At 48.5% G+C, this 141,637-nt stretch overlaps 3 protein-coding genes, 1 long non-coding RNA gene, 2 other non-coding genes and 2 pseudogenes across 13 annotated transcripts; 4 read left to right on the top strand and 4 right to left on the bottom strand.

Annotated features, from left to right (window-relative positions):
- Positions 1-11,609: 11,609 nt before the first annotated feature.
- On the bottom strand, positions 11,610-24,095 carry LOC109458010 (F-box only protein 27; annotated as a pseudogene).
- A 15,968-nt stretch (positions 24,096-40,063) lies between these two features.
- On the bottom strand, positions 40,064-40,170 carry LOC141567777 (small nucleolar RNA SNORA44). The gene has a single exon (XR_012490606.1). It is a non-coding gene; the product is annotated as a small nucleolar RNA SNORA44 (small nucleolar RNA).
- Positions 40,171-49,551: 9,381 nt separating this feature from the next.
- LOC141567453 (uncharacterized) lies at positions 49,552-52,734 on the bottom strand. The gene is made up of 3 exons (XR_012490092.1): positions 52,551-52,734; positions 52,176-52,300; positions 49,552-51,703 (listed from the first exon to the last, which is right to left on the bottom strand). It is a non-coding gene; the product is annotated as an uncharacterized LOC141567453 (long non-coding RNA).
- ACP7 (acid phosphatase 7, tartrate resistant (putative)) lies at positions 52,002-68,694 on the top strand. 3 transcript variants are annotated; one of them, XM_074314354.1, is made up of 13 exons: positions 52,002-52,167; positions 53,628-53,848; positions 58,693-58,893; positions 59,177-59,359; positions 60,271-60,394; positions 60,621-60,683; positions 60,779-60,893; positions 60,985-61,092; positions 61,181-61,238; positions 61,327-61,394; positions 61,506-61,577; positions 64,813-64,950; positions 66,242-68,694. In XM_074314354.1, the coding sequence occupies exons 2-13, from the start codon at positions 53,728-53,730 to the stop codon at positions 66,305-66,307; spliced, it is 1,317 nt and encodes a 438-aa protein (XP_074170455.1). In that variant the 5' UTR covers positions 52,002-52,167; positions 53,628-53,727; the 3' UTR covers positions 66,308-68,694. The 3 variants fall into 3 exon arrangements, with proteins under 3 accessions (XP_074170455.1, XP_019606869.2, XP_019606871.2); XM_019751310.2 differs by lacking the exon at positions 52,002-52,167 and adding an exon at positions 52,300-52,459; XM_019751312.2 differs by lacking the exon at positions 52,002-52,167 and adding an exon at positions 52,552-52,849.
- A 2,303-nt stretch (positions 68,695-70,997) lies between these two features.
- LOC141567760 (U6 spliceosomal RNA) lies at positions 70,998-71,100 on the top strand. Its single transcript, XR_012490590.1, has one exon. It is a non-coding gene; the product is annotated as a U6 spliceosomal RNA (small nuclear RNA).
- Positions 71,101-74,227: 3,127 nt separating this feature from the next.
- Positions 74,228-74,800, bottom strand: LOC109458009 (large ribosomal subunit protein bL35m; annotated as a pseudogene).
- A 2,954-nt stretch (positions 74,801-77,754) lies between these two features.
- On the top strand, positions 77,755-122,647 carry PAK4 (p21 (RAC1) activated kinase 4). Of its 6 annotated transcripts, none has more exons than XM_019751473.2 (10): positions 77,755-77,920; positions 111,503-111,576; positions 112,884-113,141; positions 116,096-116,554; positions 116,755-117,192; positions 118,371-118,504; positions 118,767-118,893; positions 119,573-119,698; positions 120,999-121,133; positions 121,672-122,647. In XM_019751473.2, exons 3-10 carry the CDS (start codon positions 112,938-112,940, stop codon positions 121,825-121,827), a joined length of 1,779 nt encoding a protein of 592 aa, XP_019607032.1. In that variant the 5' UTR covers positions 77,755-77,920; positions 111,503-111,576; positions 112,884-112,937; the 3' UTR covers positions 121,828-122,647. The 6 variants fall into 6 exon arrangements, with proteins under 6 accessions (XP_019607032.1, XP_019607035.1, XP_074170453.1 ...); XM_019751476.2 differs by lacking the exon at positions 77,755-77,920 and adding an exon at positions 83,739-83,963; XM_074314352.1 differs by lacking the exon at positions 77,755-77,920 and adding an exon at positions 85,768-85,912.
- Positions 122,648-135,874: 13,227 nt separating this feature from the next.
- NCCRP1 (NCCRP1, F-box associated domain containing) lies at positions 135,875-140,845 on the top strand. Its single transcript, XM_019751351.2, has 7 exons — positions 135,875-135,967; positions 137,771-138,117; positions 138,719-138,781; positions 138,866-138,917; positions 139,549-139,644; positions 140,205-140,343; positions 140,478-140,845. Exons 2-7 carry the CDS (start codon positions 137,820-137,822, stop codon positions 140,616-140,618), a joined length of 789 nt encoding a protein of 262 aa, XP_019606910.1. The 5' UTR covers positions 135,875-135,967; positions 137,771-137,819; the 3' UTR covers positions 140,619-140,845.
- The last annotated feature ends 792 nt before the right edge of the window (positions 140,846-141,637 follow it).

Genomic DNA, 141,637 nt, shown 5'->3' with positions numbered 1-141,637 from the left:
CACAGGTGCTGACCAGGTAATTCCAGACAGATTGGTTAAGATTACATTCCTGGGAGAGTCTGAAATTGCTGTTAGGTTAGGTATCAAGTCCTGGTTTGGTGATGTAGGCTTAGCACAAGTGACTCCATTTTGGGCCTGTTTTCTCTTTTTAACAGTACGTAGTATAGACATATAACCAGTAAATTCTCTAATTGGCACCATTATGCAGAGGAGGAAGCTTAGAAATTAAGTGGCTTGCCTAGGGCAGTGGTTCTCAACTGAGGAGATTTTTGTCCCTCAGGAGACATTTGGAAGTATCTGGAAACATTCTTGGTTGTTACAACTGGGGGGAGGGGAAGCTACTGGCATCTAGTGGATAGAGGCCAGGGATGCTGCTAAGCCTCCTACAATCCCCAGGACAGTCTCTCACAGCCAAAGATTGTCCAGGTCAAAATGTCAATAGTGCTGTGTGCCCTAGAGACACTTGTGCCCATGACCCCAGAGGCAGGTATGAGAACATTCATAGCAGCAGTGAGTAATAGTCCCCAAACTGGAGACAGTACCCATGACCCCCAAGAGTGGAACAGATATATATATTGTAGTTTATTCACATAATGAACAAAATTAACAAACAATAGCTGTCTGTCAAAATGCATGAATCTCACATCAATGTTGAATGAAGGAAGCAGGTCACAGAAGAATATATGTTGTATGTTTCCATTTATATAAAGTTCAAAAGCAAACAAAGCCATATATATATATATATATATATATATATATATATATATATATATATATATATATATATATGGCTATATATATATACATATAAAGGAAAAAATACATACATAGGTAAAAACACTAAAAAACCTCCAAGAGATTACAACAAACTTCAGGATATTGATAATCTCTGAGTAAGACAGAAGGAGAAGGATGGGGAAGAGGCCACAGCAGGCTTCTAAGGTACTGGTAATGATCTATTCCAGGACTTACTTGGTGGACACATAAGTATTTATTTTACTTTTGTTTAAAAATAAACACGCATACATACACCCAGTTTTTGACATGTAGGGTTTCCCAGGAAACCGGCTCTGAGTTGGAGGTTTGCAGCACAAGCAGATGGTTTCTGGGGAGTGTTCTCTGGGGCAACATTTGTAAGGAAGAGAGGAGGCAGGATGGGCACTAGGAGAAGTTGCTGCGGTTACAGCAAAGGCCTCAATCCATCCTACAGGGAACTTGGAGCTGGGATGACCCTTCTGTGTCGTCCCAAATTGAGGCATGGACCCACGCTTTTGTCTCTCTGTTGACCAGAAAGAGAATGTGGGCTGCCCCTCAGAAAGGGACATAAGTGAGATGATTCTCTTCAGCTGAGGGCATTGCCCAGCGGCTCAGCTGTAAGCTATCAACTGCCAGCACCCCGGGCAGCTGGTGGAAGGAATGCCTCGTCCTGAAGAGGGCATCTGGGGGGCACATTACAGCATCCATTCCACTTTCCTACCTATGGCAATTTCACAACAAAATTTAAAAGAAAATCTACTAATATAATACACCATATTAACAAATTAAAGGAGAAAAAACACTGGATGGAATTCAACATTGATTTATAATAAAACTTTTGTGATCAACTAGATGAAAAGGGAAGCATCAACTGGCTATAAGGAGCCAACCGGAAACCTGTAACAAATACCCAAGTTAATTAGAAAAATTCCCTGTAATGAACTAAGAAGAAATTTTAGCAAGTCTGCTGGTTATAAGGTCAGCATACAAAAAAAAAAAAAAAAAAAAAAAAATCAATAGCACTTTTATAATGGCAGCAATGACTAATTAGAAAATATAATTCTTAAAACTAGATTCCATTCTCTTATATAGCAAAAAAGTAAGGTGTATAGCCCAAGTGCCAAAAAAAAGATGAACAAGTTCATTTTGGGGTAAATTATGAGACTTTATTAAAGGATGACAAAGTTGACCTAAGAAGGAGACAGATACTATATCATATAGTAACTAAAATGAATGCATTACATCACACACAAAAAGGACAAATATTGTAAGATTCCACTTACATGAGGGACCTAGAATAGGTAAATGTATAGAGACAGAAAACAGAATAGAGATTCCCAGGGGCTGGGCATTGGGGGAATAGGGAGCTATTGTTTAATGGGAACAAAGTTTCTCTTTGGGATGATGAAAAAGTTCTCCCAATGGATCGTGGTGGTTGTACAATATTGTGAATGTACTTAATACCACCACTGAATTGTTTGCTTAAAAGTGGGCAAATGGTAAATTTTACATTATATTTATTTTACCACAGTAAAATAAAACGTCTCAAGGTAATTACCCCTGAAGGAACTATGAAGAAACAAAAAGAATTAGGTATATATAAATCAATATGAATACATGTAAAAACTGTAATGTTGAATGAAAAAGGCAAATTGCAAAAAGTAAATGAAGTATGACATTCTCTGTGTTAATTAGGATTTTGCTGTGAAACAGACACTCAAAATGATAGGCACTTAAACACAATATAAGTTTATTTCTCTCTTAGGTAAAATTCAAATGTAGGCTGTTCAGGTTGGGCATGGTGAACTCTGCTGTTGTCTAGGAACTAGGATGCTTCTGGCTTCTCATTCTGCCATCCCTAGGATGTGGCTTTTATCCTCAGGGCCAACGATGAAGCTCTGGCCATCACATCCACCTTCCAAAAAGCAGGGATGTTGGACAGGGAATAGAAAAGGAATGCTTCCTCCCACCTTAAAGTCACATCTCAGAAGCTACACATATCACTTTCCCTTACTTTCACTAGCTGAAATTTATTCACATGGCCACACTCGGCTGCAAAGGAAGCTGGGAAATGTAGCTTTTATTTTAGGAAGTCTTGTGACCAGAGTTATTATGGGGAGAATGGACATGGGAGGATACTGAGTAGTTAATTCCACACCGTGCATGACAGAGACTAACTTCATAAGTTTCCTCAATATTAGCCATTTGTATACCTTCTTTGGAGAAATGCCTACTCAAGTTCTTTGCCCATTTAAAAATTGGGTTGTTTATGTTTTTGTTGTGGAGTTTGTAAGAGTTCTTTATATATTCTAGATGCTAGATCAGGTATACAATTTGCAAATATTTTTACCCATTCTGTAGGCTGTCTCTTCACTATCTTGATAGTGTCCTTTGATGCACAAATGTTTTTAACTTTGATAGTCTAACTTATCTATTTTTTTCTTTTGTTGCTTATGCTTTTTATGTCACATATAAGAATCAATTGCCAAATCCAAGGTCGTGAAGATTTATTTCTATGAGGTCTGACAATTAAGTTTGTGAACTCATCCTAGAAAAAGTGTTACATATCTCATTGCTGAATATCACTACACCCCTTGGGAAGCTATGCACAAACACCAGCTCCTAGTCGACCCTTTAAAGCAATTTTGGAACTCTTTTTTTCTGGAATGGCCGTCAGAGCTGTTGTCGTATTACCCTTGATGTCCTGAATATTATCAAAATGTCTTCCTTTCAATATTTCCTTTATCTTTGAGTAAAGAAAGAAATCATTGGGGGCCAGATCAGGTGAGTAGGGAGGGTGTTCCAATGCAGTTATTTGTTTACTGGCTAAAAAGTCCTTCACAGATAGTGCCGTGTGAACTGGTGCATTGTCGTGATGCAAAAGCCATGAATTGTTGGCAAAAAGTTCAGGTTGTCTAACTTTTTCATGCAGCCTTTTCAGCACTTCCAAATAGTAAATTTGGTTAACTGTTTGTCCAGTTGGTACAAATTCATAATGAATAAACCCTCAGATATAAAAAAAGGTTGGCAACATCATTGCAACAAGTTCGCAAACTTAATTGTCAGATCCCATATGTTTTCTTCTAAAACACTTATAGTTTTGGCTCTTACATTTAAGTCTTTGATTTATTTTGTGTTAATTTTTCTATATGGTATGATGAAAGGATCTGACTTCATTCTTTCCCATGTGGTTATCCAGTTGTCCCATTTGGTTTGTTGTAAAAACTATTCTTTCCCCATTGAATGGTCTTGACACCCTTGTTGAAAGTTGAATGTCCGTAAATGTATGAATTTATTTTTGTACTCTAGATTCTATTCCATTGATCTATATGCCTGTCCTTATGCCAGTCCCACACTGTTTTGATTACTGTAGCTTTGTAGTAAGTTTTTAAATCCAAAAGTGGGAGTTCTCCAATTTTGTTCTTTTCCAAGATTGTTTTGGCAATTTGGGACCACTCACAATTCCATATGAATTTTAAGATAGTTGGAATTTTGATAGGGATACTGAATCTGCAAATCAATTTGGAGAGTATTGCCATATTAACAATACTACATCTTCCAATCAATGAACATGGGTATCTTTCCATTGTTTTAAGTCTTCTTTAATTTCTTTCAACAATGTTTTGCAGTTATCAGTGTACAGATCTTTCACCTCCTTGGTTAAATTTATTCCTAACTTTTTATTCATTTGATGCTATTGTAAATGGATTTGTTTTCTTAACTTCATTTTCAGATTGTCATTGCTAGTGTATAAAAATTCATGTGATTTTCATATGTCGATCAAATTCAAGTGATTTTCATATGTTGTATCCTGCAACTTTCCTGAATTTAACCTGAATTTATTAGTTCTAATAACTTTTCTGTTTTTGTTTTTCTTTGTTTTCAGTTTATTTTTTTCTTTTAGCTCTAATCATTTCTTTGTGTGTGGATACTTTAGAATTCCAAATTCTTTAAAATTCTTATTCAAACTCTTCATCCAGTAGGACTAGATGCAATAAGAGACAAAAGCATTTTCACAGAAAAATATTTTTATACAACTAGAAAGACACACCATATCCAGATATTGGTCAGGATGAAATCCTGAATTTTCACCAATTTTCAGAATCAATTTATACAACCCCTACTTGTTTTGTCCTGATCATTTATCCAGTGAGCAGCCAGAAAAGATCAATCCCTTTCTGAGAACAGCTGCATCTAGTAATCAAGCTGCTTTCTAAGGTGCATGCACCAGGAGAAAGGTGAGGGGCCCAGAGTCAGGCTATCGGACCACTGTTGCAAAACCGCAACTAATTGAGAAAGCAGAACACGAGTCAGCAGCAGTGAGACATCTCCTCCTCCCCAGGGGTCTGGAGTCCAATCTGTTAGGAGTGCCCACAGGGGTCACAGTCCCTGTGATGTGCCCCCCCGTAACTTGCACTTTTGGCAGGACTCACAAGTTGGAAACACATCAGAAGTTAGTATCTGCATCAGAAACAGAGAGCTGAGAAATGGCTTGATTTTAGACAGTCCCATCAAAGAAGAAGCATTTTCCTGTGGGCATTTTTATGTGATCCAGATGGTCCAGCCAGTATCCATGATGTTTTCACAGTTTAGGGAGCATCCTAAATCTGCTGATGTCCCACATTTGAAGTCCTGGTCATTGAGCATATGCTTGCTTTCAACTGAGCACAGTGCATGCAGAGAGTGAAACAGCTCATAGCAGACGGTATCAGGTTTCAGCTTAGAATCAGGTCCAGGCAATTAGGATCTGTCAATTCAGGAATTCAGAAAAGCCAGAGGCTTTTCCTCAGCAGCAGCAGCAAGTCCAGACTCCGCAGGGCCATAAGCCCTGTTCCAAGTCCAAATGATAAGAAAAGCTTTCCTAAACCCTTTTTACCTTGTCAGTCTTAAAGCCCAAATTGACCCACTTAAAAATATATGCTTCCTCAAGAGAATGAGAAAACAAGCCACCACTAGGAGAAAATATTTGCAATAGACACACCCGATAAAAGACTGTTATCTGAACTATACTAAGAATTCTTACAACTCAATAATAAGAAAATGAACAATCTGATTTTAAAATAGACAAAAGACCTGGATACCTCACTAAAGAAGATATACAGATGTCAAATAAACGTAGATGTTTAACATCATATGTCACTAGGAAAATGTAAATTAAAAACAATGAGATGCCACCACACACCTATTAGAATGGCCAACGTCCAGAAACTGACAACACCAAATGCTGGCGAGGATGTGGAACAGGGACTCTCACTCACTCCTGGTGGTGCAGCCACTCTGGAAGGCAGTTTGGCAGTTTCTTACCAAATTAAACACACTCTTACCACATGATCTAGCAATTGTGCTCCATGGTATTTACCCAAATGAGTGGAAAACTTATGTCCACACAAAAATCTGCACATGGGTGTTAGCAGCAGCTTTATCTGTAACTGCCAAAACTTGGAAGCAACCAAGACGTCCTTCAGTAGGTGAAGAGAGAAATAAACATTGGTCTATCTGGACAATGGAATATTATTCAGGACTAAAAAGAAATGAGCTATCAAGCCATGAAAAGACATGGAAAAACCTTAAATGCATTTTCTAAGAAAGAAACCAATCTGCAAAGGCTACCTAGTCCATGATTCCAGCGATATAACATTCTGGAAAAAGCAAAACTATGGAAAAACTAAAGATCAGTGGTTGCCAGGTTTTGGGAGGCGGGGGGTGAGCAGGCAGAACACATGGAAAGGGCAATGAAACGACTCCGTATGATACCATAATGGTGGGTACACGTCGTTACACATTTGTCCAAACACATAGACTGTATGTCACCAAGTGAACTCTGATGTAAAACCATGGATTCTGGGTCATAATGATGCAGGGATGTAGGTTCAGGGATTGTAATAAATGTCCCTCTCTGGTGGGAGATGTGTGTGGGGAGGGAGCATACTGGACTGGTACTTTCTGCTCACTTTTGCCTCTGAGGGTCAGGCATTTGGTTTTAACAAGGCCTCATTAGCAAACTCAAAACTGTCTCAAACTCCAAAAGTGTATTTAGAGTTTGCTTCTCTTTTCACGTTGTCTCCTTTCCCCCAAAAGGTTCCAATCGGCCAAAATTGCAGCAAAAATCACCAAGTAGACTTGTACTTGTTCTGTTTCCAGAACTCAGAGTTTAAATTCCAATCCTCCCATTGGTGGCAGAGACAAGGGAGTGTCACACACACACACACACACACACACACACACACACACACACACACACACATTGTTTCTGCAGTTTTCCCTGACCCAGATAATCTCTCTAGTGTGTATTATTAGCATACATTTTATTGTTTTATATTCTTTCATTCTTTCATGGTCAGTAAGTTGCAGCCACAAGAAGAGACAGAGGAGAGGTTCAGGATAACCAAGTTCCTCCTATTTTTGGGTCCTAGAGACAAGTGTGGCACCTAGGGCCACATGGGAAAACCATGGGGTGGTTGGGGGCAGGGGGCACGACCAAGGGGGAGGCTTAGGCCATGGCCTTGAGTTTCCTTGGGAAAGGCAGGGTAGAGTGAACCGTTTAGGACTGGCCAGTCTGAATAGTTTTGGGGGCTTTTGACCACAGGGGTGGTCCTTAGTTGTCTGGCACCTGGACCTTGGATGATTTAGTCAGAGGAATATTACCTTCTGTGGTGCAGGGGCCAGAGAGAGGAGGTCTGGCTCTGAATTGGTTTGTTTGTATATCAAAAGCACACTTAGGCTGGGTTCTAAGAATTGGTTAGCCCTGGGAGCGGCAGTCTCTCCCCAGCCAGAAAGGACTTTTAAGTGATCAAGAAGTCATAATATACAGAAATTAAGCCTGTATATATATATATATGTAAATATAATACATACATTGATCGTTGAGTTTTTTAAATCACAGATCTGGATAATATGGCCACAAAATACAAAGCTGGTTTTCAAATTTCCCATTTTCTTTAAGACATAATCGACAGACCACATTGCATTATAAATCTCCCTGTTTCTTTTCCTCGTTGCAAGTTTACTCAAATCCCTGGAAGTAAATTCGGCATTTACAGGGTTAACACCACAGCTGCTGGGAGATCCCAGCTAGACTAGGTGGGGCGTTGCAGCCTGTAGGTTGAAGAGCCAGGATGTTTTTTTCCTTTTTCCCTCTGGCTTATCTAAAGCTTTGATCCTGCCCTGGGAATGGATTTAACCTCTTTTTTTCCCACGTGGAGGAAAGAGCAAACTTATAAACTTTTTGTTCCCCTAAAGCCCATCTTTGGGAAATTTGCCCCTTTCTTCTTCCACCTATAATAGGGAACAAATTAATATGTATTGTCTTTTGATTCACTTCAACTTCACTTGTGGGGCTATTTTAGGCCTTCTGTCCTGCTTGGAGGAAAATGGAAAATACCAAAGGCATCACCAGGCCACGTTAATTTAATTTCAGCCAGCAGCACCAAAGTCAGCCAGGTGATAAGGTGAACCAGCTCCCCAGGGGTTGGACTTTGGGTTTTAATTCCACAGGTAACTTTCAGCTCATAACAGACAGCAGCTCAGCTGCTGTTTCCTCCCACGGTAACTTCATGGCCACGAGACACCAGGGTCTCATCCTCCCCCATGCCTCTCTCTTTCCCCCTAAAATATTGTAGCCATATTTTACTTAGCAGTCCCATTACTGCCACCACTGTGTGTGGCTGTGTGTGATCCCAAGACCACCCGTGTTTGGATATTTGCCAGGACTCCTGGGACTCAGCATAAAGGAGTACTCACTCCTAAATTTTACTACGCCGTGTAGGAGGGATGCACAGTTGAACCCAAGGTAAAGACACAGACGGAGACTGGAAGAATCCATGGAAGAATCCATGTGCAGGTTGCTTATGTCCTGTCCCTTCCCTGAGGGGAAGCTCATTAAACTCAGGATTCACTGGGGGTTGGTCATGGAGGCATCCTCTGCCTGGCACATCCCAACATTGCAGACTCACAGAATGAAAGCAGGTGTGCAGCAGAACCCATGTTGTTTGCATAGTCTAAGCACAATGAGAGCCCTGCTTATCACTAAGGAAATGGTGGGAAGGCTCCAAAATTGAAGTTCCCGGGCAGCCAAGGGCCAACCTCATAAACTTGCCTTTCTAGGGGGAGGCCAGCTGTGTTAATCCTTTTTTGCATAGGTGATATGGAAGCTCCTTCACTATAGAAATTTTAAAGTCTCCATTTCCTTTTCCCTAGTTTCTTAGCTCCTTAGCCCCTGGCTTTGATTACTCTTCTTATCAGTTTCTGAATCCTACACTAAAGATTGCTCCTCGCCTGCATCACCGATTGTCACTCAGATAACTACTTAAAAGCCTGTGACTTCCCAACTCCCCCAGGCCATTCCGGACCCCCAGGCCAGTGTACTTGCTGATTGTAATCATTGAAGCCTAACGTTCTTTCCAACCCATTCTGGGCCCAGCTCCAGGACAATTGACACCACTTAAATGACTGGTTGAATGGCCACAGGCTCTAGAGAGCTAACGATTTATTAATTAAAATCTATTTTTTCTCATTCAGGGGCCTTGGAGATACACAGGACACCCCAGCAAGATTGCCAGTTGCAACCAAAGAAGCCAATGCGGTCTTCCAGGAGGATCTCGGGACCCCTTCCTCTCATCTGAGATCAGACAGGGTGAAAGTTCTGTGAATCCCCCCATAGGTAGGGACAGCTCTACACCTCTGCCCAGCAGGAAGTAGATACAGAAAAACAGACCTTTTGTTCCTCAACTTCCCATAGAGATTTTTATGCGGATCACCTCTCTCAAGGGGAAAACAAGGCCGGCAGTTAGAGATAGACATTGGATTTCTGCATTACCGACCAAAAGACCTCTCTTCTCTGTTAAAACTTCCCCTTTCCACTGTATACAAATGGGTATATGATACCCAACTACATCAAACCGGTCACTCACACCTGCACAGTCTAAAAAGATGAGGTAATATCCTCTTGTCAATCACAGGTGTCAATCAAGTGGTACAATGCCCGGAAAGGAACAGCCCATTTGAGAGAAAAAGATAAAAACCCCAAGTCCTCACCAGTCAGGTCCTTTTTGAACCAGGGCCCTTTTTGCCTTTTGAGCCTCTTTTGCTCGGCCCGCTCCAAACCCTTTGGAGTGTACTTTTTCTCCTAATAATGCCACCTTGGGCCCTTGAGCCATTCTCTACTGCTCGGGTCCGCTTCTATTTCTTTGAAGTGTACTATCTCTCCTAATAAACTACTCTTTCACCACTTTATTTCTGTGTCTCATTCAATTCTTTGCTCAAGACACCAAAAACCTGGACACTGCGCCAAGGAGGGCCCACTCTGGTAACATAGGCAGTAATTAAATCAATGTGGCCGTCCTGATTTTGATGGTTGTAGTGTAGTTATGTAGGAATATGTCCTTACATGTAGGAAATACTGAAGAATTTTTCAATGTTAATTGCACATCAAGTTGGAAATGTACTAAATGTTTCAGGGGGAAAAAAGCTCTTTGTGCCGTACCTACTACTTCTAAGTTTGAGATTGCTTCAAAAGAAAAATACATTAAAATAATATAAGAGGGGAGAATCAATCAATAATATGAGGGGTGTGGATTGACGACTGGCGCTAAGTTGGTAACTGTTGCTGAGTAATAGATACAGAGGTTATAATACTCTGCTCTTTGCTTTTGTTATGTTTAGAATTCTCCATAACAAAATCAAACAAAAACACTGTCAGCAAAAGATGCCTTCTAAATGTGGTTATCTCTGGAATGGGAGAGAAATTGCATTGGAGGATGCTTTATATTTGTCTATAACATTGTATTTTTGTACGTTTATATACAAGTACATTCGTAGCAAATGAAATACAGATAAGCAGAATCACCACCATTCAGAGGTTACCATTGCTGTTTAGTACATGTTCTTATTCTTCTGAATATATATGTACATGTATCCAGAAAGTAATCCAGGACATAAACACAAGGACACACACACGTATACATACAATAACATGTACGAGTATATATATGCCAAAAAATATAGACTGCTTTTCCTCCCCAGGCAATCGTCTCTACCTTTCCCTTCCTGTAAATGTTTATCTCATATTCCTCATATCCAAATTCTCCCAGTTGATCCGGAAATATCCTCTAGAGCTGGGTTGTCCAAATCGGGATGTATTGCAGGACGATGCACTACACCTGGTCATGATTCTTCAGTATGTTTCAACCTGTCACAATCCCTTTTATGACACTGGCAAAACACGCCCCCTCGGGGTGTGTCTGGCTGCTGCTTTGCTGGAGTTGGGCCTGTTCTCCCTCTCTTTCCCATATACTGCAGGGTGGGGCTGAAGGCCCGACACATTCAGGGGAGTGGCATATATCAACAGCAATGGCAGACTTCACTGGCATCACATCAGGACACCTAGAACAGCTCATTGATCTACCAGCGGTGAGGCCAGCCATGTGCCCTGGATTGGGGTGAGGACAGCCTGATCGTGCCATCACATGGTGCCACCCCATCCTCGTGATTAGAAAGTTACAAGTGTTTTGTCACTGTGACGCTATACCCACGTCTGCCATCTGCCTAATGCTTTTAACTCTAAATAACTTTGTCTGAATCTATGATTTCCTTCGGGCTTGGGAAATACTGTGCTAACTTTTCCATCCTTCCTACTGTAAAATACCTTCTACTGCTGCCTTCTTTAGAGTTTTCCATCCTCAACGGGACAACTTGTTACTCTGAACCAAACCAACTAGTAACTAAGACAGTAACACTATTTTTTCCACATATATATAAAAATATATATATAAAATATATATTTTATTAAATATACTAAAATATATTATATATATATATATAGTTTTTTTATTGGGGAATATTGGGGAACAGTGTTTTTCCAGGCCCCATCAGCTCCAAATCGGTGTCTTTCAATTTAGTTGTGGAGGGCGCAAGTCAGCTCCAAGTCCAGTTGCTGTTTTCAATCTTAGTTGCAGGGGGCGCAGCCCATCATCCCATGTGGGAATTGAACCAGCAACCTGGCTGTTGAGAGCTTGGGCTCTAACCAACTGAGCCATCTGGCTGCCCCCAACATTATTTCTATTAAAAAGATTCAAGACACTTTGGGCAAAATAATAAATTTATTACATATGATTAGCAGATAGATGTTGCTGATATATTATTCTCTCAAGGTTTGAAAAAACTTGCAAAATAAAATAATTTTATACACTGCACAAAATATACACTGCACAATTTCAGGGGCCCCTGAGGATCAGGGCTGGGCTAAGGGGACCACCTTGTTTTTCAGAGAAGTCAGTGGGCAGAACATACATTTTTTTGAGGTAGTTAGCTTTCAGCATTGAGACCCGGTCCCAGCCTTGCAGCCTCAGGAGGTTAAATTCGCCACCCAAGGTGGCTGGAATTTTCCCAACCATAAGAATGAGATTCAAGTTCAACGATGAGGAGAGGGCTTCCCTCAAGGGAACAAGAAAGCCCTGAAGCAGAAATAGGAGATGGGCAGAGGGGACTGGGGCTGAACAACAGGGCCTGGGGGTGACGAGGAGCCCTCTCCAGGACACGGACTCCCCTGTGAGTCTCCCCTCAGTAGCACAGGGGCTACCCTAGAGCAGTAGCAGTAGGTAGATCTGATGGAGGAACTTTCTTCTAGTAGTTTCTGGAATTTGAAGACGGGGCCTAGCAGGACCCTTGCCTGGACCCAGGAGTTCTCAGGATACCAGGGAGGTACAAGTCTTTGGTTAATGAAAAGAACTGGCCAATGTCCCCAGCTCCTGGAAAGCACAGTTGGGTTGTTGTGCAAGGATAGTCCTTGACTAGGATAGACGGACATGCACAATCACACTGGAGGCGGTTACACGGGCTCCATAGAGGCCTCACCACAACTGGCCCACGTGTTCGAATGACACAAAAGGGATGCCCATCTTGATGCTGCAGAACACATGGGTGACCTGCAGATAGGAAGAGATCAGCCCCGCTGTGCCTTGGCCTTGCCCTCAAAAGCTGAGGTTGGGGCTGGCTGATGGCATTTTCCATAGATGGTTGCAACAACGCATCCAGTTATACAAGATGTTCTAGAATCATGGCGCTCATCAAGAGGTGGATCTAATTCTCGTCCTTGAATCTGGGTGGGTTTGCTTCTAACCAAGAATGTCGCAGCAGTGAGGCCAAGTGACTTTCACCAAGTGATTTCCAAGGCTAGGTCAGAAAAGGCAAACCAGCTTCTGCTGGTTTCTCTAGAACCCTCATGGTGGAACCCTGAGCCATCAGCAAGCAGGTTGAGCTGCCAAGCTGTAAGAAAGCCCAAACTAGCCCAAGCAGAGAGAAGCCACGGTGAAGCTCTGAGACTAAATGAAGAGAGACGCTTGGCCAGCCACCAGCTGCTACACACACACACACACACACACACACACACACACACACCCCGTCCTTCAGCTCCAACCATTGTCTAAATGCAACTACAAGAGCCACTGGAGCCAGAAGCACCCAGCAGAGCCCTACTCATAGAAACCATGAGGTAATAAATAAAATGACTGCTGTTGATGTTAAGACATGAAGTTTTGGGGTGATTTTTTATGCAGCAATAGATAAATACCCATTGCAGGCCCCATTCCCTGTCAGAGACTCACCTGAAGGCAGACCCTGTAGTTCCATCGCCAGGTGGGATATTTCAGAGAATTCATCCAGGACAGTCTGGTCAGCATTCAGAAGTTAGACAGTGATTCGATATATACAGTTACTGCTGTGTTGGGTTCCCCACCTGTCAGAGAACGGAGACCTTGAAGGCTGGAGTTGCCACCCCTTCTTTTAGGGTATTTGCCTGTCTTATCTGAATGAATTTGCCACATGTGCAAATCCAAAATGCGGTCCTCGGACAGGCACCATCAGCATCGCCTGGAAGCTTGGCCCCACTGCATACCCAATAAATCAGAATCTGCATTAAACAAGCTCCCCAGCTGGTCTGCATGCATATTCATTTTAGAAGTAATGACCTAGAGCAGTGCTCTTCAAGGTACCTCCTCCCACATTGCTAAGGTGACAATTAAAATTTCTCATCTGTTTAAATGGTTGCAAAAGATGTAATTTCCAATGTGTGTAATGTTGGCATTTTAAAACACAATTTTCAGTCATTTAAAAGGACTCAGGGGAATTTAAATGAACTCAGGTGACAGGATACCCAGCAACATTAAAAAAAAGTCCAATGTCCATCAATGATAAATGGATAAATTATGGTATGCTCCCATAATTGAATACTACACAGCAATGAAACTAGGTGTAGTTACATACAATTATGGATGACTCTACAAACATGTTATTGAGTGAAGGAAGCCAGAGACAATATATATGCAATACGTATGTTTATATATAAAGTACAAAAATGCACAAAACTCATCCATAGTAACAGAATTCAGGATGGTGACTAGTTCTTGGGCAGATAGTGATGGGAAAGGGGCATGAGGGATGCTGGGGGTGGGGTTTGCAGGCAATATTTTGTTCCTGACTTAGGAGCTGGTAACACGAATGTGTTCACTTTATGATAATTACGTGTACTTTTTAAAAATCTTTTATTTATTTGTTTTTAAGTGTGTTTTTCTAGGACCCATCAGCTCCAAGTCAAGCAGTTGTTTCAATCTAGTTGTGGAGGGTGCAGCTTACACTGGTCCATGCTGGGATCAAACCAGCAACCCCAGTTCTATAAGCATCACACTCTAGCCTACTGAGCTAACCGGCCACCCCTTACATGTGTACTTTTGATGTTAGAAGTTAAAATTTAGAAACTTAAGAATAATGGACTTGGGCTGGCCTGGTGGCTCAGGCGGTTAGAGCTCTGTGCTCCTAACTCTGAAGGCTGCCGGTTCGATTCCCACATGGGCCAGTGGGCTCTCAACCCCAAGGTTGCCAGTTCAATTCCTCGAGTTCCGCAAGGGATGGTGGGCTCTGTGCCCTGCAACTAAGATTGAACATGGCACCTTGAGCTGAGCTGCCTCCCCGATGGCTCAGTTGTTGGTTGGAGCGCGGGCTCTCAACCACAAGGTTGCCAGTTCAATTCCTCGAATCCCGTAAGGGATGGTGGGCAGCGCCCCCTGCAACTAAAATTGAACACGGCACCTTGAGCTGAGCTGCGGCTGAGCTCCGGGATGGCTCAGTTGGTTGGAGCGCGTCCTCTCAACCACAAGGTTGCCGGTTTGACTCCCATAAGGGATGGTGGGCTGTGCCCCCTGCAACTAGCAACGGCAACTGGACCTGGAGCTGAGCTGCACCCTCCACAACTAAGACTGAAAGAACAACTTGAAGCTGAACAGAACCCTCCACAACTAAGATTGAAAGGACAACAATTTGACCATTGTTCCCCAATAAAGTCCTGTTCCCCTTCCCCAATAAAATCTTTAAAAAAATAAAAAAATAATGGACTATAAAAATACACCAAAAACTATAATCTTTTACAGAGACTTCACATCATTCCACTTCTTAGAATTAGATGTCCATTCTCCTACAGAATTGTCCTAATGTAATATTAATAGATTTTTATGTTCAGAAGACTTTTATCGATTACCCTTTCATATTGCTGAGCCAACCACAAAAATAAAGAATATAAATAAAAATTTAAATTTTTCCTGTGACCATAAACCTCTAAGTGTTAACATTTTTCTCTAGTGGGTTGAATTATTATCCACTAGTGGTCCCCAAACTTTGCTGCATATTGGAATCATCTGAGAATGTTTAAAAGATATGTGTAGAAAAGTATTTAGCCTGGGCCAAAGGTCTGGCCTTTGCCTTCAGCTTCTGGGAGGTAATCTGTGGGCCCTTGGAATGTTATGCCTGATAGGAATATCTTTGTTTGCCTGGGGACCTTGGGTCGTACTGGATAGTCTACCAATGTGATTTGGTGGGGGCTGGCCACCAAGAAAGCCTAACAATGTGACTGAAGGTGGGGGCTCTAAGTCACGCAGTATTAGCTGACCTAGAGGCTGAGATTAACCATGTGATAAAGCCCCAATGAAAACTCTGGACACAGAAGCTCAGGTGACATCCCTGGTTGCCAATATTCCATGCATATTGTCATACAGGGATGCCAGGATGGTAATGTGTCCTGAACTTGGTGGGGATAGGGCAACGGAAGTTCCATATTTGGTGTTTCCCCAGGATGCTGTCCTATGCTCTTCTTCCTTGGCTAATTTTAATCTGTATCTTTTCCCTGTAATAATCTGCAATCAGAAAACAGTTTTCAATGAGTTAGTTATGTGAGTCCTTCTATGAATCACTGAATTAAGACTGGTTTTGGGTATCCCCCAAACTTACAGTTGGTGTCATAAGTAAGGACGGTCATGGGGATTGTGCTCTTTAACTAGGTTCTTATCCTCATACATTCTGGTTTAATCGGTATGGAGTGTGACCTGGGCATCTGGACTTTTAAAAGTTCATGGGTAATATTCAGCAAAATTTGGAGACCATTGCTTATTATAATCAAACGGTGCACAAAACAACACAAATGTGACAATAGCTTGATCAACAATGACTAAATTAAAAATAACATTTTACTGTGAACATCTCTTAATGAGGTGGGGGAAGGGAGGTTATTGAACCTTGATTAAAAGAGAATTTGGTGGGAAGTCCAAGATGGCTGTGTTACAAGAGAACACTGAACTCATTCTCTCCCATGAGCAAACTCAAGTACATATGTATACAGAGAACAATTACTCCTGTGAGACAACTGAGGGCTGAATGAACAGCTTCTGAACAACAAAGAAGATAAAGAGACCAAACAAACAGAGAAGGCTGGGAAGCTGCAGGAGCCCTCTGGGAGCTGAGGGAACTCGCTGGACCTGCAGAACCTGTGAGCACCATTGTTTACATCTCCCTCCACTTCAAAAGGGCAGGCAGGAGCCCTAGCCCAGTGCTTTGGCCTTCGTGCAAGATCACTACAGCAGGTTCCCAGCTACACTGCTCAGAGCGTATTGCTCCAAAGGGAATGAGCAGGATCAACAGGGCATTACTACATGCACTTGGCCTCCACATCTGGAGTTGCTCTGACACGGTGGGCCAGTGTCCTGGATACCTTAGGCAACTGCTCAGCTCCTACCAGTCTGAGCACAAGGCACACAGCTTACACAGAGGCCACTTCCACAGCAGGCCATTTCTTCAAGACTGGGAGAGATAGCTATTTATCTAATTAATATAAACAAACATAGAAAGTCAAACAAAGGGCCGGCCCGGTGGTACAGGAGGTTGGAGCTCCGGGCTCCTAATGCCAAAGGCTGCCAGTTTGATTCCCACATGGGACAGTGGGCTCTCAACCACGAGGTTGCCGGTTCGATTCCTCGACTCCTGCAAGGGATAGTGGGCTCTGCCCTCTGCAACTAAGATTGAACATGGCACCTTGAGCTGAGTTGCCACTGAGCTCCCAGATGGCTCAGTTGGTTGGAGCGCGTCCTCTCAACCACAAGGTTGCCGGATCGACTCCCACAAGGGATGGTGGGCTGCGCCCCCTGCAACTAACAACGGCAACTGGACCTGGAGCTGAGCTGCGCCCTCCACAACTAAGATTGAAAGGACAACAACATGACTTGGAAAAAGCCCTGGAAGTACACACTGTTCCCCAATAAAGTCCTGTTCTCCTTCCCCAATAAAATCTTTAAAAAAAAAGAAAAGAAAAGAAAGTCAAACAAAAAGACAGAAGAATGTCTCTCAAATGAAGGAACAAGAAAAAGCTATAGAAAACAAACCCCTAAGGAAACAGAGATTAGTAATTTGGCTGCTAAAGAATTCAAAGAAATAGTGACAAGGATGCTCATCAAACTTGAGAGTGGAATAGAAGAACTTAGATAACTTAGTTAAAAAGTGTAATAAAAACCAAACAGACCTGAACAATGCAACAACTGAAATGAAAAATACATTAGAGGAATCAATGACAGATTAGCTAATACAGAAGAATAGATCAGCGACCTGGAAGATCAGACTAATGGAGCTGAGCTGTGCCCTTCACAACTAAGACTGAAAGGACAACAACTTGACTTGGGAAAAAGGCCGGGAAGTACACACTGTTCCCCAATAAAGTCCTGTTCCTCTTCCCCAATAAAATCCAAAAAAAAAAAAAAAAAGGCAAAAGTGAAAAATAAAGAGACAATTTTGAAGGCAGCAAGAGGAAAATAACTGTTACGTGTAAAGAAAACCTCATAAAGGTTTTAGCTCATTTCTCAGCAGCAATTTCACGGGCCAGAAGAGAGTGGCAAGACATCGATCTTTAAAATGCTGAAAGAAAAGAACCTACAACCTAGAATAATTTACCCAGCAAGGTTATCATTCAGAATTGAGAGAGAAATGAAGCGTTTCGTGGACAAGCAAAAACTAAAGGAGTTCATCGCTATTAATCAAGCATAATAAGAAATGTTAAAGGTTATTTTTTAAGCAGAAAAAGAAAGGCCATAACCAGAAATAAGTAAATATGAGAAAGGAAAAAAAAATCTCATAGGTAAAGCCATATATTTAATAAATACAGTAAGCCATACATTTAAAAAGCTACAATTAAGGTCCAAAACAAAAGTACCACACTCAACTCAAACTACAATAACTAGTTAGAAGATACAAAAAACAAAATATCTAAAATATGACATCGACATCATTAAGCATAGAGGGAAGACAAAAATGCAGTTCTTTTAGAATATATTTTAACTTAATCATCTGTCAGCTTAAAACAGACTGTTATAGATATAGAATGATATCCATAAACCTCATGGTAATCACAAACCAAAAACCTGCAAAAGATACACAAAAAATAAAGAGAAAGGAACCCAAATAAAACACTAAAGAAAACCAGCAAACTACAAGAGAAGAAATCAAGAGAAGGAACAGAGGAGAACTACAAAAACAATTAACAAAATGGCAATAAGTACATAATAACTACCTTAAGTGTAAATGGATTAAATGTTCCAATAAAAAGACATAGGGTAGCTGAATGGATTTAAAAACATGACCCATTTATATGTTGACTACAAGAAACTAGCTTCAAATTGAAAGACACATACAGATTAAAGTGAAGGAATGGAAAAATATATTCCATACAAATAGAAATGAAAAGAAAGATGAGGTAGCAATACTCAGACAAAATAGACTTTAAAACAAAACATTTTTAGAAAAAGAAAAATAAGGATATTATATAATTATAAAGAGGTCAATCCAAAAAGACTATGACAATCAGAAATATCTACACACATAACAGGAGCACTTAATTTATAATGCAAATATTAATGGACATAAAGGGAAAAATTCATTTATACAACAATAGTAGGGGATTTTAATAATCCACTAACATCAATGGATAGGTCATCCAGGCAGAAAATTAATAAGAAAATCATGGCCTTAAATGTCACATTAGACTAGATAGACTTAATAAAACAGTTCATCCCCAAAGAGCAGAATACACACTTTTTTTTTTTTTTTTTTTTTGAATGCACATGGAACATTCTCCAGGATAGATCACGTATTAGGCCAAAAACAAGCCTCAGTAAATTCAAGGAGATCAAAATCATATCAAGCGGGTGGGAGATGAGGATAAGGAGGATCAAATATATGGTGATGAAAGGAAAACTGACTCTGGGTGGTGAACACACAATGGGATTTATAAATGATGTAATACAGAATTGTACACCTGAAATCTATGTAATTTTACTAACAATTGTCACCCCAATAAATTAAAAAAAAAGAAGGAAAAATAATATTACAAAAAAAAAATCATATCAAGCATATTTTTCAACCACAATGGCATAAAACTAGAAATCAACTATAAGAACAAAACTGTAAAAAACACAAATACATGGAGACTAAACAACATGCTACTAAACAATCAAAGAGGAAATCAAACAGGAAAAAAAATGATCTTGAAAGAAATGAAAATGAAAACACAACATTTTAAAATTTATGAGATGCAGCAAAAGCAGTTCTAAGAGGGAAGTTCATAGCTATACAAGCCTACCTCAAGAAACAAGAAAAATCCCAAATAAATAATCTAACTCTACACCTAAAGGAACAACAAAAGAACAAACAAAACCCAAAGTAGAAGGAAAGAAATAATAAAGATCAGAGCAGAAATATGAAAAAGGACAGATTACAACTGATACCACAGAAATACAAAAGATAAAGAATACTGTATACAATGATATGCCAACAAATTGGACAATCTAGAAGAAATATGTAAATTTCTAGAAACATACAACCTTCCCAGACTAAACTAGGAAGAAATAGAGAATTTGAAGCAGTAATAAAAAACTCCCAGCAAACAAAAGTGAAGGACCAGAAAGCTTCACAGGTGAATTCTACAAAACATTTAATGAATTAATACCTATCCTTCTCAAACTGCTCCAAAAAAATTGAAGAGAAAGGAAAGCTTCCAAATTGATTATATGAGGCCAGCATTACTCTAATACCAAAACCAGACAAAGACATTACAAAAAAAAAAAAAAAAAAAAGAGTTTTACCGGCCAATACCCTGGATGCAAAAATTCTCAACAAAACATTAGTAAACTTGATTCAAAAATATATTGAAAGGATTATACACCATGATGACTATGTAGGATTCATCCCAGGAATGCAAAGATGATTCAACATCCATAAATCAACATGATGCATCATATTAACAAAACAAAGCATAAACCACATGATCATCTCAAAAGATGGAGAAAAAGCGTAACAACATCCAACATGCTTTAATGATAAAAACTTGCAACAAAGTGGGTATAGAAGGAACATAGTTCAACATAATAAAGGCCATATAAGACAAACCCACAGCTAATATCATACTGAATAGTGAAAAGCTGAAAGCTTTTCCTCTAAAATCAGTAACAAGACAAGGATGCCCTCCACCACCACTTCTATTCAATATGGTATTGGAACTGCTAACCAAATCAGACAAAAATAAAAGTCATCCAAAACAGAAAGGAAAAAGTAAAACCCATTATTTACAGATGACATACCATATATAGAAAATCCTAAAGACTCCACTAAGATTTCCAGTCAAGATGGCAAAGTAGATAAATGCTCTGCTTACCTCCTCTCACATACACATCAAATTACAACTAAATTACAGAACAACCATCATTGAGAATCACCTGAAGTCTAGCTGAACTGAACCACTATAACTAAGGACATACAGGAGAAGCCACCTCAAGACTGGCAGGAGGGGCAGAGATGTGAAAGAGGCTGGTGCTACACCTACCTGCATGTGACCATCAAATATCAGGAGGTATACCTCAGCTGTGGAGGTCCCCCTGGAGGAGCGAGGGGTCCCAGCTCCACATCAGGTTCCCCAGCCCAGGGTTCCAGTGCTAAGCAGGGAAGTCCTCATAACTTCTGGCTGTGAAAACCAGAGGCGATTGTGGCTGAATGAGATGAGGGCAGCTGTAGTCGCAGGTGATCCTCTTAAAGGGCTTGTGCACAGACTTACTGACAAACTCACTCATTCTGAGCTCCAGTGCTGGAGCAACAGCTCAAAACGCACCAGGGACATCAGAGAGGAATTAAATTGTCTGGCTTCAGGGCTAGGACTTGAGGGGCAGCTTTCTCCTGGACAGAGCAGCTGGTGGAAGCCATTGTTTCTTTGTTGAGCCCTCCCCCAGCCCTTTGTGCAGATGCAGGCAGCAGCCATATCTGAGTTTCCATCAACTTAGCTAACATTGTTTGTCCACCTGCTCTGATAATTCCCTGAGACCCTGCCCCACCCAACTTTCAGGCACAACCAAGCCGCTTCCAGTGGCTTTTCTATACAAACAGCCTGTCTTGGCTTCTGCTGCTGACTTTCCTAAAATCTCTCAAAAGTTCACAAAACCCAAATAAGCTGCATCTGGTTTCAGCATGTCCTGTACATGTCTGGCTGAGCAACCCCAAGCCTGACACTAGTGACAGCTGGTCTCGGTTTATGGCTCAGCCTCTTGAAGCATCTCCAAGCCCAGTGTGGGTGGTGGCCATCTGCAGCAGGTTGCTTTGTGGCTCATGTCAGGTGGTCCCAGGAGACCCCATGGCTGGCACACCCAGTGGGCAGCTTTGGACTGAACTAGCTCTGGTGACCAGGGAGACTGTGCCACTGGGCCCCACAGGACACCTACTACAGAAGGCCACTCTACTAAGACCAGGAGATATAATAGCAGCCCTACGTAATATACAGAAACAAACACAGGGAGGCAGCCAAAATGGGGAGACAAAGAAACATGTTCCAAATAAAAGAACAAAGCTCTGGAAAAAGAACGAAACAAAATGGAGAAAAGCAATCTACTAGGTGCAGAGTTCCAAACACTGGTTATAAGGATGCTCAATGATCTTGGGGAGAACTTCAAGAGATAAGAAACATAAAAATGGAGATAGAAAACATAAAAATGAACCAATGAGAAATAAAGAATACAATGGCTGAAGTGAAGAATATACATTATAGGGAATCAGCAGTAGATTGGATAAGGCAGAGGATACAATCAGCAATTAAAAGATAACGCAGCAGAAAACACCCAAACAGAACAGCAAAAAGAAAAAAGAACCCAAAAAAATGAGGATAGTTTAAGAGGCCTCTGGGACAACATCAACTGTACTGCATTCACATCATAGGGGTAGAAGTGAGGGAGCAAGGAATTGAAAACCTGTTTGAAGAAATAATGATGGAAAACTTCCCTAACCTGGTGAAGAAAACAGATATACAAGCCCATATCCCACCATAGATGGGATTTGTAGCAGGTTAATTTTTAGCATAGGGAACATACAGCTGTGGAGGATATGGACTAAAATTTATTTGAGGTCATGTGTCCCTTGGTAAGGCTTCATGTACCCCAGTTTCGAGAATCATCAGTACAGAGCACAAGCTCTGGAGTCGGATGAGTCTGAGCTTAATGCCAGGTCCTACCAAGTCCTACCTGTGCAACCAGGGCCAGTCACCTCCCCTTTCTGAATCTCTCAATTTCCTATGAAGCCCTAAAGATCTGAGGTATTGAAATACACTTTCCCAAAGGATAAAGGTTCAAAAAGGGTACTAAGACAGTTCATACTTGTAAAGCACTGCTATGTGCTTGATACGTAACCCTAGTATCTTATAAAGATGGGGAAACTGAAGCATACGGTGACTTGTCCAAGGCCACAAAGAGACAGAGCTAGGGTTTGAACCTGGGGGTCTGGCTCCAGAATCTATACTCTCAGCCAACTATTTTATATTGCTTCCCACTAAGGCGAGGAGTATCTCATTCAGGACAATACTGAGCTGGGCCCAAGTCCTCTGTATTGGATCCAATCGGCCATCTTCTAATCCACTTCACTTTCTAGGTGAGAAGAGGGGTTCAGAGTGTGTACACCACTAGTTATTAGAATTATGATCGTGTTTCAGTCATTCGCCTCCCTGAGCTTCAGTTTCTTTATTTGTGGGGGTTGTTAGGAGGCCTAAATGAAGCCACCATGCAAAGGTCACCATGCATGTTATCAGTGCTTAGCAAAGGGCTGTTTTTATCATCACACTCACCTACTTGTCAGAGATACAAATCTCAATCTGGCCACTGTTCAGCAGTTTTGGCCACCAACCCTCCTCCTCCAGGTCCACCACCTGCTTCTTGCCACACCAGCTAAGAAAGAGGAAGAAGGATCAATGAGAACAGGCAGGTTTCCTCACAATGGCCCTGGCACTTGGGGCGTGGGAGCATTCACCTGTAGGAAGACTCAAAGCAGGTATTTGCAGGGGCCACAGTCATGGTTGTCATGTTTCCCACCACTACCCAGCGGCTCCCACTGTTCTCCACCATCCATTCATGATGACCCTCTGTTAAATCAATAAACGTTGCGCCCAGGCTTCTGGCCTACCAGCCGGGGTGGGTGCCTCCTGCCGGCTCCTGTGCGGCCCCGCCCACTGGCTCCCAGGGGGAGGATCCCCCTTCCTGGGCATCCCACCCTGGCCGCAGTGGTTGCCGAAGAGGTTGCTCCAAAGGCCCTACACACGCAGAAGCGGCCCAGGAGGCAGGGCCTGACTCGCAGACAGCGGGCAGGCAGCTGCGGGCGAGCGGCAGCAGGGCTCAGTGGTCCGGGGCCAGGATGAGCAGCCACAGAGCCTGGCGGTCCACCAGGGCGTGACAAGGCGGGCACACCAGGCGGCAGCACTCGAACAGGTGCCTGAGCATCATCAGGAGCAGCTCGAATGGCAGTTGGCTCAGGTCCGGAGACGCCTCGGGTTCGGGCTCCAGAGAGGGGACCCGGACTGGCCAGCCTCTGGAGGCAGAGGCTTCCATAGTCTCCCAGCCAGGCCCAGCTGCGACTGCGGGACTGGAAGGGTCAAGGCGTTAGCCTCTGATGGCCCCGCTCCCGCCAGCCGCAACCCGAGACCACCGGCCCCCAAACCTCGTTAGCCACCTACCCATCTTGACCTCCCCCAGCCCCATCTCCTAGTTCCAAGTCCCCAGTCTCCCAACCCGTCCCTGTCAGCCCCTCATCTCAGCCCCCGCTCGCGCACCGCCGCTCCCGGGAGCCAGCCCCTTTCCAGCCTCGCCGACCCGGAATCCCACCCTGGATCTCTGCCAATGTTCCTCACGGTTGGGCTCACGCGTCGACTTTTGTGACCCCATCCCCTCTTCCGTCCTTTTCACACAGCGGCCCCTCCCTGCTTCTCAGCCTGCTTGCCCACCCCACCCCACCCATCCTCCCTCTGACTCGCCCGTCTCCGCCTGCCTCTCCCCTCTTACAGCCCAGTGCCCTCCTCCTACGAAAGGGCTGAGTGGGTGATACAGGTGCTCAGGTGCATCTCTCTGCTGGAGGTGCGGTTGGGAGGGGGGAGGGGAAACTAGCCAGTCTTGTTTGCTGTAGAAAATTCCTGAACCTCCAGGCACTGGGAGGTGGGCCGGCCACACAAACAATTCCAAACGCATTAGAGGCTCCACAAACTCGGCATCCTTACTCTCCTGCCCGAGGCCACTGTTAATAGGACTGGAGTGGCCTGAGCGGCTATATTTTCATTCCAGGAATGTGTTTTGATCCTGTGAATGGGTCCTTTGTGTGACGGAACGAGGGAGGGAGGCGGAGGGGGGTTGGGAGGGAACAGGTGAACCATAACCAAAACCTGTGCTTTCTGAGGGCGGGAAGGGATTTAGGACCAGGCTTGGGTGGAGGTAATCAGGCTTCCTCACCAAGGACATTCAGGCTGGAACGCCCATCTTTCCTGTGTGTGTGTGGGGGTGTGTGTGTGTGTGTGGGGGGGAAGGACAAAATTACCATTGTGGAACTCGCTCAGCTCCCCATCCACCTCAGGCTCTAGGGGGTCAACAGCACTTCAAGTAAAAAACTAAAGCGTCACAAAACCCAAAATTACTTCTTTGCCTTAAAGATGTAATTCCTCCTACTGAAGCCACACTTAGAAATAATCAAGACCTTCAGAAAAGTTTCATTCGAGCCTGTTTTCAAGGTTAAACACACCAACAAAGTAAGATACTTTAAAGCTGGAAACAGCAGCCCACCTAGAAGGGGATACATCTAGCAGGCTTTGAAAATAAAGAACTGGGCCTGGCAAGGAGAGTGTGTGTGTGTGTGTGTGTGTGTGTGTGAGGGATTGCTGGAAAGGTCTGGAGGGAGAGCTGTGGGTAAGAAGGGTCTGCAGGGAAGGGAGGGTGAGGACTAGGAGGGTCAGGAGGAGGAGATGGGCCTGGAAGGGGGCGGAGGGGCTGCCTCCTCCCAGAGGAACACATCCTGTCTGCAGCCCAGGGCCTGTCCAGCTGTAATATTCAAACTCACAGACAGAGTGAACTTCCCCCAGGAGTTCAGTGGGAGCTGCCAGTACCCGATGTACCACAATTACTAATAGCAGTACTACCGCAGACTGGCAACGGCCCATAGAAAATGTAATTAAAAGGTAATCCCGTATATTAAAAAATAATAATTCCTTAAGTATGACAATGGTATTGTGGTTTTGTTTAAAAAGTCCTTATTTTGTAGAGATATATACTGAAGTATTTTTGGATTATGATTATGTTAACCGGAGAGTGGGCCCTCCTCGGCGCGGTGTCCAGGTTCTTGGAACCTCGAGCAAAGAACTGAACGAGATACTGAGGTATAGTAGTGAAAGAGTAGTTTATTGGAAGAGATAACACACTCCAAAAAAATAGGAGCGGACCCGAGCGATATGATGTCCTGTCTGGGATTACTTTAAAATAATCCGGGCGGGGGAAGGGGGTGGTCTGGGTGGAAATATAGGTTAAAAAAGAATTGACCACAAATTGCAATAAACACATGAAAAGGTGCTCAACCTCCTTAATCATCAAGGAAATACAAATGGAAAACACTACACATTCACCAGAATGACTCAAACAAACAAACAAAAACCCAAAACAAAAACAGTGTTAGTGAGGCTGTGGAACAATTGATTGGATCTCTGTTACATGGCTTGCGAAGTGGAGACAGGGCACTACCATGTTGTTTGGCGGTACCTACTAGAGCTGAATGTCTAGTCTCTGATGGACAGTTGCACTCCTGGGCATAAGAAACGTGTGCACATAAAAATGCATATAGATGCTCCTCGACTTATGATGGAGTTACATCCTGATAAGCCCATCCATCGTAAATTAAAAATCTTGTTAAGTTGAAAATGCATTTAATACACCTAACCCACCAAACACCATAGCCGACCTTAAATGTGCTCAGACATGTTAGTCTACAGTTGGATAAAATCATCTCTCTCCTGTTGCCCAGCATCATGAGAGAGGATCTTACTGCATGTCGTCTGCTTGGGAAAAGATCAAAACTCAAAATTTGGTTTCTACTAAATGCGTATGTATTGCTTTCATACCATCATAAAGTCAAAAAATCATAAGTCAAGCCATTGTAAGGTGGGGACTGTTTATACTAGAGTGTTCACTGCAGCTTTATTAGTATAAGAGGCTTAAACCAGAAACAGACCGATGTCCTTCCATGGCAGATGGATAATCAATTCTAAGCAACAATGAGTGAGATGGTAGATTTGACCTTTTACCACAATTAATGGACCAATCCCAAACGACGTCCTCAGGGCAACATGAAGTTGCAGGTTGGTGAACACAATATACCATTTACTTAGAACTTAAAAACAGATAAAACAATGCTATATAATGATTGTGGGGCAGACAAGTGGAAAGGGAGCAAAAAACCCTAAGTGTTACCCTTCCCAGGACTGTGGTTGGGAGTGAGGGGTGGGATTGGAAGGAGGGGGAAGATGTGGAGTGTTCTGTTTGTCAGAGCTATGAAACCTGCCAGTCTTGGCTTTGAATCCACACTCTAAGCATTTATCTAGGCTCTATGCCAAGTCCATGGTTTCTTGGTGGAGAAGGGTCAGGGGCTCTGGCACCTGCCTCCATCTGAGCCTGAGAGCAGCTCCTGGCTGAGACTGACTCCTGCATCCAGTCATTGCCCTAACCAGGTGCCCTGCACAGCAGGTAAGAGGCTGAAACTGCCAGGGACCCGGGTTCAGCTGTGTGGCTTTGGGCAGGCTACTGCCCTCTCCATGTGCGACTCAGTTTCCCTTCTTGTAGAGTGGGATGGTAGCAATATATAAATCAAGGGAGAGTTGAAAGGAGTTGATGATATAATGCTCCTAAGACTTTTAGCAAAGTGCCTGCGATGGGGAAGGGCACTAATATTACCATTGTTTTTATTATTATTACCACACTCCCGAGTGGAAGGGCTCACGAAAGCTCAGCCATCATCCAGCTGTAATTCAGCCAGCCCTTGACCTCCCCATTTGCATCACAGAGATGGAATCCCCACCCGAATCCTACAAGGACAGCATTCACTCTAACACCAGTTCCCTTCACTGAGGCCTGCAGTGCCGGGTTCAAAGCACCGGATCAGGAGTCAGATGTGCCCACACCACCCCCCTGAGCTGGACAAGTCACTTGTCTTCCCTCAGAAGCTCAATTTCTTCCTGAATTAAATGTGGGCTGTCACCTTTACTCCCAGAACTGGACAATGATTTCCTGACATGCCCCATAACTGTCAGTGCAGCAACCCCATGCAGAATCTAGTTAAAATGAAACTGTGACCCTGTGAGGAAGTGCCACAATTCACTCGGGACTTCTGCAAGCATTTATGGAGCTCTGACTGTTTGCCAGGCCCTGGGCTAGGCACTGGGCACACAGCAGCGAATGTGACAGGCAAAATGTCTACACTCCTGCAGCTGAAAATCGACAATAAATAAATAAAGATGTAAATAAATAGAATGTAGGAGGGTAGTAAGTACTATGGACAAAAATGAAGCAGGGAAAGAGGATAGAAGGCACAGGGGGATGAGATTGCAGTTTCAGACATTCAGGGGCCTCACCGAGAAGTTGACATTTCAGCTGAGATCTGCAGGGAATAAGGGATTAAATCAAGTCAATATCTGGAGAAGGAGTGCTTCTGGAGGGGAAATAATAACAAGTGCAAAGTCCCTGTGGCAGAAGCAAGGAGTAAGAAGAAAGCCTGTGGGCTGGAGCCCAGGGAGCAAATAGGAGAGTGGTAGGAGGTGAGCTCAGAGTGGTGATGGGGGCAGACTCTGGGGGCTTTGTGGACCGTGGTGGGGACGTCGTCTTTTTCCCTGAGTGAGATGGAGCCACAGGAGAATACTGAGCAGGGGAGGGATGTGCCTGGCTCAGGAGTTCACAGACACCCTCTGCTGCATGTGGGAATAGAAGGCGATGGGGGACACAGGAAGCAGGATGCTGCCATGATACAGGCGTCAACAGAGGAGGGAAGACGGGACAAGGGCATTGGAGCAGGGAGAAGTCAGCTGCTTCGGGATAGATTTGTAAGTACGATTTTCTGGAGAATTGGGGGTAGGGTACAGAGCCACACTGAGGATGCATGGGGACCCAAAGACTTTTTTGGGGAGTCCCTGTCTATGGAAATGATTTGATTGAATAATGTGTAACAAAATTCATGGACCCAAGTGAGGTGTAGTGATTTACCAGTGAAGATTTAGAATAATGGATAGAGAAGAGGCACATAGGTATTGGCCTATCATTCAGAGTGTCCACATACTGTCTCCTCATGTTCTTTATTGCTAGATGTGTCATTTCTGGCTAATTTAATAGCACTCATCACGCAAAAGAGGCAGCAGTGCTATTATTCCTCCTGTTCTTCTTGCCTCTGCTGATCTTTAATGCCATTTATTTAGCTCTGGTGACATCATTACTCATGGCATCGTCTCATCCATCATGTCATCATGAACACCAGCTTCTGGTGACAACCAAGGTTTTACTGAGCTTCAGTGATGACAACCGCAAATGCAATTCTTAACCAGAGGATGCAGGAAAATGGGAGCGAGAATTTTTCTGGTCGTGGTAAATGGTCATGTTTGGGATTTCCTAGTGTAAATGCAGACACATCTTCTGGCCAAGTGAGTCTTCCTCCCCATCCCGCCCCCCATACATACACACCAAGTATTTTTCATCTTACACTCTTTAGGTCAAGATCCTAGAGTCTTTCAACCTTGACCACGTACTGCCCCCAGTGAGAGTAAAGGAAGCAAAATGAGTGGTCTCATGTCTGGCTGGCCTGTAGCACAGCTCAAGACTGACCTGGGGAAGCATGTTGTCACCCAATTGCCTGGAAGGGCCATGAGGTTGTGGAGTCATGGTCTTGACAGTCCTGGGAGGAAGGAGGTCTTACCATTTGCCAGACACTGGCTAATCCTTTAAGAGCCTGATGTCTCTTCCTGGCAGCTGGAGTTATAGACCATGAATAATAGTTTTGGGGTCAAAATATAGGGATCTTCACAGACAGCAGAGCAAGAAGTAGATGACTCTTCTCTGAAAGGACATGGCCTTGTTGTAGATTCAAATTTACTAAATAATTAGCCTCCATCTTGAAAATTGGGGAAAACATAATCCTCAGATAATAGGCCATTTAGATCAGAAGAACATGCTGAGTGTTTATAATCTGTATTTTGATCAGGAAGCACATAGTGAATTTTGATGATGCTTTATTTAGACTTGTGAAGGCACAACCCAGATTTTTCCTTGTTATGTGTATTTCTCCTTTGAGTCTCCTTTACTTCTCATACAAAACACTTCACTTCTGACATTTCTGGTCACCAAATGCATTGGGGGTTTTCCCAATAGCAAGCAATTCTTTGTGACACCAATTGGGTGCCCTACAATTTAACTCAATTCTGACACTATCTATCTGGAAATAGTGTCAGATCCCACACGTTAAGTTCTCAGTCTCACAAGACTGTTCGCCCCCTCCCACCGACCCCCAAAACACACACAGTTCAGATGCTGCCAGTTGTTGAAACTCAGGTAATCAGCTGGGTTTCTGACCAACTGGCTATAGATCAGAGGTTTCCATGACCCCCTCCTTGGGTTCAATTAATTTGCTAGAGCAGCTCACAGAACTCAGGGAAACACATGTACCACTTTATTAAAGGATGTAGATGGATATAGACGAACAGCCAGATGAAGAGATACAGAGGGCGAGGTCTAGGAGGGTCCCGAGTGCAGGAGCTTCTGTCCCCGTAGAGTTAAGGTGCGTCATCCTCCCTACATGGGTGTGTTCACCCATCTGGAAGCTCCCTGAAGCCCACACTGTTGGGATTTTGTGGAGGCTTCCTCATGTAGGCATGATCAGTTATTTCCATTCCAGCCCCTCTCCTCTCTCTGGAGAAAGGGTGAGTGGGGGTGCTGAAAATTCCAAGCTCCAAATCCGGCTTGGTTTTTCTGGTGACAGACCCCACCCAGGAACCATCCAGGTGCCCACCTAAGGTCACCCTATTAGAACAAAAGATGCTCCTAGTGCTCTCATCACATAGGAATTTACCAGGGATTAGGAGCTCTGTGTCAGGGACAGGGTCAATAACAAATATTAGAACAGGAGATGCTCCTAGTTTTTTTTTTACCACTTAGGAAATTACAAGGGTTTCAGGAGCCCTGTGCCAGAAAGAGGGGGCAGAGACAAATACGAAGGTCTGACAATTAACGTTCGTGAACTCATCCTGGAAAAAGTGCTACATACCTCATTGCTGAATATCACTATGGTCACCTTCCAAGTACTCCCCTTGGGAAGCTGTGCACCGACGCCAGTGCCTAGTCCACCCTTGAAAGCAATTTGGGAACTCTTTTTCTGGAATGGCCATCAGAGCTGTTGTCGTATTATCCTTGATGTCCTGAATGTCATCAAAAGGTCCTCCTTTCACTATTTCCTTTATGTTCAGGTAAAGAAAGAAGTCATCGGGGGCCAGATCAGGTGAGTAGGGCGGGTGTTCCAATACAGTTATTTGTTTACTGGCTAAAAACTCCCTCAAGGACAGTGCCATGTGAGCTGGTACATTGTCGTGATGCAAGAGCTCCGTTGGGACCATTTTTGCACACACCTTTCTCATGCCAAGATTTTCAGTTAAGATTTTCCTAACTGTTTCTCTATTGATGTTTATTTACTTGGTCTGCTATGCTTTTCACAGTCAGCCGACGATTTTGACGCACAATTCCACAAATTTTTGCAATATTTTCATCAGTTCTGTTCGTTACTGGCCACCCTGACCTCTCTTCATCAGTGATGTGTTCTCTCCCCTCAGAAAAACAGTATCCATTTTTCTGAAAACAGTATCCATTTGTATACCATTTGTATACCATTTTCTTCATGGCATTATCCCCATATAGTGGGACTAACATGTCCCTGATTTCACTTCTGCTCTTGCCAAGTTTAACAATAAATTTAATATTTGTACATTGCTCTAATTCAAGCTCAGGCATTCTCACGACAGCACACAAAAACACGCAACAACAATAATGAACGCCACTCAGCAAGACACCGCCACACATCAACATGAACACAGCTGTGAGACACTGATATACCAACGTTATGAAACCTTGCCAAGCTGTTTGTACAGCGCTGCCAATGTAAGTGCATGGTGGCAACTTCGCGAACTTAATTGTCAGACCTCATATATGTATTTTCTGTTATCTCATGGATTATATGTTATTATGTTTTAAGTAATAAAAGTTAATCCCCCTTTATGTGGTTAAAAGAAAAAAAGCTCTTGGAGGAAAAAGGCAGACTCCCTAACCTTTGGCATAGAAGTGGGGGGAGGGGTGGTGAGACAGCTGTAGATAAAAGACACCTGTGCTACCTCCACGCTGCCCTGGGGTGCTGTGGACTGGAGATAGCATGGTGGTGAGAACTGGTTGGGACCCACCTACTGGGCTCCGGCCCAAGGGATGGTGGTGGACAGGGGATGTCCCAGAGCTCTGAACTTATCCTGTGTTTCTGGGTGAGGCAGTGAGAAGCAGCCAAAATCAGTGTGCCGGCCCTGTTTTGGGGGCCAGCCAGTGGGAACCATCAGCTTGTCAGACTGCTCACCTGGACCTGGGGTTCAGCAACAGGGCCCCGGGATGACCCCATTAGGGCAAGTGTCAGAGAGTGCCTCAGTGCTTCCAGCAGACCCCATGCAAAAGTGGGGTGGGGTGGGTAGAGGTAGAGCCTTGGAGAGCACCCTACAGGGGAGAAACAGGATGGGAACCACACAAATCCTGGTCTAAAGTCAGGGTAACCTGCCCACACAGCATGACAGCCCCGGCTTAGAGAATTTCAAAGAAAATGTTATAGAATGCAAGGCCTGCACTGCCAGTTAAGGATGCTCCTGGGGGGTATTAGAAAAACAAAAAAGTCCAGCTCGACTCCAAGGATGGAAGAGATGGCGCTGCCATTGACTGAGCCAGGAAGTATAGGGAAGAAGCAGGTGGGGAAGAGTGGGCAAATCGGGACTCAATTTTGGGGAAACCGAGGCTCAGAAAAGTTAAGCCCAAAGGTGCAGGGTAAGGATGTGAATCCATTGTATCTCATCACCCCCAGGCATCACAGCCTGCGTCAGCTCCACGTAACATACTGTTTTAAAACATTTATGAGATGCTGGGCCTAATGCTGCACACGTTTAACAAATGATCTCAGTTAATCTTCCCAACAATGGGCATTCTGATCCCTTTTTAGGGGAAATAAAAGAGGCTCAGAAAGATCTTGTGCAAGGCCTCAGAATGAGGAGATGGCAGAGATCAGTCAGCCTTGAATCCAAGCCCACAGAACCATTTCTCCCCTTCTGTCCTGGGCCAGGTTTTCCTGCGGCTCCCTCTTTCCCCTCCCATCCTCCCACTGGAAATCAAGGAGCTGAGGGGTCTCATCTTTGCCTCCCGCGTGCCCAGGGCCTCATTCCTGCTATTTTATTCGCGTTGCTGAGACCCAGCTGGCCCCAGCGCCATGAGGCCCAGGCAACATTCCTAGGTTCCTGGATATATTTGGACCCTGACTGATAGCTATTGATGCTGAAAGTGGTTTCAGCAGAACAGACCCTTAGGAATCGGTATCTGGAACTGATTCTCTGATCCGTTGAATTTAAAAGCGTCACCAACCCTATTGCTATGGTAAAGGGGCACTGATAGTTCACAACATGTAGTGGCAAAAATGTTCCTTAAATTGTCACCTGTGGTCACCTGTCATGTACAGGGTGAGCTCCAGTCTGTACTGATCTCCTCATTAACCAAGGATGGTGACCGTTGTCAGTCAGCGCTGTGCTTTCTTCTTATTCCAATCGTCTCCGTGAAGCTCCTCTTAAGAACAAGGGCCTCTTAAGTACAAAGCACACTCTCCTGGTCTCTCACCGGCTAGATGGTGGAGTGGGTCCTGGGGAGCCCACCACATGTCTACCTCAGCTGTGACCTGGTGTAACAGACTAGAATTTGGGAAAGCCTGCTGTAGACACCAGACATTGTCCCCAGAGTGGTGGGCACTGTGAAGGTCTCCCCACACCCCTCCAATCCCTTCTCCACTGAGGAGCCCCCCAGGGGCCAGTACTGATTAGGATAATCAGTGAACCCCATCTCCTTTGGCAGTGATTGGTTCAGGAATAGGCGCCTGGCCCAGTTCTGGCCAATGGGGTGCAAAGGGAAGTTTGATGGAGGGTTTCCGGGAAAATGTTGTAGAAAAAAAGGATCACAGATCTAGGAAGAGTTTGTGGTTTACTAGAACAACATGGAAGAAGGAATGAGGGAGGACGTCTACAAGTTGGATGACTACCACACCCCTATTCCTTGAGAGGTGTGGATTGACAGCCATAATGGATTTCCTTTAGGACCATAAGTCATGGGGTCAGCTGCTCTGGTGAAACTTTACAAAGTTGGGAAATACTGTGGGCTGTTGACTTGGCAATCAAGCAATAGATTAGCCACCATTTTTTAGAGCTATCTGCAAAGGTGCTGATGACACACACTCTTGAGGGGATCATAGTACTGGTCCAGGATGAAGAAAACACAGGAATCTATCATGTGGATTGAAATCATAGCTTTTTCTCTAAATGGCAATCTATACAACACATAGATCTGTCTACTACAGCAGATGATCTCTTCTGCGACTTGTCTTTTGAGGAGCACCAGAATATGCCAACCTCAAATATTCCTCTTTGGCATATAGATTATTTTGAGCTAAAGGCCATTGAAAACCAGCAGACACAGGAAAAGCTCTAAACACAGGGCACAAGTTTTCCTTTTATAAAGTGTAAAATGTAATAAAGGGTAACTTTGTTAAAAATGGAGTTGGGAAGCCAAAAGTCGGAGCTCTCACTCCCTACCACTCATGGTCAATTACCCCAAACAGGGAAAGACTTACCTTGCATATCCAACAGGAAGATGTTATCTACTTTGCTACCCCAGCAGGAGGAGGAAGGAAGATTTTCTCCTTGCCAAGCAACAGCTCAGCCAATGAAAAGCTACTTCAGTTTCTTCCAAAGGACTCTTTGTCTGTAAGAGCCTCTCCCAAATCCCCACTTTCCTCTATAAAAGAACATTCCTCTCCTTTGTTCTCCAGACTTGCCTATGGTTTTGCCATAGGCTGCATGTCCCAAATTGCAATTCTTTACTGTTCCTGAATAAACCCATTTTTGCTGGTAAAGTAGCTAACTGTTTTGTTTTTTTAGCTCAGCCAAAGAAAAATTTCATTTGTAGAGAGTTCTCCCTCTCCTTACCTGGAACAGGACACTTAACAACTCTCATAAATGGAAAAGGCAGGACTTCAATCTGCATAACAAACCTTACTAAACATACTTTTCCTGGTCAAGTTCCCTTAACTTGCCTTCCTCCCCGCAAAGTCCCAAATTCCTTTTCCTTCATTTTAGCCTAAGATGATATATAAGCCTGAGTTCTAACCACTCTTTTGGCTTCTTCATTGCTGGGTGCTCCCATGGGTACATGTACGATGCACATGTTATTAAACTTTTGTTCATTTTGGTCTTGCTAGTCTGTCTTTGGCCAGTCTGATTTATAGGACCCCAGCTGAAGAACCTCAGATGGGTAGAGGAAAAAAATTTTTTTTCCTTCCCTACACTTTGCAAGGTAACACTTATCATGTTACCAAATAAAGGAGATGTTTTCCATTCCACTTGCCAGGAGGGAGAAGCAGAGGGAGAACACCTCCAGGTTGTCCCTACCTTCACAATTCCCCCAGGAGGAGGAAAAATGGTTTATTGGAGCTCAATCTTGGGCTTCTATTTCTGCCAAAAAGAAGCTTACATTTCAGAGAGTAGGTTTAATTTGACGGTGCTGGAATCCCATTTAAGCCTCACCAACAAACAGATCTTTTGATCTCTCTGGATTCCTGGGTCTACTTCTGAAATGGCTCCAAACTCATGGGAAGCTGGGAGGCAGATGTGGGTAGATTAGAACTACTTCTCTGCTGCCAGACCGCCTGGGTTCAAATCCAGCCTCCACCTCTTTCTGGCTGGGGGACCAGCTATTCATGCTATTCAGTCTCTGTGACCTCAATTTCCCCATGTATAAAGTGGTGACATGTTGCTACCTACCTCATAGAGTTGTGGCGAAGACTAAATATAGGGTATTTCATTGGTCTAAGGGATTGGGATGGGTGTTAAAAGAGATGATTTGTCATGGTTTAATTAGCCATGTTTTTTCTAAGATGCCTCTTACCCACAGAGCATCTTAGAGTTGATGAAATAAGGTGTGAGGAAAGGCTAAAGGCAGTGCCTGTAGCACAGAAAGTGCCAGATAAGTGTTGATCACTGTTATTACTAATTTCTCCATTTGAATATCCAACAGTATCCTCTTCAGTCTTGAGGGAGGGTCCCTCAAGAAGGCACAGGTTCTCTCTCTCTCTCCCTCCCTCCCTCCCTCCCTCCCTCCCTCCCTCCCTCCCTCCCTCCTGCTGAACTCAAACAGGAGGCATATTGTATTGGTGTTGGCAACCTGTCAACAGTTTGAGGATGAAGCTGAAGCCAGAGACCACACAGCAGAGAAACGGGAATCTGGGGTGCCAACGGTACCACTGAGCACCTTGACAGACCAACAAATCTCTGTATGTTTATTTGCAGCCCAAAACACTCATCTATGGAGGTCGTGTGTGTATGTATGTGTGCGCATATGCGAGAGCGAATGAGAACAAGAGCAAGAGAGCGAGGGAGTAAGAGAGAGAGTAAAGCTTCTCCCTGAAGCACTGTTTTTACTAGTGCTTTTTTTGGCTTCTTGCCCTCTCTGAGCCCCCTAAGCAGGTATTCTCCCTGACAGGCCTCTTTCCCTACTTCATGCTGCAGATCTCAGGAAAGCTCAGTCCAACACCCTGATTGACAGGTAACCAGGATGTTGTTGTTCAAAGGTGCTCAGAGGTGCCTCGTACCCCATCTCCCCAACACCACTGACACAGCAGCAAATGCTCTGTCTCCAACCCTGGGGGGCTCTGACCTTGTTACCTCCCCTCAGACACCCAGCCAATCATTCCTGTCTTCTCTTCTACATCGCTGGGCCAGTTTCCCACCCTCGACAAAACAATCTCTCTGGAAATTGTCACTAATTTCCTCCCAGAACAGCATGTTCCAAAGAGTGGAACATGCCAGTGAGATTTCAGGTTGTACAAAAATGAACCTTTGTTGCGTAAATAGCTCCATATATATTTTTTTAATAATGTAATGAGTCCTACCATAGCCATCAACATTCTTTTTTTTTAAAAGATTTTATTGGGGAAGGGGAACAGGACTTTATTGGGGAACACTGTGCACTTCCAGGCCTTTTCTTCCAAGTCAAGTTGTTCTTTCAATCTTAGTTGTGGAGGGCGCAGCTCAGCTCCAGGTCCAGTTGCTGTTGTTAGTTGCAGGGGGCGCAGCCCACCATCCCTTGCGGGAGTTGAACTGGCAACCTTGTGGTTGAGAGCCCACTGGCCCATGTGGGAATCGAACCGGCAGCCTTTGGAATTAGGAGCATGGAACTCTAACCGCCTGAGCCACCGGGCTGGCCCCAATAGCTCCATATTTTCTTTGAAAAAATGTTAAGCGACATTGGTTTTCCCTTTATAGTAGAGACATGAAGTTACCTTTCAAACTAAATTAAGTCTAAAATTGATTTAAAGAAAAATAGTAGGTAAATAATATTTGAAGTAGTCTTCAAATATGGCTAAAAACCTCAAATGATACATGAACCACTGAGATTTGGGAAACCTCACCTTGGAAAAACCTGCACTGTTTCCCCAGGTGATAGACCCGGTGTGTGTGGCTTGGGCATGAGATTCGACCTTCTTTCTTGGGTCTTCTCTTCATATACATGGGTGTCCAGCACATAGCTGGCCAAAGTGACAGTTAATGATGGTCACAAAGAAGACAGATCTCTTTGTTAGAAGTGTCACACTTACGTGATTCAAAGTAAGCTGAGACTTTTAGGAAAATCTCTTCTAAAGTAGCACCTGCAGGTACAGGCCCACATTCATGTTTCTTAATGCTCATGTAAGGGTGGGGGCAGAGATGGTGGCTGTGGAGTTTTGGATTAAGCTGTGGAATGTGAGAGACCCGAGTTCAAGTCCAGACTTCATCATTTACTATTAGTTACTATAACTAATAGTTATGTGTTATGGATAAGATACCTAATCTCTCTGACCTCAGTTTCCTCATCTGTAAAATGGAAATGACTAATAATGAAATATACTTCCTGTGCTGTGAGCACTAAGTGAGATAAAACATTTAAAATCCTTTGGGATAGAAAGACAAGTTAAGTGACCCCATGAGAAAATAATCAGACAAATCCAGAATGTGGGACACTGTAAGGAGCAACCATCCTGGCCTTCTTCAAAAAGTCACTAGCATAGAAAATAAAAGTATGTATATGTGGAAAACTGTTCTAAACTCAGAGGGACTAAAGGCATATAACAACGAAGTGCCATGCTTGAATCTTGATTGAACCGAAATTTGAAAGTATTATAAAGGAAGGGGAAGGAAGGAGAGAAGAAAGGAAGGAAGGAGAAAGGGAGGAAGGGAGGAAAGAAGGAAGGAAGGAAAGAAAGAACAAACGGAGGGACGGAGGGAGGGAAACAGGGAAAGAGGGAGGGAGGGTGGAAGGGAGGGAAGAAGGGAGGGAGGGAGGAAGGGAGGGAGGAAAGTAGGGAGAGAGAGACAGGGAGTGGAAATAAAACTCATTATAAAAAGACGATCTTAGACCATTAGGGAAATTTGAGCTGGACTAAGTAGAAGGTATTATGGACTTAGGTGGAATAGTGGCAGTGTGGTTGAGTAGGAGAATGACCTGATTCTAAGATGTACGCTTAATTATTTAGGGTGAACAGTCATCATGTCTGCAACTTACTCTCAAGTGGTTCAGAAAAAAATAGGGACAAAGCAAACATGGCAAATTATTAACAATTACTAAATCTGGATGGAGGTAATAGGTGGTGTTTATTATACTATTCTCTCCACTTTTCTGTATGTTTAAAGCTTTTTAGTAAAAGATTTTGGCAAACAAAACACCCATTATGACAAGGGATTCTATTGACCAAAGGCAGGGCTGGAAACTTCTGGGGCTGTTCAGAACAGATGGGGACCCACTTGTGTAAAAGTTTCTACAGATGGTAGACTTCCCTGTTGAGCTAAAGGACGTGTCGCCCACCCACAGCCAAGCTACTTCTCCCTAGCTTAGAGAGCCCCAACATTGGTCAGGTACCAGACAGCAATATTCTCAGGGAATTGGTTTCATTTGAGGTTGATACGTCCAGGTCTGTGGGAAGAATGATGAGGGGACTTTGGAGAATTTGTCCCGCTTGATGAAAACTGTGAGGTACATATATCTCCTTGAGTTGGGGAGGGTCTGAAATTGGGAGGGAGCATGATGAGGGGGACTTTGGGGTGAGGCAATATTCTGTTTCTTGTAACTACCGTGTTGATGATTACATGGCTGTTTGCACTATAATAATTCATTTATGCTGTATATTTATGTACTTTTCAGTGTGTATGTTATAGATTGTGTGCGTGTGTGTGTGTGTATAAAAAATGTTTTCTTTCCTTTTTGTAGCAGACGTTGAGTGAGAATACGGTCATGCAGGAAGCACTGGAGACCATCTTAGGACAATGAGGCAACTGGTCCCAAGATGGATGCCAACATACTGAGGACAATCGTAGAGAAAAATGAACAGAGATGTCCCTTGTTGCCATTACTGAGTCACTGCACTAACCCAGGTGTGGCTCTGCCTCAACCCTATTGGTTATGAGGGAGAATAAAAGTCTTTTTCTTCAGAGTCTCTTGGAATTGGATTTCCTTTTGCTATATCCCAAGGCATCTTGGGTACTGTGTTAGGGCTTTCAAAGACCACCCTTGGGTTTGGTCATTCGTTAGAAGCATTCACAGTTACAGTTCGTTACAGTGAAAAGATACGAAGCAAAATCAGCGAAGGGAAATGTTTCCCGGTGAGAAATCCAGAGGAAACCAGGAGCAGGTTCCCAAGAGTCCTCCCCCAGTGGAGTCACACAGGATGCATTTAAATCGTTCAGCAATGATGTATGACAACACATGCAACGTGCTGTCTACCTGGGAAGCCCAGGCGTCTGTGTTTTTACTGGGAGTCAGTCATGTAGGTACACAGTGCTCAAATGACTGGCCACAGTAACTGAAGCTCCAGATTCACGGAAGGAAAGCAGATGTTCAACCATAAATGACCTCATTTGCACAAACTATCTAGACACACTGGTGGTGTGGTTTAAGATTCCAAGCATGCAAAACACTCTTAGCAGAACATTCCAAAAAGAGCTTGATTCTCAGGTACTGGCCAAGGGCCAGTCATGACAAGACATTTTTGGGAACGTGCAGGGTTCAAGCTGAGTTAACTCTTTTCTGCACAAGTATGGTCATCATCCTCATTCTTTTCTTTGAGGAAATGGAGGTCCAGAAGGATTAAAAAACGCGCCCAATGCCACCCAGCTAATCAATGGTGGAGCTCTTAAGTCCTTGGTGTGAAGGCGTCAAACGTACTCTTTCTTTTTTTTTTTCTACTCCAAACCAAAAAGTTAGTCTAATACACCCACCTACATGGATGCTAATGGAAACACCTGGACTCAGGTGGCAGGCTTTCAGCTCAGTTCCTGAGAGGTTATAGGAAAGGCAAGTAGCAGCTGCAGGTATTATGTTGACCTGAGCTGTCAAAGTCAAAGTCTCTCCAGGTTGCTGATCAGCCACAGCCCTTGGAAACATGCTGCAAATGTCCTCTTATAAATTGGCCATGCCACTGGCGCCCACTCACTGGGCCAGAGGAAACATGACTGTGGGTTGGATTTGGCACAATGGCTTGCAGCCTACATCCTTGGAACATCTGGAGATTCCATTGAAATTCCTATAAAGGAATAAAAGGGGGCAAAGCCCCAATAGGAAAGGAAAGGAAGTGGGAGGAAGACCTGGGAAAAGGGATAGAAATGTCAACACATTTCCTGAGCTTGGAACTTACTGGGGATGCTGTTGACCCTGAGGCAGTGAAAAGGGCCTGCAGGAGGAACAGGTGGGGCCAGCTGGGAGGAGAGAGGAAATCAGGTGTTTCATCTGTTTTAGCTGGCTGCTCACACCCTCTTCCTTTCTGCTCCACCTCCCCACTGCAAAGCCCAGGCAGCTCAACATTTGAACCCAGGACCCCCTGAAATATGAGACTATTTTCTAAAACAATGCTTTTGGAATTACAATAGAGCCTCATTCTGGGAGTGGCTCCCTCGGAGATGTTTTGAAAGCTGGAGGAAGGTTTTTGTTACAGAGATTAGTTTAGGGGGTGCCACCCGCACTTCCTGGGCAAGGGACCAGGGTACAAAATGTCCCATGAAGTGTCCCATAGTGCCCCAAGCAGGCAGGCCCACACTATGTCCCACGAGACATTCATGGAGGTAAAGAACCTGTTTCTAGTACCCACGCTCAGCACTGAGCTCCATTTTACTCATAAACAACATTTAAAATTTTCCAGGAGAGCAACTACTGGGTAAAACAAGGAAGGTTTGTTTATTGTTCACCATTTTGTTCTTTGACTTGCAAATACAGTGTGTCTGGGTCTGTTTTCACTTGTGATAGTCCAGACAGCATTCTCAAAGATTCTGCCCCTAGTACACACCCTAAACCCCATTATGAGGCCTTGCAGCTTAATTAGGCCCGAGCTTTTCATTATTGTATTACAAATTACTTTCTTCTTATTTTTTCTTTATATTACAATAAGAACATTATCTTGATCTAAAAAAAAAATTTTGTATGTGGATAGGTTGTATTATCCATAAAGTTTATTACAGGGTCGTAAAAGGAGCATATAAAAATATTTATAACACTAATCTATGGTGATAAAAATCAGAACAGCAGTTACCCCCAGGGGGAAAGGGGGTGGGTGGTGAGAGGATTGAATGCAGAGGGGCACAAAGGAACTTTCTGGAGTGATAGAAATGTTCTCTCCCTTGAATGGGGTGGTATACAATTGTCAAAACTCTTCGAACTGCACATGCAAGGTGGGCGTATTTCATTGTAATTGTAATGTAAATTATACCTCACTCAAGTTGAATAAAACACATTTTAAAATATCTGTATAGAAAAATTTAAAAATACGTGTTTGTTCTAGAAAGGAAGCATTGCACCTGCTAAGGCCTTGAAATTGATGAAGTGGATTTGAACAGACACTTAAAAACAAAAGTGAAAAGGAACCAAACAGATGATCTCAGCCAGCGCTGCCCATGGACAGTGATGCTTTGTGAATCCTACACAAGGTACATAAAACTTCCAATTAGATAATAGGTACACAGATGTGTGTGTGTGTGTGTGTGTGTGTGTGTGTGTGTGTGTATGATGGGTCATGATGTAACTACATTTCTTATTCTGAATTGTAGACCAAAAAGTTTGAAAAACACACAGTAAAATAGAAGTCACTGGACTTTCCTTTGGCACAATTCCCACCCAGGAAAAGGTTTCAAATGGTGGTGCCTGTCACGTAGCTTTCTTGATAATTTCTGATTCATTTACAGCAACATTACCCAATGTGATTACATCATCCTGGCTTTACCCAAGAAATCTGCTGGTCAGAAGCTTGTTTGCAAGATGATTAAATGGGGTAGCTTTAGTTCTTCATAAGAGAAACCACAAGGAAGAGAGAGAAAGGAGGGTGGGCTAAGAAATCTAAATCTTCATCTTTCATAATGAGTTCATAGAAAATGTCTACATTTGATCAATCCAGAATTAACACTAACGAAATGGGGAAAATGCAAATCGTATCACACACTAGTGGCTAATTTTCCCAATATGCATACACATTTCCCACAAATCGAGAGAAAAGAAAAATCCCATAGGAAAAAAAATGCACAGAGAATATGAACAGATAGTTCCTAAAAAAAGAAAATAAATGTGGCTCTTAAATACATGAGAAGATATAAGACATGACTTGAAGTAAAATAAACACAAATGAAAACAACACTGAGATAGCATTTTAAATAAAGCAAATTGGTAAGCACAGAAAGATTGGCGACATTTTGTATTGGCAAGACCCCCAGGGAAAGGGCACACGTTGTAGGTGGGAGTGTCAATTGGTATAGTCCCTATGGTGGACAGTTTGTGACATGTCGGCATTAGAAATGCACCGACTTTCTGACCCTGAAATTCACGTGTAGAACAGCATACTCATAAAGTACAAAAAGACATGTCAATGAGGTTCTTCATCGTAATACTCTTAGAAATAGCAAAAGATAGGGATCAATCTAAATATCCCTCAGTAGGTAGGTGATAGGTTAAAAATAAGTCATGGAACTCCCAACACTGGATAATGTGCAGTCATGAAAGACAAATTTATCAATAGCTCATCATCGTCACCAATGACCTCTATATTGTTAAACCCAAAGTTCAATTCTTTCATTGACCTTGATCCACCAGCAGCATTTGACCTAGTTATCCACTCCATCCTTCCTTTTCCCGTTGGCTTCCAGGATAGCATGTCTGTTGGCTGTTTCTTCTAGTTTCTCAAAGCTTGGCTCTTGGTCCTCACTTTTTCCCGTTGTTGTTCACAGCCAGTCTCACTGATAAGCTAGCTGTTGGCTGTCAAAGTCCTCTCCCCAGCCTGATCTCTCCCCTGAACTCCAGACTCCTTATCCAACTGCCTATTTTTTTTAAAAAAAAATAACTCCCTTTTATTTTTTTAATTGGGGAATATTGGGAAACAGTGTGTTTTTCCAGGACCCATCAGCTCCATATCAAGTCGTTGTTTTCAATCTAGTTGTGGAGGGCGCAGCTCACTGGCCCATGTGGGAATTGAACCGGCAACCTTGGTGTTATGAGCACTGCGTTCTACCCAACTGAGCCAACTGGCTGCCCCTCTAACTGCCATCTGCATTTGGATGACTCATGGGTATCTCCAGATTAACACTTTGAAAACTGGATTCCGGGTTTTCTTGCCCTGATTTTTTGTCTCTTCTGCAGTTCAGTGAAAGGCAACTCATCCTTCCAGTTGCTCAAGCCAAAAACCTTGAGGTTGTGTTTGATTCTTCTGTTTTTCTCTCATCTTCTATCCAATCTGACATCAAATTCTGTCAACTCAGCCTTGAAAATCCATCTAAAATATGGTCACATCTCACCACTTCCCTGCTCCCCCCATACTTGGTCCTGTCCACTCTCGTCTCCTGCCTGGAGCATCTCAGCAGCCTCTTCACTGATCTCCCTGCTTCCACCTGCCCTCTCCTTGTGCCTACCAGAATTGATAAAAATAGATCCTCCCCAGGATATGTCACTGTGAAATTTCAGAGCTCTGAGGACAAAAAGATGTAAAAAGCTTTGTGGGGGCAAGGTGACATCATCACCATCACCATCATCATCATCATCATCAACAACAACAACAAAGTACCAAGAAACAGAATGGTTTTAGACTTCTAAAGAACAATACTGCCAACAAGAAGACAAGGGAGCAACGCCTTCAAAATTCTGACGGAAACTGCCTTCTGTCCCTGAATTCTATAGCCAGCCAAACTATCAATCAAAGTGGAGAAGTTGAAGACATTTTCTGACATGCAAGCTCTAAACAATTGACCTCCTGAGAAACCTTCCTTAAGAAGCTACAGGATATGCTCCACCAAAACAAGAGTATCACCAACAAAGAAGAATTGGGATCCAAAACACGGGGCCCTGTCACAGGAGAAAAATGAGGGGAAGCCCCAAGATGATAAAGATCCCAGTGTGCCAGCTGGGTATCAAGGTTAGAGGTCAATCAGTCCAAACAAGACCATGTGACTCAAGGGATACTCCTGTTGAGGGCTGTACTCACTAGCACGCCAACTGCCAGTGCATTGTTTTGTTTGGTTTTGATTTTTCACCTGAGGAGATAATGGCTGGGTGAAGGTGAACCATGTTGTTGTCTGTACTTGACTTGTATTGACCATGATAGAGATTGTGTTCTCCCTCCCTCTGTGACCTGTTGCTGGATTCACTGCGGATGTTCACTTCTCACCCAATAAATGTGCGGCTTGGCTCCCATTTGTGAGAGGCTTGGGGGTTCTCTGAAGTGGAAAGCACAGAGCTGAACACATTCCTGCTGGCCATGGAAAACGTGGCCCAGATTTCAGCCCTGACAGCTGCCCTTATTGATGGTGAGCCACGTGCTTTCTAGGATTCGCTCATGCCTTTGCCCACTGAATTCTCCACAAGGGGGTTGTGTAGACTCTCAGGGAAGCTGACACCAGATGATGACCTGGAGATTGTCCAGCTCATCCTCTCCCAGGGGCCTCCACTTAAGAGTGACACTTTTCTTACACAGATAGATGGTCTATGCTCTCTAGTTGGTTTTTGAAAACTTAACAGAAACAGGAAAATGTTTGTTTTTGAAAACAGGTAAAATCCAAATAAAGTCTGTTGCCTAATTAATAATATTAATTATTAAATTGCTTAGTTTTGACAAATGCAGCATGGTTTTGTAAGATGCTAACATTAGGGCAAAAGGGTACATTGGAACTTTCAATACTATCTTTGTCGCTTTTCTGTAAATCTACAATGATCCCAAAATAAAAAGATTGAAAAGAAACCTCAACCATTACATGTAATAGTTACAGGGGACACACAGGCAGTGCTAATGCACTGATAATGATCTGGTTCCTTAGGTAATAAGCATACAGGTTTTTAAATCGTTATTCCTAAGCTGCACGTATGGGATTTATTCTCTGTTCTATGTTGTAGGAAACATAATCCATTATTTGGGTAATGTCTTACACAACGCCTAGTTGTAATGTACTGCCACCAATGACACTCCCCACCACGGTAAGCACACACATCACAGGCATTCAATTCTGTGTTCTCAGGGGAAAATCCTCCCCTCCAAAACAAAACCAGCTCCTTAAAGGCTATTCCTCTCAGTAAGCATGTGTTTGATGATTTTGTTGTTCCTTCTCATAGTATGAACATCTTTCTCACGGTAACTGTGATCCTAGATATAGTAATATGTATTTATAATTCTAAATGTAATCCTAAATGTAAACCAGCCATGTTCAGTAGCATTCTGTCCTTGTTCTCAGATTTTAACCGCAACTCAAGCTCTATCCAAACCATTGGTCAGTGATCAACTCCAACGTTCAAGGAAAAACAAGACATCTGTGTGGTGCCTTACACAGAGACAGGAACTTTATGCTTGGCTTTCCTCATCTGTGAAATGGGTATAATAAAATCCCGACCTCACAGCCTTGTTATGAGGATATGTAAAACACTTAGAATGTCACCCGGCACCCACTGAGTGCTCTAGAAATGTTACTTTTTTTCCTTTAAAAAAACAAACAACCATACGAAGAGGGTTTTTTTAAGGTAATTTTAAATTGCATCTGCTTTTAACTCTTACGTATTGACTTAAAATCCTCCTCCACTCCTCAACATGACTCCCACAGAAAATGTAGCCAACCAATGGTACAATAAATAGTTGGGGCAAATATTGATGAGAGCTCATGTTTGTTGAGGGTCTGCTCTGTCCCAGACCTCAATCCTGTATCTTATGGAGCCATCACTCCCACCCCACGGCTAGACAGTGTTCGGAGATGCCACTGGACTTGAGGCCTGAAATCTAGGATGTGATGGCCGATGTTTCTGGGCAGAGGGGTGAATTAGAAACAGTGCAGCCTAGTGGTTAAGGCCCTGGAGGCAGAGGGCACTGGGGATGAATCCCAGCTCTTCTTACTAAGTGTGATCTCAGGTACGTGAGCTCACTTCTCTGAGCCTCAGCTTCCTCTTTTAGAAAGTGAGGGTATGGGGGAAGGTGTATGGAATGCACACAATCACATTCGTGGTACCTGACACATAGTGAGTAGCCAACAGACCGTGCTCATGATTATGAGGGTGAAGCTTGAGGTGGGCGGGAGACTGAGCGTTCAAGGGGGCTGCCCTGGGCTGTCACAGGAAGCTTCCATATCCAAGACGGTGAATCACCCTTCCTTCCTGCCATAATTTGAGGAAGGGTGGAATCTTCCAGGAGATGAGCTGTGCTCTGGGCATGCCCCTTACCTCCAGTGGCTCACAGGTCTCCTGACGTGTGACATCACAGTCAGGATGACATCATGGAGCCCAAAAGTTGGGATTAGAGGAAATAGTTCTCTGCTCGCCTCTTCCTCCCCATCTCAAATTCTTGGACCCAGCACTTAGCCAGGTTCCTTCTGAAGTTGCGGGGTCCTTGGGTCTAAGTACTGGCCATGCAAGCCCCAGTTGGGAAGGTGGCATGGAAGTAAAGAGTAGGTTCGTGCTTTCAGTAGCCATTAGTACTCATTCATATATTCAATCATTTAACGAATCTTTGTTGAACACCTTCATGAACCAGACAAGCTCCCTGCCTTCCTGAAGCTGACAGTCTCGTGGGGAAGTTAGGCAATAAACATAACACATAAGTAAATATTACAGTCTGTTAGGAGGCATGAGTGCCATGTAAGAAGACTGGGCAGGGTAAGCTTAGGGCAGGGGTCGGCAAAGTACAGCCCACAGGTCAAGTCAGGCCATCGTTTGTTTATGTACAGTTCCCAAGCTAAGAATGGATTTTACTTTTTTCTTTTAAATTTATTGGGGTGACAATTATTAGTAAAATTACATAGATTTCAGGTGTATAATTCTGTATTACATCATCCATAAATCCCATTGTGTGTTCACCACCCAGAGTCAGTTCTCCTTCCATCACCATATATTTGGGATTTTACATTTTTTAATGGTTGGGAAATTAAGAGAAAAAGATTTTGTGACATGTAAAATTTACATGAAATTCATATGTCAGGGTCCATAAATAAAGTTTTATTGGAACACAGTCAGGCTCATTGGGTTACATACTGTCTATGGCTGCTTTTGTGTTATAACCATAGAGTTGAGCAGCTGTGATAGACACCATATAGCCCGTAAAGTCTAAACTATTTGCTATCTTGCCCTTCACAGAATAAGGGCAGACCTCTGGCTTGGGGGATTGGGGGTGATGTGGAGGTGGATTTTATATTAGAAAGTCAAGGACAGCCTCACTGAGAAAGTGATATTTGGGTAAAGCCTGAAGGAGGGATGGAGGGAGCCATGTGGACATTAGGAAAAGAATGTTCCAGGTAGAGGGAACAGCCAGTGCAAAGACCCTGAGGTAGGCATGTCTCTGTTGTGTTCAAGGATCAGTGTGGAAGTCTCTGCGCCTGGAGCAGAGTGAACAACAGGGTGAGAAGTGGGAGATGAGAGCAGAATGGTGATAGGGGCAGGCTGTGTGGGGTGGGTCATGGGGAGGACTCTGGCTTTTACCCTCAGTGAGATGGAGCCACCAAGGGCTCTGGGCAGGGAAGAATGTAATCTGACTCAGGTGTTAACAAGGCCCACTAGTTGCATGTAGGGAACAGACTTCGGGACAGGACAGTAACAGGGAGACTAGCGAGGGGGCTGCTGAGATCATCCAGAAGAGAGACGATGGGTGGAGGCTGGGGAAGTGAGGGAAGTGGGCAGCTTCTGGATAGATTTGAAAGGTAGAGCTGACAGTATTTCTTGATAGATAATATCCTAACTGGGGAAAAGTCTCTCCTAAAAGTGTTCATGTCCCAGGCTTTCAAATCAGACACACCAGGGTTCTCATCCCAGCTTAGCTACATTCCAGCTGTGTGATTTTAGGTAAGTTGTTCAATCTCTCTTGGCCTCAGTTTCCTCATCTATAAAATGGGGTTAATAACTAGGGTGCAATATCAATGGGATCATTCTGCAAAACACTCAGAATGTGGTTGGGCACACAGGGAGCGCTCCCTACAAGGCAGCTGTGATAATGAGGATCATTCTCTAGGAAAGATCCCAAGACCTGTTGGCCCAGGTTGCTGTCCCTGAGGTGTATGTCACCCTCCTGGAAGGGAGCTGTCCCTCCCCCACTCACATCCCCTGGCTCCTATATTCCTCCTTTACCCCCTACAGAATCAGAGACCCGAAGGCCACACAGTGAGGTGCTAAGCCTTGCTGAGCCTTAGTTTCCTCATCTGTAAAATGGGCTTTGAAAAGACTGCATTAGAAATTGTCAGGGCCATTAGATGAACCATTTCACATCCACGGTGCCTGGCACACAGCAAGTGCTCAGGAATCAGTAGCTGCTCTGTTTTCAGCGTGACCAGCTGCATGGGTCTCCTCAAGTATCTTTCCCAACATTTTATTATGAAATTTTTCAAACATGCAGGAAAATTGAAAGAATTTCACAAGGAGCACACATATATACCACCACCTATATTCTGCCATTAACATTTTACTGTTCTTTATCCGCATATCTGTTGATTCCTCTATTCGTCCATCAGCCCATTTTATTTTTTATGATGAATTTCAAAATCCTAAAATATTTTTATTAAGATTTTTGAGGACTCATTTTACACTAAGCACTATTTTTAGCACTGTTCTTAGTTTATTACATCCATCCCCTCATCTCATTCTCATAACAACTCTAAAACATATCAAGTATGCATTATGGTATATTATCCCCATTTTACAGATGAGGAAGTTGAGGCACAGAGAGGTAAAGGACTTATAGCTACCACCTGACTCCAAAGTCCTGGCTTTTACCAAGTATGCCACACAATGGAATATCATGCAGTCAGTGTAGAAGAATGTTTGGAAGAGTCCAATAAAAATCACATTGGATGATGGTATATTCAATCCAGATCCTGCATCTAAGCAAAAAAATGCTCCAAATGGGGCACCCACTGTTACAGAGATAACTTAGAGGTAAATGGACACTGAGTGATTAAACGAAATCCTTTCTTAATAATACAGCTACTACTAATTGAGCTATTTCTTTGTGCCCCATCCTGTATTACAGGCTTTACATGCTGTATCTTTCCAAGCAGGTGTGAGGTTGGCACTGCTATACCCACTTTAGAGATTAGAATATTGAGGCTAAGAGAAGGGCAGGACTCACTTAAGGTTACCCAGAAAAGTAGTGGTAGAACCAGGATTCAGATCCAGACTTGTCAGTTCTCCAAACCATTAAATCTCTTTGGCTCTTTTTATTTTCTTATTTTTCAGTAATAAGATATTATTATTTTCATAATGGAAAAATACTTTTAAAAAAACAAGTTTCCTTAAGAAAGTAGACTCATTTATCTTTATTTTATTAGCCATGTGTATTACATTGATAACATTTTAAACCCTACCTCATACCATACAGAAAAATCAGTTCCAGATAGACTGCCAACTTAAATGTAATGCAAAATGATTTAACACTTTTGGAAAATAACATAAGAGAATATCAGCATGTTTTGGAGGTACGGAAATATTTCTTAAATAGGATGTAAAAGTAACTATCCATAAAAAAAGATTGAGAAATTAGACTATGCTAAAGACCTTCTGTGCATTAAAAACACCATAAGACAGTGAAAGAGAAAGCTGGAGGGTCAATGTTTACAGTACATGCAACTAGCAAATGGCTGGTGTACTAAATGAAGAACAAATCCACTTAAAAAATAGACAAACCAATAGAAAATTGGGCAAGATACTTGAACAAGCACATCATGAAAAAGGATATCCGAAAGGCCAACATGCAAATGAAATTACTCATCAGGGAAATGCAAATTAAAACAACTATGAGCTATCACTACACGTCCACCAGAATGGCTTAAAATAAAACACCTGACATGGCTAAGTGTTGGCGAGGATGTGGAGCAATGGAAATGCCTCAACATAGCTGGAGGGAGGAGAAGAAATTATTACAACTACTTTGGAAAACTCTTTGGTAGTATCTACTAAACATAAATATATGTATATACCGTATATACCCTATGACCCAGCCATTCTACTCCTGGCTTCATACCCATGAGAAATGGTAACATGTATATATGTTCACATTAACATTGTGAGTGTACTAGAAAATACGTACTAGAATGTTAAAAGCAATATTATTTGCAAGAGCCAAAAAATAGAAACAACTCAAATTTCCATCGACAGTAGAAATTTACATAAAAAATGTATACAAATTTACATTGGTATATAAATAAATTGTGGTGTATTCCCACAGTGGAATACTTACATCATGTGGAAAATAGGCAAACTGAAACTCCTGTATTTGGGGAGGCATCCTTAAACCTAAATCAGATAAAAGTCAGGAAGCAGGAGGTAACTGGTGGAAAGCTAGTAAGATTTGTTTCTTCACCTGGGTAGTGGTGACACAAGTGGGTTCCTTTTTCATAATTCATTAAGTGAAACATTTATGTTTCCGGTACTTGTCTGTATGTATGTGATATTTCACAATAAAAAAGGTTTAAATAATGTAAAAATGACTTAGAAAAGTAGTTTCACTATAGCTTTTTTTACAAACTGGACAGACTAGATATCTTAGGTACAATAAATAATGGGAAGGAATGTGTGTGGTATTTGCTCTGTGCCTTATTTAATCATCACAACAAAGGTAGTTACTATTATTATCTGCACTTAACAGATGGGGAAACTGAGGTATTGTGAGGTATGCTGAATCTAGATCTAAACACAGGCCATCTGTTCCCAGCGTACATAATCTGTTCACCACCGCAAGAATCTTCTCTCTAAGGAATGGACTAAGAAATCGGGAAGTGGAAGTATATTTCTCAAAACACAAAGGTATCTAAAAAGAGAAACTAGAAATAGTTCTATGGCTGTCCTGAGAGTAGGGGAGGGGCCGTAAGTGAGCTATGAGCCTTCATCCACCACATCGGGGACCAGTGGGGCCTCTTAACCTGAGTTGGCAGATGGAATTCAGGGACTGCATGAACTTGGATGGGAAAAACAATGACCTCTTTGCTTTTACTATCCTTTAACCTTGCAGCCCTCAAAGTGTGGTATGGGAACCCCAAGACCTTTTTCAGGGGTTAATGCGATCAAAACTGTTTTATAATAATACTAAGATATGTTTATCCTTTTCACTCTCCAAAGGTTACCTGACCTGTGACGACATCAACACTCTGTTGGCTAATGGAATGCATACACTTGTATTCTTGTGTTTTAAAAACTCTCAGTTTTATTTTTTTTTATTTTGAAACTTACTGTAAATTATAGTGACATACAGTGTTACATTACTTTCAGGTGTATAACATAGTTCAGTTTTATTTTCTTACGTGGTCAATATTAATAGAACCCACATATACAAAAGCTCTTTGGGGTCCTCAATAATTTTTAAGAAGGTAAAAAGTTGAAGAACTGTTGAGGTAATTGAAATTTTGCACGTCATTCTGTCATGGGATGGGGAAGTGGGAGGGAAGGAGGTTGGGGCGTAGGAGGTGTGAGGAACAGACCCCAGGACTCTTGGTAAACTTTGGCTTTGTGATGAGAAGAAATCACAGATGTTGTCAAATCCCTTTACAGTCATTGCAGGACTCTCAAACATCTACACACTCATCAAAATTTCTAAATTACCATGATTTGAGAACCTGCCATTAGATCTTGGAATTTAATACATTAAGAAAGAGGCACATATATTACTGTTTCACATATTTGTTTTAAAAATATTTGTATATCTGTAATTCAGACTTTTCCTGCTGCTCCAGGAACACCCCTAAGCATGCTTTATGGGTAGCTGCTCACAGTCCTTTCCAACAGCTCACAAAGGTTTATAAATATTCACTTGCTCCCTCTTAGGCCCCAGGGCAATTTCTGGAGTTCAAGCATTAATAATAATAAAAATAACAGCTGTTTCTTATCCCGCCCTTACTCTGGGCCAGGCCGTATTCTCAGCATTTAATTTCATGTGTCAACTGGTTTGATCCTCACTACAGCCCATAAGGTACGTACCATTATCGTCTTCGTTTTACAGGTAAAGAATCCGAGGCCCAGCGAGTAATCCTCCTCAGACGCACAGCTCGCAAGCAGCGCTCATTCCAGGATTTTGATTTTGTGTTTCCAGCGTGCTCGGGGTCCTGGGGAGGAATCAGTGGGCTTAGCTTGGAGAGGGAGGAAGGCGGAAGGAATTAAGAGGAAGATGAAGCCGGCGCGACCAGAGGGGAAGGGGGATTCCCCCGGGTCACAGGCGCTGGTGCCAGCACACCTGGGTACCGCGGGATGCCGCAGGACCAGAGGTGGGGATCGGTGTCCGTACCCTGAGGGTTTCGCAGCCGCGGGGTGGGGCGCCTGGGGGACGAGAGCAGCCTTACCTGTCCCGGCACTCACCTGATGGCCAGCTTGGAGGTGGCGGTGGCGGCGTACCAAACCTTCTTGGGTCCCCCTTCTCACGCCCCGCCCTCGGGGTGGGGGGGAGGTGGGCGAGTGGGCGTAGGGCGCCCAGGACCGGCCCGACCTGTGGGACCCGGGGCCCGGCTGTCTGCGGATCCTGTCACTTCGAGAAGGCAGGCTCTTCCGGGGCTGGAACGGCTGTGGGCGGCGGGATGCCTCGGTGCCTGCAAACTCATAAATACCGCAGCTGCACTATTGGCTGGAGACGCGCGTGCGGGCAGGTGGCGCCCCGGAGGGTGAGCCGGGGACCGGGAAGGCGCCCCCCCGCCCCAGCTCGGGCCTCCAGGCTAATGGCCCCTCCCGGCTCTGCCCCGGCAGTTCAGGGAACTGGAGACCGAACCCGAGCTGGCGGGGAAGGGCTGGGGAGAAGGGGGATGGGTATACAGGTGCAGGGCTGGGGAAGCAGGTGGAGGTGGCAGGCGGTGGGCTGGGGGGACTGAGGGTCACAAAGGCAGGCAGGATGGGATACTGGGGAGCAAGCAGAGAGGGTGGGGCCGCTCCAGGTAGGATGGAATTCTGGGGGACCTGGGGATGGAGTGGAGGACTGAGGTCACTAAGACCAAAACAGAAGGCTGGAGGATGGAGTGAAGTGATGAGGTCCCTGAGGGCAGGTTGGAATGCTAGGGATCTAGGAGAATCAAGTAGAAAAAACGGGGGTTAAAAGCAGGATGGAATGCTGGGAGTGGGGTTGCCAAAGGCAACTTCCTACAGGAGCCCCCACCCCCCTCTCAAACCTCTTGCGCTGAGAGTGAACTGCAGTTAAGAGTGAGGGTTCTGGAGCCAGCACTCCTGGGTTCCAAACGCCATCACATTTGAGCTATGCAACAGCATCACGCGATTGCTCATTTCCCTCCTCTGATATGGGGCTGCTGATCACAGTGGCCACCACCCGGAGGAATGTTGTGAGGCTCCCCTGAGTTAATCTATGCAAAGTGCTTCGCACGCAGTAATGCTCAGTAAGGCTGGGAGGGTTGGCTGCTCAGTAGTGATCGTTATTTTTTGCTTGCTCTCCAGCACCTGGATAAGCATCCTCGAAATCCTCCCTACTATCCTGCCTCTCTCCCAGAGACACTGCCCTACCACGGTTTGTTCTCCACCCTCCCACCCCTCTACCATGTGCCTCCTTCATCCCTGCTGGTCCTGCTGCTGTCTGCTCCTATTTTTCTCCCTGGGAGTCCAGGGGGTCCCCAAGGATCCCAGTGCTAAACCCGAGCAAATCCACCTGTCCTACCCAGGTAAGTGTCTGTGACCTCTCTGAGGACATTTCTCAGTGTGGCCCAGAGGTTTGAGACTTTCAGAATCCCACACTGATTGCTGTGGGACCCTAAGCTTGTCACTTGCTCTTCCTGAGCCTCAGTTGTCCGCTTCTGTTAAATGGGGACTAGCAGCAGTGGTGCGTCTGGCTGGACAATGATTCTGGTGTTCTCCAAAGGAGGCTGCTGCTGTCCTTGCTCATTGTGTCACTGTTCATTGTGTCCCCACAAGGCTGCCTCCTGATCCTTGATCAAGATCAAGGTTGTGCGCTGGGGTGGTAAGACCTTGGTCTTTGGGCATTCTGCACCCAGACTCCCTGGGTTTGAATCCCAGCTTACCTGCTATGTAACCTTGGGCAAGTGACTTAACCTTTTTGGCCTCAGCCTCCTTATCTGGACAATGGGATAATATTAGTGGGACCTCATAGTGAGGAGTAAATGAGATATTACCTGTGAAGTGGCAAAAATGGAGCTTAGTGCATAGCAGTGATTTTCACATGTGTTTGTCTCAGGACCCCTTTCTTTGCATAGCTAAAAATTATTGAGAACCTCAAAGAGCTATGGTTTATGTGAGTTATACCCGTAATATTGGCCATACTAGAAATCAAAACTGAAGCTTTAGAAATACTTATTGTTATTTAAAATGAATGATAATAAATGCATTCTGTATTAAGGTAAATGATATTTTTTTCACGAAAAATAACTATACAAAGTAATCTAGTGAGAAGAGTGATGTTATTTACATCTTTTTAAGTCTCTTGAATGTCTGGAGACAGCCAGAGTCTCCTCACATCTGCTTCTGCTTCAGTCTGTTTCAATGTGCTATTTTGAATAACGTATATGAAGAAAATTTGGTCTCACACAGACATGTGATTAAACGGAGGATTTTAAAAGGTTATTCTTTTTTGATACTGCACCAAAACTCAACACTTTCTTCCTTTTCTTCCTTCCTCCCTTTTTCCCTCCCTCCTCCCTCCCTTCCTTTCTAATTATTTTAGCTTTCTATTTTGAAATAGTTTTAGACTTATAGAGGAGTTGCAGAGAGAGTACAGAGTTCCTGTACACCCTTCACCCAGCTTCCCCTAATGGTCATCTCTTACGTATCCACGGTACCATTGACAAAGCTAAGACATTGACATTAGTATCGTATTACTAACTGAACTACGGATTTTTTATTTTTTTGGGTTTCACCAATTTTTCCACTGTCTGTCTTTATTTTAATCCAGGATCACACATTGCATCCAGCTGCCATGTATCTAGTTCCTCCTATCTGTGACAGTTCCTCAATTTTTCCTTGTTTTTTGTGTCCTTGACATTTTTAAAGAAGACAGTTTCTTAAAAGTTAGTTGCAATGTGGACTCTGAAACCATGTGAATGAACTGGCTTTGGCATTTGCTGGCACTTTGACAAAGCACTTTGCCTGGAGGTCTCTGTAAAATGGAACAGCAATAAAATCCATCTCGCGTGGCTGCTGTGAAAATCCACTGAGATCACAGCTGTCCTTTGGCTTACACAATAATAGTGGCAAATATACTTTTTGACTGAATGCTTAAGATGGATAACTCAATTAACCTCATATTGGACCTTAAGATTTATGTACTCCCATTTTACAAAAGAGTAAACTGAGGCTCATTAGATGAAACGTCTGACCACAGGTCACACAGTCTGGAATTTGAACACAGGCAACTCAAGAGCCCACAGTATTTATTTTAAAACTGTATGTTTTGTGCTAATTTTAGATTTAACAGAAAGTTAGTAAAAATATTACAGAGTTTCTATACCTCCTTCACCCAGTCTCTCCTAATGTTAACATCTTACCTAACCATGGTACAATTATTAAAACCGGCTACATTGGTCCAACACTACTAACTAAACTACAGATCTTGTTTGAATTTCACTAGTTTTTCCATTTAGTTATTTAGTATTTAGTTGTTGTGCCTCCTCAATCTCCTCCAATCTGCCAGTTTCTTCTGCTTTCCTTACTTTTCATGATTTTGACAGTTTGGAGGAGTGAGCAGTTAATGTGAAGGATAGCCCTCATTTTGGGTTTGTCTGGTATTTTGTCATGATCAGAACTAAGTTAGGTGTTTTCCTAGCAAGACCAAAAGACATGTGATAGTGTGGTCTTCTTAGGGCCTGGGATCAGAGCGTTCATGATGCTGGCGTGGCTTATGGCTGTTACTGGTGATGGTAACTCTCATTGCTTGGTTCAAGAGGTGCCTACTGGGTTTCTCCAGACTAAAGTTTTTATCCTTTCCTTTGTTGTTAATAAATATCTTTGGAGAGATTCTCAAGACTACAAAAATCATGTTTCTCCTGAAACTTTCACCCACTGAGTTTAGCATCCATTGGTGAATCTTGTCTGCAACAATTATTAACGTGGTGTTTGCCTAATTGTGATTTTGTAAACTTCTAATTTCCTCTCTCGATCTAATTGAAATTTTACTGTAAGGAAAGGCTGTTCCTTCCCCCCTCCATTTATTTATTTATTCAATTATTTATTTATATCTGTATGGACTCATGGGTGTTCACTTTATTCTGTGGATTAAAATCCAGTACTATCGTTATTTATTTTGTGTCTCAAATTGTCCCCGATTTGGTCTTTTGGCATTCCTTCAGATTGGCTTCTGGGTTCGTTTAACAACCTGCCATCATTTTTTGAGCATTTGCTTACTTTCTGGCCTCACAAATCATTCCAGGCTCATCCTGTATATTTCCTGCCTCATCTCTGGAATCAACCACTTCTCCAAGGAGCCTTGGTTCCTTTCATTGGAGAATGGGTATCTGGAAACCAAGATCTGAGCACTGGGTGTGCTCATTGCTACTAAAGTATCACTGCTTTTAGGTCCTCTCATAAGCAGACCTGCGCACCACAGCTATATGTTGATATGCATATATGCACACATCTATAGCTAGCTGTATCGATTATATATTTCTGGATCTATCTGTATATTTATTAAATACCATGAGCTCATACTCATACCTCTGATTTCAGTCCAACAGCAAGGGTTTATTTTCTCCTTCTTCTTTCCTTGTAACTTCTTTCTCCAACACTGAAAACCCTAGCTCCCACTATCTACAAGACATTTCTTTGTTCAGTGCTAGTTTAGGCATAAAGCAGTTTCAGCATTGTTTGCCCATGTCCCTGTGGGAGCACTTACTGGGTGATGGCCCTTATTTGTAGTCCTTTTTCTCTGTCATTTCACAGTGGCCAGCCAAGACCTATTTCTCATGGTATTTTTCTTCCCCAACCCTTTAGTAGTTACTTTATTCATGTTTTAGTATAGTTATGTCCATTTATTAGTATTTATATTCCGTATTGGCTTCTCCTCACATCCTGCGTAGTTTGTTTTTTTATTTTTATTTATTTATTTTTTTACTGGGGAACAGTGTGTTTTTTCAGGACCCATCAGCTCCAAGTCAAGCCATTGTTTTCACTCTAGTTAGCGAGGGTGCAGCTCACTGGCCCATGGGGGAATCGAACCGGTGACCCTGGTGTTATGAGCACTGTGCTCTAACCAACTGAGCCAACCGGCTGCCGCTGAGTAGTTTTAATTGTTAGTTTATTTGGGGGGTATATGAAGGAAATATGAAACATTACTATAGTTCTAGGAATCAGAATTATACAAAAAAGATAGACTCAGAGAGGCATCCACTCTCCTCAGTCCTACTATCCCATTCCCCCTTCTTTTCCCGTTCACCCTATGTAAGGAATCCATCTCTTTACTTTCTGGTATATCCTCCCTGTATTTCTTTTGTACAGATGAGCAGATCCCTGTGTATTTTCTTACCTCCTCTTCCATGAAGAGTAGCTGACTATAGGTACTTTGCTTTTAAAATTGTAACTGTATGTCCTGGACATCATTCCACATCAGTTCCCAGAGCTTGTCCTCTTTCTTTTTGACAGCTGCATAGTGCTCCACTGTACGAATGTTATAGAGTCTATTCAGTCACTCTCCTATCTCTGGGTGTTCACGTTGCTTCTGATATTTTGCGATTACACACGGTGCCGCAAAGAGAAACCTTGTGCACGTGCATTTTCATGTTGCTGGAGGAAGAACCTGCTCTTAACATCGCACTGTAACTCGTGGTATTTTTAAAAGCTTAATTTGGTTGCTAATTTTAAAGAAGTTGGAGCAATCATTTAAAAGTCTGCATTTATATATCTATGCCCTTGGGACAGAAAAACCACCACACAAAGATTTACTCTAGAAGATGACAAATTTAGTGGCATTGGGCCTGCTTCTTGCATGGCAGCTATCACCAGAGCTGTGCAATGGCTGCCCTTTTTAGACCAGCCAGGCTCTATAGTTTGCCACACACCCCATCACTCCCTACTGCCTTCCTCCTTCCATCTGGCCCTTGTCTCCGTTTATATTACCTAGCTGTCCTCTAAAGATCTGAGTTTATAACTCCTAAATAATATCATATATGTAACATGTTTGTCACAAGGCCTGCAAATGTAAATATGATATTAATAATAATTATCCATTCAGTCATATAACCCTAACTGTACTAGGTACTGTTTCAAGTGCTTTACTTATATTTATTCATCTAAACCTCATAGCAACCCTACAGAGTAGATACTATTATTATTCCATTTTACAGATAAGGAAAGTGAGTCTCAGAGAGGTAGTAACTTGCCCAAGGAAAATACAGCTTGGAAATGGCAGAGCTGGGATTGAATTTAGGAAGCTCCACAACCTGTGTCCTTAACTACTGACTGTCCAAGAGCTGTTAATTATTGCCCCTCCCTCTCTCTGCCCATCATCCCCTGCCCTGCCCAGGCCTCACTGCCCAGGTGCCTTCTGTTCTTTCCTGCCCAGGTGAGCCAGGCTCTATGACTGTAACCTGGACCACATGGGTCCCAACACTCTCTGAAGTGCAGTTCGGCGTTCAGTTAACTGGGCCTCTGCCCCTCCGGGCCAAGGGCACGGCCAGCCTCTTTGTGGATGGGGGCCATCTCCGGCGGAAGCTCTATATACACCGAGTCACACTGCGAGGGCTGCTGCCAGGGATCCAGTATGGTGAGAGGGGTCCTGGGTTCAGGTGTTGTGAGGGGAATGGGAAGAGGAGTGAGATATAGGCTAGAAGCTACCACTGGCAGGTGGTATTTGTTTATTTGCAAGCCTATTGTCTGAGACCCCAGGATGAATATGGAAGGCACTGGGGACCTGGGGTGAGGTAGACAGAGGGGGCATGGGTCAGACCCATTTAACCCCCTACCTCCTCCCCCCACCCATTGAAGATGGGGGATGGGGTGGAAGAGACAACCTGGGGGTCGCCCCCTGACTGTGACCTTTCCCTCAGTTTACCGCTGTGGCAGTTCTCAGGGCTGGAGCCGTCGTTTCCGCTTCAGGGCCCTAAATGATGGGCCCCACTGGAGCCCCCGCCTGGCTGTATTTGGGGACATGGGGACTGACAACCCGAAGGCCCTACCTCGGCTGCGCAGGGACACCCAGCAGGGCATGTACGATGCTGTTCTCCATGTGGGTGAGGCATCAGCAAGGGTGCGCCTGGAGGTATGGGGGGTCGGGGTTTGAGCGGGAGATAACCCAGGACTACGGAGGGGATTGGGGCAGGGGCTAGTGTGGTTCTGAAGGGCTGGGGGATGAGACTGGCCATGGAGATGGTGTCTGTGGTTACCAGACTGCCCAGGTTAAAATCCCAACTTCAACCCTTAGATCTGTGTGCATTGGTTTTCTCCTCTGTCTTATTATTATTAGAGCTAAGATGAGTCTAGAATTCACAGGACTGTTGTGATGACTAAATAAGTTGATATGGCCTGGCATGTTGTAAGTGCTCCATACGTGTTAGTTATTATCGTTGCTGTTGTGACTTGAGGGGACCGGGAACCAGATGAGTGGTGAAGACTGGGGCTGAAACGGTTCAAAGCCATAGACTCCGGAATCAGACTCCCAGGGTTTGATTCCTGGATCTCTACTAACTACCTCTGTGACCTTGGGCGAGCACGTAACTTCTCTGGGCCTCAGTTCCTCCACCTAAAATGGGGATACTAATAACACCCACCTCAGAGGGTGTTTTGAGATTCAGGTGATCAAGTATGTAAAACACTTGGAACTGTGCCTGGAACAAAACCAGTACCGACTATGTCAGTCTGTGTTGTGTTTATGGGGGAGGACACGATGGTGGGCAGAGATGTGGCTGCTGTGATCAGAGCCCAGGAGACCAGCGTGGTCCTGTGGGGGTCTCCGGGACCAGAGGTTCAGGAAACACTTCCAAGTGCACACGTGGGTGGGTGTGAGGTAGGTTTCAGAGAAGTGGGATGGCTCAGAGGCCAGAGGTTGCCCAGCTCACACCTGAGCAACCAGGTCTCTCCATTGTGGCAGAAGCAGAGCTGGGTCTGTGTCCTCACTGTCCTCTCCCCACCGCCCACCCCCCAGGAGACTTTGCCTATGACATGGATCAGGACAACGCTCGCATCGGGGACGAGTTCATGCGGCAAATTGAACCTGTGGCTGCCAGCCTGCCCTACATGACGTGTCCTGGGAATCACGAGGAGCGCTAGTGAGGGCCAGGGGCTTCAGGGTGGGCGTGGGCCCTGCCGGGGCGAACAGCTGTGTCCTTCTTAGTGTCTCACCTGCGTCCCTCATGCTCCAGCGCTCATTTGTGGTAGTGAGAGGAAAGGAGAAGAGGGATGGGTTGAGAGCCGGACTCAACCTGATGGTGGGGAGATGGGTTGGGGCCAGGACACCCAGACCCTCCTCCTATCCTTTTATTTCCTTTTATCCAGCAACTTCTCCAACTACAAGGCTCGCTTCAGCATGCCGGGGAACAATGAAGGCCTGTGGTACAGGTAACCTGGAGGGGCTGAGGGACTGGCCTCCCTTCCCTGAAGGATGGGAGATGCAGAGGAGACCCCATCTCTGACCTCTGCCGTTTGACCCTCAGCTGGGATCTGGGTCCTGCACACATCATCTCCTTCTCCACTGAGGTGTATTTCTTCCTCCATTATGGCCGCCACCTGGTAGAGAGACAGTTTCACTGGCTGGAGAGAGACCTGCAGGTAACCTGGGTAGAGGTCCCTTTCCGCCTCTTGGACCTGCCTCTCCTCCCTGCCCCGACCCCAACCTCTCACTCTTGGCCCTTCTCTCTAGAAAGCCAATGAGAACCGGGCAGCCCGGCCGTGGATCATCACCATGGGTCACCGGCCCATGTACTGTTCCAACGCTGACTTGGATGACTGTACATGGCATGAGAGCAAGGTGAGGACTCGCTCCCTGGGGGCAAGGTGATGACAGCCAGGCAGGGGTCTCCCCGACTCACCCTCACCTCCTTGCTCCTCCTGCCCAGGTCCGCAAAGGCCTCTATGGCAAGTTATTTGGATTGGAGAATCTTTTCTACAAATACGGTGAGTGACCCGGGAGGCTCCCCAGCCCCAGGTCCCATCCTATCTCTCCTGGATTCAGGGTCCTGACCCCACACTTGCTCTGTCTCAGGGGTTGACCTGGAGTTCTGGGCTCACGAACACTCGTACGAACGGCTGTGGCCAATTTACAACTACCAGGTGAGGCTCAGGGAGGGGTGAGGGCACTGCGCTGGTATCAATGGGACCCTGGTCAGACCCTCCACCATGGCCTGGTGTGATGCGCCCCCTTCCCCATGTCCCCTTCTCCAGGTATTTAACGGCAGCCGAGAGATGCCCTACAACAACCCTCGAGGCCCTGTCCACATCATCACAGGATCTGCCGTGAGCAGGGCGGGGAAGGGTGCCGCTGGCTTCTCTCCTCTTGCTATTTATTGAGGGTCGAATTTGTACCTCCAGCCTGGGTGCTGCGTGCTTCACACAGGCGCTATCACTAACTCGACTGTAGAGCTTAGGTACGCCTTGTAACGCGCCTATTGTCCAGATGTGAAGACAGAGGCTCAGGCAGTGAAATACTTGTACCAAGTCAAAAGTTCAATAGGCGGCAGGGGTTGGGGGCTTGCCTGGGTTACTGGTTGGATCCAGGGACAGAGGGTTTATTATTATTATTGTAACTGAGCTGCAGGCTTTATTCACCTTCCACCCTCTTTGTCACTAACGACCTTTTTCTGGTCCAGGATCCTACATGTATTTAGTTAACATGTCTCCTTGGTCTCCTCCAATCTGTGACAGTTCCTCAGTCTTTCCTTGTCTTTCATCCTTCACATATTTGCAGACCCCTGGCCAAGTGTTTTGCAGAATGCCTGTTGAATTGGGTTTATCTGATATTTTCTCATGCTGAGAATTGGGTTATGCATTTTAAGCAAGATGGTCACAGAAGTGCAGTTGTGTCCTTTCAAGGGATTCATGACATCAATGTGTCTCATCCTTGGATTCTCTGAATACCTGTTTAAGGAGGTGTGTGCTGGGTTCCTCCACCAGAACGTTATGATATCTCCCTTTTTAATGAATGAATATCTTGGGGGAGATCCTTTTAGACCATGCAAATATCCTGTTTCTCCTCAAACTTTCACCCACTAGTTTTTGACTCAATCAGTGAGTCTTCCTGCAATGAGTAATAGTGTGGTGTTCTACTGGTGTCTTCTATTTTCCCCATTCCTAACTAGATTTATTCATTAGAATCCTCCTGTGAGGAACAGCTCTCCCCTCTGCCCCATTTATTTGGTTAGTTAGTTATTGACTCGTGGGTACTTACTTTATTCTGTGGGCTATGATCCAATACTATTATTTCTGTTGCTATTCAGGTTGCTCCAGCTGTGACCTTTGGGAACTCTTCAGGTCGGTGCCCTGTTCCTTAGAGCACCTCGTTGTTTTGTGAGCATGTCCTTACTTTTTGGCACTGTAAGGTGCTCCAGAATCATCTTGTGTTTTCCCTGCCCCCACCTTGGAAATTGTCACTTCTGCAAGGAGAGAAGCCTTATTTTTTAAGCTGATTTTTATAAATTAGCAAGAACTTCTTGTGATAAAAATTCAAACACTACAGAGGGCACGAGGTGAACCCCACCATCCACACCACTTCTTACTCCCACTCTTAGTTGTTCTATCTCTGAGGTAGTATTTTAGAATGTTCTGTGCATGTACAAATGAATAATTATCTAGATAGAGATGTTACTGCATCATCCACTTTTTTCTTTTTAAGTGTGTTTTTCCTGGACCCATCAGCTCCAAGTCAAGTAGTTGTTTCAATGTAGTTATGGAAGGCGCAGCTTACAAACTGGCAACATTTTTGTTAGGAGCACAGCGCTCTAACCAACTGAACTAACCAGGTGCCCCTGCATCAATCACTTAAAAAACAACTTGGATCCGTGCTTCATACTCTAGAGGTTCCCAACCTTGGTACATGTTAGAATTACCTGGGGGAGGTTTTAAAACTCCAATGCCTGGGCTCTACCCCAGGCCAAACACCAGAATCTCTGAGGGTGGAACCCCGGCATTGCACACCCCTGGGTAGTCACATCCCGGAGCAAGAAATAAATGTTTTCAGCACCAGCTGGCTCTTCAGGCCCATAGGTGATCACTATTCTGATTTTATCAGCACAGATTAGTTTTTTCCTTTAATTTTAAATTTTGAAATGATTTCAGACTTACGAAGACTTCCCATATCCCCTGTACCAGGATTTCCCAAATGTGAACATTTAGCCACGCTTGTTTTAATCTCTTCGTCTCTGTCTGTCTGTCTATATAAATATATGTATATACATTTTCTTATTATTTCGATCCAGTGAGGAGTAAGTTGCAGAAATACACCTGTCTGTATTTCCTAAAAAACAAGAACATTCTCCTATCTCTTATCACTGCAGAATAATAATCAAATTAAAGTGGTTAGCACTGATAATATCCTATCATTATCTAATCTATAGATCTCATTCACATTTAGCCGATTGTCCCACTTGTGTCCTTTAAATCAAAGCAAAGCATTTTTTTTTCCTGTGGCTCAGGATCTAGTCTAAGATCATATGCTCTATTTCGGGGTCTTGTCTCTTTAGTTTCCTTTAATTGGAAACATTTCCCCATTCTTTCTTCATGTTTCATGACCTTGAAAATTTTGAATAGTACAGCAAAGTCATTTTGTAGAATATCCATTAGTTTGGGTTTGTCTGATGTTTGCTCGTGATTAGATGGATGTTATGCCTTTTTGGTAAGAATCCACAAAAGTAATAGTGTGTTCTCAGGGCATCCTACCAGGAGGCACCTGGGATCTCTTTAACCCCTGTAAGCCTCAGTTTCCCATTGTGTAAATGTGGTGTGGATCTGTCTCATTGCTGATGATGTTCACCTCCATCACTTGGTTAAGGTGGTGGCTGCCAGGCCTCTCCACCATACTTACTCTTTTCCCCTTCATAATTAACAAGTGTCTCCTGAACAGATACTTTGAGACTATGCAAATAACCTTGTTATCCCTCAAACTTTCACCACTAGTTTCACCATCCATTGATGATTGATTCTTGCTTCAGTCAGTTATTACAATGATGGCTGCAAATCGGTGACTTTTCAAGCTCCCTTAGTCACTTGCCGTTCTACTGTAAGGATGAGTACTCCGTCTCCCCCAGCCATTGGTGATTTTTAAAAAGCTTTCTTGGAGGCTCTACGGTGCAGTGAGGGTTGAGACCCACCAGTTTCTTCTACTCTGTGAATTGCATTTTCCCTTTAACGATCCATCTTGGCCATTTTTATGTATCACCCTGCTTTGTGACAGCTGTGCTATAATATATTCAACTGACCCCCACTGATGGACATTTGGGTGGCTTCCAGCTCAGGGCTTCTACAGAAAATGCTGCAGTGGACAGTCTTGTACAGCCACGTACTTTCTAGAAGACTTGGGCACAGGAAGCCTGGCTGGGTCAAAACACTCAGCTGTGAGCATTATTGAAGTCAAGTCTTAACCGATTTTGTCTTCTTTGGGGGTGGCAGGGTCTCGGCCTGGCAGGTTGTTTCTGCTCCCCTGCGGATCCCCCACCCGTCCCGGCCCAGGGTCTGAATGACTGATTCTCTCTGGTAGGGTTGTGAGGAGAAGCTGACTCGCTTCACCCTCTTCCCACGCCCTTGGAGCGCCGTGCGCGTGAAGGAGTATGGGTACACACGGCTACACATCCTCAATGGGACCCACCTCCACATCCAGCAGGTGTCTGACGACCAGGTCAGTGAGCGACGCCCGAGTCAACTACCCGAGTAGCTAAGGCTCAGTGTGCTCTGGGGCCAAGTGGTTAAAAACATAAACCCCAGGGCCAGAAATCCAGGTTCAAATCCTGCCTCTGCTACTTGCCAGCTGGATGACCTCAAGCAACTTACTTAACTTTGAGCCACAGTTTTCCCATCTGTAAAAGGGAGACATTTAATAGTTTCTACCTCACATGATTATAAAAGGTTTGAATGACTTATGATATATAAAATGCTTAGAAAAGCTTCTAAAACACCATACATTATATAGGAACTTGTTAACATGAAGTAGTGAAAGAAAAAGATAGGTGGTGGGAGGTGGGTAGAGAGAAGCCAATAACATGCGTGTGGTCCTTGTGGCTTAAGGTTAGGTTAGGTGGACCCAGGTAATCATGACTCAGCTTTGTTTATTTTGTCATTGTAGTTTTAAAATAATGGTAATAAGTATGATTTGTTGAGCACCTATTGTATTCTAGATGCCGGGCTTTTCCTTTTCTTGTTCTTTTTTTTTAGTTGTGTTTTTCCAGCTCCAAGTCAAGTAGTTGTTTCAATCTAGTTGTGGAAGGTGCAGCTCACAGTGGCCCATCTGGGAATGGACCGGACACGTTGTTGTTAAGAGCACCCCTCTCTAACCAACTGAGCTTACTGGCCGGCCCTAGATGCATTGTATTTAGTAGCACTTTAATCACCACAACAACCCCATGGGGAGGATTTTCTTTCCATTTTACAGATGAGAGAAGTGAGGCTGAGAGAGGGGAAATCATTTTCCCAGGGTCATGCAGTTGGAGGGTGGCAGAGATGAGATCTGACCCCAAAGATCATGTTCTTTTTATCACAAATAACTACCATTTGTTGAAACCATTCATGCACCAGGAGCAGGTGTTTGTGTGTATAATCTCATTCCGTTCTCCCCAGTTTATAGAACATGGAAGTTAGGATCAGAGTCGGGTCATGTGCTTAAGGCCACATAGAGTGGCTGCAGTGGAATTAAAGCAAAGTTTGACTCCAGGATTTGTGATCTAATAACACTTACACGGTCCTTACCATAAGCCTTTGCCAAATATCTCATTTAATCCCCACAACATCTATGAGGTAGGTACTATTAGTATCATCCCCACTTTGCAGATGAGGAAAACGGAGGCTCAGAGAGCTCTAGCAACTTGCCCAAGGTCACACAGCCCATCAGGGCAAAGCTGGGATTTCAACCCAGGCCACCTGGCTCCAGAGTCTGGGCTTCAGCCCTTATACTGTCTCGTTTTTGTTCCTTGCAGGATGGGAAGATTGTGGATGATGTCTGGTTGGTGAGACCTCTGCTCAACCGGATGATGTACCTCTAGGGATGGGGCAGCTTTCATCAGGAACCCTGGGCCTTGCTGCCTTGGCTGGTGTGACCAGTCACTGCCCAGGCCTACCTGGGAAGTCAGGGCGGGCCTTGACTCCTCTGTTCTCCTGAGGCCCCATGTAGCTGGATGCAGCTTGAGGACTGGGGCAGCTCTCCCTTCCAGGAGAGGTGGAGGTCCCGGTTGGCTGTGTTGGAGGGCAGGTGTGGACACAGACACAGACATAGACACAGGTGGGTGGCACAGCCCTGCCCTCCTGCACAGCAATGACTGGGGGGGCGGCACCCATGGGGCCTCGGGAATAAAGAGGCTTATGGCTGTGGCTCCATCGACTCTGCACTTCTGCTGGGGATGCCCACTGGAGCACCCCTCTACTGCCTGCAGGGGCAAGAGGCATCGCCAGCCCCAAGTCAGCATGGTGGTCATGGCTTTCATGACACAATCCTTCAGCAGGCGGCGTTGGTGACTTTCTCCTCATTGGCCGTCCTTCCATGTGCCAATGGCCCGAAGAGTGATAACAGATCTCCCTTTGTGCCTCAGTTTCCCAACCTTCCACTGACTAATCCTGGAAGGGAAGTGTTAACACTCCTGCCTCTCAGCTAGAGCAGCTGATGAGACTTAGGTGCTCGCAGACCTGCTGTTTTCCTCCCATGTCCCTCTTTCCTGTTTCTCCTCTTCCTTTCATTTATTCAACCATTATTTATTGAGCACTTACAATGTGCCAGGCTCTGTTCTTAGTAATGGGGAGACAGCCATGAAGAGGACGGAGACCTCTCCCCTTGTGGAGCTGACATTCTATCCAGCATGTCAGCCAACGAACACAATAAATAAGTAAAATGTATAACAGGGTGTCACTGTTTAGTGATAAGTGCTCAGAAAAAGCAGCAAAGGGGGATGGAGGGGAGGGAAGGCAGTTGCACTTTTTATAAGGATGGTCAGGGACGCCTCACTGAGAGGCTGACATTTGACCTGAAGGAGTCTGAGGGAGGAGCCACGTGGGCAGTGTTCCAGGCAGAAAAACAGCCAGTGTAAAGGCCCTGAGACAGAAATGTGCCTGCCGTGTCAGAGGCTCAATGGAGAAGCCAGTGCAGCTGGAACAGAGATAGTGAGGGTGAGATGGAGGCAAGGCAGTGATGGGGGCAGATTAAGTGGGGGCCTTGTGTGCCATGGGAGGGCTTTGTCCTTTATCCTGAGTGAGACAGCCACAGGAGGGCTCTGAGGTGATGACAGACATGCTCTGACTCCAGGAGTCCTAGGCAAAGGCTGAGGGCTTCCCCCCAGGGAAGCCCACGAGTTCCAGTTCTGCAGGCTGACCTCATATCTATTCTTCCCTCGTGCTGTGCAGCGTTAGCATCAGCCTCCTCACATCTGATTCCCACCCTCCCCGCCCAAGGCACACCGGCTCCTGGCAGTTTCTTGAGCATACCAAGATATTTCTCACTGTAGGGCCTGTGCATTGGCTCTTCGTCCTCTGAGTGCCCTCTCCCCAGCTCGTCTCAGGCTGGCACCTTCTCAGCCTCAGGTCTCAGCCTTCCCTGACAACTCCAGATGAAAGAACCGCAATCACTCTCTGTCCTGTCCTGTTTACTTCATTTCTAGCTCAGCATTCTACAGTTCTCTCATTGATTTGTTAACTGTTTGTTGTCAATCTGCTCTGATGGGCTGGGGCGGGGGGCAGGGGGGTGTCTCTGAGAGTGGAGACCAAGGCCGTCTTGTTCATTGCTGGGTCTATCACCTCCACCAACCCCTCCCAGACCCCCTTCTCAGGCTGGGCTGGGACCCTGGCCCCTCCGCCCCATTCCAGCCCTGCCCATCCTGGGCCATCACTGTCTGGGGGTGTGTCTGTCTCCACCACTGCACTGTCAGCCCAGAAGGGCGTCGTCCAGGGCTTGGTCCAGCCCAGCCCAACACAAGATAGATGCTTAATAAATATTTGTTGCCTTAATGAAGGCCATCACATGCCAGGCTCCAGGCAATGCCGGGGACGACGATGAATCAGTGTCAGTCAGACCCTGTGGGAGCTTGCAGGCAGGCACAGAAACAGATACTCAACACGGGTGACAAGCAGTGAGGGAATGTAGCGGAGGGGTGCCCCAAACCTGTGAAGTCACCGGCTGGGGAGCCATTCACTGCACGGTGCAGCCAGACCGAGCAAGTACCCACGTGGGCCTAGCCCGTTCTGTCTGGGCCGAGTGAGACTGAGCACGCCCAGGCAATGGGGTCCACAGAGAGCAAAGTGTGGCAAAAGTCAGACAGAAACCGGGTTCAAATGTCAGCTCTACCACTTCTGTGGGATGCGGAGTCACCAGCCCTCTCTGAAGCTCTGTTTCTTCATCTGTAACAAAGAGTGATCATACTTTGTGGAGTTACCTTGGGATTAAATGAGGTTGAAAGCCCAGGTATTGACCTTGACTCCTCTTTTTTCATGTCCCGCATTCAATTAGCTAGTAGATTCTGCTGGTTTTGTCTTTGAAATCTATCTAGAATATGTCCCTTTGCCCACCACAAGGCCCCCGTCCTGGTCCTGTCCACCTTATCTCTCAGCTCCTGCCTGGTCGCCCCCTGCTCCTGTTCCTGCCTCTACAGTCTGTTCCCCACATGCAGCCAAAGGGACCTGTGGACACCTGCATCAGATCATGTCCCTCCCTGGCCTGAGCCTGCTCGTGGCTCCATCTCACTGGGGCGGGGGTGGAGGGTAACCAGAGTCCTCCTTGTGGCCCACCCTACACAAGCTGCCCTCATCTCCCATCGTCACCCTGGCCCTCTTTTTTCCAGCCACACTGGCCTCAGATCTATCATGTTACCCTCCAGGTTTGCACTGGCTGTTTCCACGGCCTGGGACTTGTCCCCAGGTACTGACATGGCTCCCTCCCCACCTCCTTCATGCCTCTGCTCAAATCTCATGGAAAGACAAGAACTTCCCTGCCCACCTGTTTTAAACAGCATCCCACCCCCCAGCTCCCCACCCACCCTCACCTCCCATCTCCTTTCCCTGATTTTGCTTCAGGCCATTTAGGCTTCATGACCTACTATATAGACACATGTTTAATTATTTATTCTTTATTTCCTCCATCAGAATGTGAGCTCCTGGGGTGCATGGGTTTCTGCAGGTTTTGTTCATACCTTCAGCCCAGTACCTGATACATAGTAGTTGCTCAACAAACATTGGTTGAATGAAGGGAGGAAGGAGAAATACAGGTGTAAATGCTTAACACAGTACCTGGCACTGAGGGAGCATGTAACAAATAGTAAGGATGACGGTGATTTAGGTGAATCAGATAAAGGCCCAACCCTTGGGGCTCCCACTGCTGGGTACGCAGGAGACAGGCACGTATAGCTGGTTGCCACACCTATGATATGTGACATGCACAGGAAGTGACAGGTTGCAGGACCCGAGACCCTGAGGCTTCTGGGAAGCAAAGTTTAGCAAGGCTTTTGGAGGCTACACAGGTATCTGTCTAGCAGAATGGGGGCGAGTGCTCCTAGAAGGGGCAGCAGGGCCCCAGGGAGAGCACATGGGGTGGCTGGGGATCTGTGCAGAGACAAAAAGGGGGACACTTCGGGTCTCTGGTTTCATTCATTAATGAATGTTTATTTATTAAAGTCCTTCATTGTTCTGAGCAGCCAGAAATGGTTTCTGTTGATTGTAACTAAGAACCATGAAAGGCCTATGCACCTGCTATGATGCAAGTGCTGGAAATACTGTGGTGGCCCAGATGATATTTTGCCCCTTGTGATGCTTAAATTCAACTGGGGAAAGTAGAAAAGAAACCCTGAAAACATACAAACTATCACACGGTCATTGCAGGGCATGATCAACACTGTGAAGAAAACACACTGGAATTGATGCGGGATAGTAAAGTTCTTTTAGACATACTGTCCAGGGAAGGCCTCTCTGAAGTGACGTTTGAATCAAAAGATAGCGAGTTGGTCAAAGCAAAGACCTAGAAAAGTGATCCAACCGGAGGCACCAGCAAGTGCAAAGGTCCTGAGGCGGGATTGAGCCTGCGTGTTTGAGAAACAGCCACGAGGCCCAGGTGGCTGGTATGGAGTAAGTAGAATTGCCAGGTCAAATATGGAATGCTCAGTTAAATTTGAATTTCAGATCAACAATCAATACATTTTTAGTATAGGTATGTCCCAAATATTGCATGGGATATACTTATACTAAAAAATGATTTGGGTTTGCCTGAAATTCAATTGGCCATGCTGTATTTTTACTTGCTACATTTTTATTGCAACCCTAGGAGTGAGCAAGGGAGAAAGTAGCAGGAGCAGAGGCCAGAGGACAAGGAGAGGCAAAAAGTTCCTTTCTGGAGCCTGCACATATGCACAAGGAGACAGGATGCTCCTTGTGGGGGTCCCTATTATATGGGGTCCCCACTCCCTAGGCAGTGTCCCCTCTTCCCAGCCCCTTCCTCCCTTCCAAGACATCCCTCCAGATCTTAGCTGCTTTTTTTTTTTTTAGCAAATTTTAAAAATGATAATATCCTTATTTTTCTTCAGGGGAGAAAGTAACACAACTCATTATTAAAGCAAACAAACAAATTCAAACGATGCAAAATAAAGAAATAATGTAGAACCAGAAATTTCCCCGCTGTCCCATTCCTAACAGCGTCTACCTTTGAACGTTTTAATATTTTTCCTTATAACCTTTGATTTAAAAAAAATGTAAATACTATCGTGCTCACTTTGGCAGCCAATGTACTAAAATTGGAGTGATACAGAGAAGATTAGCATGGTCTCTGAGTGAGGATGACACATAAATTCGTGAAACATTCCATATTTTTTCATTTGGCAATATATACAAATATCGAATCATTATGTTGTACACCTGAAACTAATATAATGTTATATATCAATTTAAAAAAAAAGGAAAGAAAATACTGTCATATGATATGGGCAGGTTTGTAAATTGTTTTTCTTTCCCACATAAATTAACATGGGCATTATGTCACCTCTATGCTGGTGGTATTTTTTTTTCATTTTTTAAACATAAACTTTATTTTTGAAACAGTTTTAGATTTACAGAAAAATTTCGAAGATAGTACAGAGTTCCCAGAAACCCCACACCCAGTTTCCTCTATTATTAAAATGTTAACCTTACATTTGTTATAATTAAGGAACCACTATTGATATATCATTATTAACTGAAGTCCACACTTTATTCCACTGCATTTAAAAATGTTTAAATATAACTTCATTAAACTATAATTAGTACAATTAACTTCACCCTTTGAAAGTGTACAATTTGAAGAGTTTTGATAGATGTGTATTCCTATGAAACCACCACTACAATCAAGATTCAGAATATTTCCATCTGGATTCCCCCCAATTTCCCTCCTGTCCCTTTGCAGTTAATCCTTCTCTCTGTCCCTCAGCCTCAGGCAATAACCAATCTGTTGTCTGTCACTGCAGATTTACCTTTTCCAGAATGCTGTGAGTGGAATCAGATAATATGCAGCCCTTTGGGATTGGCTGCTTTCACCCAGCCTAATACATTTGTAATTCATCCATGTGTCCTGCTTATAAATAGTTCCTTCCTTTTTATTTCTAGGTAGTTGTTCCAAGGAATAGATCTACTGCAATATGTTTATCTGGTCACCAATAGATGGACATTTGGGGTTGTTTCCAGTTTGGGGCAATTATGAAAACAACTGCTATGAACATTCCTGTACAAGTCTTTGTGTGCATGTTTTCCTTTCTCTTTAGTAAATATCTAGGAGTGGGATTGCTGGGTCCTGTGCCTTCACATTCTTTTTGTAGATTCATGGATGTATTCTGTGACATATTTTGAGCTCTGCTCATCACCTTATTTTATGTCATATTATTTATTTGTTCATGTATTTATCATCTATCTCTCAAGCATTTGTTCTCTGAAAAATAAGAAAAATGGCAAGGAGCCTAGACCCTGAAGCCAGGGTGCCTGTGTGACTTTGGAGAAATTACTTAACCTCTCTGTGCTTCAGTTCACACATATGTAGAACAGGGATAACAGTGCACAGGGTTGTTGTGGGATTAAATGAGGTAGAATACGAAAGTGTTTATCACAGGGCCTGCTATATAGAAAATACTTATACTAGGGCTGGCCCGGTAGCTCTGGCGTTTAGAGCTCCATAGTCCTAACTCTAAAGGCTGCCGGTTCAATTCCCACATGGGCCAGTGGGCTCTCAACCACAAAGTTGCCAGTTGGATTCCTCGACTCCCGCAAGGCATGGTGGGCTGTGCCCCCTGCAACTAACAATGGCAACTGGACCTGGAGCTGAGCTGCGCCCTCCACAACTAAGACTGAAAGGACAACAACTTGACTTGGAAAAAAGGCCTGGAAGTACACACTGTTCCCCAATAAAGTCCTGTTCCCCTTCCCCAATAAAATCTTAAAAAAAAAAAAAAAAATGACGGAGCAGTCTTTAAAAAAAGAAGAAAATACTTATACTATATAGAATATACTGTTACATAGAAAATAAATGTTTGTAGTTATCATTATTCACCATGCTTGGCACACAGATGGCATTCAATGAATATACTTGTTGAATGAATTTGAGCAGTCTTTAAGAGCATCAGCTTTGAAGTCAGACTTCCTGGTTAAAAGTTCAGCAACCTCCTCCTTAGAAGTGGTGGAACTTTGCTCCACTTCCCCCACTCCCATGCCTGTTTCCTCATCTGTTAAATGGGGCTAAGGAGCCCATCTTATAGATGAGTGATGCGGATTAGACAAGATCATGTGAGTAAATTGTTTAGAGAGCGTCTGGCATAGAGAGCAATGAAAAAACTGAGGAGGAACCTAAATGTGCAAGGATAGGGGAATTGTTAAGTACGGTGTGATACACCAATATTAAAAAACAATGGTGATAAAAAAATGCTTACTAAAATAACACTAATGATGAATAGCTGCACATTTACACCTTTGCCTATGTCTTTCTCTTCCTTTAAGAACAATTCCTAGAAGTAGATTTATCAAAGGGTAGACAGCATTGTTAAGTCTTTCGATGGATGTTGCCAAAAGCCTGCCTGCCCCAGATCACAGTTCTACAAGTGAGGTATGAGAGTGGCTGTTATCTTGTATTTTTATCAGCACTGATTATAATGCTTAACAAATATTTTTGTAAGAGATAAAATAAAAAAAAGGAAATCTGTTTAATAGTGTTCAAGAACAAAATTCAACCGAGTAAATTTGAGGATCTAATTGGCTTTATTAAGTAATTCATGAATTGGGCAGCATCCCATCTAGCAACAGAAGGGCACTCGAATGAGTTGTACACAATGGACGATTTTTATGGGTAGAAAGAGGGTGGGACTAAGAAGTTGAAAGAGTGGATTATTTCAGGCAAGGACACATTCCTTAGGGAAAGGCAGGGGGGTCTTATCAGGCAAATTACCTCACTAGTGTGGATCAGGAAATTCCAGACTGATTGGTTTAAAATTCCACTCCTGGGAGAGGCTGAAACTGCAATTAGGTTAGTTATTAAGTTATCGTTTGGTGACTTGGCTTAGCAAAATGACTCCATTTTGCCTCTTTCTTTCTTTCTTTCTTTCTTTCTTTCTTTCTTTCTTTCTTTCTTTCTTTCTTTCTTTCTTTCTTTCTTTCTTTCTAAAATAATGGCTATTTCATTAATTTATTTTTACCAACTCCATTTTTCTTATCCATTGTTTGCATTTTTAATTTTTGTTCATGTCCTTTGCCTATTTTTCTTTTATATTGATTTGTAAATGTTCTTTACATATGGTGGACAGAAAGTTTGCTTGCCGTTCATTTTTTTTCTTTAATTTTAAAACTCTGGTAAGTTTAATGTTGGTACTGTATGTTTCCATATCAGTTGGTACAACTTACATCAAGTTTTACACTTACTCATTTTTGCAGACATGATATACACAAAGATACATATTCAATAACTGGGAAATCATAAAACTTCTGATCTATACTTTCAGGTTTGTTCTATCGTGATACTTCTGATAAAGCTCATCAGCATACCAGTTTTGCCTCTTCCAGAAAGACGTCATTTTATCCAAGGGTTTACTATGGGTTTTATTGCAGAACACAAATTTCCTCGTGTCTTTTTCTTGCAGTCTTCATTTTTCGTAATTTTTTTCTTATAACCAGCCTCCTCCTTATCCAGAGGCCAGAATGAAACAGAAGAAACATACAGATGATAGCTTTCACAGTCTTTCTCTTGCCTTTGAATGAACTGAAGTACGGTACAGTTCTGACTGGTAGCTTCCGGACATTTGGAAGCAAGGAGATCACTCTACTGATAGTTACAGTATGACCACATTTCAGGTTTCTGACAGGTGTGATAAGTCTGGAAGCAGAGGAAACAAGTGAAGTTTTAATATGACTAAAATGTGAAGTGGACAGTTACAGTACAGAAAACTAAGACAGGTATTCTTGGCACAGTTTCGATAGGCTGAAGAAGCCAAAATATTCAGGGGCCGTAAGATTTTCCACAATCCGAGCTTATTGGAAAAATGGCGCTGATAGACTTGCTCCATGCAGGATTATCACAAACCTTTAATTTGTAAAAAAAAAAAAAAAGCAATACCGAGGCAGCCAGTGGCTCAACTGGTTAGAGTGCGAACTCTCAACAACAAAGTCATCGGTTCAATTCCCGCATGGGATGGTGGGCTGCGCCCCCTGCAACTAACATTGAAAACGGCAACTGGACTTGGAGCTGAGCTGCACCCTCCACAACTAGATTGAAGGACAACTACTGGGAGCTGATGGGCCCTGGAGAAACACACTGTCCTCCTATATTCTCCAATAAAATTAAAGAAAAAAGATTTATGGTCAATATTTTCTAAAAATGCAATACCTGATGTTGCTCTCACCACACCAACAAAAGCAGCGGCAAAGCAAAAGCAGCAGCAAAAGCAGGGGCTGCCGGCTTGCCACTGCTGCCATCTTGCCACTCCGTCTTACAGCAGCCTGCCACTTATCTTTTCCTTTGATGTACTGAAATGTATCACTTTTATGAGGCCAATCCTTCTCACCCTCCTTGCTCGTTTCCATCCTTTGGGGGTCATCGCCTCACCACCATCTCCAGGAAGCCCTTTGTAGGAGGCTCTTTGGGGGCTGATTTTTGTCTCCCAGGGCCCCAAAGTAGGAGGGCCTGATCCCTTATCCTAAGGAAGCCGTTGCAGCAGGTCTGTCACCAGGCTTGTTCAGGGGTCTATTCTCTGACTGAGATCCCAACTAAGTTACAAGGGCGCTTCCTTTAACATGGGTTCTAGAGCCTAATACCCTGTAATTTGTGCAGGGCATTGAAGAGGCAAAGGCTACACCTGGCCCGCTTCCCTTCACTGTGACCTGAATAAAGTACCATCATGTCAGTTACTAGCCTTGCTTTTTTTAAAAACCGAGACTCTGTAAGGCGTAAAGATTTCAAAACAGTGCAAAACTAAGAATGTTTAATGCTGACAAGGATACTTCAAAGGGCATATTCCCCCTGAACGCTGGTGAGTGGGAGTGTGAACTGGATGCCTGTAGCACAATTTGGCAATGTGTGTCGCAGGCCGTGGGGAGGCAGCAGAGGGCAGTTAGCGAGTGCCTGGGAGCCAAAGTGGGGAAGAGCCCTGGTCTGCCTCATTTAGTGTGTGTGACTTTGGGTCAGTGAAATTAACTTCTCTAAGCCTCAGTTTCCTCCTCTGCGAAACAGGGGTAATTATAGTCCCTGTTGTTAAAATTACGCGGCTTAGCACCATGCATGGTGCATAGAAATGCTGGGCACATCGGAACTGCTACTGTTGTTAAATCTTAAAAAACGTACATTTCCTTTGACTCAGCAGTTCCTTTTGTGGTAATCTAGTCAAAGGAAACAATTAGTGATGTGCACAAATATTTAGCTCCTTAGACTTTTTTTTTTGGGGGGGGAGATTATTTATAATAGCAAAATATTTATCACAGCTTAGATGTTCAACAAGAAAGAGTGGTTAAACAAATTAGAGTTCATTGACAGAATGGCATCTTATGAAGCCATTAGAACTAATGGTCTTGAAGAATACTTAATGACATGGAAATATACCGGTGATATTTATAATCTTGTTTTTAAAATACACCAATTTCTTTATAAATGAGTTTCCAATTCTGTTTTAGAAAGGTAAATGTACCAAATAATATGGTGATGGAAGGAGAACTAACTCTGGGTGGTGAACACACAATGGGATTTATAGATGATGTAATACAGAATTTTACACCCGAAATCTATGTAATTTTACTAACAATTGTAACCCCAATAAAGAAAAAAAAGGTAAATGTACAGAAAAAATGACTCATAATGCAATCATTCACTATTTCTGCACACATTAATTAAATGCCTACTATGTGCTAGGCACTGTGCTGGGGCAGAGGAAACGCACTAAACATAAGAATATCTCTGAGGAGGTGGAACTGCGACCCATCCAACCATCCATTCAAAAAATTAAGCATCTTTATGCCAATGGTGCCAGGGCGACTGGACATGTACAAGAACAAAACACAAAAATCCATGCTGTCATAGAGCTAACATTCCAACAGGGGAGACAACCAAAAAACAGTAACTACAAATCGCTAATTATCTAGGATGTTAGGAGTGATTTGAGCAACAAAAAATAAGGAAAAGCAGACAAGGTGAGGGGTTTAGTAACATGCAAGAATGATGTTTGCTGCTTTAGTTAGGGTGGGCAGGAACAGTCCTACTGATAAGGTGACATTTTAGTAAAATCCTAAAGGAGGGGAGGGAAGGAGCCATAAGATACTTAGGGGACAGAGCGAACAGTCAGTGCAAAGACCTTGAAGTGGGAGAGCACCTGATATTTATCTGGAAGAGCAAGGTGGCTGGAGCCCTGTGAATGAAATCATAGAAGAGGTTATTCGAGTTTAGTTTATCGTTTTCGATGTGTTGGGGTTTTTTTCGCCCCCATATATATATTTTACAAATTGCTTTTTAAAAATCTTACAAAAACGATTACGATCAAATAGTGTCTTGGTTCGAGGTTAAGTTGCCGGATTCAAACAGGCTGACAGACCATCGTCCAAAACACTATTTGTGCTGTGATCCCAAACCAGCTAGTTCGCCTTTCTGAGCCTCAGTTTTTTTTCCTGTAAAAAGGGTGTACAATTGAGTTATAGTGAGTAAGCAGTTGGACGTGCGTCTGACACTTGGACAGTGCTTAAGAACTGTTTCTGGCCATTATTGCCCACTACCACCTTCCACCCCGTAATTCCTTTCGGGAGAAGGTGGGAAAAACTGTTACAGGAGAATAGTTGTTTCCCCTTTAAGGACCTGAATGGGATGGGAGCCAGTCTCCCCCTTACCTTTCCAAATTTCCCAATCCCCGCTTGGCATTTTCTGCCCGAAGGACTCGATTGGACAATCTGCACCAATCAGAGGCTGGAGCGGACGCTGCCAGGCGTCCAGCTCCTCCCCTGAACGGGCCCTGCCCCCAGCCCGGTCAGCCCCGTTGCTATGGGGACTGGTGGGCGGCGAAGGGGGAAAGCCCCGGATGTTCGTTGGGGTTTCAACATGGCGGCGGCAGTGGCCGCGGTGGCGGCAGCGCAAGAGAACTGAGGGCGGCGTGAAGGTGCAGAGTTTCGGGCCAAGCAGCTAGGCCGCGAGCGACTGCGGCGCCGAGCCGGTATGATAAGCGGTCTGGCCGGGGGATTGGGGTGGGCCAGGCGATGGCGGTGGGAAAGCGTTTACGCAAGTAGGGGGCGGGGCCGCTGGAGGTCAAAGTTCATTTTGGTGGGAAGGGTCGCGTCGGGGGTGGGGGTCAACGCTGAGGGGAAGGTAGGTTTAGAGGTCAGAGGTCAAATTGGCAAAGGGGGCGTGGCCAAGGGGAGCGCCAAGTTCGAAATTTGAAGTGGGGGCGCTTTCGGGGGTGGGGGTGGTCGAAGAGAGTGTCCGAAAAGGGGAATCAAAATTAATAATTTGAGGGAAGGGTGCACCTCCCATGGTCAGAGGTCACAATCAGGGACGTGTTGGGTTGGACGGTTAAGGCAGCAGCCAGCGGAGCAGATGAATGAGATTTAGGTTGGGGGGGCCTCTTGTGGGATCCAAGGTGGGACGTGGCCAAAGGGCGCAAAGATCAGAATCTGACGGAGGGACAGATGATGTTCCAAAGGGTCAAAAGTTAAAACCCAACTGGGACATATTGCTGGGAGGAGGGGCAGGACATTCAAGAGAGAGGTCAAAAGTGCTACCCGGTGGGGGAAGGGGCGCTCCCCTCCCACAAATAATGAAAATAATAGCAAACACTGATAAACCACTTACTACTGTGTCATGCCCTGTTCTAAACGCTTTACATGTTGAATTTTTACTACAACCTTGTGTGGTTGCTGCCATTATTAAGAGGTTAAGGGACTTGGGGGTCATCTGATGAGGGAGTTGTCTAGCTGGGATTCGAACTCTGGAGTTGGGCCCAGAGGTCTGTACTCTACTGCCTCTCCGATAATGACAGAATCGGTTAACAGTTAACGAGAGCAAATACTGTGCTCATTGCCCTGTGTGTCTTCTTATACTACAATCTTGTGAAGTGGGGACTACACAGACCCCCTTTCAGACAACAAAGTAAGGCTCACAGAGCTTCTGCTAAGTGACAGAGGCAGATTCCAAACTGCATCTCAACTCCAGAGCTCCTAGCCCTCGTCGTGTGAAGGTCTGCTTCTGGAAGCAGGGGCTGGGCAAGGCCGGGCCACTCCCTGACCGGGAACAGATTGTCTGTTTGGCCCCCATGGAAGGGTGTGATCTGGGAGGAGAGGTTCCCATGGGCCATCCCATGTTTGTGTGTGGATGAGTCCAAGTGAGTCTGCTGCGCTTCTGGCTGAGGAGGGAGGCCTTGGGTGGTGCCCTGTACAAAGTTGGGTGTTCTCTGGACGTAAAACCCCAGGCTCTCATCACGGTCCTCAATAGCTCGCACCGCATTTCCTTCTGCTCTCCTCATCCCTTTGCCTCCGTCCAACCATACGGGCCTCTTTGCTGCTCTTCAACTCTGTAAGCTTATGCTTCCCTTCAGGTCTTTGACCTTGCTGTTCACTGTGCCTGGAATCCTTTCCCCACCCTGCCCCCTCCCACTCAGTGTCACTCACAGCCCAACCTGGACCACCCAGCTCTCCCTGCCCTCAGACACTCTTTCTCTCACAGTTGTGTTCTCCACAGCCCTCACTTTGTCCTTTTATTGCTGTTGTCTGCTTCCCCCATGAGAATGTGGGCCCCTCGTTGGAGCAGTAATTTCCCCATGTTGTTCCCCCCCCTGAGTCCCCACACTGCCTGGCTGGTGGGTTGTATGTTGGGCACTGCGCCGGGTGCTGGGACTGCAGCAGTGGACAAGACACACAGAGCCCCTGGCCTCTGGGGGCTCTCAGGGCCCCTTGGTGGGAGCATACGGGACCCAGACTGGTGACACATAGCTGCATCTCTACCAGCGGGGACGTAGCCTGCAAGGACATGTTCTCAGAGCCAGAAGACTGCCCAGACCCTGGGCCCACAACCTGGGCTGGCAACTGTGTCCGTGGGCAAGCTCTAAAGGATGAGTAGGAGGGATGGGAAAGGGCTAACCAGGCAGAAGGAAAGGCCTGCATGTGAGTGGACGTCAGGGGACAGATGCAGAGTTGGGGGCTTGTAGGCCACGTGTCGCCTATGTGAGATCCCTAGGGTGCTTGGCCTGGGCAGGGCAGTGGAGCAGAGGCAGACAAGTACTGGCCTATGTCTGTGGAGCTGTGAGTAGTACAGAGAGCAGATGTTGGAGCAAGGATGCCTGGTTCACACCCTGCTCCATCACTCACAGGCTGTGTGACTGGGCAGGTGGCTTAACTTTTCTGGGCCTCAGTTTCCTCTTCTGCAAAATGGGCATAATGATAGTGGCTACCTCATAGAATCGCTTTGACGATACACAGTGTAAAGCGCTTGGCCCGAGGCCTGACATGCAGAAGATACTGTGTATGCACTAGTCTTGATGCTGCTCCTGCTATCTGGGGAGGGCCTCAGAGATGGTGGAGGGACCGCTTTCCACCTGCCTCCTGGCTTTCTCTGGCAGCCATCCCACTCCCTGGCTCTGGCAGGGCTGCTGAGTGAGCACACCCACCAGGCAGCCTTGGGAGGCGCGGGCCCTTGCGGTGCCAGCTCATTTAGCATCTCAGGACTCTGCACAGAGAAGGAAGGGTGAGGCTTTGGCATTGAAGACCCACATTCAGGTCCCTGCCCTGTCAGTTACCAGCCAGGGGACCTTGGGCAAGAGATTTCTTACTTGCCAACTTGTTCCTTATGATACATTTTAGACTAGGGAAAGAAGTTGAGCTTCAATGTAATAAAACACCTACGCCTCCAGCATCAGGCCTGTGACAGAAGTCATGGTGGATACAGTTAAAGGCCCCACTCCTCGGCCCACCCCTCCCAGCCCCCCTGCCAGTGGTAGCCTCTCTACTGGATTTGGCGTCCAGCGTCCCTCTGCGGGCTTCCATACTTTTGCTGTCCCTGACTCTGTTCACAAACGCTAGAGTAATAGCTCAGTCCCGGCGCACGTTGCTGCACAGTGCAGTCACCTGGAGAGCTGGCACAGGCGCTGTTGCCCAGGCCTACCAGGGAGAGTCTGACTCGGATTCACTTGGCCTGGGGGGACAGCATCAGTACGAGGTTGTCATGCTGGCCCGGCTTGACCACCCCTGTGTTACAGTTTTATAGATCATGTAACTGGAATCATGGTAAACAGCCTGCTGCGTCCGCTCAGCATTAGGCTTTGAATATGTTTCTGTGTGGATGGGTGTCAGTCTAGGGCAGGTCATTCGTTTTCCTTGCTATTGAGTGTGTATTTGTTTGTGATTGTGCCACACAGGAGATGTCTGTTCACCTTTTGGTGACTCTTCAGGTGGTTTCCTATTGCGACTGTAACAAACAGCGTTTCAGTGAACCTTCCAGAAGGTGTTTCCTTGTATACTATGGCCAGTCTTTCTTGGACTGGACCTTCCAAGTTGCTCTCCTAAACACTTGTACCAATGTGCTCCCCAACAGGGCTTGAGGGTTCCTTTCTTTCCTCATCTACTTTGGGCAAGTTTGTGGCCTTTGATGAAACGATTGACTCAGCCATGAGATGGTAGGTTTCATGGCCCCCCATGCTGATGGGGGACAGTTGGGAAGATGGTTCACATGACAGGCTTAGTTGGGCCTGACCCTTGCCAAGCACCAGAGGGCTTACACCTTTGCCCTCTAGGGCATCCAGGACAGTGACCGCAACTTTGACTCAACTCTCCTTGGGGGACTTCGCCCAGGGCTGAAAGTTGGAAAAGGAAACTACACTGATGGAACCTCCTCCGGGAGGAGGCGGGCAAGAAGGAGGTGATGCTTAGAAAGGGATGGGCAAAGCCTGTTGCCCTCTTGTGTGTCTGACCATTGGTCCCAGGGGTTACCAACAGTCCAGAGTGATCAGGGTGGGGGAGGGGAGGCACAGGGATGGTAGGAATCCAGACAGGGTGCCAGTCCCCCCTGGGGAGTCAGTGAGGACTTTCTGGAGAAGGAGACAACTGCTCGATGAGAGTGAGCCAGGCCTAATAAGGAGCCAGAAAGAATGGGACAGGTAGTGGGTACAGAAAGTACAAAGGCCCTGAGGGCCGAATGAGTTTGGGATGGTCGGGTGCCATCAAGGAGGCCAGTGTGGCAGAGTAGGAAATGAGGTCAGGGAGCGGGGAGATGTGACAGATGCAGCAGAGGGTTTTAGGCTGCGGGGGGAGGAGCAGATTTCACTTTATGTGTAGGCAGTGTCTGGTTTTCTTTCATAAAGATTGCTCAGGCTGCCAGGTGGGGAACAAATCAGGGGCAGCTGCAGGGGGACCTGAGGGGAGATGTCTGTGATGGTCCACAGAGGGTGGTAGGACGAGGGTAGCAGTGATGGGGGTCCTGTGTGCTGACCAAGATTACGAGTGCGTACTTCACTCACATTAACTCATTTGATCTTCACAGCCTATAATACAAGGTACGTAACTGTTATCCCCATTTTAGAGAAGAGGAAACCGAGACCCAGAGAAGTACATGACTTGCCTAAGGTCACACAGCATACAGGAGGCAGAGGCGGGACTTGAACACCACGCTTTGGGCTCCAGAATCACTGTTTGTTGCAGTTGCCCTCCAGTGATTTGGAATTGGTTTTGATAAGACAAGGCCATTTCCTGTCCAGTTGGTTCTTACCCAGGCCGCTCTATATATAGAAGCTCCTTGGGGGCCTGTTCAACCTGGGTAGTTTCTGGGCACTGGGTCCCTACCTCCCTCAGGCCCCCCACAACCCCCTTCCCGTTTTTGTCCACCGCCTCACCGCTCCTTGTCCTGCTGGCTCACTGTGAAGCAGACTTCCTGGCCAGACGCCTCTCGGGGTGTCCCCAGCAGCTGTTTCTCCCATTACCTGACCCGGGAGCCGGGCGGCCACAGAAGCTGCCAGCAGGAAGCAGTCTCCTTCCAAGTCAGCCAGGGAAATGGGACCTTCCCGACGCAGCCACCCATGTAGGGCTAGGGCTTATTGTGTGCTAGCTGCCTTGGCCCACAGGAAGGTTGGCGGTGGGGGTAGGGGGAAGGAGGGTCAGAAAGGGAGTTTTCCCAAGTCTCAGAGGAGCCAGCTGTGGCGGATGTGACCGAAACCACCACTCACTACAGCCTGTCTCCTGGGGCGGGCCCTTTGGTTCTGCCCTGACCTTTGCCAGGGTGTGAGGTGATCTGCTGCCGACCTTGGGCAATGGCAACTTACCTGCCAGGGCCATACAAGCCACACACGTTCCTCAGCCTAACCGCCTCCCCACCCCCCCACCCCAACTGGGGGCCCCTTGGGAAGAGAATGTTGTTGGTCACCTGTTAAATGGGCTGTTGGGAGGATTGGAGGAGATCAGGCTGTAAAGTGCTTACGTGGTAAGTGTCCCCTTCTGGGTGGTAAGTGTCCCCCTCTGGGCTACAGCCTCCTCTTCGCCTGCTCCAGCCTCTAGTGATGGTGCACTAACCCCAGCTCCTGGCATACCGGGCACCTGATGTGTGCTTTGTGGCCGTCATCATGGTGGCACCTCCCACAGACCCTGAGGAGGACGTGCTATTAGCCTCATTTCTCTTTTCCTGCCTTTTACTTGCCCATTTTTGCTCCGTGTGCATGTGTTACCTATTCTCCTAAACAATCACTGCACACAGCACAAAGGGGTATACGATGACAAGGACATGTCTTTCCCCCTCCAGCTGGCGGTCCCCTTCCAGTTTCTTCTTTTTCTTGTGATGTTTGTTCCTGCACATGTTCTCTCCCCTTTGTTTTTACTTTAAATCGAGCCGACTTCCCATGTTTGTATTCTGTTCTGCCCCCTTGCATTTTTCATTCTTAAGTTCTGTGTCAGGACACAGAGTGCTTCCTCGTGTTCGCTGTGGCTGTGTCATGTTCCGTAGCAGCACACACCCTCACATCCTCGCAGATGACTGTGCAGGCCCTTCCGCTCTCTCCCTCAGAACAGGGCTGCACACACCTGTGAGCACAGCTGTGGATTCACCTCTGGAGGTGGGTGGGGGTCTGAGCTATGTGCCCCCGTAGCTCTGCCGGTGCTGTTCCAGCCTGCCTGAGGGCGTGTGCCCACTTACACCCCCCAATCCTACTGTCCGATGGCACCAGGGTTTCCTCACATGCTGGCCGTGTGGACGTGTCATCTGACACTTTGACCTTTGCCAGTCAGGTAGGTGCCAGGTGCCAAATGGTCATCACTGTGGCTCTGTTTCTTTTTTTTTGGGGGGGGGGGCGGGAGGGGAACAGGACTTTATTGGGGAACAGTGTGTACTTCCAGGGCTTTTTTCCAAGTCAAGTTGTTGTCCTTTCAGTCTTAGCTATGAAGGGTGCAGCTCAGCTCCTGGTCCAGTTGCCGTTTATAGTTGCAGGGGGCGCAGCCCACCATCCCTTGTGGGACTCGAGGAACTGAACTGGCAACCTTGTGGTTGAGAGCCCACTGGCCCATGTGGGAATCGAACCGGCAGCCTTCTGAGTTAGGAGCACGGAGCTGTAACCGCCTTCGCCACCGGGCCGGCCCCGGCTCTCGTGTTAATATGAGTAAAGTAGAACATGTTTGTGTTGAAAGCTCTCTGAGCTTCCTTTTCTGGGAGCTGTCCATTCGTGATATTTTTACTTTCCCTGACAACGGGAAACTGAGGCACAGGTTGGCAGCCCCACAGCAAGTAAGTAGAAGATCCAGGAACGAAGCCCAGGTCTACCTGGCTCCAATCTGGAGCTCTTATCCTGTCTAACACAGCGGAGGTGGAGGGCACGGACTCTGAAGCCAGCTTTGCCACTGGCTGTGTGATCCCAGACAAGTCACTTCATCTCTCTGTGTCTTGGTATCCTCATCTGTGAAATGGGGGTGTTAATGGTACTTCTTCATAGGCTTGTCTTGAGGTTATAAAAACATAATCATCATGCAAATTGTATAGTAAGTGCTCAAAGACTGTTAGCTGTAGTATTAGTACTTAGAGTATTACTCTGTTTGATTAGTATTAACGGGCAGTGTTCTGAGTGCTTTCTGTGAATTAACTTGTTGGATGTTCTCAGCACCCCCAAGATGTGTTGCTATTATTCCCCTTTTCATAGGGGAGGAAATTGAGAACCTGGGAGACTTGCCTGCAATCACAGAGCCAGCAGGACTGGGATTTGGCCCCAGGCTGCTCTCTGTCGGTCTGGCTCCAAGCACTATGGCACGCCACCTCTGCCACCCCCTTCACTAAGCCAGAGGGATTAGGAGGCTTGCTCTCGTCTCCCCCTCTATCATGTCCTCATTGCAGGCAGGCTGCAGCGGAGCTTTGGAGGGGAACACCTTGACGGGAGCACCAGGCAGGGTCACCACATAGGGCCTCCCTCCGGTGCCCTCCCTGCTTCCCCCCAGGTGCCCCAGCCTGGAAACTCCTGATAAAGCAGCATTGTGCTGAGGTTTCGGCTGGCTTCCCCAGTCTGGTTTCAGCCACTCCCAGACGACGGGAAGTGGCCTGCTGTCCTGGGCCTCCTCCCCTCCCTCCTCTCCCCTCTGTCCTCCCCTTTGCGGCAGTGCTGGGAATGGGGAGAAAGTAGGACATTGTGGGAGGGCAGGGCTCTTCTGTATATGTCCCTAAGGTGAGGCCCCTGAGGGAGTTCTGCCCCCTCTCTCCCTAGGAACCACTCCTCTGCTGCCCCCAGAGGCCTCAGCCCCATCCTTCCTTCCCCCACACTGTCCCCCACACTTTCCCCACACTTCCACAGCAGTCTGGCCCAGGTTACTTGATTCTGATACACTGTGTGTGTATATGTACATATATATATATACACACATATATATACCTATATACACACATATACATATACATACACACACACACATGAGGTCGGACAATTATTAATAGGTTTGCAAACTCATACTAGAAAAAGTACTACATATGTCATTGCGGAATATCATTACGGTCACCTTCCAGGTACTCCCCTTGGGAAGCTATGAATGATACCAGCACCTAATCCACCCTTCAAAGCAATTTTGGAACTCTTTTTCTGGAATGGCCATCAGAGCTGTCGTCGTATTACCTTTGCTGTCCTGAATGTCATCAAAATGTCTTCCTTTCAATATTTCCTTTATCTTTGGGTAAAGAAAGAAGTCATTGGGGGCCAGATCAGGTGAGTAGGGAGGGTGTTCCGATACAGTTATTTGTTTACTGGCTTAAAACTCCCTCACAGACAGTGCCGTGTGAGCTGGTGCATTGTTGTGATGCAAGAGCCATGAATTGTTGGCAAAAAGTTAAGGTCGTCTAACTTTTTCACGCAGCCTTTTCAGCACTTCCAAATAGTAAACTTGGTTAACTGTTCAGTTGGTACAAATAACCCCTCTGATATCAAAAAAGGTTAGCAACATCGTTCCAACAAGTTTGCAAACTTAATTGTCAGACCATATATATATATATATATGTATATATATACATACATAGAGAGAGAGAGAGATACGTAAACGCACATATCAGTTTGAGACAATGAGAAGGTGAACAGACACGTCACCACACCAAGGTGAAGACAGAACGCAGCGTCCTGGAAGCCCCCATCACCCTGTTGTTCACAACCTCAATAGTGATCACGCCCCTGAACTTGAAGGTCACCATGTCCCTGCTTTTCCTGGTAGTTCTTACCAGGAGTGCAGCCCTTAAAATGCCACCTTGCCCGTTTTGAGCTTCCCATAAATGGGATCCTCCGATGGCCTCGTTTGCGTCTGCTTTCTTTTATCCTCCGTCTGTGAGGTCCGCCCGCATGTCGCGCGTGCTCAGCCATTCACTCACCTGCACTGCTGTGTAGTGTGCTAGGGGGTGAACAGACCATAACTTACTTTTGTCTCCTGCTGTGCAGGTGTGGACGTCCTCTTTGGACATGCCCCCTGGGCGTGTGTGCACGCATTTCTGCAGGGAATGTGTGCAGGGGGCATTGCATTCCTCGGGTCAGAGGGTGGGGTCTCGTCACCTGTAGTGGCCCCACCACGCAGCTTTCCAGAGTGGTTGCCCCTGTGTACACGCCCAGCAGCTGCACCACCTGCTCACCAACACTTGGTCTGTCAAACTGTTTCATTGACCTGTTTAACGGTGTTCTGTTCTGCAAAAGTCACACGGGCGTGCTGGTTACCATTGAGATGAGTCCCTCGCGTTAGTTTCTCCTCCCCGTGTTCCATCCATGCCAGCTCTTACCCATCCTCCCAATAGGAGTCAAGTGCTTATTCCTTGATAAACCCTATGCTGGGGCCACAGGACCCAGAGGTGAGCACAGCAGGCTCCCTCACTGAGCTCAGTCTGGCAGGGGACACAGACCTTGACCAGAGAGTGGCACAGAGGCAGGTGTTTTCGCCCCCGTCATCCCCCAGTGACCCTGTCTCATTAGTGGACATCCCATCCATCCTCCTGACTGAGCCAAGGACCTGGTGTCATCCTGACTCCTCTCGTCCTCTTCCACGCGGTCAGGACAGCCTGTTGCTCTATCTTCAGAATAGAACCTGGTGCCTCTCACCCCTTTTCATCATCACCCTCAGTTCAAACCACCCTCATCTCCAGCCTGGACTACTGCCGTGGCCTCCCACTCCCCCTCCAGCACGGCCCCCACACGAAGCCAGAGGGAGTCTGGGTCAGATCACCACCCTTCCTGCTGGGGACCTTCCTGTGGCTTCACCTCTCTCTGGAAAAGCCTCCAAAGCCCCATGAGATCTTGGCCAGCTGTCCTGCTCGCTTTCTTGCCTCTCTTGCCCTACCATTCCTGGATAAGTCCAGGCTGGGTCCTGCCTCAGGTCCTTTGTTCATGCTGCTCCCGCTGTAACCTGTCCCTCTCTCTCCCCACCTTCCCCTGCTTGACTTTCTTTGTAGCACTCATCATCGCTACTTATGTCACATTATGATTTGTGGGTCTGTTAGTTACTTGTCCCCACCTTCCCCCAACTTAGCTTCGTGGGAGGTTGCTTACTGTGTCCCTTCATTGTGTCATTGGAGCATGATGTGTAGTAGTTGCTCAGTAAACACTGGTGGATTGACTGACTGACTGACTGACTGATTGAATGAATGAATGAATGAATGAATGAATGAATGAGCTGTAGTAAGTGGTGAGTGTTATTGCCAGAACGTAGGATGGGGGATCCACCCTGGGTGAGGAGTACAGGGCAGGCTTCCCGGGGAGGAAATGGCACTTGCAGAATGAACCAGAGTTAGCTCAGGGAGGAGGAGAGTACGGACACCCAGGCCGAGGGAGCTGCCTTGAGAGGTCCAGGCGGGAGCGGCGGGGCCACTGGCGGAGTTGAAAGACTGGCATCAGTGCCCGTTCTCCTGGTGGTTGGATCTGAGTCTTGACAGCCACGCGGGCTCTCCATGGCTCAGTTTCTTCCTCTAGAACTGAGGCTACTCTGGGTGTCCTGGAGAAGGCCTGAAACAACCTTGGGCCTGGGGAGTCCTATTCCTTAGGCTGATTAACAGGGAAAACTAACTGAGGGTCTGTGCATGCCAGGCCCAGTGCCCCGCACGGCACTGCCATGCTTCTGCCCGATCCTTCCTGGAATCCCAGGAGGTGGCTACGACCATCTGACCCGGTTCCCAGAGGAGGAGGGTGAGGGTGACACCAGTGATGTGTGCCTGGCCCGTCCTGCCAGCTGGTGCTGAGCAGATGTGGTGGCATCTCTTCCTGGTGCTAATCTGCATTTCCCTGGTGTTCAGTCAGGTGGAGCGGCTCTCCACGCGCTCCTCAGGCATCTGCAGCTCCTCTTCTGTGAAGTGTCCACTCACGTCGGGCCTGTTTTTCCCTTGGGCTGTCTGCGTGTTTCTTTTTATTTCTTTGAGTTAACTCCTAGATTCTAGAGGAGAACCTTTGTTTCTAAGATGTTACACTATCTTTTCCCAGTCTGCAGCTTGCCTTTTTACTTTTTTTTAATTGTCGTTTGATCAACAAAAGTGCTTAATTTTCATGTAGTCACATGTGTCACTCATTCCTTTATAGTTTTATGGTTCTGCTTTTCACATTTATTCTGTCTGCATTCTGGAATTAGGGTGTGTGTGTCGGGGAGGTAGGCCTCCAGCTTTACATTTTCCACCTGGATCCCTGTTTATTAAAAACAGATCACCTTTTCTCCACTGCCGTCCTGATCATAAATCACGTCTCTGCGTAAGTGGGTCTGTTTCTGGAAGCTCTCTTCTTTTCCCTTGCTGTTTGTCGATTCCCGCAGCGATACTGCACTGGCCTCATTTCTATAGTTATAAGTCTTGATCTTGGGAGACCGAGCTCTCCCACTTGTTCTTCTTCTAGAGAATCTTGGCCATTCTTGGCTTTTTGTAATTTTGTTTAAATACTAGACAAACATCTGTCACATACACAGACATGACATCAAGTCTTCCAGTCCATGAGCGTAGTCTGTCTCTCAGATTTATGTCTTTTCTGATGTCAGAAAAGTGTCATAGTTTTCCAGTGCAGTCCTTGCCCACCTCTTGTTGGACTTATTCCGAGGTGCTTTGTGACATGGGAGGGGGCGCCTCGCTTCCTAGGTTGGGCTGCGCTAGACAAGGCTCCCACAGCATCAGCTGCGTCCACCTCTCCCTCCCCTGCTTCCCCTGGCACCACCCCTGGGCCCTGGCAGAGGGCGGGCAGGGCGCCCACAGAGGAGGTTGTAATTTTCCTGAATGATTTCAAGGGCTAATTAAAGGTTTTCCTTGACTAATCAGCTTACGGTTTAATTATTGGGGAATAGGCTCAGGGATGCGGGAAACAGCTCTGCTGGGGTCTCCTCACAGCGTGGCGGAAGGATTCAGGGCCCAGCTCTACCCCGCGGGGGTGGCAGGGCTGAGGATACCCTGGCACCCTGCAGTGGGCCAGCTGGGCTTCTCAGAGCCTGTGAGAGAGGAGCTGGAGGCAGCAGGTGCAGTTGAGCTTAGAGCGGGTCCCTTCCCGCTTCTAATCCTCCCATGGCTCCTGCTGCCCAGGTGGAGGCCAGGATCCAGGCCCTCCCTGGGTCCCCAAGGCCCTGCCCCTTTCTGCTTGCTGGCTGCACTTCAGTCTGGCTGGCCTTTGTTTAGTGCTCTCACTTCATTTGTTCTTTGGGTCTTGGCCTGAAGGTCACCACCTCTGGGAAGCCTTCTCAGGCTGCCCCCCCCAGCGGGAGCAGGTCCAGAGCAGGTGATAAGCTCTGCCCGCCCCTTGCCTGCTGTCAGGGTAACTCATTCCACCGCTGATAAGTGCATCCTGAAGGGGGTGCCTGGGCTGGGCCCTGTGGTCCACCTTTTGAATTGCGGGGGAACCAAGAGAAGTGGTTCAGGACTGGCGCTCCCCGGTGAGGCTGGGAGTAAGCGTTCAGGCTGGGAGGACGGTGCGTGCGGTGGCCGAGTTCTTCCCAGGGAAGGGGGCTGGCTGGACTAGACCTGACTGAGGATGGGCGCCTGGAAGATTGTGAAGGGGGAGGGGACCCGGAGATGGCCGTGCCAGGCCTGGCTTCATTCCTTGCATTCCGTAACAGGCCCCAGACTCCCCATGTCCCAAGGTGGGGGAGGGTGGGCGGCAGAGAGGGGCCTCCTGGGCACTAACCCTGCCCTCCTCCCCTCCCCTCCCCCTGGGCTGCATGCTTCATTAGTCTGTTTTGTTTTACACCCACCCCCGCTCCAGGGGCTCAGGCCTGGGACTGTGTCCAGCCTCCCCCGACCCCCAATCCCATGCTGACCCCTGGCTGCACCTTAAAGTAATCTGGTGGGATGTTGATACGGGGGCACAAGTCCAGACCGTTTTGAATCCGAATCTCTGGCTGTGGGACGTGAGCATTGGGTTTTGTTTTAAAGCTTCCTGGGTGACTGTAGTGTGACTGAGCTGGGATGAGAGCCACTGGCCTGCAGAAAGGACAGCAAACATGTATTCGCTTTTGCCCTTTATAAGGGGCCCTTTATAAGGCTTCTGACATGGTGTGATGAAGTCATGTCACCCTCAGCCACACTATGGGAAGATACGACTATTCCGCCCATGTTACAGACGAGCACCTGAGGCCCAGAGAGCGCGCCTCCGTGCCTGGCCGCGCGTGCGTGCGTGCTGTCATTGTCCTGCCTTCCCCCTTCTGGGCAGCAGCATCTCTCCCCCGTCTTACCACATACACACCCTTGCCACCTTTCCCGCCTCTTTTCTGCTTCCCTTCTCCCCACCCCCCCACAAAAGCTTCCCAGACTTCCCTGTTTAGAGCCAGGATCCTGCTGAAGGCACAGAAAGGAGATGGTTTCTACAGGCCCAGGACAAGGACAGGAAGGATGCTGATGTCACTGCCAACCAGCCTCCCTCACAGCTCCTGCCACCTGCAGTGGGGGGAGGGCCCCCGTCCCACTGAGGTCAGGAGTCCTGGGGCCGGCCTTGCAACCTTGCGGGATGACTGTTCAGGTGGGTGGACCCTGACACATCCTGTGAACCCCACGCCCCCTCCGTGGGTCCAAAAATCTGGTATTGTCATCTGTTGCCATTACCATTTCAGGAGTGGCCAATGGTTTAATTTCAGCAAAGGTTTATGCGAAGATGTGGTCATTGCATTGCAGGAGTCTTACCTGATGGGAATGAGGGAGAGCCCAGTGCTCCCATGCCCAGCCAAGGGCTCGGGCCCCCAGCTTCTCCCTGGGCCCCTCCTGGTTCCAGCAGAGCTTCCTCTGGGACCCTCTGGCCAGGCCCGGAGCCCCAGAGAGCTCTGCGTTGGTTCCGCCTGGAGTAGGAGGCGTCTTGCTGCCCCCCAGGGTAGCTGGGTGGGTGAGGGAGGCAGCTGTGTGTGTGAGGCGCAGCGGAGGGCTGCCACGACTGTCCTTGTGGTGACTGTTGCTGATTACTGCACAGTTACTGGAGGCAGGGGACATGTTGGGATTTCGTAGTTAAGATTCAGGCAGGACACCGATCCATAATTCTTTGCTATGATGACTAAGTCACAATTTCCTTGTGCAAAATGTTTAAAACCTTTGTATTACGGAAATATTCACATATACTCAGAAGGATGGTGTAACGCCCTCCCCGCCTTCCCACTGCTGGCTTCAGTAGTTACCTGTCGTGACCAAGCTTTTTCATCTGCACCCCACCTCCACCTCCCAGATTATTTTGAAGCAATTCAAAAATGTCACATACTTTAGCTATAAATATTTCAGATTTTCCTTCTATAAGAGAGAAGGAATCTTTAAAAACAAATAGCTGTAATACCATTGTCACAGGAAGAAAGACACAGTAATGCCTTCCTATCCTCACAGTTCCCCAGTTGCCTGTCATCCGTTTTCCAGTTGGGCTCTTGGATGTGCAGTGCAGTCAGGTCTGCGTTTCGCATTTGGTTGCAGGCCCCTGACATCTTCCCTAGTCCATGAGCTTTCCTCCTTTGGGTCTACCGTGTGTTTGTGGTCTGGGTTGTTTCTCTATCAGAGACCCGGGGTTTTGTCCTCTAGAGTTTTCCAGTCTAGATCTGGCTGGTATATCTAGTGGTGTCGTCTAATGTGTTCCTCTGTCCCCTGTACTTCCTGGAAGTTGGGGCTTAGGTCTGGTGGCTCAGTGCTGTTGGTTCTCTTTCTTTTGTTGGTGGCGCTGTCTATGAGCACCAGGTCAACGGTAGTGTTGGGCTGACTTTGGAAATACATTTAATTATGTTTTAACAAAAGTGAGTAGATTAAAAACAATTCTTCAGTTGCTCCGAGTAGGGCTGGTACCCGGATACAGCAGAGTGGGGCAGGGGGGACCTGAAAGACTGAAGTTCAGGAACTACTGGGAGCAGAGGGCTGAGCGTTCGCCCCCAGCTTCCAGTGAGCCATTGCCATAAACGCACAGCTTTGTGAGCCTCGCTTTGCTAGGATTGTAGGGCCCCCGCTGAGAGCCATTCCTGACCCCACCCCACCCCCACCCCCACCTTCAACTCTGCTCCCTTCAGCCTGGCCTGGTGGTTAAGCTTTAGGGCCAGAGTTGGACTCCTGCCCTGGCCCTGCCCTTGGCCAGCTGGGCCACCCTGGGAAGCTTTCCCATCCCCTGCCGGCTTCCTCCTCCATAACGTGATAGGACTGTACCTCCCTGGGAGGGCTGTGGTCAGTTCTTAGCGACTGGCCCTGCAGTACAGGGCATGGAGCGGGATGTGTGCTCCAGAGCGGCTGGTCTGCACTCAGTGTAGGTCTCTTTGACCTCAGCTGTGCTCCTGCCCCTTCCCTCCCTGCCACGCTGGCTTCTGTGCGTATCCTGGAATGAACCAGGAGGGCTCCAGTCCTCCGGCTTTTGCAGTGGCTGTTTCCTCTACCCTCAGCGCTCTTCCCTCGATCCCCCACATGGCTCCCTCACTTCCCTCTGCGATTGCTCACGTGCCACCGCCTCAGACCTCCCTGACTGTACTCTCTGTCCCCTCTCCTACTGGTACTTTTTTGTTTACTTGTTTATCGTCTTATCTCCCCCACTGGAATGTCAGCTCCAAGTAGGGACTGTCTTCTTCACTCCCATGTCCCCAGTGTCTAACACGGTGCCTGGCACACATTGAGTGCATAATAAAGAACTGTCGAGTGTGTGAATGAATGCGAGAATGAACATGGTTAAGTGAGTGGACTTTGTCCCGGGCTAGCCCTGCCGTGGAATCCTGGCACTGATTCCCCTCGTGACCTCGGGCCAGCACCTCCCGTCTCTGAGCCTCACCTTCCTCTCTGCAGTGTGGGGGCGTTAGAGCCCCTGCTCACGGCCTTGTCCTGCACTAAGCCTGCTGCCCGCACACAACGCTTCATCGCTGGCCTCACTGCCATCCTGTGTCTCCAGCACAGGGTACACAGGAGCCAGCGAGGGGCTGTCCCTGCCATGGGGACGCTTTACTAAATCCTAAGTAACTCCTTCCACTCTGTGTAACCAGCTGTGGTGCCCCAGGGCAGGCCGGGGCAGGGGCTATAGATGGGTGTGTTCCGTGGCCATAATGGGCCCCTGGGGAATGGGATTCATGCACGCCCTGAGAGCGCTGGGGTGTGGGGAGACCTGGGTTGTAACCGAGGCGGAGGGCTCTGGGGCCAGCTGTGTCCAGGCCTTTGTCTTCCCTGCAGGAAGCAGGCCAAGAGCTACAAGGTCCAAGGAGGACTGCTGCTCTGATTACAGTAGCCGTTACAGCCTTGGGGTGTGTGTGTGTGTGTGTGTGTGTGTGTGTGTGTGTGTGTGAGAGAGAGAGAGAGAGAGAGAGAGAGAGAGAGAGAGAGCGAGAACACATGCATGTGTAGATGAAGCTTCCAGCTGTCAGAATTGCTATCACTGGTGTTTCCTGCACAGGAGTGTGAAATATGACGTGCATAGAAAAGTGTTTCAGACCTCCATGTTTAGTGTAATCAATGAGGATAAAGCAGACACCCCTCTAACAAGCACCAGATCAAGACAAACATCACCAGCACCCCAAAAGCTACCTCCTTCATGTGCTCTTTCTAACATTAGTAAATCAATTCAACCCTGTTTTCTTTGGTTAATTATTGCCCCTTTTTTGTGCATTACAAAAGGTGTCAGGTGGCCCAAGAGAATAGAGACTCACCTGATGAGCCCCCTTGGGCCCACTGCCCAGCTCAGAGAAAACACTCCTGCCATGTTTAAAATGCCCAGGTACCCAGGGGCCCCACTGTGGTCCCTCCTTGGCTCCCCTACAGGCTTTTACACTGTATGTAAATGGTCCCAGGCTGCCAGCACTTGGCTTGCTCTCAATATTTTGCTCTTGAGGTTTCTCCAGGTGGATAAATGAAGTCCCATGCCCATAGGGTGCTCCCAGTGGGGGCCGGGGCATCCCCCGCCCCCACCCTCCAGATGAAAACAGCCTGCCCTGCCCGTGCCTCAGGAGGCTGCTCTGGGGCTCTTCTGCCCCAGGCCCGAAGCCCCTGCCCCAGCTGCGTTTGGAAACCACTGCCTCAAAGGAAAGTGGGCATTTCCTGTCCATGGAGGGTACTGCTGGCCTCGCAGGTCACCAAATGGGACTCAGTTACAGGCTCTCGACATGTAAGGGGCCTTCCCTAAGCACCTGTAAGGTAGGGAAGGGGCTCGAGTTACCATCTGGGGTCCGTCTGTACCATGGAGGGGCCTTCCCTGGAGAGAGGCGAGACACCCCTCCACGTGGGAATGGATTTGGGGCTGCAGGTGAGAGAGTCTCTTCTTTTCCCCTGCCCCCCTCTGCCCCTCTGCTTCCCGTAAGGGCCCTGTTTAGTGATCTCATCTAGCCTTTCGTAGAGATGCCCTCTAGGGTGCAAAAGAGAGCTGGCGCATAGAAACCTCTTCCTGAGTGCTAGCTGTCAGTATTATTGCATTATTGTCATTCACGCATTCATTTTGTAGATATTCACTGTGTGCCTCCTCTGAGTCCAGTCCTGTGCTAGCTGATGCCTGGCACAGGCTGGTGACCTGATAGCCCAAAGCCTTGCCCTCATGGAACTTGGCAGTTCAGTGAACGAGACTGACACAGCACCAGGCAGTGACAACCCAGAGTGACCTTGGGGAAAGCACAGGCCAGAGCGTCACGGCTATGGTGGTCCAGAGGTTGGAAGTCCAGAGGTTTGTGGGAGGCTCCAGCTCTACCCTTGGAAATCAGGGAGGGCTTCCTGGAGGAAGACACATCTGAGCTACGGGCTGTAAAAGGAGCAGAAGTTAGTGTGTGGAAGGGTGTTCCAAGGAGAGCGAACAGCATATTCAAAGGCTAAAAGGTGGGAAAGGGTCTGGCATTTTAAATAAATTACTATTTTTAATTAAAATGTTTGAGATAATTACAGATTGACATGCAGTTTTAAGAAATAATTCAGAGAGAGCCCCTGTACCCTATATCCAGTTTCCCCAGTGGAAACATCTCGCAAAATTATAGTTAGTACAGGACCACAAGCAGGAAATTAACATTGATACAATCAAGATACAGAACATTCCATCACAACTCTCCCTCATAATGCCTTTTTATAACCATATTCCCTCCCCTTCCCTAACTCCTGGCAACCACTCATCTGTCTGTTCCCCATTTTTATAATTCTGTTATTTCAAGAATGTTATATAAATGGAAATATACTGTGTGTAACCTTTTGGGATTGACTTTTTTTCACTCAGCATATTCTCTGGAGAGTCATCAAGCTTGTTGGGTGTATCAATAGTTTATTCCTTTTTATCGCTGAGCAGTATGCCATGGTGTGGGTGTACCGTGGTTTGTTTAACCCTTCACCTATTGAAGGACTTCTGGGTTGTTACCAGTTTGGGGCTGCTCCAAATAAAGCGGCCATAAACAGCCACGCACAGGTTTTTGTGTGAACATAAATTTTTGTTTTTCTCAGTTACGCAGAAGTGCAGTTGCTGGGCAGTGCAGTAGTTGCATGTTTAAAGAAACTGTCACACTGTTTTCCAGAGTGGCTGTACCATCTTACATTCCCACCAGCAATATGTGAGTGATCTAGTTTCTCGGCATCCTCACCAGCATTTGGCATTGTCACTGTTTTTTACTTTGGTTGCTCTACTAGGTGTGTAATGATAACTCATTATGGCTTTAATTTGCATTCCTCTAATGGCTAATGATGTTGAGCATGTTTTCAGGTGCTTATCTGCCATCTGTGCATCCTCTTTGGTGAAATGTCTCTTGGTGTCTTCTGTCCATTTTCTAATTGGATTGTTTGGTTTTTTTACTGTTAAGTTTTGAGAGTTCTTTATCTCTTCTAGATACTAGTCCCTTGTCAGATATGCAGTGTGTAAATATTTTCTCCTAGTCTGTAGCTTTTTATCCTCCTTACATGGGCTTTTTCAGAACAAAAGTTTTTATTTTTGATTAGGTGTACTTTATTAATCTTTCCTTTTATGGATCATGTTTTTGGTATCAACTCTAAGAACTTCGTGCTTCGGGATCTAGCCCTAGATCCCGAAAATGTGTTTTCTAAAAGTTTTATAGTTTTACATTTTACGTTTAAGTCTATAATCCATAATGAGTTAATGTTTGTACAAAGTGTGAGTTTGGATCAAGGTTGTTGTTTTTTTTCCATATGGATCTCCAGTTCTAGCACCGTTTGTTAAAAATGCTGTCTTCATTGAATTGTTTATGCTTGTTTGTCAAAAGTAAGTTACCATAATGAGATACTACTTCACACCTACCAGGATGGCTATTAGCACAAAAATTGGAAAATAAGTAATTGGTGACGATGTGGGGAGATTGGAACCCTCGTGCATTGCTGGTGGGAATGTAAAATGGTGCACTGCTGTAGAAAACAGTGTAGTCGTTTCTCAGAAGTTTAAATATGGACCTACCATACGACCCAACAGGTCCATGCCGAGGTGTGTATCCAAAAGGATTGAAAGCAGAAACTTGGACACTTATTTGTACACCAGTGTTCATAGCTGCATTATTTACAGTAGCTAAAAGGCAGAAACAACCCTAGTGTCTATTAATAAAGATAAGTGGATAAACAAAAGGTGATATATACACACACTGGGATATTATTCAGCCATAAAAAGGAAGGAAATTTTGCTATATGCTACCATACAGATGGACCTTGAAAACATTATGCTTAGTGAAATGAGCCAAACACAAGAGAAGGATTGTAAGATTCTACTTATATGAGGTCCCTAGGATAGACACATTCATGGAGACAGAAAGTGGACTAGAAGTTACCAGGGGCTGAGGGTAGGGGAAATGGGGAGCTACTGTTCAGTGGGTATAGGATTTTTATTGGAGATGATGAAAAAGTTTTGGATATAGACAGCGAGGACGGTTACACAACATTGTGAATGTACGTAATGCCACTGAGGTATACACTTTACAAATGGTTAGAATGATAAATATTATGTATATTTTACCACAATGAAAAAAAAATCAATTTCGTTTATTTTTTTCCTAGTGATCCCCCTGACTAGTCTAGTACCCACCTGGCACGATACATAGTTATCCCCATATTATTGATTATATTCCCTATGCTTTACTTGACATCCCTATGACTAGTTTTAAAAAATCGATGTTTTAGAAACCAGTTGGGTATATTTGTGTGGGTGTGTTTCTGGGTTTTGTCTTCCGGTCACTGATGGGTGTGTTTATCCACACTGTCCTGACGACTGCAGTTATCTAGTAGGACTTAGTGTTGGAGACAGTGAGCCCTCCCACTTTATTCATCTTTTTCAAATTTCAGCTACTCTAGGGCCTGGGACCTGGCGTTTTTGGAGCTCCGCTCCGGCTCCCTTGTGTGGAAAATGGCGCTGTGATTTACCCAGTTTCAAAGTTACCCTTTGGCACCTGCCTCGTCCTCAGCCCCCATATCTGACTCATCAATAAGTGTTGTTTTTCTTGGCAGACATAGCTCTGGTCTGTCCCCCACTCTCCATGTCCAGTGTTTCCGGCTGCCTTCGTCAGTTGCCTGGAGCAGTACTGCAGTCTTGTCACTTGTCCCCACACCCACTCAGGCCCCTTTGGTCCCATCCTCCACAGACAAGGCAGCCAGAGTTTCATTTTTCAAATGCAGACCTGTCCTTGGCACCTACCTTGTTTCCCCGAAAATAAGACCTAGGTGGACCATCAGCTCTAATGCGTCTTTTGGAGCAAAAATTAATATAAGATCTGGTATTATATTTATAGTATAGTATAGTATACAAGACCGGGTCTTATAGTAAAATAAGACCGGGTCTTATATTAATTTTTGCTCCAAAAGACGCGTTAGAGCTGATGGTCTGGCTGGGTCTTATTTTGGGGGAACCATGGTACCCCCCCCACCCGCCCTGCTTGCCTGTGGCCTGGCTCCACCACATCCTTCTCCTTCCAGCCAGCGCGTCTTGGCTGAATTTCACTTTTCATTTGTGTAATCCTTCACTCTAAGCCCCGCAGGGCAAGGACCATGCTGTACCCACCCTCACCCTCACCCTCACCCCCAGCCTGGGTGGCACATGGTGAATACTCATTGGATTTCTTTTGATGGAATCCATGAATGTGGCAAGGAAATTGCGTGCTCCTGGAGCCAAGGACTAGGGGACGGGAGTGTGAGGGAATGAGGCCGAGAAGTGGCAAGAGCCTGGGGGCCCTGGGGAGGAGGTGGCTTTCGCTGTGGAGGCCCTAGTAAGCTTTGAGCAGGTAAGGGACATTGGGTTTGCAATGGTCTCCCTGACCCCACAGGAAAATAGCCTATGACTGAAGAGACACTTAGCAGAAAAGGAATTCTGGTGGCTTTTACAACGATGAAAGGATGTGCCTCCTACTAAGCAGAACGATGCAGAGGAAAACTAGGCCGACAGGGGCCGGGCTTCACCCGTCGGACTGGCAAGGGTCAGAGAGTTTGATAGCCCCCTGGCTGTGGGCCCTCACACCGGGAAGCTTGGGGGTGCTGAGCTTTGCCTGACAGTTCCACTGCTAGGCATTTGGCCCACAGGCACGCTGGCACACCTGTGAAATGACGTCTGCACATGGTTATGATTGCTGCGCTGCTTGTCAGAGCCAGAGGCTGAAAACCACCACCCTGGCCCCCTGGGGCCTGGCTCAAGGCACCTCAGCCCTTCCACGCAGGGCTGCACTTTGCAGAGATCAAGGCATGGAAAGATCACTAAGACATATACTGTCTATATTGGTCTTTAAAATTATATTAATTGTATTAATTATATTTGTAATATAAATTATAAATTATATTTATTGAAATTATTAATAAATATAAAAATAAATATAAATAAAATAGTTAACCATAAATAATATATATGTGTAAATACATAAATGTAATGAAATTTTAAAATAATATAAATTGTTAGTGTACATGCTGGAAAGCACACCAAACGTAAATGTGTAGCGTAACTAATTACTACAAAGGGAAGGTCCACGGAGCAGCCCCCCAATGAAGAATCAGCTGGTGCCAGCCGCATAGAAGCCCCCTCCAGACCCTCCCTCCCTTGGCCTTTGAAGCAGTCACTGCCTTGCTTTTCTCTCTGGTTTTACATCCGTATGCACCCCTACACAGCATACTTAGGTTTGTCTGGTTTTGAACTTTTTCAGAAAAATCTCCTAGGACGCGTTATATTTCACTTCTTTTGTTTAACACGGTAGCTGTGGTCGTTCATTGTCACTGTTGTGTATTGTTCCATGGAGCCAATAGATCATAATTTATTATCCGTTTCCCATCGATGAGCATTTGTTTTGTTTCCAGTCTCTGGCCAATTCAAACTGTGCTGCATGAACCTTCCCACACGTGTCCCCAGGGCCCAAGGGCCGCATTTTGCTCGGTAGGTACCCAGGGGAGTGCTTGCCAGGTCCCAGGTGTGCATCTTTACCTGTGCTGGATGCTGCCAAACTCCTCCAGGTGCCAGCAGCACAGGAGGGCCAAGAAATGTTCTTGGGAAAAGCAAGGTGCAGAGTCGTCTGTGTCGTGCACTGTCATTTAGGGGTTTTGAAAACGCGCGTAAGCATGTGTGTGCACCCACACACATGTGCATGGGTAGGCTCTCTCAGAAAGGAAAAAAAGGAAACTCTAGGAGACAGTGTCCTCCTCCAGGGCCGAGCTGGGCAGGGCAGGAACGGCCATCCCGACACTTCCCCCTCTGATGAGACACACTGAGACAGGGAGAAGGCAAGGAAAGAAGGGAGAGAGGAAGCCCAAATGTGGCCGGATGTTAATAGTCGAGAATCTGAGTGGTGGATTTCAGGGGAGTTCGCTGGTTTAGTCTCTATTTGGGGCTGTGTTTAAAAGTTTTATAATAAAGATCTATTCCGGTGTGAGAGGCTCTTGGACGACCTCTCCCGGCCCCTGAAGCCTATCTCCAGGAGAACCCCGTTCCCAAAGAGACTTCTGGGGGCAGGGTGCCCCCTCCCCCACTCCTTCCCTTGGGACCTCGTTTTCCTTGGCTGTCCAGAACTGCCCGATCCCTGACCGCCTCCCCCACCAGAGCACAAACCAGCCTGTCTGGTTTGGGGAGGTTAGGGGAGCCCGCCCCACTTGGCTGCTCTCTGGGCGGGTGCCTGACAGGTGCTCCACCCTAGTGGGGGAGGGGTGGCCTGGGATCTGGGACTTCTGGCGTCCCCTACCTGCCCTGCTGTGGCCCTGGGCCCAGTGCAGGCCCTGCTCGAAGCCCCTGGCCTGGTGGGCAGGTGAGAGACAGGAGACGTGTAGAGGGGTTTCCAGGCCCTCAGAGCCAGTACAGCCCTCCTGGTCTGAGTGGGAAAGTCCTGGGGGAGTTGGCTGCTGCAGGAACAGTCAAGGTGGGGGAATGGGAAGGACACAGGTGTCTGTCCTTCTCCCCGCCTGGGCCACTTAATCACTGCTCTCACTGGGCTCACTGCCACCTGCGCTAACCCAGTCCCTGCCACTCAAAGGACCCTCCAGTGGCGGAGCGGGCCCACTCAGTGTCAGTCCCCAGGCAGGGAACTTTTTCTAGTTTGTTACTGAGTTCTCAGGACCTCCAACAGGCCTGCCTGGTGTGCTAGGAGCTCAGCACATGTGTGAACCAGTGGAGGCAACAGATCAGAGACAGTGACAGCCTGGAGGGTCAGCTTGGGGTGTCAGGGAGGGCTTCCTGCAGGAGTAGGTGCCTGAGGTAGGGCCCGGAGGGTGCATGGGGATGAATCAGGCAGCCTAACCCCTGCCCACTGAGTCCTCTATGGCAGAAAGAAACTAACTTCACACCAGGAGCTCTGACCTGGGACAGGGAAGGACCCTCAGAGGAAGTGAGATCTGAAGTGGGGAGGCGGTGTGAGGCAGGGCTAGCACAGCCCCTTCTCAATTCCCCCCTCTCGGAGCTCTTTTTCTCCTGTTTAGGAATGGGGGTTCTGAGCAGCCAGCCTGCTGCTCAGAGAAGTTGGTTCAGGGCACAGGCACTGGGACAGATGGCCTGCCTTGGAAGGTTGGCACCTGACCTCCCTGCCAGGGGCCTTGGACAAGTCACTCAACCTCTCTGAGCCTCAGTTTCCTTTGTTGTAAATGGGCCTGATGAAGTGCCTGTCCATTTAGGACAGCAGTAAGGTAAAATGACTTAATGCCCGTCGATACTAAGAGAAGGGCCTGGCCCAAAGTAAGTTCTCTGTAAACACAGGACACTTAATTGTCAGAAGACTCAGTTGCATCTTGGCATGACAGAAGAGCATGGCACACAGAAGTCCCAGCGCTCCCCACCCTTTCTCCCCATTCCCGCCATCCTAGTCCTAGTCTCACACCTAGAGATGGCGATGGGGGGTGACCGTGATCTTGATCTTCCCCTCCTGGTTAGGCTGCAAGTCTCGGGTTCGTCCTCATGGGTGAGTGAGGGGCCAGAGGGGGAGAGGTCCCTTTTGCTGCGGCCTCCCCAAGCTCTTAGACTCACAGCCTGGGAGTGGGAGGAGTGAGGGGTACAGCAAGCCCCCCATCTCCAGCCACCCTCCTCTGTCCTCCCCCTCAGCCTGGGTGGTGGTTTCAAACCTGATGGCTCCATAGCCTGGCATGAGGAGCAAGGTAGGGGTGTGTGTGTGCTAGTGGGGACTGGCTAAAGCAAGGGCTGTGGTTGGGGTCCCCTGTTCCTCTGGCCCTGCCTAGCCCCTCCCTCTGCTGGGGCAGTTGTGGTCATGTGACCCAGGCTCTGCCCCGCCTCTTTCTCTCTTTCCCTTTCCCCTCCCCCTCCCGTGGGCTGGAGCCACAGCCAGCTCAACTTCTGCCAGAACTCCTGCCAGGGCAGGGCTGCGTCACCACTCGCTGCCAGGGAGGTTGGGGTGCAGAACCCAGCCAAGTCTCCTTAGTGGGCACCCGTGTCGAGGGCCAGGGGAGCCCCTTGATGCCTGCTCCCTGCTCTCCCAGCTGGAAGGTCTCTCTGTCTCACTGAGGGTGGCCCAGGACCAAGGGAAGAGGATGGTAGAGGTGAGCTGGCCCTGGCCTCAGGCAGGAGAGCTGCACTGGGTGTGGGGAGGGCAGTCCTGCCACCTTGCCACCTGAGCCAGCTTGAGCATGTGTGCGAGGGGCCACACCTTTCTTGGGGCCAGAGGCAGGGTCGCTGTGTTTCCAACATATTTTCATGGTGGCAGGTGCCTGTGCTGGGCTTATCGTATGTCTCAGTGCAGGTCCCTGAGCGTCTCAATGGCAGTGAATTCCTGGGGTCTGGTTTGCATGGGGGTAGTTCTTGGGGGCTGTGCCTCCCTGGGTCACTCTGGTGACCCTGGAGTTGGCCGTGGGTGTGCCTGGGTCTGTCGTGGGGTCTCATTACCTTACCTACTGTCTGTGGGTCTAGGGTGTGTAGGCTGTGTGGTCTGTCTTGGGAAGTGTTCCGCGGTGTGTGTTTGGGGTCCTGGGCCCACCTTTCTAGGAAGTCTGGCAGTTATGGAGCGTCCGTGGAATTGTGTACGCGTGTGCCTATGTTTCTAGGTGGTGGCCCAAGTCTGTGTTGTGTGTGTCATTGGTATATGTCTGTGGGTCTCTTTTGGGAGAGTCTCCATCTCTGGGGTGTGTGTGGGTCTTTACAGTATTTGTGGAGGGGTCCTGTATCTGTGGTTTCTTCGGGGACCCAGCCGTGGGCTGCCCCAGTGTCCTGGCCCTTCCATGCTAAGAGCTTCCTCTGAGCCAGGCCACTTCTTTAAAACTGCTTACCCCATGTTCTCCTACTGATGCCTCCCTGTTCCCTCCAGCTTGCTCTGGGGGCCCATATCCCAGAGGTGGGCTCTGAGGCTCAGGGTGGGATGTCCCCACACCCAGGCTCCTGTATAGACCCTGCTGGTGTGTGGTTGGGGTGGCTGCCACTGTCTGGCTGCTCAGGCAGTTTCTGTGCGACCACTGTGTGTTCCTGTGTATCTGGTTGTGTGGCTGGATGTCCACGCTGCATGTCTGTGTCATGGTCTCTGCAGACAGCCTGTCGCCGTGGAGCATCTTCATGTGTTTCTATGTCTAGGGAGCGTGCATGCGTGTGTGTGTGTATGTGTGCATGCGTGTGCGCGTGTATGTATGTGCATGTGCGTGTGTGTGTGTGTGCGTGCGTGTGTGTGTAGCAAGGAGTTGCATGGCAGGAGAGGGTTTGGGTTCCGGAGACCTGGGAGGCCTCCAGAGCCTCTTTTCTGCCTGTACCCCCTGCCTCCTTCCTGCCCTGCCTCAGGGAGGAATGAATGAAGTCTAATCTGATTGCCCGAGTCCCTGTGAGCTCCCCCACACTCAGGTTTGTTGTGGCATTCATCCCCACCCTGGGTGTCTCTGGGGGGTGAGGGGTACCAACAGTGCCCTTTGTGTCTGTGCCCTGTTGTGCCTGGCCAGGAGGGGAGGAGACACCTGAGCCGGGGGCTGCCACAGGAGCCGCCTGGTCTCCCTGGGGGCTCTGAGCACTGGCGGGGCCCAGCTGAGTAAAGGCAGCAGCGTCTCTTCACTTCGCCACACTTTGAGCTGTGTCCCCCTCCCCCATGCTGGGCAGGGCTGGGAACACAGGGTGACTGAGGTGGCCCAGGCCCTGTCCTCTCGGAGGCTCCCAGCCCAGCAGGAGAAGCAGACCTGCCCTCGGCGAGTAGCAGCCCATTACACCCTCTGTCCCAGCCCTGGAGAAAGGAAGACTTAACATGGACTGTAAGACCGGCACGTTTGCTCTGGCCGGGAGAGAACTGTGCCCAGCATTCTCTTTTATTTATTTGGTCTTTTATTCATTCAGCAGCAGCAGCAACAACAATGGCAGTAATAATAACAACAGCTAACCTGTAGTGAGGACCCACGGGCACCACGCACTGTTGTAAATGCTTTGCATGTGTCATCTCATTCGATTGTCCAGACATTCCTGGAAGATAGGGACTATGATTCCCCCCAGTTTGCAGACAAGGACACTGAGGCCCAGAGAAGTTGAGTCACTTGCTCAGGGGCACACAGCATGGCAGTGGTGGAGCTGGTGCCTTAGCCTGGGCAGTCTGCCCTTAGCCACCAACTGCCTACCGAGTCCCTGTACTAGCACAGTCTGTGCGAAGGCCCGGTGGGCTAGGGTAGGATGGCACTGCATGTAACCAGAACTCGGACAGCAGGGCTACTGCTCCCTCCCCAGATGCCAGTTCCAGGCCCTGCTTCCCAAGGCCAGGCTGAACCAGGACCTGTGTTTCTATGGGATTTCACCAACTGGGGGGACTCACAGATATCCAGTGGATCCCCCACTCTATGATTTGCCTCTTGCCTGTAACCCAGACATGCTGCCCTTCCTCAGAGTCCCACCCTAGGCCGCATGGCTGGGGTGGGTCTCCCTGTGGTGGGGAGGGCTTGGGGAATGGGCTCCCAATGGGGTGCCTCTTGTGTTTGGGACTCACAGCTGGTTATTACTAAATAACTAGGTTCACTGTAAAGATGTGGGCCCCAGTTCCTTCCCAGACATCAAGGTCAGACTGTAGGCAGTGTGGCATGGGCCCAGGGGACTCCTGTCTGCCCTCTGCCTCCAACACCCTTCCCTGCTGTTCCTCCTCAGGGCCCAGACGCATCACTCGGCAAGGGCATCACTCCTTTGTTCCACACGTACTTACTGAGTGCCTACTGTGTGCCCAGGCCCTGCTCTGGATGCCAGGGATACAGCAAGAACAAGACAAAGGCCCCTGATTTCCAGGAGCCAGCATTCTACTCGGGGGAGGGTTGGAAGGGGACCCACAGTCAACAGGTATAGGATGCCAGGTGGTAATAAATGCCACAGAGAAATATAAAAAGGGGGTACAAATTTTGTCGGGAGGTCAGGGAAGCCCTCTCTGAGGAGGTTTTATCTGCACTAAGACATGAATATCAAGAAAGGGAAAGCCATGTAGCTCTGGGCAGGGGGAACAGTAGGTGCAAAGGCCCTGAGGCTGCAACAAGCTTAAAGAGGAGGTGAAAAGTGTGGTTGGGGTGAAGTGCGGGGGGAGAGAGGAGATCCTGAGTTTGGCAGGGCCCACTGGGCAGTGTTTCATTAAGTAACAGTAGGGAGTTTGAGCCAAGGGGGAGCCTTTGGAGAGTTTTGGTCATTTAACATGTCTTCAGATTCCCTCCTACCCGAGACAGCCTTTGTGATCCTGGTTCTGGCCATTGCTAGTGGAGTTGTCTCCGTCCTGGTTTTTGTCTCATATACCTCTGGGGTCTGTCGTCTGGAGTGGAGGCCTTGGCTGGAGCCAGGGCTGCTGAAGCAGGAGGCTGAGGTGGCATCAACAAGGCCTTCGCTGTGGGTCAGCGTGGGGGCTTCTGTGACCTGGTGCTGGGCCGCCCTGGGCAGTGACTTCTCCCCTCTGGGCCTGTTTCCTGGTTTGGAAAACAGGAAGGAAGAGGACTCCGCACCCAGCCACCTACTCACCCAAGCACTGTTCAGAGGGTTCAGGGTGGCCTGGTCTGCATGCCTGGCGCAGGCCAGGCCAGAGTCAGCACAGAAGCATGTGTGTGTCCCCTCCATGCACCCAGCTACCACGAAAGGGTGACCTGCTCTAGGTGCCGGGATCCAGCTGTAACCCACTGCAACATGGGTCCTGCCAGCATTGAGCCACCGACTTAGCGGGGAGACAGTAGACACACTCGTAACCATAGAACATGTTAGGTGATGTAAGGACCCAGAGGGAGTGGACCGTGTGCCAGAGTGTGCCAGGCACTGGGACACGCAGTGATGGGCAAGAGCAGACCAGGCCCCCGTCCCCAGGGAGCTCACATTCCAGCTGTTACTAACAGTGGTGGCCGTCCTTAGCAGGCCCTGCCATCTCCACCTTTCTAGCAGCCTGGAGCCTGCACACTTCTTCCCCTTCCGCCACCTGCCACCTGTATGGCCCTGTCTGCCCTCTCTGCCCCTGGACCCTCAGCTCCTCTTCCTCCCAGTCCTGTCCCACCTCCAGCGTCCATGCCCCACCCTGCCAGACGGAGCCTGTAAACACCTGTGTCAGGCTCCATCCCTCCCCGCTCAGAACCTTCCTGTGGCTCCATCTCATGCAGGTAAAAGCCCACAAGTCCCTTGGCAATCTGCCCCCCGACACCTGCCTGCCCTGCTCTCTCCCCTCTCGCCCCCACTCCCCCGGCCCCAGACTCTTGGCCTCCTGTCTGCTCCTTGACCGCTTCCAGCATGTTCCTGCCTCAGGACGTTTTCCCTGGCTGTTCCCGCTGCCCAGAGCTCTGCTTCCAGGTACCCACATGGCTCCCTCACCCCTCAGGTCCCTGCTCAAGTGTCACGTTCTCAGCGAGGCTCTCCCTGACCATATCATTGAAAATTCCATCTTCCGCTTTGCCTCCTGATCCCCGCTTTGCTTTTCTCCTCGGCACTTACCACCTGACTGAACTAGCCATTTTGCTGGTGTATCTCATTATTGACAGTCTGCTTCCCCCTAGAACGTGAGCTCTAGAAGGCCAGGGGTGTTTCTGCCTGGTCCAGCCACTGCTGTCGGCCCTGCCCCGGGCCTGCAGAGATCAGCCCTCAGTAGACACTGATGGTTGGATGGTGGGTGGTGTTTGAGTGTCATGGGGTCATTTGTGGGTAGAGTAGGTGTTTGTTGAGGAGTCTTGGGTATATGGCAGTCCCAAAGCTTGAGGCGGGGTCTGGGAACCAGATGTGTGAGGATTCCCTGGGGAGACTAGGCTCAGGGCGGGAGGGCTGAAGAGGGATTTGGATGGGGGGGGTGCAGGTGGGTAGTAAGAGCTGAGCAAAGGTGTGGAGCTGGGAATGGCGTGGGATGTAAAGGGGGGCAGTGAGGAGCCTGCTGGGCCAGGAAAGTGAGCCGGACTCCCCATCCATCATCAGAACACAGCTCAGGGAGGGTAAACTGAGGCGGGGGGGGGGTTTCCTGGAGCTGGTAGGTAACGATCATGGCAGAGGGGTGAACAGGAGCCAGTAGTAGAAGCCCTGAGTGCAGGCTGGGGACAGTGCATGCTTTGCGGTCCCCTTCCTGGTTTAGGGTTCCATATCGGTGAATATGAAAGGATGGCCGTGACCCCAGCCACATCCCCTGCTCTGCCCCTGGGCCCTTACGTTCTAGCTGGGTCAGTTCCCTCCACTGCCAGGGGCGCAGCTTTATTTAGAGCCTTGGGGGGAGGCCTTGGGGGGGCAGGAGTTTTACACACATACACACACACTCACACAGCTTTGTCACAGTGGCTCTTGCTCTTCCTCCTGGACTAATTTTCTTGGTGGTGGAGGGGGTATCATTTCCTTTTCATGAAAGGTCAGAGGGTAGAACGAGTCAGTGCAAGGTGACTGGAAAACGTGAAGCTTTTGCTAAGACAAGTCGGAAACTGCCTGTCCCACATGCTAAATACAAAATATATATTTTTTTTAATTGAAACAAACATTTTAGAGTAGGATGCAAAGTGGGCCTGCATTCTTGGGATCAGGCACTGGATTTCAGAGGCGCCTGTGTCCTGGCTGGTGGCTGCACACTGTCTGCCTTGGTTCTGTCTCTGGGGTCACTGGTTCACTCTCTCTGCCTCTGGGTCCCAGGGCTTTCTCTGCCAGTTTCACAAGACTGCCTGGGCAGCAGAGTCTGAGGCATGTGAGCATGAGAGTAGCATGGCAGGTACACATGAATCAGTTCATTTACCAAATGTCCTTCAGTGCCAACTGTGGCCCTGGCCATGTTGCAAGCACTGGGGTACAATGGGAAACAAGATGGATGACAGGCCCACTCTGGTGGAGCTGATATTCTCGTGGGCGAGGCAGACACTGAAGAATCTCACACACACACACACACACACACACACACACACAATGTATGTGGTGAGTGAAATAAAGAAAAATAAAACAGAGAAAGGGGCATAGAGAGTGACAGGACAGGAACAGGGACATTTGAGCACAGATGTGGGTAGAGGGAGCGAGCCCTGAGCAAATCAGTGAGGAGAGTTCCAGCAGGTGGGGCAGCCGCCAGTGCAAAGGCCTGAGGTGGGGACATTTGTAGGGTTTGAAGAATATCAAGGAGGCCTGTGTGGCCAGGACAGAGTGAGCGAGGGGGGCTAGGACATGTGGGAGGAGAGAACGGAGAGGTGATGGGCCTTGTGGGCCATGGGGAGGAGTGTTATGGGCCAGCACAGGGTGTAAGGATGTAGGCTCTGGAGTGGATTGGACTGTTTTCTAGGCCCAGCTCTGCTTGGTGACCTGAGAGAGGGATGTCACCTTTGTGAGCCTCAGTTTCTGCTTCTGCAAAATGGGGATGAGAACAGCCACTCCACCAAGGTCGTAGGGAGTCAGTGAGCTCAGCGTTGGCATCTGCGCAGGTTCATGGGGGTCCCCTCATGGTGGCAGTGTAAGTACTGGGGTTGAGTCTCATTGAGCCACGTTTGGTGGCCGGGACTGGCTTTTGCATGTCTTTTCCACTGCAGACTGTCATGCCAAAGGCCTGTGGAAAGGTGGATAAAGAACCAAGGGGCAGGGGAAGAGAGGGGGCAGGAGCCCCACTTGTGCTGTCTCCCGCTAATCCTGGGGGCCTGGGACAGGTCAGATAGGAAGAGGGGACTGTCCCCCAGAAGGATTCAGGACAGGAGAGGAAGGGCAAGGTCGGGACAGTGGGTGGGTGGGTGGGGCCAGGACTAGCCTTAGAGATGATGTTGACAAAAACAGTAGTATCGCTACAACCCTCAGCGGAGGGCAGGCAGGGAAGAGCCTGGACTTTGGTGCCCAGCTTCCGGGTTCACATCCTGGATGCCCTGGGCAAGGCCTCAGGGTCCCCATCTGTGAATTGGGGATGGTGAGAGTACCTATCTCACATGTTATTTTGAGGATGGGATGGGATTAGGCCCAGAACACGGAGCAGGGTGCACACCTGAATCTCGAAGAGGCAGCTGCTGCTGACTGAGAACTGGGGGGCCCGGCTCTGGGCTAGACAGGCCTGGAGTCTCATGTCCATGCTGCTACCGAGCTGTGTGACCTGGGCAAGTAGAGTGCCCTCTCTGTGCCTTGGTTTTTTTTGTTTTTGCTTTTGTCCATAGCATAGGCCTCATAATGACCCCTTATTCGTGAGTCAAGTGTGCAGATTAAATGGGGAACTCCGGGTCGAGTGCTTAGAGAGGGGCTGGCTCCCAGTAGGTGCTCAGTAAGTATTGGCTGCTGCTCTAATGGTAACACACTTCCTTACTGTGTAGATTGCGTAGGGGCCAGTCATCAGGGCCGGTGCTGTTTGTGACTCATAAGAACTCTGGGAAGCTGGTGCTGCCATAGCCCTATTTTAACAGAGGAGGAAACTGAGGCACAGAGCAGCTGACCTGCTGGCTCAGGGCCCCACAGTGAGCTCAAAGTTGGGCTGGCTCATCGACCACGTCACAGGTACAGAAAGTGAGACGGCACAGTGTGTAGTAGTAGAGCCAGGGTTTGGGACATGGGTTGTCTGACTCCTAAGTTCCGAGCTTGCCTGGGAACCCCAGCGCCCACTCTTCCCCCATTCCTGGCACAGGCCCCTGCCTTTGCATAGCAGCTCCTTTCCCTTCCCTTCTGAGGCCCCCATAAGATCAGTAGTTCGGGGACTCGGCGGAAAGCGGGGGCCTGGTGTGGGAGACTGCTGTACTTGGAGCTGCCCCAGGGTGGGGCTCCCGCCTGATCATTATAAACATGGTGAGTTCCTCTGTTTGTCCTGCCCTCCATGCAGTGCCCAGAGGGAAGGGGTGGCCCCCGGCAAATATCCGGAGGTGTGCCTCTCCACCCCCTTCCCCTGTGGGGTCACACTCGGCTGGGGGTGGGGCTGGCTGCAGTGTACAGAGGTGGCTTGGGGGTTTATGGGTGGGGGTTCTAGCTTGGCTACCCCGTCTTCCAGGCTGCCTCTGGCCCATCCCACGTGGATCCTGAGCTCCTCCCTCTCTTGGGGTCCTGGGCATGAGCCCATCCTGCAGAGGCCTCTGGCTGGAGGGCGGAGGATGGGCCGGGTAGGGGGTGAGAGAGGCCAAGGTGAGGAGTGAGGCCTGCCTGGGCCAAAGTGGGGCACATCTGGGAACACAGTGAAGAGGTGCTAGGACACGGGGTGAAGAGCTGGGTGACAGCAGGGAAGATGAGGGAGGGCAGGGTGTAGGGACAAAGCAAGAAGCAGGAACTAGAAAGACAGCTGAGGGCAGAGAAGCTGAGAGGTGGCAGAGGTGGGGGGAGAACAGGGTGGGTCAGGGCCACCGATGGAAATTTGGAGGGACGGATGGACTGTGTTCAGGGGGTGGAAGGGGCTCCTGGCTTGGTTAGGGTTAGAGAAGGGGCTGAAGCAGAGACAAAGGGGCCCCCTTCCTGGCCAGGGCTGTCCCACCCCACATCCAGGCAGCTGGGGGCCCTGGAGCTGCAGGGAGACGGGGACCCCTCGGAGCCCTTGCCAGACCTGGCTCTGGCCACCTACTGGCCAAGAGGCGCGGACCAGTTGAGACAGGCTGGCTGTGCGGTCCCCACCCACCTCCCACTGTGCTCCCGCTGCCAGACCGGTTCTCCTGGATGGCTGGCCACCGATGGCTCTTCCTCTGAGAAGGGATAGTATCCTATTTGGCCTCATCTCACAGAGCTGCTCCCACAGGAAAGGAGCAGCTCTCCCATGGGGGGAGAACTGGGACCTGGAGGGGCTACATCCCAGACCTGCCTGGGAGCATCCTCATAGGTCACAAGACTTACTGAGCTGGGGGCCAGCCCTGTGCTGGGCACTGTGCCAGGTGCTGGGAAGCCAGCCATGAACTAGGCAGATCCCCACCCACGGTATTTCCCCTCATCCTTTGGGGCTCAGCTCACATGGCCCCTCTTCTGGGAAGCCTCCCCTCATTTCCACTCTGCCATCCTCCGGGTCGGGGATGGTGCTCCCTGACTCCCGCCCCCACCACTCGGGCCCGTCAGAGGCTGTCTCCGTCACCGCTGTGTCTCTAATACCAGCCAGCACAGGGCTGGACACAAAGGAGTGAGTTTGAGTGAATGAATGAATGAGTTGGTGAAGGCTGTTTTTTTCCCATTTTACAGATGAATAACCCGAAGCCCCAAGAGGAGACGTCACCTGACCAAGGGTACTTCTAGCACAGCCAGCATCAAACCAGGTCTGTGGACGTCAGAGCCCATGATGTGGGACAGGGGAGCAGGACCTGGGCCCCCGCCCCCTCAGACACCGCCAGGAGTAACCCTAGTCATCAGAATAGCAAACTCAGGCAGGCCCCGCCCTCTGCGCCCAGTCCTGTGCTCAGCTCTGCTTCTATGAACTCATTTACTCCTCACAGCAGCCCTCTGGGAGGTGATCCAAAGCACAGAGAGGTTAAGTCACTTGTCCAAAGTCACCCTGCACTCTGGTCGTCTGGCTCCCTTTCCCATTGTTTCTCGGGTCTCCCTTTAGGATGCCACCATCAGCGTGTCTCCCCTTCGGCCTCTTTGATTTTTCAGCCAGCTTTCATTGAGCATTTACGCTGTGCCTGGTACTGTTCAGAGTCCCTGACTGGAGACTCCTGACCCTAAAGATGGGCTTTTGTCTGTTAGTATCCATTATAAAGTGGGTCTTTCCCCACTGTGTGACCTTGGCGAGGAACGCCCCTCCTCTGAGCCTCAGTCTGCTCCTCTGTAAAGTGGGAGTGTCGCAGTGAGGCTGCCGAGGCATCATGCGTAGGATGGGGGCTCAGTAACCATTTCTTGAACAAGTAACCAAAGGGCTGTGGTATTCCTGGCCCAGAGCCTGGGCTGGGAAAGCAGATGGTTGTGGCCAGGCCATTAGTAACCGGTCACTGTGTGCCAGGCCCTGTGCTGGGCACGGGATAGGACACAGGGAAACCGGGCAGATGAGACCTGGCCTGTGGCATTGATATTCTAGTGGTGAGCGCTGTAGATGCTAACCTAGTAAACACGAGAATGAACAGCAGAATTTCCAGAAGTTAAATGTGCTATGAAATGATGTGGATGAAGGATAGTGAGGCATGGGGGCTCTTTTACTTGGGGGCGTCCAGAAAGGGTTCACCGAGGACTCTTGAGACCTGAAGGAGGGCAGGGAAAGAGCCATGAATGGATCCTGGGGAAGAATGTTCCATGGAGGGAACAGCCGGTGCAAAGGCCCTGAGGTTGGAAACCCAGTGTGAGCGAGGGGGAGATGAGCAGAGAGGTGAAGGGGGCAGGTCCTGGGGTGAGCCATATGGAGGACTTGGCTCTTCCCTTGAGTGAGATGGAGCCACAGGACGATTCTCGGCAGGGGAGGAACATGGCCTGACTCAGGTGTTCATGGGGTCCCTCGGGCTACATATGAGGGACAGACTGTGGAGGGGATGGGGGCGGACACCAGGGAGGGAACAAGGATGGACAGGACCAGAGCAGGGCTAGAAGAGCGGGAGGAAATAGGCGGGTTCTGGTGAGCGGCCCCCTCCCACAGGCCTGCCATAGGAGCCCACGTCTGCGCCCTCCTGGTGCTGAGAGCCTCGGCGCCATGTTTGGGAAGAAGAAGAAGCGGGTAGAGATCTCGGCACCATCCAACTTCGAGCACCGCGTGCACACGGGCTTTGACCAGCATGAGCAGAAGTTCACAGGGCTGCCCCGGCAGTGGCAGAGCCTGATCGAGGAGTCAGCTCGCCGGCCCAAGCCCCTCGTCGACCCCGCCTGCATCACCTCCATCCAGCCAGGGGCCCCCAAGGTAGGCTGGCACCCACCACCTCTTTACCCACACCGACCCCCACAGAGGGACCACAGCCCTTCACCCCACACTTGACCCTGTTGCCAACACCCCCTCACTGACCTCCCCTCCCTATGACCTCTGAACACACACCCCAGCCCTCCACGCTCATCGTCGCCCCCAACACTGGCCTTTCACTCACCCCTCCCTCACTGATCCCTCACCTTGCTTCACAACACTGGCTCCTGTCCCTGAAAACCTCCAGCAGTCTCCCTGCGCCGGCCTCTAAGTTGCGCTCTCCTGGAGCCTCACACCTCGCGCTCTGTGCTCCTGTCCCCAGTGCCACAAACTCATCCTTGGGCTTCACAGAGCTCCCATGGCCGCTGTGGGGGATAGACCTACTCCCAGGTGGTAACCACCCCGAGTGCTCAGGGCTGGGCTGGGGAAGCCCAGAGGAGGTGCCTGACCCAGGCCTGGGCTCCAGGCCCACTTCTTCGGGGAGGGGACACCTGAGCCGAGGAGGAGAGGTGCGGAGCAGGAGGGGTGCTGAGGCAGATGGTGAGGCGGCAGGGCTTTGAGTGAAGAAGCTGCCTATGGGAAGCCTTGAGGATTTGGGTTTGGGGTGGGTTTTTTTTTGTTTGTTTGTTTGTTTTTGTCATCTTGAGCAAAAGGGGGAGCTGGGATTTGGACCCAGGTCTGTTTCCAAAGCCCATGCTCGTAGCCGCTTTCCAGTCTGGTGGTCCAGGTGCCCAGGCGTGGCCTGCAGTGAGATTGGCCTGGTGGCGGGTGAGGCCACTCCCAGCCTGTGAAGCCAGCCTGGGAGCGAGGACTTTATCCTAAGGGCAGTGGGAACAGGAAGGGCCGCAGGCCAGGGGAATGCAGCCAAAGTTGTTCCGCAGGGTGGAGGTGGGTGTGCCGGTCAGCAGGCTGGGCGCCCGGGGGCAGGCCCGCAGTTGACTCATCCTCTCCCGGTGCCCAGCTCAGCCTGGTGGGAGGAGGCCCTGGGGCGCAGGGAAGTGGGTGTAGACACAAGTGCAGACCTCTCATCAGGGTCTCGATCTGGCGGCCCACTGAGGTATTCCTGTGTCCCATGCAGGGTGCTTCTGAATATCTTGAATTCTTTGCCACGGCTTAAAAAAGCAAGAGACTTCCCATCCAAATTTGTTTTCTGGCTTCTCATGACTGATTGTCTGGAGCTAAGTGGCAGCTGCCTCCGCAGGTGGGGCACTCGCTCCTCCAAGCCACAGGCCCCACCCGGGCCACCTCAGTTCCATCCCCTTCCCGGTCCTGTGGCAGCTTGCATGCTCGTTACACACTCACTAGGGCGCCTCCTGAAACCTAGTCCCTGCTTCGCCTGCCAGCGTGGGCCCTGCTTGGGTCTGTGTCTGCCAGGAGGAAGGGATACCTTGTCTTAATTCACACAAAGGTGCCACATGGGTGAACACTGTCCTGGGGCCCCTGTGGGCACTTGTGTTTGCTGCCCAGTCATCCCAGACCCTCCCCCAACCCCCAGGGACTTCTAATGCCAGAGTCTGACCAGGTGCTACTCCGGACCCCTGAGTAGGGCCCGGCTTCCAAGATGGCAGCCAAGATCCAGGAGAGGCAGGGGCAGGTCCCATAGGGCACTATGGCCAGTAAATGGGTTTTGTGGGATCAGTATTTTCTGCCCAGTAGAGGCAGTTCTGGCTTCAGGGTGTCTGGCAGCTCTGGGCCCATGTCCCCGTGTGCCCCTGATTGATAGCATACGGGTGGGGGCCATAGTCTCTGCTTCCCACAGCCTCCACCCAGGCCCCCTCACTAACTCACTGGTTCAGCAAATGTTTATTGAGCACCTTCTGCATACCAGACACTGTTCTAGGTGCTAAGATTTAGCAAGAGCAGAAACAGACAGGAAGACCCAATCTCTGCTGACAATGCACATTGCCCTAAGGGAACAGGCGATGGACAGCTCTACGTATGCTTTCTGTCCACTGGTTTTAAGTACTGTAAAGACAAACAAAGTGAGGAAGGGGGCTAAGGAGTGTGAGGGGCTGGCATTTGAGATGGCTGGCCAGCAGAACCTCCCTCTGAGAGGCCGAGCTTCCAGAAAAGACCTGAAGGAGGGAAGGGAGGGAGCCATGGCATACTTGGGGGAAGATGTTTCAGGCAGAGCAAACAGCCAGTGCAAAGGCCCTGAGGTGGCAACTGCCTGTGTGTTTGAGGAGCAGTGAGGAGGCCCATGTGCCTAGAGATAAGTGGGGGGCAGAGGAAGCCTGGAAGCTGTGACTCAAACTCAAGGGAAGAGGTGGCCGTGACCTGGATTGGGGTGGGGGCATGGAGGGTGAGCACTGGGTGGATTCGGGACGCACTTTACACTCGGCCAGGCCTCCATGGGCATTCTCACTGCCACCCCCGCTCCTGGGGCACTCTTGCCCTACGTTGGGCCCAGTCCTTTCTCACTCTCCCTGTGTCCCACTCTCGGCCTTCAGAGGAACAATGCAGTTTGGGGGTTGACAGCCCTGGCAGGCTGCAGGGGAGGAAGTGCCAAGCCATGCCCTGGCCCCAGCATCCTGTAATTTGGAGCTCTCCAGGGCTGATTATAGGGTGGCATGCCCTCTGCCCTCCTTCCCCTCTGCCTCACAGCGCAGGAAGCCCCGCCCCCAGCCAAGAGAGCAGGAGAAGGACAGCAGGATGCCTCTCAGTGGGGCAGCCAGCCTCGGGGGGGTGGGGGGTGCCAGCCTGACCGAGGGGAGGTGACTTCTTCAGCTCCCCTCTCGCCACTGACTTCTTGGTGCTGGGGGAGGGGCTGCAGGGCCTCTCTGGTCCGGCCCCCACCTACCCAGCCCCATCATCACACCATGGCATTTCTTCATTCGTCTCTGTCTTGTCTCTGTGTGTGTTGTGTTGTCCTGTCCTTGTGTATCGGATGCACGTCCTGTGTCCCCTCCTTCTTGCACGGCCCCCACCCTGCCATTGCCCTGGATCCCGGACCCCAGACCATCGTGCGGGGCAGCAAAGGCGCCAAGGATGGGGCCCTCACTCTGCTGCTGGACGAGTTTGAGAACATGTCGGTGACACGCTCCAACTCCCTGCGGAGAGACAGCCCGCCACCACCTGCCCGTGCCCGCCAGGAGAATGGGATGCCCGAGGAGCAGGCCACCATGGCCAGAGGGGGCCCAGAAAAGGCGGGCGGCCAAGGCCGGGTCGCCAGTCGCAATGAGGGGGGTGGCAGCAGTGGTGACCGGCGGCGGGTGGGGCCGGAGAAGAGGCCGAAATCTTCCAGGGAGGGCTCAGGGGGACCCCAGGAGTCCTCCCGGGACAAGCGCCCCCTCTCAGGGCCTGACGTCGGCACCCCCCAGCCTGCTGGTATGGCCAGTGGGGCGAAAGTGGCAGCTGGCCGGCCCTTTAACACGTACCCGCGGGCCGATACGGACCACCCATCCAGGGGCGTCCAGGTAACCAATATGCCTGCCCCAGGACCCCACACTGTCCCCTTGCCCAAAGCTTTCCCTATCCCCACCCACCAACTCCAACCGGTGCCCAGCGCACTGTCCATCTCCATCCTGACCACCATGTGTGTGTGCCACAGCTGGGCCCCTCCTGCTCAGGAGCAGATGGCCCCTCTGCTGACAGCTTCCTGTCTTTTCTGTTTCAGGGAGAGCCTCACAACATGGCCCCAAATGGGCCATCAGTGGGGGGCCTGGCTGTCCCCCAGTCCTCTTCCTCCCGGCCTCCTGCCCGAGCCCGCGGCCCTCCCAGCCCTGGAGTACTGGGCCCCCATGCCTCTGAGCCGCAGCTGGCCCCTCCAGCCCGCACCCTCGCTGCCCCTGCTGGCCCCCCTGCCCCTGGGCCTCCCGGCCCCCGCTCACCACAGCGAGAACCCCAGCGCGTGTCCCATGAGCAGTTCCGGGCAGCTCTGCAGCTGGTGGTAGACCCTGGTGATCCCCGCTCCTACCTGGACAACTTCATTAAGATTGGCGAGGGCTCCACAGGTGTCGTGTGCATCGCCACCGTCCGGAGCTCTGGCCGGCTGGTGGCTGTCAAGAAGATGGACCTGCGCAAGCAGCAGAGGCGAGAGCTACTCTTCAACGAGGTGGGTGCCCGGGCTCCCGCCCTGCCCTCACCCTCCTCCTGCTGCTGCTCCCGCCCTGCCCTCGCCCTCCTCCCGGTGCTCCTCCCACCCTGTAGGGGTGGGGACGGGAGAATGGGCCTCAAGGTGAGGCTTCCCCATGGCTGGCTTCTCCTGTCCTCCTCACACCTCCCAGGCTGTCCCCTCTGTCCCCATGATACCCACAGCCATGTCTCTGTCCAGTTCGTTGCTGGCCTGTCCCTGAGCCCCAGCTCCAGACTCCCTGGGCCTGCTGAACCCCCCCCACACCTCGTCTGCATGTCTCCCAGGCCCCTCATTCCCGCCAAGTCCCAAACTGTCCCCAAAGTGTCTCCCCTAAGTAACCCCTCCACCCGTTCCCTGTCTCAGTTGTATCCTCAACAACCCTGTCCCCAAGCCTGGGCCCTGCCCTTGCCTCCCTCTTGGGCCACCCCTGGGCATTCCCCACATAGCAGCCAAAAGGCTCTTCCTGCCGTGCAGGCCTGTCATGACCCCTCTTCACTGACGCTTGCAGCATCCTTGGTGCCCTGACTGCCTTGCCAGATATTTAAGATCTGCCCCCATCTAGGTCCTTGGTTCTGTCTAGCCTTGGACTGTGGCTCTTTGTGGCCTCCGGGGAGCTTGTTACAGAGGCAAATGCCTGACTGCTTCCTGAGGACTCTGTGTAGGAGTAGCCCCCAGACTCTGACGTAGGAGTCACTCAACACTTAACTGTGCCCCATAACCCATCCCTCAGCCCCCCAATATCACAGTGCTCCAGCTGCACCTTGAGCTTCTGCTGCACATGGCCCTGTAAGCACTGTGCTCCCCGCCTCCCCCAGGCTTTGCCTGGCTAGGCCTCTTACCCTGAAATCCTCCCCACTCACCCCACCTTCTTTTGTTCTAACCTCGGCCGATCCCTGCTTGTCCCTGTGCTTGGACACTCTTCCCACCTTCCTCTCCCAATACCAGCCCGGTCAGCGGGGCCATTCAGAGACCAGCTCAGGACTGGTCACAGATTGGGATCAGAAATGTGTGTGCATGGGGTAGAGGGCACCTCCAGAATGGAGGCTTCGGGCCTCAAGCTGCCTTTGAGGTCTGTTGGCTTTGGGGGGTGGGGGTGAGGTGGGAGGAGGGCGGCTGGTGGCGGCGCCTCCCCAACTGCGCTGGCCCCGCCCCGCCAGGTGGTCATCATGCGGGACTACCAGCACGAGAACGTGGTGGAGATGTACAACAGCTACCTGGTGGGGGACGAGCTCTGGGTGGTGATGGAGTTCCTGGAGGGAGGCGCCCTCACCGACATCGTCACCCACACCAGGTACTAGCGGGCGGCAGCACCCAGCCAGCTGTCTCCCCGGGCTCCCCTGGGTGGGCCTGGGTCCCCTCAAACCTCTCCTGTGCCAGGACTGAGTCCCCTCCAGGTCCTTTGGGATAGAGCCGTGTCTCAGAGCCAGCAGGGCCATCTCCACCAGAGGCCCCTGGAGGGGTTTGGGGCTGGGTCCCCCTGAGACCATCTCCAGGGGTTCGAGGGGGTCAGGGCAGGGCCTGTCTGCCCCAGTTGCTCAGCCATCTCCCCGCAGGATGAATGAGGAGCAGATTGCCACCGTGTGCCTGGCCGTGCTGCAGGCCTTGTCTGTGCTCCACGCCCAGGGTGTCATCCACCGGGACATCAAGAGTGACTCCATCCTGCTGACCCATGACGGCAGGGTAAGGATTGGGGTGGGCTTCCCACACCCCTACCCAGCTCCCCCTCTGCTGCCAGGGTAGGCTCTGACCCCCAGTTCAGTGGCTTGAGCAGTCAGCTTATTTGTCCTCATGCAACATTCCAGAGTCAGGGGTCCAGGTCGGTGAGGGGCTCTGGCATCAGCACAGAATGCTGGGAACTGTAGTCTTGTCCTGAGCCCAGATCGGGGAGAACACATTTGGGGGCCGCCGCAGCTCGTTCACATGCTTCTCCCTCTACTGAGAAGCATTCCCAGTGAAGCACCGGGGGTGTGCTCTGGATCCCGGCCCTATCTCCCGTCTTCTGGACTAAAGTTCTAAATCTGAGGTCCGTGGCTGAAACTCATAGTACCCAAGTGTGGGCTGTGCAGACAGCCCTGGTCTCAGCCCCCACATAGCTTTCGTACCTGCAGGACTCAGGCTACTTCCCAACCAGCCCCAGGGGAGACCTTGTCAGGAAGGCAGGTGCCATGATCTTGGGGCGGTGACACGCCTGAGGTGTCCCTGCCAGGTGGTGGCGGAGCTACCCATGATCTGGCTCTAGCCGCTGGGCTGCATGGTGGAGACCCAGCATGTCCGAGGCCAAGGAATTAAATAGGTGGACGCCTCTGCTCACCCTCCCCCCGCCAGCACCTCTGACCCTGCTGCCTGCGCCCTGCCCCAGGTGAAGCTGTCAGACTTCGGGTTCTGTGCCCAGGTGAGCAAGGAGGTGCCACGGAGGAAATCACTGGTCGGCACGCCCTACTGGATGGCCCCGGAGCTCATCTCCCGCCTTCCCTACGGGCCAGAGGTAAGCCAGAGGCAGCCAGTTGTCCCGCTGTCAGCACTAGTTTATGTTGTGAGTCTGAAACAGCTGGAGTGCTGGCATGAGATGGGCCTCATTCTGGAGAATGGGTCAGCAGTGATGATTTGGTGGGAGAAGAGGTAGGCACGCATGCATGCATGCATGCATTCCTGGTTGGGTACTAGTTCTGAGCCAGGCCCAGTGCTTGGCAATGGAACAGAATGCTGAGCAGAAGTGGTCATGACCCTGCCTGACAGCCTGGTGCAAAGGCCACAAACTGGCCAGCTCCTGGCTGGTGTTGCCTGAAGATGCTTTTGTAAGCATTTAAAAAAGGGAAGTCTCATGTACAAGTCCAAATTTCCATTCTCCGTCAGAAAACCAAGAGGTCTGGCCACATGGAAGCCCTGAAGTGCTGCTCTGCTTTCAAAAGGGCAGGCACCTTGGTCTTGGCTATAGTCCCCACCCATCCCTATTGCCTACACTGCCCTACTTTACTCACTGCCATCGCCTGTCTGGCCCTGAGGCCTCTGGGCAGGTACCTGTGGCCCTGAGGACTCCTCAGTCAGCAAGACTTGACCCAGTGCCTGGCCATGAGACAGGCACCCTGGGAAGCACATCACGGGAACCTCAGACTAGACTGGGGTCACACTGGAAGATTCTGAGGGACCCTCTCAGTTAGGACTGCCTCTGAGGGACAAACCCAGCTCAAATGGATTTAGCAAAACATGAGAGCTGTGGGTTCCCAGAACTGAAGTTAGGGAGGTAACAGGCTTCAGGCTTGGCCGGCAACATGCTCTGTCCCTTCAGGCCCTGATTTTTTCAGTGTAGTCTTCACTCAGGCAGGCACTCCACTTGTGGCAGCAGAGGTGACCCCAGCAACTCTGGGACACATCTCCCTGCCTATGGGCATTGCCATTTTCCAGGATATTTGGGCCATAGTCTCGGGTTGATTCTGATTGGTTCAGCTTGAGTCATGTCTCCATTCCTGACCCAATTACTGTGTCTCGACTATGCTGATTAGGTAACCTTGTCACAGACTTCCCACCCCTGACCGAGATTAGAGGGGGAATTCCACCAGAGGAAAGCGCGGTGGTTAGCAAAAAGCAGGGGGCAGAGGCTGGGTGGGCAGAAGCCTTCAGAGGGCTCCCTGGGTGAGGAGTGTGGGACTGGCAGGCAGGGCATCAGGGAGGGTGTTCTGGGTCCAGAGACTCGGGGAGCAGAGGCCAAGGCAGAACTGGGGGCCGTCCCTCCCCAGGCTTCCCCCGAACCCTGGCCCGTCCTTCACAGCTCCCTTCCCCTGCTGCAGGTGGACATCTGGTCACTGGGGGTGATGGTGATTGAGATGGTGGATGGGGAGCCCCCCTACTTCAATGAGCCACCCCTCAAAGCCATGAAGATGATTCGGGACAACCTGCCACCCCGACTGAAGAACCTGCACAAGGTGGGCCCCTCCCAGCAGGCGGGTGGTGTGAGTTTGGGTGCCACCCGACCTCCACCCCATCAGAGCACTGGGTGCAGACAGGACTGGGGCATTTCTAGTTCCTGGGCTGGCACTTGCTGGGTGCTGGGCTCACCCCCTTTTATCCCCAGGCCTCACGTATCCCAAAGGTGGGGCCCCTGTACCCTGCCGTCCCATAGAGGTTGTGTTGAGGCTGGCCGGCCGGGCTGAAGGTGCCCGGCAGCCAGGTCCGGGAGAGGGGCCTTCCTGGTGGAGGGATTGTCGGGTGAGAAAGGCCGCCTCCAGGGCTCAGCTGCTGCCAGCTCCTAGCCACACTTCAAAAACGGGGACAAAATGAGCCCCTGGGGCCAAGTTCTAGACATGTGGCACCTCTTTGCTCCTGCCCTGAGCAGTAGATGTCAGCCCATGTGGAAGAGGCTGGGGCCCCATGGCAAGTGAGCAGTGGCGCTGGCACTCAGAGCCAAGCCAGCACCTTCCCCCCTCACCTTCCCCACTCACCCTCCACCTGCCTCCCCTGCAGGTATCCCCGTCCCTGAAGGGCTTCCTGGACCGCCTGCTGGTGCGGGACCCTGCACAGCGGGCCACAGCGGCTGAGCTGCTGAAGCACCCGTTCCTGGCCAAAGCGGGCCCCCCCGCCAGCATCGTGCCCCTCATGCGGCAGAATCGCACCAGATGAGGCCCAGTGCCCCGTCCCTGAACCAAAGAGCCCCTTGGGTCACTCCTGCTCTGCCGGAGGCCAGTAGGGGGCTGGCCCCTGCTCCTCCCGGCCTGGGAGACACTCCGTGTGGCACCACCCTTGCCAGGGGCGGTGTGTGGGACCCTACTACTGAACTCCGGTTTTGATTTTGTGACTAAAAACACAGGGACTTACGGGAGCAAGTGAGGTTCCCAGGACGACCCACCCTCCGGGACAGGCCTTCCCTGTGTTGCCCTGTCTCCAAGAAGGACAGGTGGCCCTCCCATCACTGGAAATCTGCAGTGGGGGCCACTGGGGGTGGAGAGAACACTACAAAAGAGGGGTGTGTGTGAGTGAGTGTGTGTGTGTGTGTGTGTGTGTGTATGCGCGCATGTTGGAAGATCCAGCTCCTGTCCTCCAGCCAGCGAGCGGGTGTCTCTGAGACTTTGCCTAATATACAGCCCCCTCTCCCCCTGAGCCATGGCGGGGGTTGATCATGAATGTCTGAAGAGTGGCCTTTTCCCTTAGCCCTGCACCCCCTTTCTGTGGTTGGACAGGGAGACGGGTCAGGGCATCCCTCTCACCCCCGGCCTCTGCAGAAAGTGACTACTGCACCCGGACAGCCTCTTTTCTAGAAGTCTATTTATATTGTCATTTTATAACACTAGCCCTGCCCTCACCTGGGGACAGATGGTCCCTTCCCTGTGGGTTGACACCGGGGACAGAACCACTGCTTGAAGAATCAGGTTCCTGTCCCCTTGGTGCAGCTCTCCCCTCCCTCCCTCAACTTAGTTTTACAATTAAAACATTTTGTTTTGTGTGTGGTGTGTGTAGAGGTCCTTCCCTGCTCAGGCTGTCCAGGGGTACGAATTTGGGGAAAGGGCAGCCTGGCTAACCCCAGGATTCCAGGCCAGCTTGGGGCAGTGGCCGAGGCTGTTGGGTGGGGAGTTCCAGGTCAAAGCAGCCAGTACTGCTAAACACGCACACACACACACAACGCACGCGCACGGGATTGACCCCGTCTCCCCTCCCAGGCCTGGAAGGAGTGAGTTTATAAGTCCATGTGCGGTGACCAATTTACCAAATCTGACTTCTGGGAACCTGTTTTAAAGGTTGTCTGTCTTGAGCATGTTCAGGGGCTGGGAACTGATCCGTGCTGAGTTGATGGTAGTAAATCGTTCAATGAGCAGGTGGGCTTTTGGGGGATCAGCTAAGGCGGATGGATGGACCAGGAGCTGCCAGCTTCAGAGAGATTCCATCAGTCAAGTCCCCTCCAGTCCTGGGTCCCAAGCAGGGGAGAAAGGAATCCAGCTGACGGAGGTGACGATACAGCTTGTGCATTCTGGGCATAGCACTCCAGGCTGGTGCTGGGCTTGGACTGTGTGTGTCCTCCTCAGCACCCTCCTGGGGACAGCTGGGAACACAAGTTGGGAGCCCCCTCTCCAGAGCCCTCCAGGCCATCTCAGCCTGGTTTGTGGGACAGAAGTGTCTGGTGAGGGGGGAGAGATTCCAGCTTAGTCCACACCTCCCTCTCTCCTCCACTGTCATGGGACCACTCCACAACACACCTCTCCTTAGGCCCCAAGCTCCCCCAAGAATTGGGGTGCTGTTTCTGTGACATCCTGGCCAAGTCCATGCATGATCTAGATAGATAATCACAGAGATTTAAACATACCAGCGTGAGCAACAGTTGCTGTGTGTGAATGTGTATGGAAAAAAATACGCCAAAATTGGAGTAGGAGGAATACAAAACAACAAAAGACCAAAATAATCCGCACACACTTTAAAAAAAAAGAAAAGGAAAAAAAAGCTTTGAGCTTGAATGCTGTCACAAATGAGTTCTACCAGACTTTGAAGGATCAGGTAATTCCTACTTTGTACAAATTGTTCCAGAAAATAGAAATAGAGGATAACTGCCCAAGTCATTTCAGGAGGCTGGAATGCCATGGTCCCAAAGCAGATAAGGACAATGAGGAACAGAATGTGGCAGCTGCTCACGCATGCACAGCCCAGGTGCACTGGCCTCTAGTTGCCTGGAGGTGCCACTGCAGGGGTGGAGAGGGCTGCTCACAGACCCCACGACGTCACTCGCCCCATCACATTATGGAGGCAGAGCTGTCTGGCCCCACAGCAACTGCTATTACCGTCACCTTCAGGCACATAACTACAGTTTTAAAGAATGGCTTTAGGTGGCGTGGGGGCATCTCACCCCCAAAGCCCCCTGCTGCTAACCTCTACAGAAGGGGCTTCCATGGTATCGGAAACACCTCTAGTTGTTTCAAACAGGATTTAATACACAGGGTTGGTTACCAGGACACTGGGAAGGCTGGTGGAGCCACAGCCAGCAGTCATGAAACATAGGAGCCATGGGGCTGGAGGAACAGAAGGGATCAGTGGCACCGAAGCCATCTGTCTAGCTTCCCGCCCTCTTCTCCAGCTCGAAGCCTCCTGGCAGGACCTTACGGATCCCAGCTGGCAAGGGAGTCGGACAAGGTGGTTTTTCAGGCTTCTATCCTCAGTGAATGAGAGAGCACACAGAACACCAAGTGTGGCAGAGCCATAGACGTCATCTGCCTCAGACGTGATGTGGCACAGGGGTAGCACTTTGTCCAGATGTGACTGACCAGACTTGGCGCTCCACAACAGTGAGTGTTAACCACAGCAAAGGCCCAGGAGGGGAGTCAGGTATGCCTGAAGGTCAGATTTAAACAAGTCAGACCGGTGGCTCTCAAAGTGTGGTTTCTGGACCAGCAGCATCCCTGGGAACTTGCCGGAAATGCAAATTCCCAGGTCCCACCCCAGGTTGAGTCAGACTGGGTGGGGCCTGACAATCTGTACTGTAACAAGCCCTCCAAATTTGAGAGCCACTGAGATCTATGATTGGCCAGGGACTGTGGGATTCAGCCCTGCCCAGTCAGCGGGCTCCCACCTCCTTCCATCTTGGGCTCCTCCACCCTAGGACTGGCCTCTTCCCATGTGGTCCAAAGGCACTTGCCACCACCACCAAAGGGAGGAAAAGAGGGAATTCCTCTTTAAGGACAGAATCACCTGTGGTCATATCATTGCCTCATTGGCCAGAGCTTAGTCATGTGACAACATACAGAACAATGGAGGTTGGGAAATGGAGTCTATTTTGGGAGTTGTGTGTCTAACTACCCTGTTTCCCCGACAATAAGACCTAATCGGAAAATAAGCCCTAGCAGATTTTTCAGGATGACACCCTCTGAGCATAAGCCCTAATGCGTCTTTTGGAGCAAAAATTAATGGGTCTTATTTTTGGGGAAACAGTAAAAATTCTATTACTATAGACTTGTGCTTCTTCACCCCTGCTGTTCATTAGATTTGCTGGGCTTCTCCCCCAGAGAACCCAGAGGCAGGCCCACATGTATGCAGGAGCTTAATATAAGGATGGCCCCAAAAATCAATGGCGGAACATTGTTTTCATAGTGTTAGGGAAATTGGTTCATTTTATAGAGGAAAAAACTGAATCACTATCTAATACAATGAAAAGGAACCCTAGATGTTATGCTGTCCAGGACAGTAGCTACTAGTCATACATGGCTATTTAATTTGACAATGAAATAAAATTAAGCATCAGTCCCTCAGTTGCATTGGCGACATTTCACATGCTCAATTGCCACTTTTGGCCAGCGGCTGCCAGTTAGATAGTATAGATATGAAACCTCCCTGTTATTTCAATTTTATTGGGTAGTGTTTCTCTTAGATGGGTTAAACATTACTGTGAAAGGTAAACTATAAAGTTGAGAGAGGAAACTATTTGATGACCTAGAGGCAGATGAGGAGTTCTTAAAACTCCAAAGGAAGAAACTAGGAAGAAAAAACAAATTTGATTATATCAAAAAATTTGTTCAAGGAAGGACATAGGAAAATGTAATAGATAGGTTTCAGAATGGGAGAAAATATTTGCAAAGTTTAACATGACAAGGAATTTTCTTAACAAGAAAAAGAGTGACCCTAATAAAAATCAGCAAAGGATATAAATAGGCGACTTACGGAAGAAAAAACCCCACAACGCCAACAAGGGTATGCACAGGTGCTCAAACTCATTAGTAATCGGAGAAAGGCCAATTCCAACAATAAGCTGTCATTTTAACACTGAATCTGGCAAAAATTTGAAAGTCTGACTTAGTCAAAGGAAGTACACCTGACCCTTGAACAACACAGGTTTGAACTGCACAGACCCACTTATACGTGAAGTTCTTTCAATAAACACCTGTACTGTTTCCCATCTGTGGTTGGGAGTCTGTGGAAGCAGAGGGCTGACTGTATGCATTGCTGTACACCATTTTATATAGGGGACTTGATTATCCATGGATTTTGGTCCGGGAACCAATTCCCTATGGATACCAAGGGACAACTTACATTTTGAGGGAGTCAAAAGGTACACACGGATTTTCAACTGTGCAAGAATGAGGGGTGTTGGCACGCCTAACTACCACATTGCTCAAGAGTCAATTGCATTGCACATATGTACCTCCCAATAATTCTGTTCCTGGATGACTTTCCAAAGAAAATCTTACTTGGGACCATGTGGGACTATGCGAGGAAATTCAATGCAGTGGGATTTATGGGGCAGGAGCTGGAGGCAGCCCGGATGTCCACCCCAGGGGAGCAAGTGATGCACAGAGGGGGTGCACACCAAGGGCTCCTGTGTAGTCGGCAGGAGTCAGGGACCAAGTGTGCCCATGGGGAGTGGGAGCCAAACCAGTGATGGAAAAAGTAAAATTAAGAGCTATAATACCAGGCCAGGTGTATAAATTACAAATTATGGACATAAAACAGACCTCATTTTGCAAGACCCCCCAAAAAGAGGCCCATTTACATATTAGAATGGTACCCAGTGGGAAGGGAGGGAGATCAAGGGAAAGAATGAATGAACGAGAGGGTTCTTGGGAGGAATAAACGCCTTGAAGTTCTGCTCTATAAGTAAAGGGCAACCCCTTTGGTGTGGATTGGGGCCCAGTCACAGGTATTTAAAATGAAAATTATCCAGGTGATTCTAACGTGCAGCCAGGATTGAGAGTGGGAGAACGGCAGTTTGCCTGCTGCAGTCATGTTGACCTCAAACGTCATGCCTGCTTCCTGCCAGTGCCCCACAACTTACTGAGAAGGGCCCATGGAATCATCTCACATCTTCCTCGATTTCACAGATGTGGAGACTGACTGAGGTCCATGGAGGGAAAGGCCTGCCCAGGGTCATCCAGCAGAGGAGGGCCAGGCCGGAAGCCTTGCGTCCCTCGTCGGCTTTCTGTGCCGGGCCTTGAGCTGTGTGGTGGGGCTGCAAGAGTCACCAGGACAGATATGGTCCAGGAGACTCAATCTCTGATGCCCCTGGGGCCAGGCAGGTGATATCTGGGAGCGGAAAATGGCCGCACACATGCCTTTTTGAAGGGCACTTTTTAGGCCACGGTGGCCTGTGAGAATTTGGCCCCGAGATGCCAAATGTTCTGATTTTTTTCCCCAAGAAATCACCGTTTTCATGTGAAAGCTCTTAAATCTTAAAGGTAGGCAACTCACTCAAAACATGTAACAATATCGCGTGGGCCGAGCAAAATCAAGGTAATAGCATTCATCAAGATCGTATTGTGTCCAGGCTTTGCAGAGCTCCTAGTTCAACCTCTCTCACCCTGTAGTGGGTTGAATGGTGCCCCCACCAACAAAAGTTAAGTCCCTGGGGAACCTGTGAGTGTGACCTTATTTGGAAAAAGGGTCTTTGCAGATGCGATTAAAGATCTTGAGATGAGATGGTTCTGGTTTCTCTGGGTGGGCCCGAAATCCAGTGACAAGTGTCCTTATAAGAAAAAAGCAGAGGGAGATTTGAGACACGCAGAGAAGGCCGTGTGAGAGTGAGGCAGAGATGAGGGACATGGCCATGAGCCGCACACACCACACACCACCAGAAGCCGGGGGAGGCAGAAAAGAGTTCTCCCCTAGGTTTCAGGGGGAGCGGGGCCCTACTGACATCTTGATTTCAGACTTTGGCTTGCAGACCTGTGAGAGAATACATGTCTGCTGTCTTAAGAATCCACGTTTGTGGTAATTCCTTGTGACAGCCAGAGGAAACGAATACAACCCTCCTAGCAGCCCTCTGAGGAGGCACCTTCCTTGTTCAATTTTACAGCTGGAAGACTAAGGAATAGGCACAAAGTCACCAACTAGGTTGCACAGTAAGGAAGGGGTAGAGGCTGAGTTTGAACCCAAGCAGTTGGCCTGGAAGTCTCTGCACACCATCACCATGCCATAGCCTCCTGCGGAGTGGGGCAGGGCTCCCTCCGCTTCCCAGCCTGAGACCACATGTCTGAACAGAAAAGCCTCAGCCTCTGTCTTACCGGGCAGCCAGTCAACTCTTCTAGGTCCAAATCCCAGAAAGGGGGCTCTGGTAGAGAGACGATTGCTCAAGGAGAAAAGGGGCTGAGAGTTGTTGGGGCTGGGGGGGTGAGATGGGACAGTAAATAAGGTCCTGGCCTGTGGTTTGGGGAGGTAGAGACAGTTCAGAGCCTTTGTCCGGAAGGCCAGAGGCATCTATAGAAGTTTGGGATCCACTGGGTTAAACAAAGTTAAACTTTCCCTTTCTTCCTCTCTCTCTTCCCTATTCCTTTATCTCTCTCTTACTCTACGGTTGTCATGCAGGGTGTCATGCGGGGTCTCAGCTCCCGATCCCCACATAAGAACACAGGATATGGTGAGGCCAAAAAGGAACACCCACGGAGCCATGGATGGAGGGTTCTTACCACTACAGTCTCACTGGTGGCTGGGTTGGAGACACAGGAAGTAAGATCAACAAGAACCGTAATCCGCCATCTGCTTCTCTGCCAACCAACCAACCCCCCTTGCTAGCTGCAATCTGCCCTTGCTGGCTTAGCCACGGCAGTTATATTAGTGGCCAATGGCTCACTGGTTACAGCTGATGGCCAACTTGTCACAGCTGATGGCCATCCAATCACAGTTGATGGCCATTTACTACCTGAGCCAGCATCTTTCCACGTGAGGCCGAGAGCCTGCAAACTGCACTCCTGGCTCTGTCCCCACAATTGTTTAATCTTATTTAGTATTTGAACAGGTAACCCAAGCTCATAGCACAATATGTACAAGATTCCCAAGGGAGAATTTGCAATGTCCACCTCCCTCCCTCACTCCCCATTCCCGGCTCTCCACCCTCTCCCCAGAGGCAGGTACAAGCTTCTTGTGTCTCCTTCAAGAAATGCACGCGTGTACCAGGAAACACCCACAGGCATATACAGATACATGTCCTACTTTGCACCAATGTTAACATAACGTACACCTCCTTCATGCCTTGTTTTTTTCTACCTAACATTGTATCTTGGTGGTGGTACATAAGAAGCAAACTATTAATGGCTGAGTACTAGTCCATGGAGCATATGAAAGAGGATTTATTGAAACCATGATTTATTGAACGTCCCTGTTGATGGCTGCTCAGGAAGCTGGCGGTGGTCTACTGTTCTAATCAATGCCACGGTAGAGGCCAGCATGTACTTTATATTTGGCACGTGGGCACATTTCTCCTGTATGCATACGCCTTGCCTCCTCCCCTGCCTTCGGTAGGACTCCCATCTGCCCTCTGCCAGGTAATGCTTTCTGGGTATCTCAGATACTCGGGATCCTTCCTGGCTGTGGTCAACCCCACTCCAATCTCTGTCTCTTTCTGTCAGCTTCGATGCTTCAGCCTCTCTAGATCTCTCTACCTCTCTTTCTCTATCTTTGTCTCTCTGTCTGTCTTGCCTCCTCTCCTTACCTTCCTTCTACCCCAACTCATTCCTGCCTCTCTGTCGCCCCCTACAGGCTGAAGCTGGATCACCCTCACTCCCCGTCCCTGGGGTTTATATTGGGGAAGGCAACACCAAACCCAGCTCCCTTTTTTCTCACTCTCAGCCCCATCCTGACCTGGCTGGGTTTTCCCATCGCCTGCAGCCCTGGTAGAGACCCCCTATCTGCTCCTCCAAGCCCCATGGCCATCATCCAGGACCCATGCTTTTCTCTATACAGAGGGGGCCAAAAAAAATGTATGCACATTTTAAGAAAGGAAAAAACTATATTGAAATTATGCTGATGGTAACCACTTTGAGCACCTCTTGTGATTGCAGAAGTCAAATGTGACTTGTATTCACCTTTTGTTATTGGTATATATTGAGTATTACAATTTTAATAGATTTTTCCTTTCTTAAAATGTTTTTGGCACCCTCTGTATGTACGAGCCAGAGAGGGCCTGGGGACATGCTGACACTCCTGGGGCTGATACTGGCTTTGCAGCAGGGATGGTGAGAGCTAGACGCGGGTGCGCTGGACCTGGTTCCTTGGCTGGGCAGAGGCTCATCCTCCTGCCCAGGGCCCGGCCTTCTTGCCCTTGCGGCTCAGCAGAGAACAACCAGTCTGTGTCAGCCCTGAGCCGGGGACAAATAACAAACAAACCTGCTCAAGGCCCTGCCCTGGTGAGGCTGACATTCTCACGGGGTGACACAGCTCACGGTTCATGACAAAGTGAACATAATCACATACTCATAGGTATTTATAAATCATACTAAGTTTAAGAAAGAAAGAACGGTGTGGCAATAGGAAGTAGCAGGGGGAAAAGCCAGAAGGGTGTGTGCATTATGAAGAGGTGACATTTGAATGAAGATGAAGGCAGCCAAGGAAGCGTGGAGTGGAAGGCCTTGCGGGCAGGAGGAGCAGGATGTGCAAAGGCCCTGAGGTGGAAGGAATTTGTAGGTCAAGGACCAGACCAGCAAAACTGTGGGACACCGTGAGTGTGGGGGAGAGTGTGGACCACCTCAGGAAGTAATGTGGGGAAGAGTTAGTCCTGTTTTATAGATGGGAAACTAAGGAACGTTTTTGCCCAAGGACACGCAGGTCAGGGTGGGGACTGTTGCTCAGGTAGCTCTATGCTCTTAACCACCAGGTTCTTAGTGAGGGATCGCAAACTAACAGGATCAGCATCTGACGCCAACCCAGAACTACCGAATCAGAAACAGGGTGGGGGCAAGCCTTCTGGAGGATTCTGACATGCAGTCAGATTTGAGAACCACTGAACCAGGCTCTCCTGCCTCCCCAAGCTTTGCTCCTGCTCTCTGAGGGATTCCTGTCCACCATGGGTTGAATGGTTGTCCCCCAAAAAGATATGTCCACATCCTAATCCCCAGAATCTATGAATGCTACCTCATGTGGAAAAGGGGTCTCTGTAGACATAATTAGGTTTGGGACCTGAGGGGAAGAGGTCATCCTGGATTACCCTGGTAGACCCTAAATTCAATGACAAATTCTTTACAAGAGTGAGGCAGAGGGAAATTTGAGAGTGGAGGCAAAGGGACCACAGAGGCAGATTGGAGTGATGTGGCTACGAGGAGTGCCGGCAGCCACCAGAACCTGGCAGAGGTGAGGAAGAATTCTGCGTTTCTGACTTTCGGCCTCCAGACCTGTGAGAGAATATACTGTTGTTTTAAGCCACCAAGTTTGTGCTAATTTGTTGTGGCAGCCACAGGAAACTAATCCAGTGTCCGATGGGAGAGATAGCGCAACAACCCCCGGCATAACTGCCCACCTGCAACAGGAGACAGAGCCCACCAGCATCTGGCACGGGCTTCATCTGTCCTCTTCTTGAGAGCTCTGAATCTTCTTGTGAATGGCACTTGGAGCTGCTGGGATGTTAAGAAAGGGGCAGGGGCAGTGTCAAGGTAGATTGGGACCGACTCAATGACTTAGAAATTGGGCTGCAAATTGGAATCTGATCTGAGGCCTCTGGGGAGCCAGGAAAGGTTTAAGCAGAGGAGCGCCAGGGCCAGATGGCTGGGGGTAGGAATCATCCTGGAAGTCAGATACTAGCATGAGGAGTTTGGACTCTAACCTGGGCCAGACTGCCGGGGTTCAAATGCCAGGTCTGCCACTTCCTGGCTGTGTGACCTTGGGCAAGTCACTTCACTTCTCTGTGGCTCAGTTTCCCCATCTGTAAAGTGGGTTTAATGACCTCCCTTAGAGGGCACATTTTGGTTCATACGCATGGAGCACATAGAGTAGCGCCTGGCACACAGTGAGCTCTCCACAATTGCTATTATAGGCAAATTTCATTTTAGTGCACTTCGTTTTTTTTAAATTGCACTTTGCTTCACGGATGTTGTGTTTTTTACAAATTGAAGGCAAGACCCCTAGTACCTAAAAGATCATGACTTTCTTTATTGTAATGCTCGCTTTATTGCGGTGGTCTGGAACCGAACACGCAGCATCTCTGAGGTCTGCCTGTATTGTTTTTATTACCTCATTCAGGTCCTCAGCTGTCCACGTGGGGACGCTTCCCGGATTTGTGTCTCACCCATGACCCCTCTTTTATCTAGTCACCCGTTGGCATGGCCCCTTTGGAAGTCCAGGACTTAACACATCTGTGATGGAATGCTTCATTTCTTGCCCCTCCCCCATATGTTCTGGCCTCTATCTTCCCCTCTCTGCAAATGGTGCCACCTTCTGCCCCTTGCTCACACCCTCAAGACCAACCAAGCCTTTCCTCTCTCTCTCCAGAAGAGACCCTGAATCTGTCCTCTGCCAGCCACTCCATGGTGTCACCCTGGTCTCATCCACCTTCATCTCCCTTCTTGCTGTCTCCCCGCCCCCTCCCTGCTCTCACTCAGCCAAAGGTCAGTTATATCTACTCATTTCCCAGCTGAAACCTTCCCCATAGTTTCACATAGAAATTATTACACTTAGAAAAACCTTACACAGCTGCCCCATTCCTCTCTCTGACCTCATTGCCCCTTCTTCCCTCCTCTCCAGCCACACTGGTCCCCCGTTGTTCCCCTAACACACCAAGCTTGGTCCCACCTCAGGGCTTTCGCACTTTCTCTTTCCTCTGCCTGGACATGCTCCTCCCCTCGCCCTTTGCACAGCTATCTCCTTGCCTTCTTCAGGTCTCCACTCAAGTGTCACGTCCTCCGAGAAGCTCTCCCTGACCACCCCAGTTAAAACAAGCTTCCCACCTGCTCCTCTTCTGTCATTATAGCCTGTTCGTCACCTTCAAAGTACTTAGTCCTATTTGTCAATTAACTAGTTACTTGTTGACTTATTGAAGCCCATCCCTCCCTCCTCAAGGCCAGAAACCCCACGGGGCAGGAATCTGTTCTTTGCTATTATATCCCCAAAGCCAGGGCTCAGCAACTGTGGATGCTTAATAAGCATTTTTTTGAAAGAATAATGAGTAAAAAGGACAATGGGAAGCTCAGGATCATTGTTTCTTTCATTAAAATTATTATATATTTTTAAAAGAGATGGTACACACAAGTGGTACAAAATCCAAAAGGTACAAAACACATAAAGTGAAAAGTCACTTTTCCCCCTGGTGTGTCCGGGTCACCGCCCGATCACTGCCCCAGAAGCTTCCTTGGGCCTCCTTCCAGAGGTGTCTGACAAATACTTTAAAATTTTTTTTATCCGCACATGAGGCCCATTGTTCTACATCTTGCTTTTTTTCACACAATAGGCGTGCAGATATTTCCTTATTAGTATGTACAGAGTTGCTATAGGGTTTTCATTTTGTTTCTTATCGAGGTATAATTTACATACAACATCCATTTTAAATGCACAGTCTGATGAGTTTTCATAAATGTCTACACCCATATAACTACCACCACAATTAAGACAGACTGTGGTGTGTTTTTTTAAAAAATTTTTTAATGAATGTTTTTTTTTTCTTTTTTCTTTTTTTTAAAATAAATTTTATTGGGGAATATTGAGGAACAGGGTGTTTCTCCAAGTCCAGTTGCCGTGTTCAATCTGTGCTTGCAGGGGGCGCAGCCCACCATTCCATGTGGGAATTGAACTGGCAACCTGCCGCCGAGAGCTCCTGCTCTAACCAACTGAGCCATCCGGCTGCCCCAAGACAGAATGTTTTTGTCACCCCAGGAAGTCCATTCCCATGTCTCTTTGCAGTTCATCCCCTCCAGACCAGGTTACCAACGACCTACTTTCTTTGACTCTAGGTTACTGTTGCCTTTTCCAGAATTTGATATAAATGGAATAACACAATATGTGCTCTTCTGTTTCTTTTGGCCTGGCCTTTGTCACTCTACAAGACAATTTTTGTTTAACCCATGTGGTTGCGTGTTTCGATAGCTCAGGCCTTTTCCTTACTCAGAGTATTCCGTGGTATGGATGGAGTGGCTACGTTAACTATTCACCTGTTGATGACACATGTGTCATTCTGATTTGGAGCTACAGTTGACCCATGAACAACACAGGGATGAGGGGTGCCAACCCCCCCCACAGTCAAATATCTACATATAACTCTGACTCCCCCAAAACTTAACTACTAATAGCCTACTGTTGACCAGAAGCCTTATTGATAACATAAACAGTCAGTTAACACATATTTTGTACGAGGTCAGACAATTAAGTTCGCGAACTCATTCTAGAAAAAGTGCCACATACCTCATTGCTGAATATCACTACGGTCACCTTCCAAGTACTCCCCTTGGTAAGCTATGCACTGATGCCAGTGCCTAGTCCACCCTTCGAAGCAATTTTGGAACTCTTTTTCTGGAATGGCCATCATATTACCCTTGATGTTCTGAATGTCATCAAAATGTCTTCCTTTCAATATTTTCTTTATCTTTAAGTAAAGAAAGAAGTCATTGGGGGCCAGATCAGGTGAGTAGGGAGGGTGCTTCAATACAGTTATTTGTTTACTGGCTAAAAACTCCCTCACAGACAGTGCCGTGTGAGCTGGTGCACTGTTGTGATTCAAGAGCCATGAATTGCTGGCAAAAAGTTCAGGTCGTCTAACTTTTTCATGCAGTCTTTTCAGCACTGCCAAATAGCAAACTTGGTTAACTGTTTTTCCAGTTGGTACAAATTCATAATGAATAATCCCTCTGCTATCAAAAAAAGGTTAGCAACATTGTTGCAGTAAGCTTGCAAACTTGATTGTCAGACCTCGTATGTACTAAATACTGTATTCTTACAATAAAGTAAGCTAGAGGAAAGAAACTTATTAAGAAAATCGTAAGGAAGAGAAAATAATTTCCAGTAATTTATGGAAAAGAAAAACCATGTATAAGTAGACCGATGCAGTTCAAACCTGTGTTCTTCAAGGGTCAACTGCATCACAAGAAAGCACATGTGCAGATCTCTGTGAGGACACATCCTTTCCCCTCTTGGGGCTAAATCCTAGGAGTGGGATCACCAGGTGGTAGGGCGGGAACACAGTGGGTTTTATAAGAAATTGTCAAATTGTTTCCCAACATGGTCACACCATCATTCATGCTTTTTAACATTTCATGACATGTGAAGGGTGGCTTTGGGGAAGGGTGACATGTTGGTCACCCAGGCTTTGGTGACCTGGGTGGACTATTTGGAAAATAGCCTGTCAGAGGTCAAGTCCCCACACCGGGACCTTTACCACTTGAAAGGTGGAGAGTTTGAGATCTAATGTTGAAAGCCACTTGGCTTTACAGGGCCCCAATTCTGTTCCTGGATCTCTGAGATTTAGGTAAAAAATGTTTTTCATAATAGGAATGTGGGGGTGAGTGCTTCTTAAATTTTAGATTCTGGGGGCCAGAGGGACTAAATCAAACTCCTGGGAGCGGGGCTTGAAAATGCACATTTTAAAATAAATTCCCTGGGTGAATCTGATGTTTGGGAACCTGTGAGTGTGGGGATGTGGGTAAGCGGGCAGGGCATTCCAAGTGGAAAGAACTCCATGAGCAAAACCCCTGAGATGGGAGAGAACAGGTCACAGGACAAGGACCAGGGCCTCAAATGCCAGCCAGAGAGCTGGGATTTTTCTCCTGAGGGCAATGGGGAGCCCTGGAGTGTTTAAGTGGGGGAGTGAATGGTTGGGGTTAGGCTTTCACAAGACCCCTTGGCTGCCGTGTGTGTGTGTGTGTGTGTGTGTGTGTGTGTGTGTGTGTGTGTGTGTGTATGTGTAGACCACAGCAGGCCGTGAGCAAGAAGAGGAAGGGTGGTGACTTCTACTCTGTGGACTCTCCCCTGTCCTTATTTTTAGGCCTCTGGCTTCTGGCCACTCCCTGCCCTGGATTCTGACCTGGGGACAACTCTGACTCCACTCGCCACACTCTTGCTCTGGCTCTGCGCCTTCCTCCTCCTCCTCTTCCAATGACGACAGGTAGGCAGGTGACCAGATACAGGTGTGGGTTTGTGTGCTTGTTGTGGCCGGGGGAGTGTCTCCAGTTGTGCAGTTGTGCATATGTTGAGGGCTCTACCAGTATTTGGGTATCTCCTAGGACTTCTGAGTGCAGTGGGGCTAGGCTCTGGTATGCATTAGCTGGGCTGTTCCCTCCCATGGGTCCTCCCTGCCCCCCAGAAACCTGGCCAGTTCCCAACTTTCCCAAAACAAGTCATTTCACCTCTCTTGCCTCTGATCTGTGAATGGAGTTACTATTACCAGTTCCACCATCTGGAGTTGTTGTGAGGTTCAGTGAGTTAAAGACAGACACTCAGTAAATATGACATTATCTCCTATCTGCTTCTGTGTTTCTCCCTGGGGGCAAGTTGAATCTGTGTCCCTGTGTATCTCATCTGAGGCTCTGTGTACCCAATTTGCCACATACCAGCTATGTAACCTTGCATGAGTTACTAGACCCCATCTGCACCTCAGTTTTCTCATCTGCAAAATGGGTATAGCAATAGTATCTCTTCCTAGGGAGGGTGTGTTGATTGAATTAACTACCCCACCAAAAGAACTTAGGACAATGCCTGGCACACAGGCAGCCCTCAATTACACGAGCATCATCACTGGGGTGTGAGCTCAACTCTGAGCGTCTGCAGCATGTGTCTCTCCGAGAATCTGGGGCAGGAAGTGCCTGTGGAAGCCCGTGGGGTTATCTGGGGGCAGTAAGGGACTGGGCCTGTGAGGGTGGCCTCTTTTCTCATCTGTAAAATGGGGATAACAGCAGGACTCCATGCAGGGTTGGTGTGCAGGTGAGACGGGGCTGGAGGGCATCCGGCAGCACACAGCTGTACACCGTTTGCTGTTACCTTTCCTTTAGAATTAGCAGCACCTCCCTCCTTATCATCTTAGACGATGAAGTGAACTTGTAAGCACTTAGACCAGCTCCTAGCAAGCAGAAAGCACTCCCTGTGGTAGCTGTAATCCGTGTGGAACTCTGCGCCTGTGCTCACCTGGGCCAGGTGTGGGATGTGGCATGGCTATCTGGCTCTACAGGTTTCTCTGCCACCCCACTTCCTCCGCACCCAGACCTCCTGTCCCCACCATCGCCCCATCATCCCTCACTCCAAACTCCCTGTGACCTCTGACAGAGGAGGCGTTGGCAGCCTGTGCTGTCTGCCTCAGCCCCAGGAAGGGGTACAGACACCTCAAAAATCCAGGTGGGGTTGCTGCTTCCTTCCCAGCTGCTATCTTAGTGTCTCCCTGGGGTCCCCTATCTCTGTGACTCCCAATCTCTAGTTCTGGGTCTCTCTCTGCCCTCCACCCCCTCACACTGGTTTCTAGAACAGGAAATGTCAGGGTCCCAAGGGTGTGTCCCAGGTGAGGGCAGAGGAGGAAGTAGCAGAGGCAGGATCTCTCCCCTCTACCCCCACCCCCTTTGCTGAGGGAGGGGTCTTCATTAATTAACCTTTTAGTCTTGCCAGGCCAGATCTTAAAGAGGTGGATGAGCCTCATTAGAGAGCAGGGAGCCCTGGCATTAACTTATTTGTCACACCCCTCTCCCAGGCCAGTACTTGGGATCTCAGCTCGCCCTGGGAAAATTGGGGCAGGAGGCTTGGGAAACTGAGGAAGGGTTGGGGCTCTGGGCTCCTGGGTCTGAGGGAGGGGCTGGTGGCCTGGACTCCTGGGTCCTGAAGGAGAGGACCTGGACATCTAGGACTGACGGAGGGGGCCAGATCCTTCCCTCAACACACCCGTCTTAAACGACAGCTAGAGCGCCCCGCCCCCTCCCGCCCCCAGTTAACACAAGCCCAGAGAAGGAGCGGGGACAGTCGCCAACACCCGACGGATGGAGGAGGTGAGGGACGGACACGCGCTCGGCGGCGGGATGGAGACCAAAGAGCCCGGGAGCCCCCAGGAGCCGCCGTCGCCGCCCCCACCGCCGTCGCCGCCATCGCCTTCGACCCCGGAGAACCCCGGGCTCCCCACGCTGGAGCAGCCATCCGAGGCCCACGCGCGGCAGCTGCTGATGGAGGAGTGGAGGCCGCCGGGCGGGAGCCTGGAGCTGCCACCGGGTCTCACCTGGAAACTACTCTTCCTGCGGCGGCCGCTCTACCGCAACTTGCTCCGCTCGCCCAACCCCGAAGGTGCGGACAGCGGAGCGGACAGCGAGCGGAGCGCCCGCCAGGGCGCCACCACCGGCTCTGTCCTCCCTCACGCTCCCTTACCCAGACCGTCCGTTTCCTTGTCTTTCTATCTCTGTTTCTGTCTCTGTCTCTTTGTTTCTATCTGTCTCTTTTTCTGTCATTTGTGTTTCTCTCTGTCTCCTTGCGTCTCTCTTTTGGTCCCCAGGCTGCATCTCTGTCTCTATCTGTCTCTGTGTCCTGTGCCTCTATCGCTCCCTGTGTCTCTTTGTCTCACCCTGGGTCTCTCTTTCCCTCCCTCCCTCCCTCCCTCCCTCTCTCTCCCTTTGCCTATATTCTAAGTCTCTTTCTCTTGGTTTCTCTCTGTCCCTGTTTTCTGTCTCACCAGAAAGCCCTCCCCGTCCGCATTCCGGCATGGTCCCTTTCCCCCAGGACTTTCTCTGTCCTTGGGCCCTGACGCATTCATCCCTGCTAGGCTGGTCTGGCCTGGCAGGTGGGGCACAGATTCCTGCCCCTCCAGAGGAGCCCTGCGGGTAGGGAGCAGGGAGGATGTGGAGAGGGGCAGCTTCAGCCCGTCTGAGGCGCCATCAACTGCTCATTTCAGGCATCAACATTTATGAGCCGGCACCGGCTACCGGTCCCACACAGCAGCCCCTGGACACTCTGGGTGAGTGCTTGGTGGCTGGGTCTAGGAGGGGGGGGTGTGCTGGAGAATGGGCACGTTCTAACTCTTTGCCCCTCCATGTGACAGGCAACTTCCACGGGTGGTACATTAAGACTGAGAAGCTCCTGCATAACCTCAGGTGAGTGGCTAGGACTAGGGTGGCCTGCGTTTGATTCCCTCCTCCTGACTTCATTGCTGTGGGACCTAGAGAAACTGACTTTGCCTCTCTGGGCCTCAGTTTCCTGCTCTGTAAACAGGGTTAGTCATCAGAAAGAATGCTCATAAAACACATAGGACAGGGTCTGGCCGAGTCTGGCTTGCACATAGTAGGTGTTCACTAAACAGCAGCTGTTATTTGTTCCTCTTTTCAATTTCTTTCCCTGGGAGGGAGACATTCCCCAAGGCCTCCATCTGTCTAGATGAAACCGAGCCCCCCTTCTACACGGTGAGTGAGCTAGCTGGTGTAACTCAGGGGCTCGGAGTCCTACATGTCCCAGGATGGGATGGCAGCTCTGCCGCTTCTTTGCTGCTTGACCTTGGGTAAATCGGTTCCCTTCTTGAGCCTTGGTTTCCCCATGTGAAACACAGGGTTCAGAATGCGTCACCCTCCCAGGGAATAGTGGGAACCAAGACTGTAAGGTGCCAAGTGAACACTCATGTGAGGATACCATAATCAGGGTTTCCTGCTCCCTGGGGTCAGGCCAACCTGGGAGATGCCCAAGAATGGCAGCAGGTCCCAGAGCCCACCTCCCCTGTGCTCTCTCTCACAGCTGGACTGTGAAGCAACAGTGTGTGAATCTGCTGGCCGAGGGCCTGTGGGAGGAGCTGCTTGATGATGAGCAGCCAGACATCACGGTCATGGACTGGTATGTGCCTCTGCCCTACCAGGTCCCCAAAGCCCCAGATCCGCCCTGTGCTCCCCTTTGGTCTGAGCTCCCCACAAGGACCCTCCAGCCCTGCCCACCTCTCTGGCCTCTTCTCTCTGACACTTTCAGTTTTGGAGATGTGCCAGGCCCAATGCTATTCCTTCCTCCTCACATGCTTGCTGCCCTCTGTTCTCGAGACAAATTCCTCCTTATCCTTTAGGAATCAGTTACACATGGCTCCACCAGGAAGCCTTCCCTGACCACCCCCGAGCTGGGTCAGAGGCGCTATGTCACAGTGCCCCAGACTTCCCCCATCCTGACCCTGACCATTCCTGATGGTCACTGCCTGGTGACAGACAGGTCTGCCTCTCCCCGGGACTATGAATCCCATGAAGGCAAGGCATGGGCTACCTTGATCACTGCTGTGTCACCAGCACCACCCAGCCCAAGTGCACCGAGTGGGGGCCAGTGAGTGTGTGTTCAATTGCGATTAGGGTTAGAGGTTGGGGTGAGGATGTTTGGGCTGTGGTGGCAACTGAAGACCTGGACCCCACCCCTAGGTACGAGGACAGCCGGCTGGACGTGTGTGTCTATGAGCTGCACGTCTGGCTGCTGGCAGCTGATCGCCACACAGTCATTGCACAGCACCATGTGGCCCCCCGGACCTCAAGAAAAGGTTCCCCTGGCTGCTGGATCCAGGTGACACTCCCTTCCCCAGCCACCACCCTCAGACTTGTGTTCACATCCCAGGACCTCACAGAGGGAAAGGGGAGGAGAGCAGGGCTCGTAGTTCCCTAATAAGGACTTCTTTCTAATCCTGAGTACGACCACAGGTATCCCACGTATTCCGCCAGTATGGTCCTGGTGTGCGCTTTGTCCACTTCCTACACAAGACCAAGAACCGGAGGGAGCCTGGTGGGCTGCGGCGGACAAGGGTGACTGACTCCTCCGTGTCTGTGCAGTTCAGAGAGTGACTGGCTGGCTCCAGGCCTCTTCTGACCCTTGTCTCGTCTATCTACCCCCTTGACACCCCTCTTAGCCCTTAGCACTTCCTGGTCCCTTAGCACCTCCCTGACCCCTTAGCACCTCCCTGACCCCTAGCACCTCCCTGACCCCTAGCACCTGCCTGACCCCTAGCACCAACCTAACACTTAGCACCTCCCTGACCCCTAGCACCTCCCTGACCCCTAGCACCTCCCTGACCCTTAGCACCTGCCTGACCTCTAGCACCTCCCTGACCCCTAGCACCTCCCTGACCCCTAGCACCTGCCTGACCTCTAGCACCTCCCTGACACCTAGCACCTCCCTGACCCCTAGCACCTGCCTGACCTCTAGCACCTCCCTGACGCCTAGCACCTCCCTGACCCTTAGCACCAACCTAACACTTAGCACCTCCCTGACCCCTAGCACCTCCCTGACCCCTAGCACCTCCCTGACCCCTAGCACCTCCCTGACCCCTAGCACCTGCCTGACCTCTAGCACCTCCCTGACCCCTAGCACCTCCCTGACCCCTAGCACCTCCCTGACCCTTAGCACCTCCCTGACCCCCTAGCACCTCCCTGACCCTTAGCACCTCCCTGACCCCTAGCACCTCCCTGACCCCCTAGCACCTCCCTGACCCCCTAGCACCTCCCTGACCCTTAGCACCTCCCTGACCCCCTAGCACCTCCCTGACCCCCTAGCACCTCCCTGACCCTTAGCACCTCCCTGACCCCCTAGCACCTCCCTGACCCCCTAGCACCTCCCTGACCCTTAGCACCAACCTAACCCTTAGAAGTCCTTAACCCTTAGCACCTCCTTGACCCTTTAGCACTGCCACGTTCCCTTAGCACTTCCCTGATGCTCAGTGCACCCTGTTCCCTTGATACCTGCATGGCACCTCAACTTCTCCCTGATCACTTACCACCACCTAGGCCCCCTTGCTCCTGCCTGGTCCTTGGCTTCTCATTTCACATATTCATACATCCTTGAATGTCTGACTCTGTGGCATCTC

The sequence above is a fragment of the Rhinolophus sinicus genome, linkage group LG11 (genome assembly GCF_036562045.2).
Source record: "Rhinolophus sinicus isolate RSC01 linkage group LG11, ASM3656204v1, whole genome shotgun sequence".
Classification (NCBI taxonomy): domain Eukaryota; kingdom Metazoa; phylum Chordata; class Mammalia; order Chiroptera; family Rhinolophidae; genus Rhinolophus; species Rhinolophus sinicus.
Note: the sequence above shows the minus strand (reverse complement) of the source record. Positions and strands in the feature narration are given on the sequence as shown.

Excerpts from the sequence above, each read along its gene's own strand:
- ACP7 (XM_019751312.2), top strand. The coding sequence starts at position 52,554 with ATGGCCAGCTTGGAGGTGGCGGTGGCGGCGTACCAAACCTTCTTGGGT. Across the intron at positions 59,360-60,270 it reads CGATGCTGTTCTCCATGTGG|GAGACTTTGCCTATGACATG; the intron begins GTGAGGCATCAG and ends CCCACCCCCCAG. Across the intron at positions 64,951-66,241 it reads AGCAGGTGTCTGACGACCAG|GATGGGAAGATTGTGGATGA; the intron begins GTCAGTGAGCGA and ends TGTTCCTTGCAG.
- PAK4 (XM_019751473.2), top strand. The coding sequence starts at position 112,938 with ATGTTTGGGAAGAAGAAGAAGCGGGTAGAGATCTCGGCACCATCCAAC. Across the intron at positions 117,193-118,370 it reads GAGAGCTACTCTTCAACGAG|GTGGTCATCATGCGGGACTA; the intron begins GTGGGTGCCCGG and ends CCGCCCCGCCAG. Across the intron at positions 119,699-120,998 it reads GCCTTCCCTACGGGCCAGAG|GTGGACATCTGGTCACTGGG; the intron begins GTAAGCCAGAGG and ends CCCCTGCTGCAG.
- NCCRP1 (XM_019751351.2), top strand. The coding sequence starts at position 137,820 with ATGGAGGAGGTGAGGGACGGACACGCGCTCGGCGGCGGGATGGAGACC. Across the intron at positions 138,782-138,865 it reads GCAGCCCCTGGACACTCTGG|GCAACTTCCACGGGTGGTAC; the intron begins GTGAGTGCTTGG and ends TCCATGTGACAG. Across the intron at positions 138,918-139,548 it reads AAGCTCCTGCATAACCTCAG|CTGGACTGTGAAGCAACAGT; the intron begins GTGAGTGGCTAG and ends TCTCTCTCACAG.